This window comes from Panicum virgatum, chromosome 9N, assembly GCF_016808335.1.
Source record: "Panicum virgatum strain AP13 chromosome 9N, P.virgatum_v5, whole genome shotgun sequence".
In the NCBI taxonomy this organism is placed as follows: Eukaryota; Viridiplantae; Streptophyta; class Magnoliopsida; order Poales; family Poaceae; genus Panicum; species Panicum virgatum.
In genome coordinates this window covers 74295396-74414172 of record NC_053153.1, presented here as the reverse complement: position 1 = coordinate 74414172, position 118777 = coordinate 74295396, and the positions used below count along the sequence as shown (strand labels likewise).

Below are 118777 nucleotides of genomic sequence, written 5' to 3'. Positions count from 1 at the left end.
AAAAAAATGATGGAGGGTCTCAGCGCGTTGAATAATGTGCTCAATCTCCACATGCTGACCAAGCATGCCATGCCAGCTCGGCAGCTTAGCACAAAAAAGAATCTTCCATGCATGATGCACTAAACGAAGTTTATTTGCAAAACTTTTTCACGAATGGATGTAACTTTGCGCGGCGAATCTAATAGCGATAATTAATCCATAATTATCTACAGTAATGCTACAGTAACCATTCTCTAATCGTGCGGTCAAGGGCCTCATTAAATTCGTCTTACGAAGTAGCGCAAGAATTGTAGAGTTAGTTTTGTAAACTGTCTTTATTTAATATCTCTAATTATTAGTCAAAGTTTGTGCTACTTCTACTAGGGACGGAACCAAACAGGGCCAATGTTTGGATTTCTTTTTTCTCTCCATCGGCCCACCCAAAGCGGGCCTGGCAGCCTTGTATTGTATACATGTAAGCCCAGCCCAACTAAGTCAGGACCTGTTCTGCACTTCTGCCACCGGACCTGCATCCAGTGCAGTTATAAGAGCAAGCCCAATAATGGGCGTATCGCCCAACAGGTCAGCGCATGAGGATGACATGGCAGAGAGAGGGGAAGAGAGAGAAGGATGCTTGGCGCTGCTGCCATCGCCGAGCTCCTCCACTGTTTTGTCAGTTGAGCCAGCGCTCGTCCACTCCGGTGCTTCCACGTTGGCAGCTGTGCTGCGCAAAGCATTAAAGACCTGTGGGCCTGCAACCACCCGCTAGATTGCTCGCGCGTGAGAACAGTGGAGGAGCCAAGCCGCTTGTCGCTTTTATTGGGCTTGCTCTAACTGCTACTGCGGCGGTAGCACCAACATCTGCCGTCCAAAAATGAACCAACCCTCCGGATTGCTGATGGCCCACCTGTACTTCTTTCCCCTCCCAGAGTCTCCTTCCTCCTCCGTCCCCTGCATTGAACCTAAGTCCCGCTCCGAGAGGTCCGAGCACAAGCTGCAAAAGCAACTCTATTGCCATAGCTAGCTCATGGTGCTTGCCATGCCGCTGATGGCCAAGCTAATCACCTCCCCTGAGCTATCACTCCTGCAGTGGCAACATGGCAGCCACTACTTGCCGGCCCCCAAGTTCGGCAGCTAGCGTCCTCGACGCCCACACGAATAGGCCAACAGTTGTGCACCCAACCATCTCACCCAGCGTGCTCTTGGCCATGTTCAGATTGATTGCCATCAGACACTCTAAGGAAACCTGGCCATGGTTAGTAATGGAACAATGAAACAACACACCTGTTGTTTTGATCTGAACTACAACAATACTGATGCAGCGAGGCTTGGGTTACTTCACTACAGCTTAGATGCGATGCGACCAACATGGAGTGATTTACTTTTGGATTTTTTGGTGCTGTGGATAGACAAGGAAAATCTGGAGCCAAATCGCCGTGGAATGAAGGAAAAAGAAGAGTCTTGAGAGGGCAAGGAAGAAGGGGTAGGCCAGCAGTTAATCCGGAGTGTTGGTTCATTTTTGGACGGCAGATGTTAATGCTACCGCTTAAGTTGCAGTAGCAGTTATAACTGCACTGGATCTAGGTCTCTGCCACCTCTCTGCCCTCTGCTCCCATTGCAATTTGCAAACGCACGTCAAAAATAAAGAGTTGTCGAGGTTTCCGTTCTTTTTATTGGGTTAAAAGTAGTTTCTAGCAAAGTTCTACAAGACTACAACTAGCTATGTATCCTACTGGGACGGCGTTTGGTTGTAAGTCCTTGGGGCACTTCCCTCAATTGGGAGTGGACGCTGTCGGGCTCGAGGTCCTTGGAGCACGCGATTCCACTGAGTCTCTGAATTATTAGAATACAAATTTCCGCTTAAAGAAAAGCTATGTACCCCACTCTAAACACAGTTTCGTTCACTACTTTAATCTAAGTTGCACATAAGCCTAAGTCTACTCCGTTCTTTTAAGCAAATTATTCTGTTCACGTCGTGCTGCATGGCAGGGCAGGCACATAATTTTGCACGCCACGTAGCAACGACTGCCATTAGCCAAAGGGCGGAGCCGCGTATTGTCCTTGTTACTTTTTTTTAGAGGATGGTGTCCCTTGTTAGTTGTTACTCTGTCGCTAGTCGTCGGTGCACGGAGCCAAATCCTTTCGCGATCACACACACGTACGACCAGGGTCCAAAGGCCAAGCCGCCAAGGCCGACGAGTCAAATCTTACGAGCCACTCGGCGTTGGACAACACGATCTGCAGCTCCGATGCTTGAAAGCAAAAAAATATCTGCAGCTCCCGGCCAGCCATTGACCTTCAGAGTCTGCGTTTTTTTTCCGCTCCGAAAGAGATTGATGAGTCAGAGAGCTCCGGCTTCTGACATGATGGGGTATTTAACCATACCATGCTTTGTTAAAAGAAAAACATATCATGCCAGATTTATTTGAGCTTAGTTTGGAATAATATGAACCACACTGCACTACAAAACCATCCAGGAAAACTCCAAAACATTCATAGTGTGTATAGTTAGTGAAAAAGTTTAGGTTTTTGGTACTGTAGCACATTTCATTATTACTTGACAAATAATATTTAATTATAAATTAATTAGACTTAAAAGATTCATCTCGTGCTAATCAGTTAGACTGTGTAATTAATTATTTTTTCAACTATATTTAATGCTTCATACATGTGTTCAAAGATTCGATGTGACGAGTACTATGCAAATTTTTTTGGAAACTGAACAGAGCATCAAGTGGACCAGTAGCAGAGTAGTAATAAGAACATAAATGCCTAATCACCTTGCAAAACCTCCAAAACATTTATTACGGACTCACCCGCAGCTGCAAACCGAACGCTTTTTATCCGAACGGGCTGAGTCCAGGACTCCAGGTCATCCCCGGGCCGCGAAGCGTGTTTTTAATGGCGACGCTCGTGAGCCGTGCCTTGTGGTCGACGCGACCACATGCTTTCCGGCACCGGCGCCACGTCACGGGAGCGCATCGCGGCCGCCCGCTCCAGATCGTACGCCCCGCGATGCCGTCCGAGGCCACGTGGCCCCACCTGCAGCGAGAGGCGACCCTGTCCCCGTCCTCCGTTCCCAGCTCCTCCTCTCTCTTAAAACCCCGCTGTTCGCGGCCTCTCCTCTCCTCTCTCTCTCTCCTCTTCCCTCCCTACCTTGTCGCCTAGGGGTTCACGCCGTCGTCAGCGGTTGCGGCGGCGAAGCCGGAAGCTACAGCCCTCCCCGGCGTCGGCTCGTCGTCGGCCAGGTAATAAAGCCTGCCGCGCCTGCTCCTTACCCTCCTCCAGCATGGATCTCGGCTCTCGAGAAGTTTCAGATTCAGGGAAGGGTGGTTCGTAAGATTGCTACGATTCGCGCGGTTTCTGATGGATGCGAGTGATGGAGTCGATACTTGGGTGCTAGATTTGTGCTTGTTTTTTAGGGATGGAAATTCCTTCTCTGGGGTTTGGTTCGGGGATCGATCAAAACGGATGGAACAGGTGCGGTGGTTGCTCATGCTATGTGGAAAGAGTAGAATCAGCTATATTTTTCGGGATCCGAGCTAATTGGTTAACGCTGAGAGTATTTGTCATGCCACACACGAACACAAACTAGGCAGTCAGTTCTGTATGTTGATCCGCTTCTGCATGTTGTTAGATCGCTCGAAAATGACATCAGATATTTGCAGATCATGTCCATTCTACTTGAGTTCCTGTGGCTTGGGTCTATCCTGCACTTGCTTCCTTTCAGTAAACTTAAATATTGATGTAGCAGGAGAATTTTGATTTGCTATTGTAATTCGGATGTGAAGTGAGCATTATGTTTTTGAACTGCAAATCAATTTAATCGAATACAGGATCCTGTCTGCATATCCTTGAATAATGAAACGTGTGGTGATTCATTATTTCATTATGAATTTTGTGCCTACTGCATCTTTATATTAAAGATTGTTAACTCGTTAGTCAGAATAGACTGTATAGTGTTACATCATTTTATCAGGCAGAGGTTTTCATGTGCATTATACAAAAGGTTGACTGATTTTCGTTTCCGAACACAGGAAGATGGCTGGCGGCTTTAGAGTACTGCATCTGGTCAGGCCCTTTCTGGCTTTCTTGCCAGAGGTGCAGAGTGCTGATAGGAAAATACCATTCAGAGAAAAAGTGATCTACACTGTTATTTCTCTCTTCATTTTCCTGGTGTGCAGCCAGCTCCCACTCTATGGCATTCATTCGACTACTGGAGCTGATCCTTTCTACTGGATGCGTGTTATCCTTGCATCAAACCGTGGTACTGTCATGGAGTTGGGTATTACTCCAATTGTGACATCTGGAATGGTAATGCAACTTCTTGTGGGATCAAAGATCGTTGAAGTTGACAACAGTGTGAGGGAGGATCGTGCTCTGCTGTAAGTACTAAGTATTACATCTTATTACTAAAATAGCATAATCTTCAATTTATTGTTCTAAATGTTAGTGGATGTTTTGTTCACATTCCCATATGAAATTGCGGAGCCTGCTTATTCATACTTCTTATATCCATCAATTGTATTGTGACTTCTTTACTCAGGAATGGTGCACAAAAGTTGCTTGGTATCCTGATCACTATTGGGGAAGCTGTGGCATATGTTCTATCTGGAATGTATGGCAGTGTAAGCCAACTTGGAACAGGGAATGCTATTCTCATTATACTTCAGCTTTTCTTTGCTGGCATCATTGTCATCTGTCTGGACGAACTTCTCCAGAAAGGTTATGGTCTGGGATCTGGCATTTCGCTGTTCATTGCTACCAATATCTGGTAAGCATGTTGGATTCATTTCTTTTGTTGATGTGATATTCTGTTACACTTTGGCTTATAATAAGATCGCTGCCATGTAGTGAGAATATCATCTGGAAGGCGTTTAGCCCCACAACCATCAACAGTGGCCGTGGCGCTGAATTTGAAGGGGCTGTCATTGCATTGTTCCATCTGTTGATTACAAGAACTGATAAAGTCCGTGCTCTTCGTGAAGCTTTCTACCGCCAGAATCTTCCAAATGTGACCAATTTGCTTGCTACCGTCTTGGTCTTCCTCATAGTTATCTATTTCCAAGGCTTCCGTGTTGTGCTTCCAGTGAGATCAAAGAATGCTCGTGGGCAGCAAGGATCGTATCCAATCAAGCTGTTCTACACTTCAAATATGCCCATTATTCTGCACTCTGCACTGATTACCAACCTCTATTTCATATCCCAGGTAGACACCTCATTTCCAGTGCTGTAGTAAGTTAAATCTTCCGCGTTTGTGGAAGTGCTAATGTATTTTATTGCTAGCACAGCTTCTCTACAGGAAGTACAGTGGAAATTTCCTTGTTAACCTTCTTGGGAAATGGAAGGAGTCTGAGTACTCTGGCCATTCTATTCCTGTTGGTGGTCTTGCTTACTATGTAACTGCTCCATCAAGGTGAAAATCTAGTCTTTAGATATATAGTCCTTGTCTGTGTTTACAGTTTCTGCTACTCTTCACATGATTGGCTGTTCCTGACCATGGCATTTGGGAATAATGCAGTTTGGCTGATGTCCTTGCAAATCCGTTCCATGCACTGTTTTATGTGGTCTTCATGCTGTCAGCTTGTGCACTGTTCTCAAAGACATGGATTGAAGTTTCTGGTTCATCAGCAAAGGATGTTGCTAAGCAGCTAAAGGTAAAAACAATTCATATCTATAACATTTATTATCCAATTCACCGTCCAGGCTGAGAGTAGTTCATTATAAGTCATATATGTGCTATATGATCGAGAAATTTGGAGGCCAGTATCTATATCAACAATGCATGGACATCTGTTTCTGTGGTGTCAGATCTGTGTGTTTATGGTAGACTAGTATATGAAGTTTGGGATGGGAGAAAATGTTCTTAGTTGAGTCGAGTACACACCTCACTAATGTCTCGAGTCACATTGTTCTTCACATTTGCTGGGGGGCATCAATGGCTTAGCATTTCTAGAGCAGGCTTTTGAATGTTGGTAGTCTACTAATATGTTTAAGAATGCAAATTTACTGTGCAACATCTACCTGCAATGCCTTGACATTGAAAAATTCAACAGGAACAACAAATGGTGATGCCAGGCCATCGTGAGTCCAACTTGCAGAAAGAACTGAACCGATATATCCCAACTGCTGCTGCGTTTGGTGGAGTATGCATCGGTGCATTGACTGTCCTTGCGGATTTCATGGGTGCGATTGGTTCTGGAACTGGTATACTTCTTGCTGTTACAATCATATACCAATATTTTGAGACCTTTGAGAAGGAAAGGGCGACAGAGCTCGGTTTCTTTGGTTTTTGATCTGTAGCTGTGAAACCGTGTCTTGGCTAGAGCTGAATCGTCTTGTAAGTCACAGTACTGCTTGGCCATCGGTTATGGTTGTAACTTGAGAGGCTACATTCTGTTTAGGTTGCCTTTTTGGGTCGCAATGACAGTCATGTTGCAGACTCTGCGTGTGTTTTCAGTTCGGTGTGGTGGCATGTGCATTTGCCTATGTAAAACAGGCATGCTCATCCATCCTCCGTGGCTACATCAGTCCCCTGCGGTCTGCTCATGCCCTGACAATCGGATGTTTTGCGATCAATTGGTTACTTTGAACTGAGCATGTTCTTATGGTGAAGTTTTGCTTCAGTTCTTTTACTTTTGCAGAACTCTAGATGCTTACGTACGCAGATTGCAAATGTAATGTAAGCTCGTTTTAAATTTTAACTGCCTTTCAGATCCATGGTTGGAAGGACCGAAGGAGTATCTTGACGTGCAAAAGTCAATCTTTATTAGACTCGCGGTTAAACTTTTTCTGCTTGTTTGCTCAACTTACTGTGGAAACAGAATGTGAATCTGACAACGTTGCTTTCTATTTCTATTTCTAATTTCTATACCGGTCTCGTGTACTCCCTCTATTTCAAATTATTAGTTGTTTTTTTAGCTTTTCTAGATTCATAGACTCTAATATGCATCTAAATATAATACATATGTAGATAGAATCTAAAAAACCAAAACGACTCATAATTTGGAATGGAGGGAGTAGTTTTTTAATCCTTTTGTTGTTGTATATGAATTCATTCGTGCAAATTTTGTAGATGAATTAGGACTTTCTGACCTATCATTTTCCAATTATATGCATCAATGCATGATTAGTATTTTGGGATGGAGTAAAACCTAAACAAATGGATTTGTATTTCAAAAAACTTTTAATATGGCATTGATTCTAAAGCAATCGATTGTTTTGGCAATGCATGAAAAATTAATGATCGAAATATAGCTGTGGAAATTATTAAAACGTTAATATGGCTGTTATTTTCTCTCCCTTTCCGTTTCCACTTGCTTTGAGGCGCGTGCTACACACGAACAGTGAATGCACTTGCAAAAACCGAATTTACTCTTGAGTACCACAGCGACGACCATAGGGGTCCACCGCCAGCAACATCCTCGCTCCCGACGACTGCGGCGGCGTCACCCCCCGCCGCTGGCCGGTTAATACTCTGAAGCCTACCTGAGAGCAATACGGGCCCACATGTCAGCGCGTTATCATCAGCGTTCGGCGACGTGCCTACCCCTAAAACGGGCTACTTTGGCAGAGGAAGCTGTCTCGGAGGGGCGGGAGCCGCGGAGTCCAGGAGGAGGGTTAAATAAACCGACCGGTCCGGTCAAACCGGCGCGGTCCGGTAACGGTTTACCAGACCGGTTTGACCGGAAATCGGTGGAAATCGGTCAAATTCAAAATCAAATTCAAAATCCCATGTTCAATCGGTTCCTACCGGTTTACCGGCCGGTTTGACCGGTTTACCGGTCGGTTTGACTGGTAACCGGCCAAATTCATTTTTTTTCTTTTTTCGTTTAAATTCAAATGCCCGCAAAGTATACTAAATAAATATTTGTATAATATATTTTAGGCTAAATGAACCCTTCAATCCTCTTTTGTACTATTTTTACATTATATTTGTATACTTTTATATGCATGTTTTTTTGTTTAACTTTAAATCCCCGCAAACTATACTAAATGAACAAATTTTTTAGAAAATTTGACACCATTAGATTCGTCGCACCTTAAAGTATTTTTAGGAATTTTTTTGGGAATTTTTCATTTTTTTAATTCAAATTTAAAATTTGAATTTGGGCCCAAACCGGAACCGGGCCGGACCGGTTTGACCGGTAACCGGTCAAACCGGACCGGTTCCCACCGGTTTGGTGAACCCTGGCAAGGAGCCAGTCCTGCGCCGTCGTCGGTCGTCGGTCGCGGCCTCCTCGGCTCCTCCCGTCCTCCGCCTTCTCGATAGGCTGAGGCAAAGTTTCCAGAATGGCGGTAGGTTTCCTACTCTCTCTCTCTGTCTCTGTTATATGGTTTTACATTTCGGAATTCGGATTGTACATTGGCATTGTTATTGGTTTAGTTCAGCTGTTCTTTGAGGTGCCTTAAGGACAGATCAAAATTAAGGTGTGGCGTAGCTGGACTTACGGAGTTCCAAGTCTCAATTTATAGGGTGCTGCTAGGGAAATATATATGAGAAAGTTAGAATAGAAAGAAGAAAAGGTGTTCTCAAGAAAAACAAGGTATGGCAGATGCCACATGGCAAACTTGCCATATCGAGTCCTCCGCCACTGCACAGGGCTGGATCAGCGATAGAGACGATGATGCTGAGAAGTTCGAGTCGGACAGTGACGGCGACTTGTCGGGGAGCTCCGGGCGAGCTGGCTCGCCAATTGCGCCCTCAAGGAACCAGCTAGGTGCTCCTCCTGGCCCGTCCATGCTGGTAAGGCAGCTAAGCGATTGGTACAAGCACGCAAATGCGTAGCTTAATTTGTTCATCTCATGTCAGCATTGCCTTGTTCTGCTTATGATCCTTGTTAGGGATGGATCTAAACATCCGAATTCTTAGAACAAATTTGATATTTTAAAATAGATATGTTTAAAATTTTATGCTAATCTTTTTTTATATTATCAAGCATATTATTACACATAAGAATAAAATTTTGTATAAATTTTTTATGTATTATTTGCTCCCTACAATTAAAAAAGTGAAAAAAGATTCGTATCCGTATCCGATCCGTATTCGAATTTTTATATCTATTATTTGAGAATATATATAATAAATTTGAGGTTTAGTTTTTATGAATCTTTACAAGATCAATGTTAAATACAAGGCTATGAATTTACATAGTAAATTCTATATCTTATTTGTCCATAATCGATGAAAAATGACCAAAAATCTGAGATTCGAATAGACATCCGAATCCATCCTTAATCCTTGTAACGTCCCTCCTCCCCGAGGTCAGGCCCGCTTACATCTGGTAGCTTATCTAGGACATAGACTACCCTCACAGACCAACACAAGTCTTTTCTGCGCACTTTGTCCTCACCCGTGCGCACCCGGGAAGATTTTCCGGTCGGTCACCCATCCCCAAATTGCTCCAGGTCAAGCACGCAAATTGCTCCAGGTCAAGCACGCTTAACTTCGGAGTTCTTTGGAGATCGGCTTTCGGAAAAGAAGTTGCAACTTGTTACTATGAGTATCCTATTAATTCTATTAAACTTTTGGGCTGGGGTGTCACATACTCACCCCCTTAAGAGACCGACGTCCTCGTCGGTCAATCCCAAGCCAGGAACATCCTCTCTTGGCCACGTCCCGTACGTCCAGTGCCATCGGCTCATGTGCGATGTCCGTGCGTCCAGTGCCAACGGTCCCTGTGCGACGTCCGTGCGTCCAGTGCCAACGGCGCATCCCAGATGCCTGCGCACTGACCCGCCACGCGCCCGTCCACATGCCGGTGGCATCTGCGCCCCCACGCGCCCGTCCACATGCCCGTGCACTTACGCTCGTACATACCCGTGAAACCGGGAGAGTCAGCTCTGATACCATTCTGTAATGTCCCGCTTCCCCGAGGCAGGCCCGCTTACATCTGGTAGCTTATCTAGGACATAGACTACCCTCACAGGCCAACCTAAGACATAGACTACCCTCACAGGCCAACACAAGTCTTTTCTGCGCACTTTATCCTCACTCGTGCGCACCCGGGAAGATTTCCCGGTCGGTCACCCATCCCCAAATTGCTCCAGGCCAAGCACGCTTAACTTCGGAGTTCTTTGGAGATCGGCTTCCGGAAAAGAAGTTGCAACTTGTTGATATGAGTATCTTATTAATCTATTAAACCTTTAAGCTGGGGTGTCACAATCCTAATGTGGTGTCTGCTTGTGGAACTGTGTGGAACAGTGGAAGCATGGTAATGGGAAGATCAACGGAGCAAGGCCATCTGCCTCTTTGGTGGAGCACTTTGTAGGGAAGGGTCTCATTAAGGAGAATGGTGCGTAGTAGTAACCTTTCCCTCCAAGCATTTTCTCATTTTCTTAGTCTGCAACTGTTCTTGCATACTCTTTTACTACTGATTTTGCTTTCAGGGGATGGTGGTGCAGAGTCATTACTAGTGCTTCTTCTGACCTACAAGGTATTTACCAATGCGCTTCTTTTATTGATCATTCATTTTCATCCGCTTATAATTATTGGATGGTGGGAAAGATATTTCTGTTTTACAAGTGATATTTGAAATTTAGGCAATAAGCAGTGAACCTTCAGTAGATAACTGCTCTGCTTCTGGTTGCGGACCTCGGATTGTTGACGAAAACAATGGTTTTCTTGCAAATCGTGATGCGCAAGGTGGTGGTATAAGTAGCAACAGTGATCTTATGTCATATGATTCTGATGATGAGGTACTTTCAAACTCCCCACTTGATCAAAATTATTGTCACTGTACTTCAATTTTGATGATTCGATTAATCTACCAGATCCCATGTAAATTAGTTTTGCACTTGTTTCATGGTAACCACACCCTTACATTTGTGCCACTGTGCAAATCGGTTACTTGGTGCAAATCATATGGTCATGTATTCACATCCATTCATGTAAACGAATCTGGTGCTGCTTACATAACTGTAACCGAAATAGGATGTGCTTTGTTTTCCATTTTATTTTCCTTTTATTTTGGGGTTTGGTTGTTTTAGGCAAATGTACATGTTCGCATATGATTATTAAGCTTGATAATTCAGGTATATAGATTCCATGCTCTTTCATCTTGATCGTTATGCTTTCCCTACGGTGATTGTATGGTGCAACAGCATTCATAGTTCTGTATTTCAGTGATTTTGTCTGGTAGTTTCCAGTATTTGACTTTGTTTGTTTTGAGTTAAATATGTGTACAAGTAGGTTACAGTTGGACTTGAGCTGTCATTGTTGGTTAGAGATAGAGTTTGGGTTGTGTTGTATATCCCTGGGCCTATAAACATAAGAGTGTCAGTGCCACCATTTTGACATGAATAGAGTTTGGTGGCTGGCATGGGCGGCGGTGGCGGTTTCACTGCATCTTCAGGTGGTGTGGACACGGGTGGCTGCAGCAATGCCTTGCTGCCATCGGGGGAGTGCCTGTAGATATTGCCCCAGGGAACCTTGCTAACTAAAATTTATGGTTCTTGAGATGAGCAGGCATTTATGTTCTTGTGTGCTTCCTCGTTCACCTCTTTGAGGCACTGAGATGTCAATGTTATCGACGATTTCCTACAGACTTGTGTATCTAGAGCTCCATGCAGCTAATTAGTTGAATTAAACAAAAATAATTTTGTAACTAGGTACCAAAATTTTGTATTTCCCTAATTAAAATTTAGTGCTACCTCTTGGTACCTTTCAAGGTCCATAAAAATGTTCTTCCAAAGAATTCAGGTTGCATCTGTTCGAATACTCATAGTGCTTTCTAACATGTGCTTTTATGCAGGATTTCCTACAAAGCGTATCACAAAAGGAAGAGAAAATTGAGTCCCTAGTTAGAATGGGGTTTCCTAAAGATGAAGCAGAAATGGCTGTTGTTAGATGTGGTATGCTCTAGTGAAGTTGTTGCAAATGTCTTTTTGGTCATGCTCATAATCATAAATAAAATTCCTATTCCTATTTCTCTTGTTTATATCGGCGACATCATGGTATTTTGCATTTTAATCACCTTATTTCACCCACTTCCTTATTCCAAGGTTAAGTTTTAGCCTACTGGACTATGTCGTTAAGTTTTAGCCTACTGGACTATGTCGTTAAGTTTTAGCCTACTGGACTATGTCTTTTGTAGAATCAATCAGTTGAATAACAGAATTGTCATGTTTCATGTGATTATCAATCTTTCTATTTCTTTCTAGTTTTCTGAGAAATTTCCTCAAAGGCTTAAACCTGAAACCTGTAGACTTTGATGCATTTCTTCAACTGACATAGCCTGATCTGGTGGCTTTTTGCCAAGATTTATTGTTTGCATAAAGTTAGGGGGGCTGCAGAAGTAATTTTTTAAGTTTAAAGTGAGGGCACTAAGTCAAGCACTCACTGGCTACTGCTATATAAAAAAAATCTCTGTTGCTTGTAAGCAAACATATCTCTGGCAGACTCTAGTGTCTTTTCTAACTGAGATGCATCCATCTTCACAATTTATTCCTTTACTTTCCAGTTAGACACAATCCAAATTTCTTTATTCACTGGTTCTGTCTACTTCGGTCTAAAATTACTAGGGTAGGATGCACCTATGTCTGTTCTGGTTGATTTAATCTATACTTCAGAAGCTTCAGAAGATGGTTATTATGGCAATTTCTCTGATCATGAGGTAACTTTTAGTATAACTGTCCATTTCTATAAAGCAAAAATGGTTGGTTATGTAAATTAAGTGGCATGGAACTAGAACATGTTTGTACTTCTACAGGATAATTCTTATGGAGGAAGAAAGGAAAAGAGGAAGAGATTTGAAGGTGCCGAAGAAGGAAGTAGAGGGCCCTTAGATAGTAGAAGTGACGAACCAATGCCTCTCCCAAACCCAATGGTTGGGTTTAACCTGCCCAATCAGAAGTTAAGATCAGTGGACAGGTGTCTACTCTTGTCGGTACACTCAAACAGGAGTACCCTCTCCTACAAGACAAGGACGAAGGCGCTCAGGAGCGGCAACCACGGACCACGGGTCCGGACCCCCGCGGACAGGTCCCGAACCTCCGCGGGCCGGACCTGGGCCTCTACAAGTGGAAGCCGGACTTCCAGGAGGCCTGAGTCATCGAGCCAGCCAAGGGACCCGGACCCAGCACCCTATTTGGGTAGGAGTCCGGAGCCCTCGCAAGCCCCTGTGGGCGTGGCCGCCGACCCCAGGGTCCGGCGCCGCCACGTGTCCCACAGGACCGACCTCCGGACCTCCGCTCCCCGCTTGGGCAGGGGTCCGGAACCGCCACGTGCCCCTGTGGGCGCGGCCGCAGACCCCCGGGTCCGGTGCCGCCACGTGTCCCACAGGCACGAGTCTTCTGCCTGAAGCCAGCCCTCCTGCCGCATTAAATGCTTGTGGTTGGGGCGTGCGCTGCCAGAGCAGGGCATCGGATACCCACTCACGGGTTGGACAGGCGTGACATGACAACACGGTAAGCCCGCATGTTTCCAAGGCGGCTCGTCTGTTACCGTGGCACGCAGCAGTATCTCAGCGCCGCGCGCGTGGGCGACGAGTCATGATGACCAGCTACTAACTGGAGCAACAGTGCACGCTGCTATAGCGAACTGAGTCAGTAGTTCGGCGCTTTATCATGACCACGACGCGCGGCTCCAGAGGCTAGACTCTACTCCGATAGGACAGCTCAAGACCATCCCTGGTCAGAAGCTACGCACGGAAGCCGATGACAAGATCTCCGGATATGAGGCGTTGAATGCCAAAGTGTAGTTTATAATACATCGCCGGGCCCACCTGTCGGGGTCCTGCTCAGTGTACTGCTCCCCTTGGGCTTATAAAAGGGAGAGCACGCACGGTAGAAAGGGGGGTTCCACAAGTTTTCACACATGCAGAGACAGGCATAGCTCCTCTCCCAGCTTGCACACAAGCTCAGGCAATACATCACACAGTGGACGTAGGGTATTACGCTCCGGCGCCCCGAACCACTCTAAATCCTTGTGTGCTTCCGTGTTCTTACGCCTCTAGATCGAGCATTCCTTGACTGCCCCCAAGCACATCCTACATTTAGGATTAGACGGGTGCATTCCGCCACCCGACTGGAGAAATCCTCCGACAACCCTCAAAAGCTATTGGGCCACCCTTCTACTACTATGAGAACGTGGCCATTGCTCCGAAGGGTGTCTGGACGATGATATCGCGATTCTTGTATGACATCCAACCTGAGTTTGTGGATTCCAGGTAGAGATGGCAGCGGATCGGGTTTGGTGCGGGTATCCACGGGTTTCGGGTTTGGTGTTGGTTTTTCGCCCACGGTTTTCAGGTTCGGGTTCGGGTTTGGTTTCGGGTTCGGTTTCGGGTTTTGGTTTCCACCCATGGATATCCAATGGATATCCGAAATAAATCATTTGGAATTAAAACTCATGTTTTATAATATTTTAATGATAACTTGTTTACTTAGACTATTAAATTTATTGAAAGTTGACTCATGAAAATATTTATTATTTGTTGCCTCTTGTTTATACATGTGAATATGTGTATATTTATCCGCGGATTTCGGGTATCCATTCGGGTTTCGGGTATCCGCGGGTTTGGTTTTGGTGATGGATTTCCACCCGAATCGGTTTCGGGTTCGGGTTTCGATTTCGGGTTTCGGTTTTGGGTGCACGGAGACTCGACCCGATCCGAACCCGACCCGTTGCCATCCTTAATTCCAGGTTCTTATGTGCGGCTGCCAGGAAAAGAGGATACATACATAATCTGCCAATTAAGAACAGGTCACCTCTCCTTCCATTACCCCCAAAGACAATATTTGAGGCCTTTCATCGAACTAAGAAGTGGTGGCCGACATGGGATCCAAGAAAACAGCTCAATTGCCTCCTCACCAATGTGGCTAAACCAAAGTTGATGGAACAGATTCACCATGCTCTTGCAAAGTGTGAAGGTCCACCACCTCGACGTGTTCAGAAGTATGTCTTGGAAACCTGCAGGGAGGGGAGCCTGGTATGGGTTGGTCTGAACAAGGTTGCTCATCTGGAGCCCAATGAGATGGAATACCTTCTTGGTTTTCCCAAAGACCACACCAGGGGAATCAGCATGACTGATAGATACAAGTCTTTGGGCAATTCATTCCATGTCGACACTGTCGCATACCATCTCTCAGTACTTCGGGACATGTTTCCACATGGCATGAATGTCCTTTCCTTGTTCTCTGGCATTGGAGGAGCAGAGGTAGCTCTCCACAGGCTTGGAATACGCATGAAGACGGTTGTTTCGGTGGAGATATCTGAGGTGAACAGGTTCGTCTTGAGGAGCTGGTGGGATCAAACCCAAACCGGCACTCTGATTGAGATTGCTGATGTTCAGAGCCTGACTTCCGAGAGGCTGGAGTCATGCATCAAGAGGATTGGTGGTTTTGACCTCGTTATTGGTGGCAGCCCCTGCAACAATCTTGCAGGGCGCAATCGGTTCCACCGTGATGGCTTGGATGGCGAGCATTCTTCCCTCTTCTACCATTATGCTAGGATCTTGGACACTGTGAAGTCAATCATGGACAGAATGTAGAAGATTATTGCAGTCTAGTTTCTGCTGGTTTTGTGAGGTATTCGTTGGAGCAATGGAACATTGACTGCCCTAGCTCCTGATTTCATGGGTGCAACTGGTTCAGCAGCTGATACCATCATATATTCATATGGTCTTGGTCTGTTTGGTTTCTTTGGTTTATGACCACGTCATGGCTAAATCTTCATGCTAATCATGCCCTGACTGGCTTTCAGATGTTATTTGTGGTAATTTCTGTCCAGTACTGGTTGAGCTGTTAATTGCGATAATCTGTCCATTGACTTTGAGCTGTTATCAAAATGGACACGGGAAGGAATTTTTAGCAAGACAACGTTTCACTGTTACAGTTGCAGGAAACCATGCTTCTTGGCTATTCATAACTGTCATTTTCTCGCCAAAAACGTTTTGTGAAGTGAAATTAACTGAAACAATAATCCTGAATCGTTCCAGACCGTTGTGCGGTGCCGCTCTTTTGAATTCCGGACCGGACGGATGATCTTGGGCCACATACTGGGTGAGCCACGGCATGATTCGGCCCATTGTTAAAAAGAGGCGGGCACTATTCCCAGTCGCACCAGTGTGATGGGCGTTATTCCTAGATGAACCTGTGATTGGGCGTTGAGACGTCGCAGAAGCCTTTCCTGACTCTTCTCTACTTTTTCCTCCGACTAGTTCATGCCGGTGCATTGCGACGGACCAATATTTCTTTTCATTTAATAACAACATGTAGTAATAAAAGTGTACTCTCTACTAAAACAGAAGTAAAGGTCATTGTAAAAAAGAAAGAACATCTACACACAATGTGGACACTTAGTAACAGATTTTTTTTCCCCACGTGAGATCCAAAGATCCAAGTAACCAGCAGTGCAACTGCAACTTCATCGTCTTCCTCTTATCCAAGTGTTAGCCTGCCACCACCAAGTAACCAGACACAGCTCGACGCGGGCATGCCCCTAGAGGCTAGTGGCAATCTTTTTGGTTGCGAGTTGCGACTTTCCACCGTCGACGTCTGCAGCAGCACCACCTCCATCATACCACCCACTTCTCCCAGGTTAGGATGATAGTAGTATAAAATCACAGGTTAGGATGATAGTAGTATAAAATCACTGGTTAGGATAAGGTTCCTCATGGGATTATTGTAGACCTTTAGTAAAACCTATCCATGAATAAGCGCAATAGCCTGACAGATATCAACACTTGGATGACTGAAAATAGATTATATACTTAGTTTAATTCTCACACCAGCACCTAGAGTTTTATTTGTCTAAAAAAGAATTGGCATTCACATTTTTGGTGTTCTCCAAAATGAGATCTCAATTTGAAAAATTAGTACAAAATTTTGAACTAAAGAGGTTGGAGGGGCATCTAAGGGTCACCAATTTGCACCTCTACATATACAATCATATAATATTTTAATGAAATTGTGATCTCCCCCATTGCTACTGATCATGCCCATTTAACTTCAGACTGATGTGGTGCTATGTATATTTCAACCATACATCTTAGCTTCTTTTGTTCAGAAACTTACAGCCCTTTTGTTTAGAAACTTGCAACAAACATCAACCGCTCGAAGCCATTTTCACCGCCCCACACCTGTGACCCCTGCCTATGAACAGTTGCCAAATATGTTCCAAGAGGGGACCACTGAATGAAACTGTCTGTCCAGTACTGGAAAAAAAAGGTAACAGGATAAGTATCGACATGGATTTCTTCTAAGAGCATGGCTAATAGTACCAGCCGGCAGCCGGCTGGTAGCACATCGGCACAGTGGCGGTGTGACGGAACCGCCAAATTAAATCTCTAATTAAGCGTAATGGCCGTCATTTGAACACATCGGGCGCATTAGCTTAACGGCTTAATTTGGCGATCATTTTTCAACCCACGGCCCGATCGAAACAACACCGGTAATCCCACGCGAAGGTGGGCGCAGATGGTACAAGCACGACTCATTACTTGAAAATACAAGAGTGTTCACGACACGAAACATTTAGTTTTACAAACCGAGTTCAAATACATAAATAATTTACAAGATTAACACTTACATAGACATGACTGAAGTCGAATACAAAAATCCTACAACTACTCTAGCTTACATTGGTTCTGATCCACCCCGACCGGTCGGACCGGTTCACCCAACCGGTCGAACCGGTCAGCACCCCGCTGCCAACTCCACCGGTCAGACCGGTCTGTGCAAACAGAAAGGCTGAACACTCTGCCCTCAAGTGTTCAACCCGAAAATCCCCTAACCTACGGGTCTCGCTCCACCACTTCCCACCCCTCTGCATCTCTGCGGATGAATTTAACGCAGCAGGGGCAGAAATCGACGTCCGGGTGTCCTGAAATAATAATTGTGGCAACAAACCCTGAGTATACTAATACTCAGCAAGGCTTACCCGACCAGTGGGTATAACTTAGCCCACATATCTAGACATACAAGGCTTTCTGGCTGGTGGTTATTTTGCATAAAAAGCTTCTAAAATGAGTCCTTATTTTTCCACTTTTAGCTCCCAATTCTATATTCTATCATTCTCAACTAGTATTTGCACCTGCTAAGAAATCATAACAGACATGGAGTAGTAATTCATGGTAGTCATTTCCAATCATCACTTAAGTTCCATAAGACATTACTACGATGCGGTGCTGCGATCAAGGTGCTCATATCCGAGAGCGACTGACGGTGAATCGATCCGATTTAACCTTGCAAGGTGGACCTAACCAACACGGCACGCAAAAGTCCCGTCGGACCCCACGCACCAACATTTCCCCTCCCCGCCTCGAACTACAGGAACCAGCCCAACGAAATATGATCAGTCGAGCTCAACGTGAGACCACCGAAAGTAAACAATTGCATCCCAATTCTCCGCGACTACTCGACTCGCCACAGGAGTTGGGTGCGGGTTCCTGTACTTTCGAAGCAAAGCAGTACTCGGCTTACCGGTTTCGACTACCTCCTACTCCCGGTATGCGGTTAGTACTGTTCAAACTCAATCACAGGGCCAGACAACGAACGGTCCTTAACCGACACAGACGGGGCTAACCTCTCCCCGCCCAGTCTCCAAGTTCTTTTCCTTTCTTACCTAATTCAACATTCCATAAATTTAACTTAACTAAATGCCCTATATCTCGCGAGTGACCTGAAATCACTCGACTTCTACCGAGTTCTATTAAGCATAGCATTTCTATCGTCTTCTACATACTAGTACAACTCGAGAAAACCTAGGGATCATGCAACTAGGGTTCCAAACAATTCCTAAACCTAATGCACAAGTAATAGCAACATAAATATAGGTGTCATAGTTTGAAATAAAAGGATGTGCACCGGGGCTTACCTTGCGTCTGCTGCACCACACTGGGGTTAGCCGGGCCTTGGGCCGACTCCCCGCGAACCTCCTCCTGCGGGGCTTACTCCTGCGGCTCCTGTGGCTCCGCAACCACCTCGTATACGACCTCCTCCGCCGCAGCCGCTACACGTATGCATATGCATATGACATGAGAATACATGCATGATTTTATAAAAATTACCAGTAATCTATAGCCAAATACAATCCTAACTTTTTGCGTCAACTAACCCTAATTGAACCCTGTCAGCTCTGCTAGCACCGGTCAGACCGGTCCACCCGACCGGTCAGACCGGCCACACTAACTCAGCCGCACCACCGGTCAGACCGCACCACCGGTCAGACCGGTCCCTCAGACCGGCCAGACCGGTCTCAACCAGCACAGAAGCTAGAATACATGACGCGACGAAAATCATCCACCAATTCTAAACACCTTCTAGGATCTAGTCCAGGGGTTCATGTGGATGCTTTTGACCAGAGGATATCACCAAAAATCTTTTAGAATAAGAGATCGACTTATATCAAGCAAAATACCTTGAGAGAAGTTTTCTCCCGTGGAGAGCTTGAATCCACAGCACCCAAGGGAAGGAATCGAGGAGGTGAAGCTTTCCCACGCCGATTTGATCCGTTCTAGACCTTGGAATCAAGTGGAGGGGGAAGTTTTGGGCTCTAGGGTTTGGGGGAGAACATGGGAGAGGAGAGCTCGGGAGGGAGACTGAGAGAGCTGGGAGAGGGCGTGTGTTCTGGTGAGGGAGTGAGAGAGATTTAAATGTTGTGGGGCCCAAAACGGTTGACATCGGTCAGACCGGTCAGACCGGTTGCCGAGACCGGTCAGACCGGTCCGGCCCAGGCTGACAGGAGGTGTTTTGGTTTTGTGCTTTGTCGTGTGAGTTTAAAACTAATGACTTTAATTAACTTAATTACCAAGGATTAACACTTAGGTGTTACAGGCGGGCCCCATTGCTGCAACCCTGCTCAACCAATCACCGCCCGCGCAGCGCGTCTCCGACCGCTGAGGCCGGCGTTTTGCGAGTCGCCTGCTGCCTTCTCTCTCCTCCTTCCACGTCGGACGTCACCCACCCCCAGCCAGCCATTATACCTGCTCTAAATGGAAGTATAAGACCATCCAATTAAATTTTAATTAACTAAATGAAGTAAATACACACCTGCTTTTGAAACACGAGTTCAGGTGCCAGCTTTCTAACATCATTCCAGTAAACTTCTGTCAATGTACCAGCACGGAGGACAAACTGATCTCGGGCCTTTTCATCAGTTAGCCATTTCAGAAGATTTTCCTGTGATGCAAAATGAAGATATCAATGTTGCTTGACATAAATTTAGTTTCTTAAAAAAATGTTAGCACTAAAAAGAAGTCGGATTCCACGGGAGTCGAGAAGCAATAGAGACTTACTCCAGGAGTGTATGGATTTATTTCTGCAGGCGTCCATGTGTCAGGAACTTTCATGTATTTCCCAAAGTCATCAAGCATGTTAACTGCAAGGATATGAGACTTGTCGAGCTTGTACCCATTGGTTTTTTCCCTTGCAAGCTCAGCTTCCTGGCAGCATATCAACACAAAGATAAATATAATCAGCCTAATTCCTTTAAATGAAGATCTTTTTTTCTGTTTCGATCAACTCAAGGGGTTAAAGAGGGGGCTGATGCAAAAACAATTGAGGAAAAGTAACATGGTTCAAATTATCAAAAGATTTTCTTAAGAATACATCAGTGCAAAATCGTATGGACCACATCCCAGATGCAAGGAATGTGAAAATGTTAAAATAAAAAAGTCAACTGGTATGTTTGGATAAAATGACCATCAGTCCATCACTATGAGAGTCATTAAACGGACAAGGAAGAGAAATCCGACTAACAAGAAGTAAACTACCTGAGGGGTATTATACTCAATGAAACAGTAGCCATATGTCTTCTTTGTATCTGGGTTGACCGGCATCCATAGACCATTTTCTTTTATCACTCCAATTTGGCTGTATATCTTGCGAATAACATTCTCAAGCTTCTCAAATTTTTCTGGAGGAACGACCGGCAGATTGTCCACTACGATAATGTTGGATAAACCCATTTCAAGTTCAGGAGGGTCCTCATTTCGAAGTATCTCCTCATCATCACTGTAAATTATACGAAAATTATAAGCAATCAGCAACACTGAAAACAAATTAAGAAGTATTGTAACTCAGAAAAGCTAGGACAAGTAACTCAAACCATTTTCCATATCTCGTAATGCTACAGATTTACTTTCTTGCCAGGTAGCAAAAGAAGACACTATCAGTCCTGATAGATATCTCACCTGATTAAACTCTATCGTAGCTAGCCTATGATTTCGTGTAATATGCTTATAATGCACAAAATAAGTAGCATACAAGAAAATTAGCACCATTTTCAAAGAGGAAAATCAACACAAATGCACAAATGTTTGCAGCTGGGCACATCAAATTAACAGTACACAGTTCGGCAGTCTTTAGCATTAGCCAGACTCAGATTTACATATATATCATCTGGATGCTTAACAGCTTAACACCACAAAACACATAAATCTAAAAGCATATTTCGCAGCCACAACACAACATACTGGTACCAGTTCAACAGCAGCAGAAGCATATCAATCACGACGGGATAAAATCGCTCAAATCTGCTCTGCACACTAACTGCTAACGGAACCTACGGAAAAACACTCTCTCTGCACGAAATCTAAAAAATCCCAGCGCAGACGTTCGCATCTGGGTGAAGCAAAATTAGGGCAAGTAACCAAGGCCACCACAATACTACGAGCGATGGGCTAGTGTTAGTGACGGATTGGGACACCGAGAGGCGGCGCGTGGCGTCTACCTGAGGATGCCGAAGTCCTCGCCGGCCGGGAGGGTGATGGAGTCCAGATCGACGGCGGAGAGGTCCACCCCGAGCTCCCGCGCACGCGCCTCGATTCCTTCCATGGAGATTGCCAGCGCCATCTGATCCTACATACAACGCCTGAAACCCTCTGCGAGAACGAGACAGAAGAGGCGGGGTGCTCGCGCTGTGTTGCGGCGGCGGTGGCGGCGGCGCTGGGGGGAAGAAGAGGTGCGGAGCTGGGGTTTTGGTTGGTAGGCGAGGCTGTGGACGAGAATTGCGGGCGGACGGGCGGGAGCGGTGGATCGCACGGCGAAATTCAAATCGGCGAATCACCACCGCGGCAGGCTTAACCACGGGGAAGGGTGACCTAACATCTTGGGTTACCCTAACATCTTTTTAGTAGTCCAAACTTCCACCTAGGGATGGCAATGGATACCCGAAATCAGAAATTTGATGGGTTTTACTCCATTAGAGTACGGGTTTGGATTAACTTTAGACCCGTGGGTTTATTAATGGGTACAAAGCTCTACCCGTTGGGTTTATGGACATGTGTTTGTTTCTACAATACCCGAACCCGTGAACATATGGGTTTTTTAAACCCGATCCAACATAGAGCAATTGTCATTTTATTTTGTGAGTTTATAACAAATTTAACATCCCTTTTCTTCAATTCTTATTTTGTTGAACCCTTAAGTGGTAGGTATCGTCGTTGTCGCTTTGCAGATGTCGTGTTTGTATATGCATATGATAGGTTTGCGACTTTGTATGGTGTTATGATCATTTAAATATAGAGCTTGTTATTTATATTTTTATGTAAATTTTTTACTCATAATACGCTACAATGATGTTTACTATATTAAACTTATTGATCATGAGAAAAAATTGTATAGTAAAGTGTAGACCCACAGGTGACCTGTGGGTACCCGCTAACCCGATGGGTTTGAGTTTGGGCAAAATTCTAAACCCGTCAAAGGTATGGGTTTTTTAATTGGTTCAAATATTTTTTATGGGTTTAGGTTTAGGACGGCAAAACCCGATGGGTTTATACCCGTTGCTATCCCTATTTCCACCCCTCGTCCACAGCCCCGGCCAATGGCTTCCACCACCGTGCCGCCCGCCCACCCACTATCACCGCGCCGTCAGCTTTCTTTTTACCCCCGCTACCGGCAGCCGTCTACCTAGGGTCTGATCCTTGCCCGACTGGCAGCGCACCTTCGCTGCCTCGCCTCCGCTGCCGGCCGAACTTCCACCACCTTCGGGCCGCTGCCACCCTCGAACTCCCTTCATAGCTATCCAGTGGCGGAGCTTGACCTTGAATTTTAGACAAATGAGGGGGGGCCACTCTTTTGCTACAGTAATGAACAGTAGTCATTTTACTATTCACGTAGTGGGAATTTTCATTGGCCAGGGGGGCCAAGGCCCCCCCTGGCCCCAATGAAGCTCCGCCAGTGTAGCTATCGCCCATGAATGCTCCACCCCTGAAAATCCAAAACCCAAACCCTAACTGCCACCTTTACCACAACCTTGGACGTCAGCGACCTCACATCCGACTTCTCCCCTCATCTTCCACCCCTCGCCCAGTGGCAGCAGGACAGCGGGAGCTTCGCCATACTAGAGGTGGGCCGTGGGTGGACCTTCTACGACGCACGCTCCCACCCACGCTCGATCTCGAATATCTTTTGAAACGATTCCTCCCCTCGCTCTAACCGCTAATACTAACCGTGTGTTTGGTTCCGGGACCTAGTGGGTTGGGTTGGTTCCATCTCTTGTTTTGGGGATGGCTCCAACCCATCTCATGTTTGGTTAATAGTTTTAGGTTGGGTTGGTTCCATCCCATTTTTTGTTTGGTTGGAGAGATTGGAAAAGAGGGTCAGATGGTATATTTGACACCGTTTGCTACAGTACTCATGGGTCCCACTCGTCAGGGTCACATCCTATCTTCTTCCTCACCGCAGCGGATCCGCCCGACGCCCCGACCTACGCGCACCCCGCCGCTGGCCTACGCCCGGCCCCCCCACTGCCGGACCCGCGGGCCTGTGCCCGGCCCCCGCCGCCGGCCTGTGCGGCCCCCGCTGAAGCCGCCCCCGCCAGAGCCGCCGTCTGAGCCGCGAGACTGCCACAACGCTGAGCCGTCGAGCGAGGTCGTCGGGGACTCATCGCGGCCGCGGCCGCGGCAGGCGGGAGCCTCTGCGCGGACATACGGGACGCCGCGGTGGCCGACGTCACCACGTGCGGGTCCCGCGGCTTGGGCGGGCGGCCACGCGGGCGTGGCGCAGTGGCGGGGGATGCGGCAGCTGCAGGCGCCGGAGGAGGGACGCCGCGCTGCCGAGGAGGGCCGGTGGGCGGCGCCGCGGAGGAGGCTACGCTGTGACGCCACCGGGCGCGGGAAGGAGACGGAGACCAACGGGTGAGGGATGGAGAAAATGGGGTTCACTCCGTTCGTGAGATTTTGGCGGGCGGAGCCGACCCGCATATCACACGAATATTCGGTTTCTGGGTTGGCTCCAACATCTCCCACTCTCATACAAACATCATGAAAATGGGTTGGCTCCATCCGGGTTAGACTCCACCTCCCAACCAAACAGAAGGCAAGGGTCACGCGCGTGGGTGGGATTCATTCCATCGTAGACCCCCCCCCCCCCCCCCCCGCGCATCCGCATGTTGGGCTTTTCTTTTTCTATGTTTCTTTTTACTGCTTCCTTCCTTCTCTTTTCCCTTTCATTTCTTGGGATCACGTGGCTGGCGTGAGGATTATCTGCTCTGTTACCAGTAATAATGTGGGGTACTTCCTTTATATATAATTTTTAATTAGATATTGATCTAAACGAACAGTTTTTATGAGATAAAATTTAAAGGCTAAACAAACAGTATTAGGATAGAGGGAGAGTCCTTCGCAGCAACGAGCTCTGACCAGCCAGTCCAAACCTCTGGTTCAGGCACACGATGTATCTGCAAGGCGCCAAGGCTGCAACAAATCTCTTGATTCTAATGAAGCCCAACGGCATGGGGACCATAGAAGCTTGAATTAAACACTTCGTTGCTTTCTTTCCCCACCCACTCGTCGCCCCATCCCTCTCCAGTTCGGACTCAGATTGGGTGCATTGTGTAGCAATGTCACAATGTAACATTGCCTGAATCTGAGCCCTGAAAACCCGTGGTCTTTGAACTCTGAATTTCTGTGACCTGTGAACTGAATGCGTTATCTGTATGCTTCAGTTGCCTGTGAAATATGGATGTTCTGAAATATGAGATTGTCTGTAATTTATTGCAAAACACATTGTTGTGTGGTTCTGTAGATGCACCTGGTGATATGCTAGTAAAATTGTTTCTCTGTTTGTGTGGTTCTGGAAGCAGTAAGAGCTGCAACAAGCTTGAATGAACTTGCTGAGAGCCTGAGACAACATGCCTACCTGATGAGGACATACTTGCTGCAACAAAGGGATAAACTGAATGAAATGAAACTCTACCCGCCTACCTTCCAGTCCTCACTACCTTAAGGCCCTGTTTGGCAGGGCTCCATGAGCGGCTCCGGCCGGAGCCCTGCCAAACGGGTGGGCGCGCGCCGGCTCCGTCCGTGAAGCCGAAAACGGCATTCACTTGGGAGGCGAAGCCACGGGAAAGTGGTTTCACGCAGCTCCTCCTCGCTCTTCCCACCTCAGCCCCTGGGCGCGGGTGCGCACGGCCCAGCTGGGAGGAGGGCGGCCGGACCGCCGGAGGGAGGTGCGTGGAGGCGGTGGGAGACCGAACGGAGGTGATGCGCGCCGCCGGCGTGTGGAGGAGGAGGAGGAGGCCGGCGGTGCTGGGGAGCAGATGGCTGGCTGGCGGCGGCGGCCGCCGCAGGGAGGAGGCTGACGCAGCCGACCACGGCGGAGATGGCTGGCCAGCGGCCGGGACGCAGGGAGGAGGTGGCTGGCCGGCGACCGCGGTCCGCAGGGAGGATGGGGGCGAGGTGGCCGACGGCGCTGGGGATTGGGGAGGAGGAGGAGGAACAAGCGACTGGAGAAAGGAGATGAGACGGAAGAGGAAGAGAGAAAGAAAAATAAAAGGAATGGAAAAAAGAAAAAAGAAAATGGAAAAAACAAAGGCATTATGGACATTTCACCTTTCCTATGTATTTTAAACAACCTGGAGTAAAGATGGCAACTGGTAAAATCCGCGCGGATATCAACTTTATAAACCCGTACCCGCATGCTGAAATCCGTGCCCGCATCTGCGCCCGCAACCCGCAATGGGTAGAAAATGATACCCGTACCCGCTATCCGCGGATACCCGCATACCCGCAAGTTTTAGAAAATCAAGCACACAAGCACATTTTAATAGCATGTAAATATTAATATGCACCTCTATATCTCAACATTAATAAATTATAACCTAATAATCAACACGTCAACACCATTTATTTGAGGAAACAAATAAATCTTAGCAAATAAATAAACTAGTCTCATACATAATACATCACAAGAGTCATTATTTGCGGGTTTGCGGATTCGGGTATCAATTTTTCAAACTCGTTTGAAGATACCCGTTGGGTTTAGAGTTGTACTCGCGCCCGTACCCGCGGGCACAAACTCAAATCCGTATCCGCGCCCGTCAGGTTTGGTATCCGCGGGTACGCGGATATTTCGTACCCGTTGCCATCCATAACCTAGAGAAGCTGTTTTGCCAAACGTTTTCCAAAACGGCTTCAACTCCACCAGAGAAGCCGCTCCACCAGAGAAGCCGGAGCTGAAGCTGTTTTTGGAGGAGCCGGAACCCTGCCAAATTTATCTATCTATCTATATTATAAAGAACCAAAACAATTGAAATTAGCATATACCTAGAAAATTCACAACCACTTCTCACGGTGTCTCCACCTGTCGGGGAAGATGGACAATGAAAGTCTCATGATGAAGCAAAAAATCACTGCTTCTAAAATGTTTCCCATGTTTTAGCTTGTTTTTTTACACCATGGATAAACCTATCCGCCCGCTGTACCCACGCAATCCCGCCCGTCAATCACGGTCTCTCCCCACGTTTCCTTCTCTGCCGCACACCCATCCCAACCCAGGTCTTCCACAGCACCGCCTCCCGACCGCCCCCTCCTTCTGGTACTGCACCGCCGCCCACCCTTCCTCCCTCTGCTCTCGGCGCCGCCGCCGCCGCCGCCGCCGCCTTCGCTGATCGCGCACGCCGGGCCACGAGCGCTGCCGCCGGCTCCTCACCGCGCGCCGGCCCCTCGGCACGCGCTGGCCCCGCGCCGCTCGCCGCTCCGCTACTCGGATCCTCCCCCGGCCCTGCCCTCCCGCCTCCTCAGATCCACGAAGCTCCCACCGACGCCTCCTCAGATCCCCCGTAGGAAGCCAGCGAGCGGCGGCCCCGCAGGTGCCCCACGGCGGCCCCCGGCGCTCTCGGGCGAGTGCGGGCTCCCCGGCGCCCCGCAGACCGGCGCTCGCGGACGCGTACGGGATCAACGTCGCGTCGCGTTCCCTACTTCCAGTGCCTCTGCTGCCACCTCCAAGCTCGCTCCAGGCGTTCAGATCCGGCGATCTTCGTCCTCGACATGGCGGCGGAGGCGGCACCTACCCGCGAAGGAGGAACTGGAAACGGCGACGACACCCGCCCGCAATGAAGGAATCAGATGCGGCAGCGGAGGCATGCAGGACGCGCGGGGGGGGGGGGGGGGCTGCAGCGAGGGGCAGGACGCGGGGGGCTGCAGCGAGGGGGTAGGCCGCGGGCGGCTACAACGGCGGGCATACTATGGGTGGCATCCAGGCCGCGCGGCGGCGGCCCCTGGCCTGGGTGCGGGAGTTCTAGGGGCGTCGGCCTGATCGTCGAGCGCGTCCGCGGCGGCGAGCTGCTCGAGCTCCTTCCCAACCTGCGAGGCGAGCTTGGCGGTGTCGCGTCTGCGCACGGCGGCATGGAGCTCGGTGTCGTGCTGCCTAAGCGCGAGCAGCGCCGCGAGAAAGGTGCCGGAGGTGTCGGTCAGGACGAGGAAGCCATCGAGCAGGCTGTCCACGCAGCTATTGCATCGATTTGGTGGCTGAGGTCGATCCGGAACCAGAAGCGGCGGCGCTCGATTTAGCCGATGAGCTAAGAACAGTGGTATGCATACAATATTATGATGCCAGATCCATGCTTTTGATTGCAAAATTCATAAGCAGTGGGCTATCTGGTGATTCCCATCATCTGAATCCCATGTGTAAACTTTTCTTGTGCAGGGGGGTGCGGCGGCGCTGCAGCGGGCGTGGGAGGCGTGGCGGGGGGCGGCGCTGCAGCGAGCGCGATAGGTGTGGCGGGGGTGGCGCTCACGCGTGCGTGGGTCCCTGCGCTGCAGCAGGCGATGGCAAGCATGCGGCGTGTGGCTCCCCTGCCGAGGTGGCCGACGAGGTGCCTCTTCGCTGGTGAATAACAGTTCTCTCCGGCGAAGCTGATGGTGTTTTCTTCGGTAAGGAACTTATGGTATTCTTCCCTGTCGACCAACGACGGATTTCCTTTCCGGCTGCTGGCTTACGGGCTGGTGGTGGCAGATTGTTTCTTCCTCTTCCTTCTTGGGTGATGGGATGGCCGATGATCCTTAAATTTAATTGATGCGCCGTGATTGGTTTGGGCGCTGGCCGATGATCCTTCTCGCTACTGGGCGCCGAGAACAGGCTAGCAAGTAGCAACAGCACCCTGGTTGGGCATCCAGAGCATGAATGCTTCGAACTCGATGGCTGCCTTCAAGGTGTTAGACGGAATGCGCATACACCACTGAATTGCCAGGCTAGGCAACGCTGAATCGCCAGGCTAGGCAACGCTTGACATCACACATCTCAAGACTCAAAGATTTGGTATGTTCTGCTGTGCCTTCATTGGGGTTACTTGGCAAGGTACCAACCTAACCAAGGAGGCCAACTTGAGGTATGTGACACTCTGAACAATGGTTGAGAACATTGTTTGTGATGATGAATGTTGTTTTTTAGGAAATAGTATGCTGCTTGGCAGTGCATAAGGAGAATATTAATGTTGTGTGGCATATATGAAGTGACTAGGTGAGTTTCTGATTCCTCAAATTGATTCTTTTCAAATAACAAATTTTATGAGCTTAATTACTCACTTTCCTCAAGTGAACTTCTTGATTACTAAAAAATGAGAATCCGAAAGTAAAAAGTTGTTTTTACCTTGGTTTCGGGATATGAGAAATTGTCAAGTCTTTTTACTGCAAAAAACATGAGCGGTGGTGCAGCATGTGGGGGAGTTGCTGCATGAGCAACAGAAGCTCGGGTCCTTCATGGTGCTCCCAATCTGAGCAGGTCTTTGAATCGAGGTGAGGGATAATTCGTCTTTACAGTACCAGCTTGCTCAGATTCAGTAACATCTACTCTGTTTGCTCTGTTCATGTATGAGCCATGTTTTTATGATATTCATTATGCTCCATCAAATTCTTTGTGGAAAAAATTATACTACAGAATATGTTAGTTTTCTGAAATTGCAGTGAACCAGAAATAGGACGTTGGCCCTTTTTTTGTTGTTTTATTAGGATATACTCCGTAGTCATGAAAAAATTACATTGGCCACGAGTAAATGAATGCACACTTGAGTTCCAAAATAATAGACCTGGTGCAGATCTGTTATTTAGGGCATTTTTTTGTTCAGCATTATCTCACTGATCTTGAATCATCCATGTAATCGTTAGTCCTCAGCTGTTATCAAATCTCCATTTTTCATTGTTGTTTTGTTGTTTTGAAAAGATTAATTTAGATAATTTAGATTACTGACTGCTATGATCCTCTATGATTGGTATTTTGGTGCCTGTGCTTTTCGACTACTGCTTCAAGCAAATGATGTGACATCCATGTTACTGTAGCAAGTTGCTATTTACTACCCCTCTACAACAACAACAACAACAACATAGCCTTTTTTCCCAAGCAAGTTGGGGTAGGCTAGAGATGAAACCCGAAAGAAATAAGTTCAAGGTTCAGGCACATTGATAGCTAGTCACCAAGCGCTCCTATCCAAAGCTATCTCTTTAGAGATATTCCAATCCTTAATGTCTCTCTTAACCGACTCATCCCACGTCAGTTTAGGTCTACCTCTACCCCTCTTTACATTATCGACCTGCTCAAGAACCCCATTACGCACCGGCGCCTCAGGAGGCCTTCGTTGGACATGTCCAAACCATCTCAGCCGATGCTGGGTAAGTTTCTCCTCAATTGGTGCCACCCCGACCCTATCCCGAATAACTTCGTTCCGGACTCTATCCCTCCTTGTGTGCCCGCAAAACCACCGCAACATCCGCATCTCTGCTACACTCAGTTTACTACCCCTCTCAGTTTACTAATTCACTTGATATGTTATTTTCATCATGCATTATCTCTTAATATATACTTGTTTGTAAACTATATGTTAACTATTGTTCACATTTTTTTTGAAATAAATCTATTGTTCACATTTTAGAGTGCAGTAAATTACTATATACATTAACTATTATTCTTGCCTAATCAAATAGTAGTTCCTTCAATTACACTGCTTTTATGTGTTTCTATCAAACAGGCCTGCAAGCCTGCTATCCTATCAGTCTGACCTACCAGGTTTCAAGATCTTTGATCTCCAAGCAGTATAGATGCCTATGCTTATTTAACTAAGCAAAGAAGTGTTGGCAATTAATATATTTTAGAATGAACACTGTATTTGTGGCAGAATATAATTTTGTCTTTTCACAAATTTTTAGGTTTGATTTGGTTTGTTAACTCTCTTCTGAACTTAGTGAATCTATACTATAAGGATAATAGTATACTTTGAGATTGATATCAAATCAAGAATGAGATGAGACCTTCATCTAGCAGTACTTTTTGTTTAGTTACTAATTTCTAAAGGTTATGAATATATCCAATATGCTATCGCTACAAGGATATACATCTTGCATCATGAGCTAAATCTTTTGTTCATATCCTTCTAGATTAATCTGCTTTTGAAGGCATATTTTTAACCAGTCAATTTGCATAATAAAAAGGTGGGAAATGAATGGCAATATCATGCAGCAACTACGACAAATATTCCCTGAGTATTTTTACTGCTACTTGCAACAATATCATGCAGCAACTACGACAAATATTCCCTGAGAAATTATCTAGAGCAATTTTTGTTGCGATTTGTGTTCTACTTGGTAGGCCTAAATTAGTTACTTGAGCGCTGCCGATTTTGTCTATACAGTGGCAGTGGAATAGTGGATAATAGGCTGTTGGGTGAGATGGTAGTGGCTGAAATCAACAGATGCACGTGAGAATTTTTAATATGTGGATAGTTGGGCTGGATACTGATTACAAGCTGATTGCAGCAATTTAGGATACAAATTCTGATATTTGGTATGTTTATTAGCCTATACTTTATGCATAAGTCTGTTTTGGCATTGTAATATCTTTTTATTTTGTCGCATTAGATAGTTGGTGCTTATGATTGTGTACACTAAACAGGTTGGTAATGCCTGAGGACGAGTTTCATAAATTAGCAGATGAGACGATTCACGATTTGCTTGAAAAATTTGAGGTGATGAATCTTTGATATGGCCTTCAGGTCTCAGCACTTAAGGAAAGCTTCTTTGTGAACATATTAAATCGACAATTCGACATAACTTTAGCTTATATTGTTATTCTTGTGTCTGTTTTAGGAATATGGTGACTCCCTTCAGATGGATGGTTTCAACATTGACTACGGGTTTAGTTGCAACTAGCGATGGAGCATCGTATGACTTACTATTAGTCTTCATGCATTGGATTATTGATGCGTCCTTCTTTTTGACATTCCAGAATCAGGTTTTGACATTGAGGCTTGGGGATTTGGGAACATATGTTGTATCAATGCAGTGGGCCTTCTAGGTTTGATTGGGATGCATCAACAGATGGTTGGGTATACAAACGGACCGGAGCAAATCTTGTGCAGCTTCTGGAAAGGAGATCGGTGAGCTCTGTGGTACCCCAGTAGAACTTTCATAATATCACAGGAAATGCCACACATCTAGATTGGACGGAGAGTAGTGTGCCTGAGGTACAGTATGAGGGAGACAACACTCTTGTAATATGTTTTTTTCACAAAATTTTGTTGTTCTACACATTTGCACACTTTGGAATATAAATAACTTCCCTTTGCTGATCACATGACATAGTATCTTTGTATTGATAGACTAGAGTGAAGTGGTCATACATGCAGTGACTGTTAAGTGAATCCTCATGACACTCTGTAGTCTATTCTTTTACCTTGTGTTAGATCCTATGATATGAGCATTGTCAGTCTGTCAGACTACATTTGAGTTTCAGAATTCAGAACCGCAATGGAGTTGGACAAACAAATTGACGACAAATCAATGTATTCTATTGTATTCAAGAAACAAGGATCAAATTGCATCAGTGTTCAAAAGTCAAACACCCTGTGTGCCTCTTCTTCCATCAGCTCGGGGGCTCAGTCTGACCATGAGAATGCAGAACTCCATCTGATCCAACACCCCATCCCCGTCCAGGTCCCCTTCCCTCATCATATCCAGGAGCTCATTGTCTGACCATGAGAATGCAGAACTCCATCTGATCCAACACCCCATCCCCGTCCAGGTCCCCTTCCCTCATCATATCCAGGAGCTCATTGTCCCGGAGCTCGCCTAATCCGAGCCTGGATGCATTCCGCTTCAGGCTCTGGAAGGTGATCTTGCCTGTGCTGGGCTCCATCAGCAGCTGGAACCCCTTGCAGAGCTCCTGAATCAGCCCCTCCACGCCGAGTTTCCTCGCCATCAACGGCAGGAAGTCCTGAAACTGTACGGAGGAGCTCTTACCTGAGCCCAAACTGGAAGTACCCCGCGAGATCATGGTGAATATCGAAGATCTGGGAATAGCTGGCAAGATTTATGCGTGGGGATTGTGGTTGATGGGTGTAATGGAGGAAGAGGTAGGAGTTCATCTAAGAGGGTGTTTGTTCATGGAGTTAGGATTCTTTTTTTAAAACTTGGTAACAAGTTAGGAGGCAAAATGGACTTTTCTCTTTTTTTTAACACGTGCGTCTCTGCTAGTACGCCCTAACAATGGAAGGGAGTATCATCATCAGTATATGTACGTTGTACTCCAACGAGCAGTTGCCATCCCGTGGACCCCTCCGCACGGGACCGGGATGGTGAGGTCCGGCGAGCGGCAAAGCGGCAGGGGTGAGCGCTGTTCGCGCGGGACAGGATGCACGAGCACGGGCGGGGCGCTACGTGCGGATTGGGCGGGATAGGCGCCATCGCGCTGGGACACCGGTGCAAACGGGCTGTGCGGGCAGAATGCGCAGGGAGCCGTTCGATTGGTTTTGGAGGGCTCAGATCTGAGTCCTCCCCGGTCTCCACTCCCTCTAGCCGCCGCCCGCCGCCAGTCACCCCGCGGCCCCGACCACTCGACGCCCGACGCCGCCAGTCCGCCATCAGCTCCGCCTATCCCTCTCTGCGCCCGCGGCCGGCGCCCCTCCCATCTCCAACTCCGGCGCCCCCAAACCCCAGTCCCCAATCCCCCCCCCCTCCGTTCGCATCACACTCCACCTGAATCCCCATAACGTGGGCGCGGGCGCGGCACAGGGCCAAGCTCCCGAGGCCCTGCCCCCCGACCGCTCGACAGAGGCCAGACGCGGAGACGCTGCCGCCCAGCTCTGCCTCTCTCGACCGGCGGGGCGTGCGGATCCAGCGCGGCGCGGACGGACAAGTGGATCCGCGGCGACGGCGGGGCAAGCGGCCGAGCGGGGCGGCGGCGCGCAGGCGAGGGCACGGCCCGCGTGCGGCGAGCGGGCAGCCCGCGGGCTGTTTTTTTTCGGGGACGGGGGTGAACCGCCCCGCCATCACCGTGAGACCGTGAGGAATTCGACCGTGAGCATCGTTACTCTCCTCCTGTCTTCTTCAGTCTCCTCTGTAGAATGTACTCCAAGACTCCAAGTGGGCCAGGGAACAATAGCAACGCAAAATCCTTCGTCGCAGGCGTAGCAATGGAGACCTCTGCAACAACCCCAACCCGCCCGTCCCACCCGCTTGCCGCCTCCCAATCGCCGTCGCCCTCGTCGCTGAGGCTGTGGAGGTCGGCGGCGCAGCGCAACGTGCGCAACCAATGGTCGCATATCCATGCCGCCAAGGAGCAGTGGCTATCTGCCGCTTTTGACGGCCGCTCCCACACCTCCAATCTCGTCAACGCCCACATCTCCCGCAGGTAGGTCTCCTCTTTATCTGTGTTCTCTGGGTTTGAGATTTCGATCATGAATGAGAATGATGGCATCATGTGGGGGATGGCTGTCAGGGGCATGCCGGCGATGGATTTGGGAGTGCTCAAGGACATGCCAGGGATCCGTGATAAGGCGAGCTCCAAGTTGGTGCGTAGAGAGGTAGTAACACCTTGACCAGCAATTCAGTGTAAGAATTGCTTAACCACATATTTGGCTTGCAATTACGCTACTAATCTTTTGATTTTATTGCTTCCTGCTTGGTTTAGGAGCAATACCGTGACATGCTTGTGTTGTCCTACAAGAATATGGTAATTGGCCCATACAAGGCTATGCTGATTCAATTCTTTAAGTTCATATCCCATAATGTGTTATTGTTCTATCTGGACTCATGAAGTAATATTTTTCTTATTTGCCCTGTTGCTAGGTCGGTGCTCTGTGCTGCTTGGTTAAAGCTTCCCGTTCTATGCGCTGTTTTTCCAAAGTGTCCCCAAATGATTCTGTTGCACAATTTTCTGAACGACGAGATGATTTAAATGATTCAGGGGATGGTGGAGGTGCCCCGGTATTCAAATGGTTTTCAATATTAGAGTTTGGTGAGTTACTCTTCTCTTTCCAATGCATGTTGAATTAACTTACTAAGTCACTATGACCTTTCCTCCGTTGGATATGCCAAGGATCTCCTAACCTATATCTTTACCTTTTAAAAAGGTTCAAGAAGTCAAATGAGTTTGAATGTATTGGCAGAACAACTCTTAGCTATAATATACTTTTCAGTGTGGCATGCTGCGTTATCGCATTGAACAAATTAATTGATTAAATATCTGGCTTATCATGTTTCAGAAAATGAAACACCATCCTGGTTTTTTCTTAGATTGCTGCTCAGATTCATTCGGCATGTCTTTGATCCACTAAAAAATTCTAATGTTTAATTTATTTTGTGAACTATCTCAGAGAGTTTTGCCCAGGAGCTTGTTGAGATGTTTGTTTCAGACCTAAAGTTGAAGGTACATCATCCCTCTTTGCATGGTGATGCTTGCCACAAGAAGTTTTTGAATTCAGTTTTCAGTCATCCAGTATTTTAGCTTGTGCTGTTTTTAATCAGGTTAGTTTTTACTTGCCTGCTTCTTTTTTTGGGGAATGTCTCCTGACAATGGAAATCATTTGCATTTTTAGAGACTGCTAGTCTTGGAACTTCTCTCAGTTACTTTCAAGGAAGGTGTAGAACATGAGACATTATTAGATTTGGGTGATGAACTATATGATGGTGAATCAAACGAACTTCAGAGTATCGGCCTTCAGTCAGGTGGGACTTGCCCACTGCCTGAAAATTGGTGTGCCGATATTTCAGGAAGTCGGCGACCTGGCAATCCCCCTTCATACGAAGTTTTACAGGTATTGTAGTATGCAAAATTCACATGAATTTGGTCTGTAAGGATCTTGCAATTCATCTAGATGCCTGCATGTACATACAAACCATTTCTCTCCTGGTTGATGCATCGATTATCTTCTTTTTGGTAGACTTAGTAAGTGTTAAGACATACATTGTGAAATGGAGCGCAAAGTTGTCAAGTTGAAAACAAAGGATTTATGGAAGGAACGTCTTTGGATTAGATCAAATTTAGCTACCTTAAGCTGTCATACTTCTCAAACAAGGGTTATATCTTGTTTACTTCTTTTACAGGTTTATTTAACTGCTTGGCTTGCAAATGTGAACATCAACAACAGTAGGTAAGTAATCTTGTATCTTCTAACTCCTGGGTTTTATATACTAACACTATCAGAATTTACAACTTGAATCTGGAAGAACTAATGTGATAACAATGATGATTCCTTTTGTTATCTCAGAATTGATGAAATATTTGAGCTTGTCGAGGAGGAGATGAAAATCAAAGTTTCTTGAAGATTTTGGTGTATCTCGTTGGACCTTTTTCAAGTAAGATGGGAAAGAGAAAACTATTAGGTTACTATTCACCTGTTCTCTGTCTAGTGTGTTCCTTTGCCTTATTAAGTCTTGAGAGCTTATCTAAGCTCTTGGAATGTAGTACTACTCTCAGAAATGCTTGGGGACGTAAAGATTTAGTAGCTGAAAACCACATACAGGTTCACCAAACCAGGAAAAAAATTATTTACCCAATGGAGGATCACCCTGCAATTGTATTGTGAGAATATCATTGAGCTTAATCTGTTCTTCAAACTACATTAGTCATTCGATGGATCCTTAGTTTTGATGCTAATTGGCCTAGCTTCAATTTTGTAGAGGTTACTGTAAATGTGCAATATGAATCTTCCTCTGTGTGCATTACTTATTTTGGTGACACGTGCAAGACATGCCTTGCTTTTGTTGGTTTTCAGTATGTTTCTGGATTAGAGATTTTCTGGGTATTATTAGTTTATTACCAAGTGCCATGTATGAATGGTGCGGATTGGTCAATTCTTCTATGCTGTTGTCGTTTGGTCCTGGAGGAATTGGTCGGTAGTTGAGCCTGTGCGGAGAAAAGGCAAGCACGTTGCTGCCAGGCTGTATTGCCTGCTGCAGCGTTTCTTAGGCCCGCTATGTCCTTTAACCAGGCTGGGCCTGTCGGCCCATCAGTGCCCCAGTTCCAAAAACTTTTTGCCTTTCTTCAGTTGGAAAAAAGAAAGTGTGCTAAAAAAAAAGTTGGAAAAAAGAAAGGTTAAGCCTATGTAAGTTGCAACAAGAGATAGCGTACTTTAACTGATTTTAGATACAGTATGCATTACTGCTTGCAGTAGAAATTACAGCATGCTCTGTGTACCTAGGAAAAAAAACATGACCTTTTCACCATCAATGACGAACGCCTAAGTTGTGCGCAAAATATTTCTGGGTTTTCTTGCCATATGTACGATTCATCCGGCCCCAAATTCTGCGTGACCCCGTGCCTCTCTGCCTGTGTCCATTTCCAAACCTGCCTCAGTCTCGGAGCCTAAGAGCAAGACTAGTGATTTCGCCGGCACCCGGCTGCAAGCAGCGCGCGGTGGTGGCGGGGCCCACACGATTTTAATGCTCACCAGCAGTAGCTAGCCAATGAAAATTGTGTCTTGCCTATCCGCCGGCTGGGAGGGGGTGCTTCGCGAGCCGCCCGCCTCAGCTTTCTCTTTTTGTCATGTAAGCTCTCAGCCAGCTCGACGCCGGTCATAATACGTGCTCTAAGAGGGTGTGGGTGTCAGGAGCTGGTAAGAGAGGAACCGACGCCTCCGCTGCTGCCACAAATTCCAAGCGAGCACTTGATGCCGGAGAACCTCGATTCCACTAGCACCAGGGGACCCAAGCATGAAGCATGCCATGTCCTCTATCCGTTTCCAATGATTGGAACTTGGAAGATCCATAAAGCGATGATGATTCCTACGAATTAAAAAGATGGCCTAGGGGGTGTGGACCAGATGCTTCCATGTTCTCTTTCCCTTTATAAAAATTCAAACCAACCTAGGATTGCATCAGTACAATATTCTCATTCCAGGACACTGGTCAAACATGTGCTGAGGCAGTGCCACTGATCCTCTCAGACTCTTGTGTTTGTGTCTTTCATTAAAAGAAAAAAACAAACCCCTATTCTGAACCGGTCGGGGTCAGGGCCAGCACATCACTGATCGACTAGTTTCTCTCTCTACCTGATCTGCCTGTCTGACTCTCGAAGACCTGCGAGACACAGGTAGACAGAGAGAGATGCTGCTGCTACAAACAAATACTACTAATGCAAGCATGGTTTTCGGCGGCCTCACATGAGTGTGACCAAAACCACCCTGGCGACCACACGCATCCATCCAGACATTCCGTGACCCTGGGGGATAGAGTAGAGTAGAGAGAGAAACGAGGATGATGCTGATGCCGAGGGACGCGGCGACCTGCGGCAGCCGACGACGCACGGGCAGGCAGGCAGGCAGGCACACGCACCCATTACGAGCCGGTCAATCGCACCCGTACCACCAGTAATCAATACCCGAATGATCCTGCCTCCACTTGGCCCTTTTCAATGTTCTTTTCGAAGAAAACAACGGCGACATCAGCAACAACCAGGTGATCTGCCGACGCCACGGGGGCAAGGCAGGCAGGCAGGCAGCCCGGCACCACCACACCGCATGCATGCGTCGGCGTGTCGCCGTCAGGCCGGTCGGCGCCCAGATCCCCATGCCGGCAAACTGGTGGCCACATCGAAGCCCCCCTCCTTCCTGGTCTCTGTCTCTCTCGCACGCACGCCCGGGTTGCTGCGAGGATCCCTTTGTTAATTGTGACGGTTGCCTGCTTTAAAACCGGAAAGGTCTCGTGCTCCCTTGCGTGCGCTCGTGCGTGCGTTGGTGTCTCAGCTCGCTGGTGTCCAAATCAGCCGGCAGGCCTTTTTGGGTTCTCGAAAAGGGCAGCTCGATCGGCTCGAGTCAACCTCAGATGCGGTTTTAGTTGTGGAGGCAACTTGAGAGGATGCTGGCCGGGCGTGCGTGCTTCGCCTTCGCGCCAATGAAAGGCTGGGGATGAGTGGATGGATACTCTCCTAGAGTAGATCCTCTCATCACTCGCGCAAAGTACAAAAAGGGGAGGGGAATGGTGGTGGCCGTACGTGACACGCGATGTGACAAGCTTATCAATCAGCGACCCACTTTGCAACTCCTCCTAATTAAGCTCCTTCCCAAGTCAGCATTTTTAATGCTCCAAGTACAGCAAATTGAAAAAGGGGATTAGAAAGGGCATCATCGTCCACACGGCTCACTCACTACACATGCGAACGTGTGGGTGAGCTAGTCCAGCCGCCCTTTGTTTTCCCGCGGAAAAAAGGCAGCAGCTAGAGTGCCGTTGGCAGGTGTCGCTTTGCCCCAGAATCTTGGAGCGAGTGCGCGCGCCCCCTTTGGGTCTTTGAAGCTGAGCTGAGCTCCGGTCATGTGACGCACACGCGCGCCGCTGGCAGGGCGTGGCGTCGCGGCCGGCCATTGGGCGCGGAACGAGCCGCGCGCTGACCGGCTGCGCGTGTGCAGACGCCAAGACGCCAGCAGCCGGCGCGGTGCGCAGCGATGCGTGTGCACGGTTTTTTTGTCCCGTGCAGCCGCCGCTTTTGTTTGGGCGCAGCACGGGCAGCAGTGACAGCGAGCGCGTGCAATTAAGCTTGCAGGGTGAGCAGGGATGGAAGGAAGGGGGGTGCATGCAACAGGCCCTGCCATGTCCAGATGTCCTGCACCGGCGGAGGCATGCCTGTCTTGTAGCAGTGGCCTAGTACTGCCGGCACTGCCATCACCAACTGTTAGTAACTGACAGGAGCAGAAGGATGCTTTGGCCTCTGGCTGGCATATGGCCACCAGGGGAATGTTCCAAGTGTGCAGGCCAGGGCAGTACAGGCCTAGGAGATCCATCCCAAGTCCCAAGGTCATGTGGACGTGCGTGTGGGTAGCAAGAGATTTGATGACGAGATCGGAAAAGCGTTGTACTTTAGCAGGGGGGCAGTACCCACCGTGAACAGCAGAGAGAATGTGTATGATAATAACTCTCCTCTCCCATTGGTTACTTCTTCCTTCTTTAACAGATTGCATACGGCTTCTGCCGCTTCCAGTAGGACGAGTGTGAGTGTATCTATCATGAGGTCAAAGGCCTCCCTTTTGTCTTCACCTTTTCACTATGGATATGAAAGGTATGCTGGTTTTGACCTTTGAATCATTTGGAGTGTACTATATGGTCGGATGTGAACAAAGGGTTTAACGGTTAAGTGACAGCAAGTCACTCGGAGGCTGAACAAAGCTCACCTACCACTCGTGTTACAATATATGGAAGGGAGCCTACTTGTGGGCTTTTGCTATACTAGCTCCTGATGTACTAACAAAAAACTTAGATCCTATGTTATCTTAGCTAAACAAATAATGACATATGATGTACTATCAATTTTAATTTCAAGAGAAAATAACTATGCTTCATGTAATCTATTGTTTCGTAACTACTAGCATCATGTACATGCGCATTTTTTTGCGTTGAGAAGACTTTCAAATCATTATGCTAGCTATACTTGATATATATAGTTATTGCATTTCAACCATATTTTGTCGTAAACTATTTTACTAGTTCAGAAGCCAAACAAAGCCATCTCTTATTTCTGGTAAAGGTTAGTTACATGTTTTGCTCATTGATAAAGGATTTGTACTATCATTGACTATATATTACTCGATGCAATGCAAGGTAATCTAACCGCTTGACATCCACTACCCTCCTAAAATTCATGAAGCCTCAAATTCATGTTCAATTGCCATCATAATCAACATAGTGAGTAGGACATTGATCATGAAACACAAAGTAGTATGGGTACATGGTTCGTGTTCTATTCAATGAGTTGATTTGTTCATGCACCTCCTTACACAAGTAGGCTTGGGAAAGCTCCAAGAACTGTACACAGAAATGGGTTAATACCATGAACATATGAGCATAACCTCACTATGTACTGCCTCTTGTCACAGAATTTTGGCATGGTCTAGAAGACAAAAAAAAGACTAAACATTAAGGTAAGGATACGATATTTCAAATTTCAAATAAATATAACTCAATTTTATAGAAGTATAGCACTTTTTATGAGGAATCTAGCAAAGTTACCTTACGATTTCAACGTATGTAATTCATTATATATATGCATGTGTAGTGTAAAAAGATAATATCTTAAAAGATACTACCCCCGGCCACATTTTCTTGACGTTTACTAATACAGTTTATGGTCAAACGCACACAATAGAGGCCATCCTGCCCTGAACATGAAATCTTTGTTTTACCAAGGAGTATCACTGCCAAATCTCCGTATACAGCAGCGAGACAGTAAAATTCAATGTTTTACACGTTCGGCACCATCAAACAACCTCCCTCTTTCAAAAGTAAAACTAACCGGCCCCCTCATTTACTCGCCACTTTATCCGCGGGCTCGCATCCCGATGGCTCTCACTCCTCTCTTTCCTACCCCCACCACCCCCATCCTCCCGTCCCTTTCCTTCCCTAACGCCGTCAGCCCCCTCCGTCATCCCCGCCCTCCCGATCCGGCCGCCCACGCCCCCGCCAAGCGCAAACCAACGGCCGGGATCACCCGCTCCCGGTCCAGGTCGAACCGGGCCCGCCCGCCGAACCGGGCCGGAGGCGCCTTCGTTGAAACCTTCGCAGGGCCAGTACGCCACGCTTTATCTTGCACCCCCACCTCCCCGAGCTACAGCTCCGTAGCGCTCTCTCTCCTCTCGCTCGGCTGCGCGCTCGCTCGCTCTCTCTCTCTCTCTCTCTCTCTCTCTCCCTCCTGGCTCGCTCGCGTTCCGGAGCTCGAGGCCCTCGCCATTCCGCCGCGGGAAACCCTAACCCTAGCTTCCGCACCGCCACGGGAGGACGCGGGAGCGCCGGGGCCGCGCCGCGCCGCCGATCCCGATCCAGACGCGTCGCGCCGAGGCCGCGCTGATCGAGGTAGGTCTCGCCCGAATCGGGCCGGAATTCGCGGGGTCCCTCCCCGAGTGCGCGTTTGCAGGGGGCGAATCGGGCGGGCTGGGGCTCGCACGGAGGGCTCGTGCGGTGATCGGGTTTGGGGATTTTTTTAGGGGGCGAATGCTTTGGGCTTTTTGCCGGGGGATCTGTCTGGGTGGGGGAAATTGGGAGCTCAGTGCTGCTCGATCTGCCGGTGTTTTGGTCGCAGGTGCTCGACCGGACACTAAATTTTAGCTTTCAGTGGGTAATTTGTGCGGGACGGACTGGGGTTTGGTGGATTCAAGCTTGGGGTTCAGCTCCCCGGGCTGGAGTTCTGTCCAGGGGCACCCTCTAGCCAGAGGTGTCTTATGTAGCGCTGAAGCTTGCTTAGCTTGAGCTGCTCGTTGTTGTGTGCGCCTGGATTTGGTCGTCTCCCAGTGGGGAGGAAGTGTGGGGATTTAGGGATGCCTCTGTAGATGCGGCACGCTTTGTTCCTGTTTTCCCCTATTGTTTTAACGAACCTCTTTTTTCCACGACTCCTTTGAACTTTGAGCTCTTAATGTTTCGTCTTGTGAACGTGGCAGCGTTCAATCTGCTTCCTTGCTGTTTCTTCTTCGTTTTCGAAGCTTTAGCCAGCTGCCTGCATCCCGTGTTTGTGGACCAAAAGGCTGGATCTTTGGCCTTAGCAAATGTATGGAGTGAATTTTGTCTGCTATTTTGACATTTTCTAACTACACTTTCTCTTGCATTTACTTAATTATGTGCACAAAGGGTAATGGGGGTCAAGTGTAGTCCAACGAGGTTACTGTGGTTTGTAGTTTCCTTTTGTGAACCCTCGGATGTAGCTGTCATGCTGCACGGGTGTTCCATTCTGTGTTTGTGTCATATGGGTAGTTTTGTTTGGCATTTGGATGCTAATTCAGTTTTCTAGTGTTTTGGCATGTCAGGGATGCCTTTTATCTATGTTAATCATGAACATGCTAGATTTTATTGTGCTCTTGTCATATCAATTCTTCATCCCTGTTCCTTAAGTATGCCCACCAGTCTTGATGAGGAGCTCTAGGATACTCAAGCACTTGCTCCTGAGTTGCTAAATACAGGAGTATGAGCCAAATTCCTTCACTTGCCAATAGCTTAATTGACAACATCAGTTAAAACATCTTTTAAATATTCAAATCATAATCTCATTGTTCCAACTGGAGTTGTACCACTGCATATTTTCTTCAACTGGAGTTGCACCACTGCACATTTTCATGAACGTTCGCATCTGATCTGTGTTTGCTTTTGTGTGCACCTGCATCGAAGCAATTGTCTCTATCGGCTATGCTTCTAAATTTTATGCGAGAAAAGATCCACTCTGCTGTTGATTTAGGATTGGGAACTTGAATAGTTTATCTTAAGCAATAGCATTTTATCTTATGCTCTTGTGGAGTTATCTTAAACTAAGTTGAATTTATGTAAACAAGAATATGTTTTTTGTTACATGTAAAAAACCGGTTGACGCAATGATTCTTCAACATTTGCAGTCTCTGGAGGAATAAAGGACCAACACCACTTCAGATCACGTGCAGTTTGAGTTTATACTTTTACCAGCCCAGGGTCTACTTCTGGGCAGTGTAGTTGTGGGTCTATCTTCCTCAGCATAGAAGCAACGGGATTCGAAGCTGCTTATAGCTCTATATGATATGAAAGTTTGGGATCTATCCACTGCAAACAGGCCACTCTTTCACGGGCATTAGACCCTTATAGGGACACTACAGGAATGTCACAGTTTCACCCTACTCAGCATGCGGGTGATAATGATTTTCAGATGTGGCAACAACAGATGATGTACAAGCAATTGCAGGAATTTCAGAGGCAGCAACAACTACAGCAGTCTGATCATGGGGCTAGGATGCAACCCTCTTTTGGACAGTTTCATGCCCCTGCAAAACCATTGCCTGCTGATCAATTGTCGACAATGTCAAATGAAATGACCAACAATGAGTCCGTGAATTCTGCATGGCCACATAATTTTACTACTGGTGACCCAAGTTTGACAAGCAACTCTCAAATGTTGAATAATGGTAGCACAAATTGGGATCAGATTGTTGGTGCTCCTGGTGTGGGCAATTTCATCAATGGTTCAATGTTTGCGAATGCTCAGAATCAATCCATGAGGCCAATGGGATTAGCTACCCATCAAGTGGACCAAACTTTTTATCCAATGCATGCTACCAGCAGTAGGGGGTCTGGAAACCAATATTCCCAGTTTTTAGGGATTCCTGCTGATTCTCAGAGTGCAATGGCAAGGGTAGGTCCAGATCAGTCTGAAAAGACATCTAGGCCATTCAACTCTTCAATGAATGAGCATGGTCTTCACCTGCAAGGTGCCTCCAGCTTGATGCAGAATTTTCGTGGAAAAGGGGGTTTCTTAAATAACAATCCAATGCAAAGTCAAAGTGATAATATCAAGACAGGCAGTGCAGTTACAATGAATCATCTACAACATGGTTTTCAAACTCAAGATTTTCATAGTAGCCCAAACCAAGTTGAGCTTCAAGTGGGTGTGCAAGAGAAATCAGCAATGCAGGTAGGGCAAGCAAGTGGTAGGGCTAGCCTTGACCCTACTGAGGAGAAAATCTTATTTGGGAACGATGAGGATAGCAACTGGGGAGCTTTGTTGAGGGGTGACAATGATAATGGTAATTCTTTGGACAATGATAACTATGGTGGTGCTTTCTCATCTCTACAGAGTGGTAGCTGGAGTGCCCTGATGCAGGAAGCTCTGCAGTCTACAACCAGTGAAAATAGTCCCAAAGAAGAGTGGAGTGGCTTGAGTTTCCATAAAACTGAGCAAATAATGTCTAACAATTCATTGTCAGGCCGTGACGAGAATAAGCTTGCTGGATTAAGTGGAACAAATCTAGAAAATGCACGCACTCCACCACCATCCAGCTATGCTGACGGAACAATGAATAACCCAAATCTTGCCAGTTTTCAGCATGCCATGATAACTCCCTATGAGCGAAGGGACCAGATGCCTCATGAATCTCCTAGTGCTTCTGTTAACAATCACCAATCAGCTTCAGAAGTCAACAATGGGTACTTTCAGCAGAGCTTAAAACAAACTCAATCTGATGGTAGACAAGAACAGGCGCACCTAGCAAATGGAATTTGGGCGCATCAGAAATCTGAACTGCTAAGAAATAGTTTGCAGTCAACTGGTGCACATGCTACACCACCTGGTGCACATGGATTTTGGATGTCACAGCAAAATACAGCTGATCACAACATCAACAGAGAGTCAAGTAACAACCAAAATGACTGGAAAGCCAACAATGCACTTGGACAAGACATGAGCAGTACCCAAAATGTCTTTAATAGCAATGAGAACTCTTGGAAATCAACTGGAGGTAATGCAAATTCAGTCCACAGACTTCAGCAGAGGAAGTCTGATATAAGCGCTGCACAAATACCAAATGAAAGTTCAGATGGTAAAAATATTAGAATGATGGGCTCAAATATTCCAATGATGACTCAGGATCATTATCAGATGATCACTGGCCGGGGTAGTGAGCAAGTTGGAATCAACCGCAATATGGGGCATAGGGTTCCAGAGACCTCCGAGTCACCAGGAAAAAATGCAGACCAAAGAACAGGCGATTTCAATCAAGAATATCTAAATGCAACCCCAAACGAAAGGCAAGCACACGTTTTAAACCATGGACAACACATAACAAGTGATTCTGCTCCCAGGAGGCATTCTGTCTTTTCTGGGAAGGAATCCGAAAACGTCAGTCAGTCCAGTCAGCATGCAATGGCGTCTTACATGTTGCAGAACCGTGCTATGGGGACCTCTGGAATGAACATTGGCCCGTCTCCAGGCAATCCAATGTCAAATAGTCTGTTTCCTCAGTCACATCAGATGCGAAATAATATGCGCAATCATTTTGGCACAAACTCTCATGTCTCCAATAATATGCCTTCAGTAAGTGAGGTACGTTGTCCTATTTCATCTCCATATAATGGATATGGCTGGAGGCTGGTATTTTTGTTCATTCTCTTCTGTTTTGTTACCCAAGCTTGTAATGTTCTTATTCATGAGGCAATTGTCTTGTTTCTAGAAAATGATGATGCCACAAGAGCAATTTCAATCTCGACATGGTCTTCCTAACAGCTCCAGTGCATTACAGTTTGGAGGAACTGACAACGGTCTCTCTCAGAACAGAGCTGTTCAAAACAGGTACTTCATTTAGCCATTTGAACGATGTCATTCCTTAACAAAATTTTCAATATCCCAGTTGGGAATGTGAGGTCTCAGTTCCTGCTTCATTTACTGCACAGTTCCATTTAATTCCATTTATTATGATGAACCAACTTGTGTTAATAGGCTATTTGGACACCCATTAGTACTGGAAGTGTTAACTGAAATGTCTGCGGCATTGTCACCTATTAATCAGCAGCCCATAATCTTTGCGGATGTACAACGTGAGATATTCGTAATTTGTATTCCACTGGGAGGTTTTGCAGTGTTTAGTAGCTATCTGTTTTTCTATAGTTCTTTCTAGGCATAACTAGTCCTTTCAGCATTCTTCTCTGCCATAGCATGCTTGAAATTATTTATGAGGAGCCTGATGAATATGTATTTTCTGTAGTCAACATATGCTTCAGCTTCTTCATAAGGTGGACAACTCAAGAAACAGCAATGCGGTTGCTGAAGTGCCCAACAATTCTCTCGGTGTTGTTTCTGCTCAGCAACAACCGAACCATCCTTTGCAAGGATTTGGGTTGAGATTGGCACCACCATCCCAACGGCAATCAAATTCGGGTAATTTATGGTCTAATCAAACTAATGTTGATGCCAAGCAACCTGACCACTCAGCACAGGAGGATGACCGTTCACAGCTACCTTCCACCCCTAGCCAGTCTTTGACGTCTCCGCATACAAACTCTCAATCTTCACCATTTCACACTTCAGAAACAGAAAACACTGGGCAGCCAATTGGGCGTTTTCCCCAGTTAAGTTCAGGCCAGCAGTATCCTGCGACAGATGATAGATCTGGTCCTGCACCCATGCTACAGCAGCCTCAGCAAGGTAGCTCTGCAACTGTGTTCAAGAATGTATGGACAAACATATCAGCACAGCGTCTAGCTGGTATGCAAGCTAACAAGATTACACCCAATATCCTCCAGTCTATGATGTTTCCAAATAATGCTACAGCTTCCAACTTATGGAGCCCTCAGAGGACAGATGATCTAGGGCAAAAAGCAGCTACTCCGTCAGATATTGTGACAACTTCAGCGAACTCGCAGAATCAAGATTTGAAGCAAGCTGTTGACAGTGATGCAGGGTTAGCATCTTCTCAGAAGGCAAACTTTGAGTCGACTGGAGCTACTCTATCTGGAGGGAATGAATCTTTGCAGAAGCCTTCTTCCGATGGAAATTTTGTCAATCCTGTTTCATCCTTCGCACAGTTGCGTCAGCAAGGCATCATGAGTGGTAAACATGGGGAGAACCCAGGAGCTAATTTTCAGGCCATGAATGCTCCCTACAATAGTGCTAATAATAGTGGTGGCATTGTGTTACATGGAAGCCCAGCACCTTCAAACATTCAGCAGCAAAATTACTCTCTTCTGCATCAAATGCAAGCCTTGAGGCATACGGATACTGATCCAGGCAGTTCAACTGGAAAGACGATAAGACCTGATGTTGGTTCTGATGCTTCACAGATTGACTGGAAGTCTGGCCAAGGGTTTGCTCATGTAGCCAATAACTCAACCAAATCGTCTGCGGAAAACATTGGAAGGCCTGGTGTCCCAGGGTCATTCCCTTCTGACATGAAAATGCTGAGTTTTGCTTCAAGAAGTGAGGAGAGACATCCTAATGTTCCTTCTCAGCTTCCTTCTGGAGAGCGTCCATCTCATGGTTCGGTTACTGCACAGAATGATAATCAAAATCAGGTACAGCCCATTGGCACAAGTACAGCATCGAATTCTGTTGAAAGAAGTGAGAGACCGAGGATAAACCCTCAAATGGCACCTTCTTGGTTTGGGCATTACGGGAACTACAGAAATGGTCAGAGTGTCGCAATGCTCAACGCGCAGAAGACCACAACTTTGCCATATAATTTTCAAAAAGCTTCTTGGAATAATGACAATAATAACTCTGCTGAAAATAGAGTTGAATCTGGCCAATCTGTTAGGCCTGTGCATCATCTCCCATCAGCAAAAATGGATGCTTTGGTTCCTTCCAATGTAAAAGTATCTTCAATGATGAGAAGGCCTAAGAAGCGTAAAGCTATGGAGTCCACACTTGTTTCTTGGCATAAAATAATCGAGAGCCCACAAAAATTGAGGAGCATCAGGTAAACATTCTACCTTGCTGTTTCCATTCTGATGTATTCCATGTTTAAGTCACTACGTGTTACCACTAGTTCAGTAGTTCTTGTCTTTGCTCCTTGATTTTTTTTTCATTTATACGATTCTTATGTTGCTTACAAACATGAAAACCTTTACCACAGCACATATGAGGTGGATTGGGCTTGGGCAGCTAATAGGTTAATCGAGAAGGTTAGTACAGCTTTACTGTTTGTCAGTTCTTGTGCATATTGGTTGGAAGAGATTAATCTTGATGCTGAACTAATTTCTGGAACAGGATGAGGCAGAAACTCTAGAGGATGCCCCTCTTAATTATTTACCGCGGAAGAGGCTAATTTTGACAACCCAATTGATTCAGCAACTTCTCCCTGCTATACCATCAGCCATTCTCAGAGCACAAGCTGTATCCGCTTACGAAAGTGCGACATACACTCTATCAATGCTGACACTAAGGGATGCATGCAGCATGGCATCATCATCATATAACTCTTGCTCTCCTGTGGACGATGAAAATAAGTAAGAATGAATGCTTATTGTTATGCACTTATGCTTATATTCCCTTACAAGCATGAAGGTCGAGCTTATTTGGACCACCTTATTATTCCACTGTTCATTTTTCTAATTTTACTCTATCATGGACTAGCCCATCTGAACAAACAACAAGTGCCAAGAAAATGGAAGACAAAGTATCAAAGGCCGTGGAAGTCTTTGTTGGAAGAATCCAGAAGATGGAAAATGACTTTATAAGGTACGAGATGGCTAATGACTGTCATGGTTCTCTGTGGCATATGATTCTAACTTTCCTCAACATTACTGCTTTGATGCATTCTTGTTTAAGAAGCCTGTTCTATTACATCCCATTGACTGCTTGGAATTTCTAGCAGCACAGTATTACTCCTTGAATTTCTTGCTGCCTTGGATTGAGACCTTGAAGAGTTGAAACACCATTTATTTATATTGAATTTCGAAGGAATCAAATGCTATCACTTTCAGTTTTGGCACCAAATCATAATGCTGGATGTGCTTTCGGCTGTGTCAATAACATTTGAGTTCAAATGGGAAATTGTGGCAAATAGTAAATCAAAAAGGAAAAAAAAACGAACAGACAAATTAACTACTTCATACTAAAACTTTGACTTTCCCACAGAGTTTCCATGTGAATTTAGCACCCATAATGAAGCTTAATGGCAATATAGTAGCAGTTCGAAAGGTTTTTACAGTTGACTAGGTAATCAATTAATTTTTTCATGCAGATGTTAGTTGCATAGACTTTAGCGTCTTGGTTGGTATTTCTTGATTTGTATTTCAGTTGAGCACATGGAGCCAGTTCCCACTGCTCTTGGGATAACTAACTATTGCCCTTTTATCCCTTGGAGAATTCCTAAATTAATTTCATGTTGATACATCTACATTTAGCTCAAGTTTCTTTTATCAACGCAATTTGCCCTTGTTGCAGCTTGAACAAGAGGGCTTCGATGCTAGATGTGCAACTGGAGTGCCAAGATTTGGAGAGAATTTCTATTGTAAATCGTTTGGGAAGATTTCATGGCCGGAACCATGCAGCAGCAGTCGAGGGGTCATCAGCTTCAGAAATGACAACTCGTAGAATTTTTCCCGAAAGACATGTCATGTCGTTTGCAGTTCCCGGAAATCTTCCTGAAGGGGTGTACTGTTTGTCACTCTAGTGGAATGATCTTCCATTGTTTTCTAGCCGCTCAGATGATCTTGGGTGCCCTGTGAATCCCAGTGCTCCTTATCCCATGCAAAGCATGGCCGAACAGAAGAATACCACGAAGAGGCCAAGGGACGTGTTCCAGCCGATCAACTCATGCTGGCTGTTGTTGTTGTCCCATATATCAAGTATAGGTCCCTGTATATTGTGGAAAGTCAAGGAAAAAACTGTGGATCTCCCATCATTTTTCTCAGATGACGAGTAATTAGCTTCAGAATTTGTTAGAGAAGTCCATGCTCACTAGCTTAGCACATCTAGCGGATTTCTTCACTATTTGTCAATCTTTCTAAGAAATCCATGATGATGGAGTGTTGGCAGGCTAGAGTGGAAATAATAATGTGAGCCTTTCTCTGGGTTCTTTGGTTCCTTTAGGATGGGATGCAAATTGGCTAGTGTGTCCAGTCTAACTGACCACCCCTGTTAGTCAGCAGTTAATTACTAGTTTTATGTAGTGCTGAAAGCATTCATGGAACAAGTGGCGGGTAAAGTGCTTGGAAATTCCTGTAACTTGTGTACCCGTGATGTTTAAACGCTAACGGGTTCTTGTAAATTTAAAGTGCCAATATTCCTGAGGTAATATTTTACTTCTATTTGTGTTTCATGCCTCCAGCTGTCTATGCTGAGGCTGTCATAGAATAGCTAAAGCTGGCATGACAAGATTAAAATATGACAAATTATGCTCACTGAGAAAAGTAAAGCTCTTTGCCTTACTCCAGGTATTACTACGTTACTTAGCTTTGGAATTGGTTGGAGTGGAGCTGCGATTAACTTGTGTCCTGGACACTACCACAGTTTCGTATTCGTACACCTAAGAGGCGCCAAACACTGTTTAGCAAGCAATTTATGTGACTCCTCGTTGTATTCAATATAATAGTAATTTTATCCGAAAAGCACAAATTTTTATTCAAATATTAATATTTACTCTTTTTTTTTCCATTGACATTGTATGCGAAGCAGGGTTAAATAAACCGACCGGTCCGGTCAAACCGGCGCGGTCCAGTAGTGGTTTACCTGACCGGAAACCGGTCAAAATCAAATTCAAAATCGCATGTTCAATCGGTTCCTACCGGCTTACCGGTCGGTTTGACTGGTAACCGGTCAAATTCAAAAAAATGGTTTAAATTCAAATGCCCGCAAAATATACTAAATAAATGTTTGTATGACATATTTTAGTCTAAATAAACCCTCCAATCCTCTTTTGTACTACTTTTACATTGTATTTGTATACTTTTATATGCACGTTTTTTTTTGTTTAACTTCAAATCCACGCAAACTATACTAAATGAACGATTTTTTGAGAAAATTTGACACCATTAGATTCGTCACACCTTAAAGTATTTTTAGAAATTTTTCATTTTTTTGAATTCAAATTTGAATTTTGAATTTGGACCGGTTTGGTACCGGTCCGAATTTGCAAAGCTTTTTTTTGTGTCCTTGCTCCTACTTTGTTTCAAGTGCAACTGTGATTTGCCCTCATTCATTTAAATTTTGTGAGTTTACCTTTTACTTTTCACAAGTACGATTTTGCACTTGGTCTTTATGCAATTACCTTTATTTTGACTGTTGACGAGGAGTAAAATGACATCGACTTGTGAATAATAAAATGAGTACGAACACAAATGCGCAATTGAAATTCGCAGTACATTCTGCGGACTCACGGCGCGGGATCTATTCACCTTTCAACTTCATCTATCGAGCTTAAATGAAAATACAAGAATTGACATTCCAGCCCAGGTGATGACAGGGAACAGTTCTGCATTCTCGATCAGGGCATTTGACGTATTTATGGCTTCCAAAAATATCATGTACACACTGGGAATGGCAACACCCTGCCACCATCATAGAGCATACAAAAACATTGTGGGCCAAACAGCTCTGAACCCTGAATGAAATTCTCAACGCTTGGTGAGATGCTCAAGAGAGTACTCCTGGTCAAAACCTAGGTAGGAATCTGACACCAAAATCAGTTTCGTCTCCTGAAAGAAAATTCCCTCGTGAGAACAGTAAAAGATAAAAGTTTCTCTCAGAAATTCAAAGCATGTCTATGATGTTCATGGTTAATGCAGAGTTGCAGACTATGCAATCATATTACTGCAGAATTAGGTCTTTTTGTATATTCCTTTAGGTTCAACATAGCAGAAAGCCAGCTAAGAGTCCCCAGCTACACGTCTTCCTCCTATCCCCATCTGCATTTCCCTTGGATTGGCATATAACATTGTGTACTATGGGATCCATTTCATAGAGCAAATGGATAAGGCAGTTTGGTGGCTGGGTGTTGACTGTGCATTATGCTGAAAAGGTCATCTTGTTATAAAAAAAGCGAACTGTGTAGTAACTCGTGGAATAAATATTCACATGTGCATCAAGTCATCCAAAACGAGAACAAAAGATCTTCACACTTAGCATAGCTTAGCCAAGCAAAATTCATTTACCTGGACATTGAACATCTGTGGCAATTCCATGCGAGTGTTAACCACCCGATCTGCAAAACTAATTCTTTTTAAACCATACAACTCTGAGCTTGTAGCATTCCCCAGGACCAGCCACCAAGCTTCTTGTTTTGCCTACAGAAAACATCAAAAGGTTCAATGCAAAACAACCATTGAAGTTCAACAACACACATTCACATCACATAGAAACTGCTAAGCTAAAGAAATCTATATTAATTAGCAGTCATACAAAAAATTGTAATTCCCAATAAATGTGGAAGGCAGCGATGTTCTTAGAACATATCTATTCCAACTCAATTTATGTGTGGAACAGGTGTCACCCCAATTAGTGTATAATCATCCAGTTAGGCTGTAATACGACTCAAACAATAAAAGCTACCGATTTCTTAGAGCATCGCAAAGCATTCATCGACAACTAGTGATTTCTAGGATCATGATTGTGCAGTGAATAATTATCAGTTTTTTTGGTAATATTATCAGTATGTGTTTCCAATTTGCATGAGTTCTAACACCAAAAGCATTGGATTATTCCACAAGCTTCAGGCAGTGGGTGCGTTTGTTCGCTCCAACCCCTGGATTTGCAGGATCTGGAGTTTGAAGGCAAAACGATGACTCATGCAAAACCCCTAAATCTATCCACAAACAATCCCATTGCCAGTTTGCCACCGGACTTAAGGTGACACATTTACTAGTCAAACCAGTAGTAACTTGTGAGGTTTCCTTTCCAGTTGCAATAACAATTTCTTTCCCAGTGGCTCCATTTCGAAGATCAAGACAAATGGCAACCAATTTCAGTAGCAAACTAATAAATTTACCAAATATGAAAAAACATGAATTTGTCTATTCAGTCTTGTCATATCAAACACAAAATTTCTAGTTTATAACATGATACAATTTATTTGTCAACTTACTAAGCTGCTACACCATGTATTAAAAAAAAGTCAGCCCTGGGGGAAAGACCACACCCGGATATTAACAGCAGAAGGGATTTCTGCCCAGGTGCATGCTACATTGCTACACCATGTATTATAAACCTATATGGTATTAGTATTTCTTGCAAACATATAGGCTCTGTTCAGTTCTGAAATGGGTTTCCTAAATTATCAGGACAAAAGGAGTAAATGTTTATTCATTTTGATTCCCTTGTAACATTTTTTTTATACAATACCTTAAACAATGAACCCTCTATGTTACATTTAATCGTTGCATCTAATCCACATGGAAAATTAATCAGATACTGACCTTGGGAAATCTAGGTGCAAATGCTCTTGATGTTGAACGCCGTGAATTTTTCAATTGCACTCTGATGTTTAAAGTTGGAGATTTGGACCGATCTTGTTCATTCTGAAGCTGAAGTTTCACATCAACACGAGGGAAATGTTGCAGATCCTGCACAATGAAATACAGTATTCAGGAGAGAAACAGAATGATCTCTGCACTTACAAGGAAAAATACTAATAATGAGCTTCTCACTTTCAAATATATAATCAAATTGTGGACACCATTCATGACACATATTTTGTCATAAATAGAATCTGTAGAAATCATGGACATTTAAAATCACCAGTTGCTGAGATCAACACATACAATATTGAATATTATTTGCGGCCCAATTTTCTGTAACATGTTAGCTAACATTTCCAAACAATCAGCTTGCTGCGCTTGAATTTCCATAACTAATTCAAGTATACTGGACAGTTACGGACCACTTTACTTTCAATTAATGTCCAAATGATTAGGAAAATAGTTTGACCTGTTGGTGTATAGGTGAGCCCATGTATAGAGGCCCATCTAGAGGCCCATGTATAGGATCTATATATCCCACCCTTCTAGGGTTTGGAGGAATACAAAGCCATTATTCTCTCCTACATGGTATCATAGTCTCTCTCTCCTCTCCTCTCGCACCAGCCGCCGCCGCCTCCATGGCCGGCCGGCCGCCGGCGCCGCCGGCCCTCTCCTTCCCTCCCCTCTCCTCCTTCCCTCCACTCTTCCCTGCTACTGGATCGGGCGCAGGCCCCTCGGATCAGGGCTCCCCTGCAGCCGCGGATCCCCTACATCCCTACCGCTCCCCTGCTGCTGGATCGAGCGGGGCCGCCCCGGCAGCCGCGGGCGCGGGCCCCTACGCCTGGCGCGCCCCTGCGCCCCCCTCCCCTGCTGCTGGATCGGTCGCCCCTGCCACTGCGGGCGCAACCCCTCGGCCTGGCGCGCCCCTGCGGCCGCCCCCCTCCCCCCGTGGTCTACTTCCCGCCGCCCGTGCTGCACTAGGCCGCGGCGCCGCCGCCGTGGCAGCACCCGCGCGTGCCGCAGCACCCTCCAGCGGGCGCTGCCTCCCCTGCTCGCGCCGTGAGCGCCGCGCAGGCCGAGGACACCGCGAGCGCCGCACGCGCCACGGGATCGAAGCATGTGGAGATCGACCTACACTTCGTGCGCGACAGAGTCGCCATCGGAGATGTTCGGATACTCCATATCCCGACTACCTCCCAGTTTGCTGATATCTTCACCAAGGGACTGCTCTCCTCGACCTTCTCGGAGTTTCGCTCCAGCCTCAACGTAGCCGGTAGCTAGTTGTGGCCTTTGTACTCTATTTGTACTCTTTTCTTGTCCAGTCTTGAACACCGCTGTGCCGGTAGTTCAGACTGCGGAGGGGGGGGGGGTTGGCTTTCTTGTTGTCCAGTCTTGAACACCGCTGCGCCGGTAGTTCAGACTGCCGGGGGGGGTGTTAGTGTATATGTGAGCCCATTTATAGAGGCTCATCTAGAGGCCCATGTATATGATCTATATATCCCACCCTTCTAGGGTTTGGATGAATACAAGCCATTATTCTCTCCTACATGACCTGCCAAATTTAAGTGAGAAAAGCAGCACCTGGTACAACTCTGATGCAGAAAATGGTTGAAGGAGCCTGTGCAATTCTTCATGAGAAAAATCCAGCAAGGCTGAGACTGTTGAGACTCCTCTACCCCGGAGATGACCTAGAATATCATCATTCATGGATGGCAACATCCAGAGTGATGAGTCCCTCTCAAACCAGAGACCCTGGCAAGTAAAATGGATTTAGTTCAAGATAAATACTTGTAATAGTACAATGCAATTCGACATAGGACTATTTTTCAAAAAATATTAAGAAGCATCTGAACAATGAAATTCACCTGTATGATCATCTGCAAGAGATGCATGCAAGACAAAGCACTTGAAAGCCATCCACTATTGGCACATACGTCAATCATTGCCTGTATAATACGTATGCTCTGATCAAGAACTGATTTCAAGTCTGTGGCGTAATCACTAATTGGTAATTCAGCTCTTGAGAAATGTGCCTGTAAGACAGATAGAAACAAAAATGACAATCACTATATCATTGCGCAAAGAATACTGTTAGAATGAAGGGAAAATTGGATTCTTACCACTAAAAGATTCAGACTTTGGAAAAATAGAATTGAAAGATTCAGCTTTAGGAAATTAGCATTGAAAGGTTTGCTCCGTTATCAATTTCTACCATCCTTGTGAACTCAACGTCAACAGCCGTACAACAAGAGAGCTTCAGACCTCACCAGCCACCTCCCTCTTCCTATCTGGGCCCCACTCGTCACCCTAACCTCCAGCAGCCCCTGCCACTGCTGCAGCCCTTGCAGCACCAGTAGCCCCCGCCGCAGTTCGGGACGGCGGCGAGCCCTCTGTTCCCATCGCAGCTCGTGGCGTGGGAGGTGCAGCAGCAAATGCTGCTGTGCTACTGGAGGCATGAGCGAGGCGCTTAACCTGAGGACGTGCGGGTTCAGTCGCGGGCCCCGCGCTGTACCAGCAGCTACTGCATTCAGCGGGGCCGGCCAAGCTCTACCGTGGCGTGCGGATGGGGAAGTGGGTGGTGGAGATCCGCCTCCTGCGGAACAGCACACGGCTATAGCTCGACACTCTGCAAAGCTTCATGTTGGGAGCCAGTCAGCCAGCGGCCACGCACAGGTGCCAATTGGAAAAATGTTGCCCACGATTGCATGCTGCGTTGCCTTTGCTCAGGTGATTTTGGTTGGTTTGAAGCTGGAACAAGATGGCGTGCGTGATTGGGAGTGACCGCCACCCGCCGCTTGATCACTGGCCGGCCGGATGGGTGTGCAGCATTGCGGCAGCACATCACGGCTCGTGCCCGCTGTTAGAGTATATTAGGCAACTCCGGATATGGTTAGTTTAGGATTGATTGTAATCCTGGGATAACCTTCCTTATCTCTAGGAGATGCTACTTGCTCTCCAAGCCATGTACTCCTATATACACCGCCCAAGAGGCTCAATGCAATACATCGACCACATTATACGCATCCTACCGCCGGTTCTCCCTCGCAGCAGCGCCGCTCCTCTCTTCCTCCCTCGCAGCAGTGCCGCCGCTCCTCCCTTCCGCCCCGCATGCCCCTCCTCCCTTCCGCCGGCGCTCCCCTGCACATCGACTGCAGCCGTAGCAGACCCGTGCAGCAATGAACCCCGGTGTCCCCTCCATCTGCTCAAATGGAGCACCGCAGCCGCTCCCCCTTCAAGTCCTCGCACCTCCCCAGTTTCTTGGGGGCCAGATCTCGCTGGCGCCGGTGCCGTCGAGGATGAGGAAGGCGGAGGTCGTCGCCTGCTAGTTCTGGTAACCTTCTTGCTCCTCCTTTCATCTCCCGGTCGCTCCTTCCGCTTGCTCTTCCTCTCTTCTAGCTGGGCGTTGGCGACGCCTTGGCCTCCCTGAGCGCCTTGACGCCTTGGCGTCTAGGCGACGCCTTAAGAACATTGATGGTATCACGAGTTAAAGTTTCGACCTAGGTGTTGGCCCAAACATGGATCTTTTGGTGGAAAGCCCGGAGGTCAGCTTGACCAACGGGCCGCTTGATTGAATCAAGACAACAACTCGGTTCATTACAAGGGAGAGGGCTGCTGCTTATATAGGCAGAGCCTTCACCTACTCCCAACAACTTTAACACTTTAGCCAAAAGCACCTCATGATCAACTTGAGGGCCAAGGCAACACACACTGCAAAAATAAAAGTGCAGGAAAATAAGATACAAGTGCTAGCTTAATCCTATCACTAGGCTTCTGCTTCCGCAGCCGCCGCCGCGCTCAGCCCCCGAGGAGATCGATCTCCACCGGGGGCAGCGCCCTCGTAGGATGCGCCGCGGATCCCTCTGATCCGCCGCGCTGTCGTGGTCGTCAAGTAGCAGAAGGGCGCACCTCTACCCATGGTCGCGGCGCCGCTCGTCATCCTCGTCAGGCACCACGTCACCATGGGGCTGCCGGCTCTCGCCTCCTCGCTGCGCATCTGGATCCGTCGACACCGCACCGTCTCCTCCAGTGCATGTGGCCCCGCCCCACTCTTCCCTCCCGTGCCGCCGTTACCGCTGCGAGCGACTGTGCGGCTGCGGAGGGAGCACGAGGGGCGCCGGGCTGCAGCACTGTTGGAGCTGCTCGGGTCGAGCGGATTGCGGAGGGTCGCCGCCGCCGCCCCTCCCTCGGGCTGCCGCGGGGAGCCCATCCTGTTGCCGCCGCGGGGAGACCCCACCTTGGGCGCTGGCAAGGGTGGAGCGACTCCGGTAGTCTGGGGCCTGGGTGCGCAGTTACTCTTCTTCCCCTGCTCTTTTTTTTTTCTCTTCCTGCGTGCCTGCGTGGGGGAGGAGGAAAGATAAGGGTGGGGGACGGGTAATGCTTGGTGCACCCAGAGCTCCACACGGAGGTCTATCTGCTGCTGCTGTTTTTTTTTCTTTTCCGATCTAAGACCGATTTGCGTTGCCCTGCCGTTCATCGCCGATCATCGTCGACACTCCCGAAGGACGAGGTTGTTGCTGCGCCCTCCAGGCTGCAGCGACGACGCTCGTGATCAAGCTACCCTACCGGTGTCGTCGCCTTTTCAGGCGGTGGCGCCACTCGCCGCCGGTCTTCATCAAGCAGGCGCTCGATCCGCCTCCGCGCCTCCAGCCGTTCTCACGCGGACATCGCCGCCGATGTTCCCGAAGGAAGACGTCGTCGCCACCCCTGATCTGAACGCGACACTTGCTGCAACCTGCGCCGTTGCCACCCCTGTCCTGAGCGTGACCTAAGTCGCAAACTGCGCCGTTTACCATCGTCATCCGCCGCACCGTCCTGCTGCGGTCTTCGGCCAGAAGCTGCTGAGTTTGTGTACTCGAGCACCTCGACGACGCTTCGACCCGCGCCCCTCCACGGCTTCGACCACGTCCACCTCGACTTCGGCTACTACGGCACTAAAAGGCTGTCATCTGCATGAGTCTCCAGTCAAAGCTTTTGCACCAGCGTTCCGACTGCAGGGGGGATACATCTCCATTGTTCTCCAGTCTGACCGTTCGTGTTGCTACCGCTACGACTGCGGGGGGATGTTAGAGTATATTAGGCAACTCCGGGTATGGTTAGTTTAGGATTGATTGTAATCCCGGGATAACCTTCCTTATCTCTAGGAGAGGCTACTTGCCCTCCAAGCCATGTACTCCTATATATACCGTCCAAGGGGCTCAATGCAATACATCGACCACATTATACACATCCTACCTTTCCTACACCCGCGAACTGGGGTATGGGGTGGGGAGACACGCATCCCCATCGTGGCCGCGGTTGGCCCTCCGAGCACTCAAATCCGGTGAGTGGATTTCTGATTCTGGGTTTCTCGAGCTCGCAGTCATTTTCGTTTTCCCCATCACCCCTCCTGTCCACCGGCCATGCCTGCTGGAGGTTAGGGATGACGAGTGGAGCCCCGGTGTCATAGGGAGAGGGAGGTGGCAGGTGAGGTCTGATGCTCTCGTGTTGTAGTGTTGTTAACGTTGAGTTCATGGAATGGTAGAAAGCAGTAACAGAGCAACCTTTCAATGCTAATTTTCTAAAGATGAATCTTTCGATGGTATTTTTCCAAAGTCTTCAACCATATATGTACCTGAAAGAGCAAGTTGGCTTTAACATGTGGATCATCAAGGTGGTGTTGATCAACTGGATACAGGACATTTCCACTGAGTGTTCGATTCAAGTTATCCTGAAACAGCAAAGAGCATAAATGCATAAATGATCACAACATGCCAAGAATCAAGTTCAGAGTGTACTAAGGCCAGAATGCTTTTAGAAATTAGCTGTATGAATTTCAATTCCTATCCTTAATCAATGCAGTGATATCATGCCTTGGAAGGAAAGAAAATTGCTGATTCAATTATCTACAAACAAAAATGGGGTAATGCTTGGTTTCTTAACGAACGAGAAAAAAGAATACCTCATTGTGGCGTACAGGAAGCTCATCAAATTCTGCAGCAGCTGACAGTATGTGCACAAAGGCCTAGCAACAGAATCAAAGCTGTTCATTATCTGCCACTCCAAATTAACTCAAACAATTAACCTGGGAACAAGTAGGGCTAAAAACTTACTTCCAATGATGTATTGGGGCCAATATTTGACCCAAACATTGAAACAGTGAGGTAGCTGAGGTAATACTGTGCTGCTATTTTTCCCAAAATCAAGTACTTTACAGAGCGGTCATCCACTCTTATGCATCCACTGTCCTCAAGATCTTCAAATGTAGTTTCGACTAACCTGTTTGGACAAAAATGGGAAGACATACCATCAAATTGTTGTAAAGCAAATCAAAACTTATGCTTAAATGAATTCCTCAGTTCCCACCTTGAGAGATAAGAATTCAAGGTATTTGTTTCAGTATCCTCCAATCCATAGTAGGCTGGATTAACAACCTGCGATGTAGCAACAAAACATAGAGTTTCCAAGATGTCTCTATCGCACCTATGAAAGATTCTTACAACAGTCTTGATCCCTTCACAGCAGATCACTTTGACAAGCCATAGATTTGAATCGGCACAACAATAAGACAGTTTATACATTACTAAATTGACAATTGAATATTTATCCATATGATTTCAGATTTTATAGTAATGGTCTTGGTTTCAGACCTTTTAATTAGAAAATGTACCAGTCAAACAATCAATCTGAGGATAAAAAAAAAGATCTAGAGTGTGTCAAAGATTGTGTATCCGGAACTTTTAGCTGGCTGAGTTTAGTGCAGGAAAAATAAAAAACGTACTGAAAAGGATTTTACAAGATAAATACCAATCTGCGATATAGGTAGGTCCAAGTGAGATAAATGATCGCTTCCTCCTTGTTGCTGATGGTGCCAGAAACAATTTCTGCATTTATGTGATCGTGCAAGTGCTCCCTCAGATTACTCTCCACAGGAAATGGTTCGTAGAGGAACTGAAAATTATAACATTTAGTGTTAAAGTCAAGATAAAAGATGCATTAGGGATTGTTCATTAGCAGAGAAGAAAAATGCATGACCTTCTTGTAAAAGCTCTTTTTTGGTTCATGGACGAGAATAACAGCTTTGCCATGTTGGTCGAATTGCGGTCGACCAGCACGACCCATCATTTGCAGAATATCTGTGATATCATAATCAATGTATCTTTTTGTTTTGCCATCATAGTATTCAGTGCCCTACAAGATAGATATTAAATGAGCACTGAAGTAAATCACCAATAAGGACCAAGAAAATTCAATGCACTATGTCACCTTGATTATGACCAGATGAGCTGGAAGATTGACACCCCACGCCAACGTGCTGGTACATACCAGTACCTGGAAAAACCATCAAGCAACAAGAAAGTTTGTTTAAGTTTTGCTTAAGCATGTAACTAGCATGCTTAACATGAGAAGTCTATCAAAGAACACACCTGAATCCTATTGTTTGAAAAGAGTTCCTCAACCAAGGATCTGTCTCTGTCATTTAAACCTGCATGATGCAGACCTATGCCAAACTGCAGAGTATGCCTCAAATTACTATCAGAAACTTGTGACAGAACCATGTCTAGGGAGTTGTCATCCATGCTCAGGAACTGCCTTGGTTTTTCGTCTGATGCTGCAAGCTGCACGTAGAGCACATTCGACGGATAAGATAGCAGCAATGTATATAGCCATCTAGTTGCACAGATTCAAATTAGCATTCCACCTGAATGATATCAAGGGCTGTAAGTCTTGTCTGTCGACGTGATGACACAAAAATGAGAACAGGTTTATTGGGTGAATGAGAGCATATGGCTGCATAAGCTGGTTTGTTCATGCTATTCATTCTCGGACAGTAGAATTTCCCAGGATATCCCTGTTAAAACAGAAAAGGAAACATGAGTTACAGCGCAAAGCTTTTTAATGCTGTGATCTACCAAACATGTTTCTCCAATGGCCATCTAGTATAGTATCTTTCCACAAGGTAATTTCGAATATCATTATATTTCTCAAAGTAACTGCAAGTTCAAAATTACAATACCAATATACTTGTTTGTGCATTTTCAGAAAGAACCACCCAAAAATGAATAAGAGTTAATAAAATGATTCCCAAGCTTGTTGAGGTAGGCTAGAGATGAAACCCAACAAGAGGCACCAGAAACAAACAAATAAATAAATAACAAAGGGAAAAGTGACAAAGAGTTGTTGGTAATAGTAATAATCATAAAAGAGGGCTACTAGCCTAGGCCATGATTCGAGACATGAATTGATGGTTCCATGCGCTCCTATCCAAAGCTAGTCGATTGAGTATATTCCAACCTTGTAAGTTTCTCTTTATTGCTTCCTCCCACATTATGTTTGGTTGACACCAACTCATCTTATGTTATCACACCTTAAAATGCTGCTATGCACTGGTGCCACTAGAGGCCTCTGTTGGATATGACCAAAACCATCTTAGCCGATGTATTGGTGTCACCCCTACCCTATCACATATATTGTTATTTCACACCCTACACTTCCTATTATGACCACGAATCTATCCCAACAGGTGCACCTTTGCTATGCTTATCTGCTGGATATGCCGCCATAAAACATTATTTCGCCTAATCATCCTATAGAACTTAGCTTATTTCTTTTGTGGCACCTGTATCATGGAGGATGGTAGAATCTTGGCACCATTTCAATCCAAGTTTCAATTCTATGACAAAAATCTTCATCGATATTGCCATCCCTCTATAGGTTCAATCCTAAATACCTGTACTGCCAAACTAACCACACCCTCCTCATGTCCAGTATCACTGAAGTCACAACACATATGCTCAGTTCTAGTCCTACTTAGTCTAAAACATTTCGAGTCCAATGTTTACCTCCACAACTCCAATTTCTTGTTAACCCCCATCCTACTATCATCAACTAGCACCACATTGCCAGCAAAGATCATACACCAAGAGATCCCTCCTTTTATTTCCCTTGTGACATCATCCATCATCAAAGCAGATTATTGAGAAAAATTAATACTATAAAGTACTGGGTACAGGCTTTTTCCAGCAAACCTACTCAATGCAACCAATCTACGAGGAGATTATCACTCTAAAAAAATATCAGCAACATCTTTGCGAACTAGAATAGGAATTTAAGGCAATAAAAGAAATCTGGCTTACCTGGATATGCACTTCAAGAGGTACAGGCCTCACACTAGGCTTGAAATTGAATAGACCGTCATCCGTAACGCCCAACCAATCAGCTAAATCACTGAAGTATTTGCCAGATGAAAGTAGTCAGCCAATGGAGCAAAAGTACTGCAATGATCGTGTAGGTACACAGTACTAGTTGAAAACACGATTTCATGATAACACCTACTATCTCAAATACATTATGAGAGAATATTGCTCGCATTCATATCCTAGGGGAATACTTTATACATCAAAGTGATTGAGCACAAGCAAGAAGCAAAAGCATCACTTCAAAACATACCGAGCATTTGCTAATGCTGTTGATAAACCGACAAACCGAATTGAACGATCTGTTTGTGACGAGATATATCGCATTCTTGATACAATGACCTGAAAAAACAGAAATTCCATTATGCTAATAATTGATAGTAAACAAATTTAAAACAAACAAACAAACAAAAAAGAACGAACACAACAAAAACATAAGATAGAAGGGGTTACCTCAAGGATGGGTCCACGGTCAGCTCCCAAAAGATGTATCTCATCCAATATCATGAGCCCCACCTATCAATAATATTGTAAGCAATACCTAATAACTGAAATGAAATGATCTTTTCTACATGATCTACAGAAGTAGCTAATAATGGAGGACAGATCTAGACCTTCATAACATAGCTTCTACTATGCCAACTTCGACTAATCCCATCCCATTTTTCAGGGGTAGAAATTATGATGTCAGCTGATAATAGGGCCATCAAATCTGGAGTGAAGTCACCAGTCATCTCAACCTACCAAAAGCATTACTTCAGTTAAGATTTACATTTTGAAGTATTGGAGAAATACAACTTGTGAAGTGTTCTCTACCATCTTCTTCCCAAGCTGGGTTACAAGACGTTTTCTCCAATCATTCATTCTCTCTCGCACAATAGCCTTTAGAGGGGCAATGTAAACTACCTAAAAAGGTATTGAAAGATATTAACATGACATTATGACACAAAAAATGGTTTTCATTCAATCTCAGTAAAACCTTCATGTCCGGTTGAGTATTGAAAAGATGAAGCATTGCTAGTTCTGCCGAAATTGTCTTTCCACTTCCAGTTGGAGCTCCCAAAAGTACATTATTATCCGTGTGATAAAGAACATGGAAAGCCTGAAAAAGATGAGATAAAAATTTAATAGTTTACATATAAAAGAGAAAAGTTCAGCAAGCTGGAGCAAACTGTTGGCAACAGTACTAGTTGTGTTTGGGCATTATACAGTAAGTGGATGCACACCGTAAGCATCTTATGATCCTTAGAAAAATGGATACATAATGGATGCATATGTTGAGCACTTGGTAACTTCTACAGATGATTCTGCCATCTTATGTTCATCAAGAGTACAATTTTTTCCCACAGACAAATGACCATTATAAACAGACTGCTGGTCACAGTTACATAAAAAAATAAAACAATTTGATCAGAATAGTTACAAAAGCTTAACTATCAATCCCTACCATGCAGACCATAGCATAGACGGCTTAAATAAAAGATAACTGGGCCAAAAATGCACCTGAGTTTGTATCGGATTGAAATGTGAAAATCTGTAGAGATCCTCATATGTTTTGTTGCCAAGAGCACTCAGCGGAAGAGGCTTCAAGTCCAAAAGTTCAGTGTGCGTTATTTGTGTCTGTGTGAACAGATGCATCACTCAGTATATTATAAAAAATAAACACCATAGACCGGCAGTAAGCAATTGTGAAATTCACCTGTGGCAATGTCAGATTATGAAAAGAAACAGTAAAGAGTGACTCAGCATGTAACCATGAGTCTGATATGGCTCGTATATAGTACTGTGGTGGGTGAGGTTCAAATATTGGTATATTAAAAGATATCTTTGTGGGTGTTCCTCTTGCCATCTTCTTTGTCAGTGTGAATAGCTCAGAGTGATAGATGGTGTCATTTTCAGAATCCTGGAAAATAAAATTTATTGTTACTGAACAAATGCCTGCCTGCAATAGGAATCAAGTATGAAAAATTTAAACTCAAAACATTGCATTTGTGTAAAAGGTTCCTGAAGATGATGACATCTCATCTCTATGCATGCCCTGGCAGGGTATCAGGAATGGATAGGTGCTACCAATCTTTCAAGGTCATATAAATGGTCTCCTCAAAATGTCAAAAGCAAGCAAATATAATTGCATTAAGCATGAAGTTTTTCTCAATCCTGCTACACCTCTAAAATGGTGTAGCTGCACATACATAACAATAATACATGTACGCTCACATACCTCAACAATAATCCACCATCGTTCTGACATGCCATGATAACGATCTTTCCACACAAAATCAGGCGTTATATGCAGGTCAACCTACAAAATTATCATAAGTGATTGCACAATTAGTAGTCATAAAAAAAAGAAGAAACAGGAGACAATAATTAATTGACATTAGCTCTTACTTTAAGAACCGTCCTAGTGATTGGGCTCACAATTGCAGATAAGTTGACATATGGGAAGTATCCAACGTATTGCTTAACCAGCTTCAGTAAAAGGATGTTAATAGGATTAATAAGCAGAACTTTTACTGCTAATCACAAAGCTTTTTAAGCCAAGGCATACCTTTCCCTGGTGAGAAAACCGGATCAGTGCTCCAATTTCATTTTCCTCCATCTCATAAAGACGATCCAGATCAACATTTCTTTCCTCAAGTTTCCACAATATCTAATCCAGAGAGAAAGAATTACATTTCAAAAATAAGGTAAACATGACAAAGTAGTTGTAACTGATAGCAAACCTGAGGAGAAAGATCCTTATCAAACTGCCTAAGTGGATGGAGATGAGGCCATATTTTGCGGTCCACGGCCTTGCAATATTCTAGTAATAAGGATGACATCTCAGACCACCCCCGACGCAGACAAATCTCAAATAGTGCTCTCATAATGCGAGCCAAACTTTGACTAATGTATTGAGCATCAGAATGTAAAGAGGAGCTATCAATTGGAGCACGGGATGTATAAACCTGCAAGATTGACAAAATACCTCAATTACGATATTGTTAGTTCAAACATAACAAGAGAGTAACAGTCCTCAACAGCAACCTGTATGAGAATTGAAATTTTCCCATGTTTGTCAGTAGGCCCACCCTTAATTTCCAAGGGGCACGCTTTCCTAGCAAGGGCTTCTAATTCATCCTGTTCTTCTTCTCTCACTACAATATTTTCAAATTCAGAGGAATGGGCCACCATAGTAATCACCTGAGGTAGTACCCAGACAGACAGGTTAGTAAAACTTCGCAAGCATCGCAAGCAGTACATATACAAAAAACTAAATGTGTACCTCACTTTCACTCATGTGACGTCGAAGCATCTCATTGTAAGTCTCAACACTGGAGTACTGAAGGTAAAAGTGGCTTGCAATTCGACCTAGTTCTGTGCAGTAAAAGTTTCCACTCTTTTCATCATAGCGCATCATCTTAGCTTTGTCTAGTGCACGTGCAGCATCAATAATGAATGTTCTTTGTTTCGCGCCCATAGAAGGATCTCCCAAAACCTGAAGAAATATATGAGGTGGAAATAAGAACTTAGAAACTTATAGTCAGAACTACATTATAAAAGAACATCACTTAGAAAAATATAGAGAACATGCAATACTTTCAGATGTACAGTTTGTATTTTTTTTAACAGAGCAATGTGTCAAAAACCTTATACTACAAAATGCATTCTTCTCAGACAAATTTCTGTCATACTAATTTGCATTGAAGTTGTGAATGGTGGAAGAAAAGGTTACCTCTTCCCAAGTTATTCCATAAACCAGAGGATTAGTCTTCATCCTTATAAATAAGTATGTATAGCCAAGCCAAGCACAGGCCTCCCTGACATTTGTTACAGTGCCCAAGGCAACCTCAGCATTTAAATTATCTTTCAGAGATCCAAGGAACTGCAAGATTATATAGTTAACAAGAAATTAATTGTGGATTAAAAGAACATATAACAATAAACCAACTTCTGGAGACCACAAGCAAATTAGGAAATGAAACTTGTCCCATTATCCAACAACTTCACGTTAGGATCGCAGGGTATGTTATATGTCCATTTGCGACTAGAAGTCATCACATCACAGACCCCCTAGACCAATTTTTTCTACTGTTGGAACATATTTTTTCTACTATTGGAAGCAGTAGAAAAATATTTCTGAAAAATGCTAGCAGTAGGGGAAAATATTCCAACAGTAGAGAAAAATTGTTCCAGGAGGTGTGATGTGATAGCTTTTAGTCGCATATGCAACAAATAATATTTCTCGACAATCACCCCTACATTATGGTCTTATTTAACCCATAATTAAACAAGTTTCATTATTGTTTTTAGTGTCCTGGTATGCTAACCTGGCTCTCTATTGGAAGCTGACTTGTCAATAACCTTAAGTAATAAGCCAATTTGTCATGTGTTGTGATAATAATTCCTTCACCACTTTTATCGAACTGTGGCCTTCCAGCACGTCCGAAGATCTAACAAAAAAAAATGAATGGATGAACATCAGAAACATAAGACTGTTTGAATGAAGAAATGATGACAATGGTACAGAATCATGAAAAGCTCAGATAGGAACCTGCATCACATCAAGCATCCCCAGGTCTCGCCACCCACCAGCTTTAGGATCATATAGCTGTGTGCCCTGTTATTGGAGTTGGAGTATATTATTTTACTTAGCAAGTGCATAAAAGGGACCCTGAACAATGTGAAGCAAGCATGTTTTGAATCCATGGATCAACCGGAGATGCATGCAAGGAACCTAGGGGTTGCAATGCTCATCCATCTTATCAAACAGTAAAAAAAACTAAAAGAAGCTCATGCAGAACTTGAGACTTTCAGTATGGCCTTCCAGCAGAACATTGGTAAACATTGTTAATACCAATGTTCTATATTGATGTAAAACTATCCCCAAAAGTAGTTCTACTAATTACCTTGTCCTAAACCTCAAAGGGAATCATTAGGCCAATCTCGGTGCACAGTTTCATTGCACAGTTACCATGATTTCAAACTTGGTAACTGTGCTGGCTGGGTTCCATGGGGATGAAACTCCTCTCCCATCCCATGAAACCCCTCACTCTCCTCATAATGACGCTGCCAAGCAAAATTGCTGATGTGGCATGTTATTTAATGCTCATGAAACTCCCATCAAGACTGGTCTTACTAGATCAAACAAAACAGCATTTAATACCAATATATATCAATATATGTCTCTGTATTGATGCCAAACTATCTCTATAAGTACTGATATATGGACAGGCATTCATTTCATTCTAGAAATATTAAGTCAAGAGATAAGGTATGATGAGCTGCAGAGGAAAATGCTGATTTCTCTCAATCGACCAATAGCGTATGCATGCACCATCAATTGTTCAGAACTAAAAAAATAGAAACAAAAAATAAGCACAAACAGATACTAACCTTTATAACAACTGTGTGAGCTGGTAAGTTTACTCCCCAAGCCAAAGTTGCTGTACAAACAAGGACCTAAATTGAAAGAAGTTAGCACAAGACTAGACAATACTGGAGTACCCAGGAACACTTACTTTCAAAAGCCCATCACCAAACAAGCGCTCCATCAAACTTCTGTCAGAACGTATCATTCCAGCATTATGTATGCCAAACCCAGATTCGAAAAATTCAACAACTTCACGACTTTTTGCTCTACTAACATCTTTCTGCAACCATAATACTAAGTAAATAACAGTTACTATATTAATGGTCAATGAAACCATAAGGTAACCATATACCTTGATTAATGGAAACTGGGGATGATCTGCGCTTGAAAATAATTCCAGCTCCCCTGCTTTTGCAGCTAGGTCGATCTGAGAAGAATGCAAAAAGAATCAGAAACTAGAAATTATCTGATTAGTTAAAACACAATTCACTTCATGAAAAAGATATAGCATGAAAGGACCTTAAACCTTGAATGGTGCCTTATCCCTTATGAATAGAAGCCATCAATTTAAAATAAATATTCTTGCCATTTCAGTATACATATGTCCTATTAGTCGGGAGTTATCCTTTCAAAATACTACCTCCTTTAAAAAATGAACTAATTGGCTTGTCCTAAACATCATAAATTACAGAACAGAGGGAGTACAAGTTTATTGAGGAAAGAGAGCATACTTTTTGCGTATTTCCACCCTATACACCTAACTAATGGTGTGGAAGGGGCCTATGAGGTCATTACACTTAGATCCTTGGTTTCTACACATGATCATTGTGGACTACTCCCTCTGTTCCACTTAAATCCTTGATTTCCATAATGGACAAACATTGTGAAACATATTTTTTCCTAAGGCCATGGATCAGATATAGCAAAAGCCTTGGAGCAGCCCCGCAGATCAGATCCACGAGTTCCAACGCACTTTCTAAATATTATTTTAAATAACAAAAAAAGAACAAAAAGATGCGAGACGTTCTTGAGTATATACATGTATGGCATCAGAATTTGATGAACATTAACATTTACGAGACATCACAGAAGCAAACAATAGGAAAACAACATTTTAATGCTACCACCATCGAGTAATTAGGTGATGGCTCACACAAGAAAGGTACAAGACTTACCAGGGTTCTAGCAGTCTTCCCAGTGTCCTTACGAGTATGAACAAAAACCAATGCTTGGTGACCTTGCTTAATGGACTCCACAACCTGTCAATTTGAATAAGAGTCGTGTATTAGGTATGAATGTAGAAATCAAGAGAGAACCGTGCTGGCCAAGAGAAAAGACCTTCTCATAGCACAAAGTATTGAATAGTTCAGTTTTCTTAGTGTAATCCCTTTCACTGATCCCAATGTATTGCTGAGCAAGAGGAACTGGACGATAACTTGAATCAAAAAAGAAAAGGCCAGTCTCTGGATTAACCCGCAAAAATTGTGCAACCTGAAAAATGTGAAGTTCCATGATCTTATTAATTGCAGTACAGGAAGCGTACATACATGATAGTTAATGTAAGAAGGTAACAGACCTCTAAGTAGGTAGGCAGGGTAGCAGATAGGCCAACAATGCGAATCATTGATTGCATAGACTCAACTTGTTGCATTCAATCAATTCATAACGAACTAGGTAAAAAAACATCATGCAAAGAAGAACAGGCAATTGTTATGTCCTAACATCAAGTAATCAGTTTGAGGTCGCTGAAAAAAAATAGTTTGGGGTATAAGCATCTCTTTTCTACAGCTTTTATAAATTCACTGCCATGATTATTGATACCTGATGTGGTGGATGGATTGGTAAGCGTAGGTTAGGCAATACCCGCCCCCCGAGGAGGCTCTGGGATTGTTTTGATCCTAATCTGTTGCTTGCTTTATTGATAAGGCCGGACTCCTTTATATAGAGCCGGAAGGGTACAGAGTACAAGTCCTTGTTTAACTCTAACTAACACAAATCCAAACCGAATAGATTACAAATTAACTAAAAATCACACGTCTGCAGCCGTGGCCTCCTTCTTGCGCCGCTGGTATGTGCGCCCAACAAAGGCGTCCACAACAATACCATTAAGGCAAAGAGAAATGAATCACAGGAAATTAAACAAGATGTAAAACAAGAAGAGACAGTTTATCAGTGCCTGCGCAGGCATGCGATCAGTTTGGAGTACACCACCTATGCTTCCTCCAATCTTTACAAATTATTATAGTGATTTTTAAACACCAAAGCAGAGAGAAGTTGCTCCCTTTTTGTGTAAGAACTTACCTGGCGGAGAGTTCGAGCTACTAGTGCCTCAATTACTGAACCTCTTTCATCATTTAGAAGGTGCACTTCATCAATAATCATCAGCTTAACCAGCATTGAAAGTGACATGTCACTACTTTTGCGTGTAATGACATCCCATTTCTCAGGAGTAGTCACTATCATCTGCCCAATGCACCAAGTAAGTACAGCTCAAAAGCACTAAGTTAAAAAAATGAGGTAAGAGAGTACCTGTGTTTCTTCAATCTCATTTTTGGTCAACTGCATATCTCCTGTAAGTTCTCTAACAACCAGGTTCAATGGAGATAATCGGCGACTGAATGTCTCTGTTACCTCTGCAGCCAAGGCCTAAATAACATTTTTTGGGGGTAAATGGTAATGGTCCCGAGAACATCCAAAACTAGTAGATAAGAAGACAAAGCAAGGGAGAAGAATACCTTCATTGGAGCAACATAGACTATCTTAAACTCATTTTTATGTAAAATGCCATCCCTAAAGTGCTGTTTAACCTGCAAAAGAAATTTGTTACTCCAATATCCAAGATTTCAATCACAAAGATTTATCGGGAAACAAAAATCTCAAGAAAACAAATATAAACTTGTAAAAATCAGTGATTTGTAGGCTTTGGTACAGCTTTTCCATGGTTTTGGTATACCTCATGAAGAACTGCTATCATTGCAATATTTGTTTTCCCAGCACCTGTTGGGGCGCAAACCTGGAAATTTGTGCAAGTTAGCTATGTAGCAGAAGACCGTATGGGGTGATCGAGCATGATTGCATAGACAGTAAATTTAGTGACGCACTAGAATATTCTCATTGGTGTAGTATGTAGCTTGGAAAATGCGACTCTGCACACGATTGAGTGACTTGTATCCCTGGAAGGCAGCTTGGGCGAACTCATCTAATTCTCTTATTTCAATCTGAAAAAATATGTGTGTGAGAGAGAGAGAGAGTGCTCCACAGTTATCGACAAAAAAAAGAACTCCAAGTAATGATGCTACAGGCATAGCAGAGGCAGCCAGATGTTACAAAACTGCTAACGCTAAAGTAAATAGAAGTGATACTGACACAATCATTTTACCAAGTATACCAAGCAAAAAGAAAGAGGATAATTGTAATATTGTATGTATGGAAAAACGACTTTTGTCTTATATCCACAGATTAAAATCAATAAAGTGAAACAGAAAAAGGTCAAGCGAATACTAGGTTTCACCATTCCACATTCTAAGGTCACTTAAGGAAATCTCAAATTAGAAAAGAGGTCCACTTAAGTTGGAAAACCGTCTCGAAATAAATGTAACGCAGGACTTCTCATTGAAACTACTTTCGAGAAAAGAGTTAACACATTAACAGAGGAAAATAAAGGATAAGACCAATATGTTTACCAGCTTCTCATTGGGTTTCAGTGATGCCGTTGGAGTTGGTGGAATCTTCACTTCTTCATAGCCCTTCATGTGTTTCCTTGTGGTTCCTTGAGGAAGGGAAGTTACTTGAAAACTATCTGCCCCTTCTCCAGTACCAATCACATCATCAAATGGCTGCTTTCTTTCACTTGCCAAAAGGAGGGATAAGAAATCATCTACACCAATATCACCATTGCCAGTGTCTACACCACGTTTGCCACGTTTTTCCTCTTTCCTCCTAATCTTATCAAGTTGGCGCTCAGACTCTGTTTGTACAGTTACCTGCAGGCATAATAGATGAGAATTCATTCTAACATCTAACAGGTACCCACAATACATGAGACAGCATACTAGGAAGTTCTCAAACCTGTGTGCCATAAGTTGGCATCTTTGGTTGGTTACTTGAGGTCATTTTCTCAGATTTCAATATCGTCAATCCATGTTGAATTGCATCTACTAGCTCTTTTCTATGCTGTAGAGCATGAAATAATCAGATTAGATTCCAATATTGTCATATGGTACAGAAAGAAATTAAGTATGCTTAAAGAACAAATGAGGTGGCCTTCATTTCCATGTTTATTCTCATGTGTTCACAGCAAATTCTTGCAAACTCTAGTACTCGATCATTACTGTAGAGCACCTTTCACACTTAGCCAAAACAAACAGATAAATAAAACTTCTGTAGACAATTCATGCAATTTTGGGGTTTAAGCACACTGGTAGAAGGATTCTTAAGTTCCTACTGGATCTACAAATATTTCTTTAAGACTCAGATACATGGAAGTCATTGCACGAAGAACTAACAGCGCAGTTCTATTAATAACTGGTCGTGTATTTTAACTTTTCTGGAAGGAAAATGTCATGATCGAACTCTCTCATAGTGAGCTCTATGTTTGAGCCTCGCCCTTGAATTAGGGTTAACTGGTTGCTTCAATCATTATCATGGTGAAACCTTGCAAAGGAATGAAGAACCAAACCAACCAAGGATCTGTATTGAAGTCTAAAATCCTCTTACAAACTTAGAATTACCAGGAGTAAGGAATTTAGTAGATTGTATATCATGAAACAGCCAAGCACCTTTTGGTCAGTACAGGGATAGTCCACTAGGAGATTAACAGCTGTACTAATTTAGGCGTTCTCCTCTAAACTTCTAGTTTTTTTCCCGTGACCACGCTGATACCTGAATCCTGGCCAGACTGTAGCATTTGTACATGTGGATGATTTGTTGGTTTATTGTAAGTTATCGCATTAGTTCTACCAACTATCAAGTCTTTGTAGGCCTTGTTTGTATGCCAGAAACAAGTTGTAAAGATGCAGGATTAAAAGGCGCAGCATAAACTGTACAGTGAAAATTATCTTCAAATTCTTTCTTTTAGTCATCTGATTCCCATCCCCACATAACATGAAGGAACTGTATCTAAAGTGAAGATAACAAGGCCCCTTACCAAAAGAAGATCCTGAACTATTTCAAATGCAGTGTCGCCAACCAGGTCCAACAGCTCACCAGCTATCTGCAAGGTGGTGGGAAAACCAGATGATTGCAGCAACAAAAATTAAATTAGAGGCCGTATTCAGTAGAACATTAAAAACCTCATCGCCCGCTTTATTTGATAGGAGCACTCTGCACAAGGCCATTGCAAGTTCATCTCCTGAGAACGAGCCATCACTTCTAGTTATCAAATTGCATTGATCTTTCAGCCACCTCAAACTCACAGAACCCCTAATAGCAGTTAAATTACTAGTTGCGGATGTGCTCCAAGCATCATAATGCCCTTTTTCAAATGTTTCACTGCCCAATTCAGCACTTCCTAAGGGTATGTCAAGAGAAACATCAATAACGAAACGAGCAGGTGGCTTGAAATCAAAGTTTGCTCCAAATTCACTTCTCTCATTTTCATCTACATCATCTGCTATCCTGTGGGCAAATTCATGGGCGCTTGCCCGTTGAAGGGAACCAAGCTTCTGAGCTAACTGAGCTAGCTTCTTTAGAACTGAGTCTTGTACAGTATAGCCCACAAGCCTTTCCAATTCATTCCTGATGAGATAAAAAAATGTAATTATTGGAAATCCAGCAAAAAGAGCTTACAGCATCCACATTATACACAAAAAAAAACATGCAAAAAGGTAATATGCTGGGAAACTTATGTAGCCCAGTGCAAAGGATCAGCATATATATTGAACTGATTCAACTGGCATATTGCTGCAGGGATCCTAGCCATTATATGAATCATGTTAGTGTACTACTAGCCATGTGTGACATCAGCTTTTCCATTTGAAATTCCAATGCATTAAAGAGCTCTCTAGTCACAGGGCACAGAACTGAGCCCCATAACAAAATAAAAGGTAAAAAGAATAGAAGTGTCTCCTTGTCAATTGATTGAGATTTAGTTTTCCTTCAATCACCCTTTTGTTGCTAAACAACAACAACAACAACAAAGCCTTTTGTCCCAAGCGAGTTGGGGTAGGCTAGAGATGAAACCCAAAAGACACAAAGGTCATGGTTCAGGCACGTTGATAGCTAGTCTCCAAGCGCTCCTATTGGATCTAAATTCAACCATCCAGAATTACCTTCTCTCCCTTATCTTTTTCTCTCCTCCTCCCGCATCCCGCATCTGCTCATCTTCCTCGTGCCTCCCGCGCCGTCGCAACTCCCCCGCCGCCGCACGCTCCCACTCGGCTCCAGCAGCCTCCGCCACCACCCTCCTCCACGGCCCAACACTAACCCATTTGGCTGAGACGGCCCCGCCGCCTCCACTTCCGCTCCGCTGCCATCTCTTCCACCACCACCGGCGGCCGGCAAGCCACCCTGGAGCTCCCTCTACTGCCGGGCACTGAGGTAAGCCCCTAACCCCCAAACCCTAACCTGATTCTTCATCTTCATTCAATTTTTAGTATAAATCTTGGTGATTGATGCCTAAGCAAGATTTCAATCGATTGACAAGGAGTAAATCTGAAAAAGAATTACCAAGTTTAGAAGCCTCAGCTAAAAAACTTTAGACATGGCATGCTTGTTACTACCTTTTGACAAGGGCTCTTTGGGCGGCATCATACTCCATGTCATCGCCACCAAACATGGCATATGCAGTCTGAGCAACTTCATGGAGTTCTTCAGACACTACCTCTCCATTCAACATCTCCACCACTGCCCCGATAAATTGCTTATATGCCTGGCGCACTTCGCTGGGAGCTGCAACACAAGTTGCGATTTCGATCAGTTAAGCTAAATCATAATCACACATAAACACGCGCACGCCCCAGAAAAAGGGGTAAAAAAACAAAAACAAGACATCACAGGTCTAGCAACCCGGCGCGTGCGAGCGAGCTGATATGGGTTTGAAAACATTACCGTCGTCCCAGCCGGGCACGATCTTCCGGGCGAGCTCCCACTCGTCATGCGGCCTGAGGAGACAACGAGCAACACGAAATCGTCAGGTTTTCCCCAGCAGCGATTGGGGTTGGGGAAGCACCAGTGATCGGCGCATGGGGAGGGAGTGGAACCTGGGGAGGGTGAGGGCCTGGAGGACGGTCTTGCGGAGGAGGTAGGCCTGGTCGGCGTCGAAGTGCCCGCGGAGCGCGCTAGTCAAGCGCGGAAGCGGCGCGAGCATCCCGGAGCCGAATCGCGGCGCGCCGGCGGCGGTTTGGGGTGGGGGGGGGGGGGTGGCGAACGATGGTGGAGTTGAGTGGAGAGGCGATGGCGGCGGCGCGATTTCGGCCTGCCGATGGCTTGGACTTCGGTTTGGATCGCGTCCCACCGAGGGCCGGACTTGCGCGGCACGGAAGCCGGGAAAGCGCCGGCGCACGGTGGCTGTGGCGCTTGGTTTCTGCCCGCCCGGCCGCCCCAGACTCTGGGTCTGGCTGGTCAAGCGGCGCGCTGGTAACGGGGTGATAACCACGCCAAGACCTTGTTTCCCGTCAAAAAAAACTTTACACATCAATATGATAATTTTGAATACATATATAATATATTAAATATAGATAAAAAATCAATTTTCACATGTAAATTACGAGATGAATCTTTTGAGCCTAATTAATCTATAATCAGACAATAAATTGTTACAGTAAATATATGCTAATGATAGATTAATTAGCCTTAATAAATTCATCTCGTAGTTTACAAACAAATTTTGTAATTAGTTTTGTGATTAATATATGTCTAATATTTAAAATATGAAAAGATTTCATTTCAAAAACTTTACACAAAGAACTAAACAAAGCCCAAATTATATAGGGCCTGTTTGGGAGGCCTTCTTACGCGGCTCCACGTGAAGCCCTCCCAAACGGACATTTTTGCAGCAGCTCTAGGGTGTGGAGCCGCATCTGGAGCCAGCCTCCAGGTGAAGCCCTCCCAAACGGACATTTTTGCGGCAGCTCTAGGGGTGGAGCCGCATCTGGAGCCAGCGATGGCTTCCACAGAGTAGGTGGAGCCACGAAAACGTGGCTTCGAGCGGCTCCTCCCGCAGACCCGTGGTCCAAGACCGTTTTGCCACCGACCGCGCGCGGCGCCTCCTCGCAACAGCCAGCGAGGCGGCGGTAGGAGGCCGGGCGGGGCAGTGCGGGAGACCGGCCAACGGCGGGAGCTCGCGGCAAGGCGGGGCAGAGGCCGGCTGGCGGCGGGGCGGGGCGAGGCGGGAGGCTGGCCGGCGGCGGGAGGAGGAGGCGCAGGCAGAGGCCGCCGCCGACGGGAGGAGGCGGTGCGGGCAGAGGCCGCCGCCCGCGGGAGGTGGGGCCGTAGGCCGAGGTCGGCGGTGGCGGGAGGAGGAGCCGCGCCCGAGGCCACCGGCGACGGGTGGAGGCGGCACGGGATGCTGCGGATGCCGCCGGCCACGGTGGAAGGAGGCGCACGGGAGGGAACGGATAAGAAGAGAATGCAGGAAAGAAAAGAAAAGGAAAACGAAAGTGGGAAAAAGTAAAAAATAGCTAAAGGGCATGTTAGACATTTGACCTCTTCAATCCATTCATGAAAATATGTGAAGCGTTTTGCCAAACATTCTTCGAAACGGCTCCAGCTCCACCAGAGAAGCCGCTCCACCAGAACAGCTGGAGCCGGAGCTATTTTTGGAGGAGCCGAAGCTCTGCCAAACAGACCCATACTCTCTCCATCCCCGAAGATCATTCGTTTAGAAATTTTCACACTGTTCATTTAGAAAATTTTACACACAATACTAATAAAAAATTAACTTATTACTTTTCTAATTAATTATACCTTATTACCCGACATCCTTAATAAATACAAATACATTGGAAATAGAAAAATAGCTTCTACTTTAAGTATTTGATTTCCCATAACTTTCTGATCTACTTAATAGTTTTTTTACTTAACATTGCTTTAACTAAATGAACCTCATTACAATCTAAATGAACCGTTTTTATAGGGCAAATTTTAATGGATGAGCAGTTTTTGTGGGACCGAGGAAGTATCTTCTAGCAAATGTATTGGTGTGTTGCTACGGAAAAATATATAAACATATTAATTAGTATATAAAATTATACATCTATATAACCTATATAGATGGTACCCACTAACTATTTCTCTCTACATGCAATGTGTTCACATCATCCCCCACTAAGTGTCACACTAACTTCGTACGTTGTCCTTACTGCATAATACAGGCATCGTATGTTATAAAAAAAAAGTGTCACACTAACTTACAACCTTTCGTGCAATCTATTCATATTTCATTATTAATTACAAAAATATCCATATCATCTCTACTATTTGCAATACTTTTAACTTTTAGTCTATTAATATAAATCATATAGTTACGTTATTTTTTCATCACTTATTCGTATATAATATGATCAAATATTGTATTGATGTTTCTTCTATTAGCGTATTGATTTTTACCAAATCCTATAAACAAAAAATGTCCATGTCATCTCTACTATGTGCAATATTTTTAATCATTAATCTATTAACGTAAAGTCATATACATACATACGTTATTTTTTCATCATCTATTATTCTATAATGTGATCAAATGTTCTAATTCTTCTATTAGCTTATCAATTTTTACCGGATCCGATAAAAAAATAGCATGCAAGTAGAAAATGCATATCATTTATTTCTCTCAACATACAAGCTATGTATTCACAACTTATAGGAACCCATTATATTAGATTTCACATCACTATCCACTAGGATAGGACCATCTATTTATGTCTTCTACTAATTTTTTATGAATATTGTCATGCAATCACTTTAGTGTTTCTACTTTCATATTAAAATTTTATTTAAGAAATCTCGTAGCAACGCACGGGGTATCACCTAGTTATAAATAATAATATGGTACATGTCGGTCTAGAATTTAGTCCTTTTCTATTTTACTCGGTAAACACTAATTCTAAATGGTTTTGGATTCTTAACTCAATATACGGTCACTCCGATTTCGATTAGGACTCCAGTTAATGGATCAAGGAATCATTGCTTGCTTTAGTAAGTAGTAGAAAAATAGAAATAGAGATATCGTATGTGGTACGTGTCCTCAGTTGAGGACTTCAACTGTTTTCTATTTTACTTGTTAAGCGTTAATTCTAAATGCTGTTGGACTCTCAATATATGGCTATCCGGATCCGATTAGTATTTCGAATAACAGATCAAGGAATCAATCCTTACTTTACTTTAGAAACGAAGAAGAGATTAAAAGATGTCAACTTTAAAACCAGCCCAGCCCAGCCCACCACCCATCATCCTTCTCAAATTAAATCAAACCAATGATATAGTAAACCTCAAACAAAACAACACAGTCCAGACCGGTAGATTCTCCATTACGTCAACTGTCATCGTACGCGACACAGCCGCATCCTTTGTCTTGACAGGTATTTATGGGCCTTCACGACTGGTTGAAAAGGAAATCTTCCTGCGCCACCTACGGCAAATCAAACCGCCTAACGACGCAAAATGGCTGCTGTTGGGAGACTTCAACCTCATTTATAGGGCTACAGACAAAAACAACCGCAATTTAAACATGTGGCTTATGAGAAGTTTTCGGACGACTCTAAACTTTTGTGTGTTGGTGATATGTCTAAGAGCCCATCATCACAATACGGTTTAAAGGCCCAAGATGATATTGATCCAAGAGGGATTAGGGTTATTAATGGACCTATGAGATAGAAGCCCATTAGTACGCCCTATATATACGAGGGAGGGGCTAGGGGGCGAGACCCCTGTGAGCCGCGCCACCTCCTAGCCGTAGCCCCTCCCTCTCTCTCGGCCGCCGCCCATGCCGTGCGTGCGGTGCTAGCACACCGACGCCCGGCGTTTCATCCCCGTACGTGTGGACTCCGTGGAGGCGCTGCTACGACTGCTGCGCTGATCGGCTGCTGGGATCAAGTACGAGGAGCTCGGTTCGTGAGACGTGATCGACTACTTCCTCTACATCGACGCGCGACTTCTTCCGCTGCGCTGCGCGTCTAGTGGTAACGATTTATGATCTTCTACTCGCAAGTATCTTGGGTATATGCGGTAGTGATGCTAGCGTAGCATACCCGTTTACCTACAGTGGTACCAGAGCCATCTTGCGTAGTTTTTGGTCTGGATCATTAGCATATAGATGATATGTTGTTGTAGTAGATTGGATCTATTACTTTTGCACGGTTTGATTAGATCAATTGGTCATAAGGGGTTAAAACTGGAGCGAGTTGATTGCGCGGCATGTGACAAAAGATTAGTTCGTGTTCTTTCTCTGTTATGCATACGACATGTCCCTACCGGCTGGAATCACCATCAGGGACTAACTGTGTGCATAGTCAGCAGATTGAACCAACAGATCGAGGTCATGTGTAGATGCAGTCTCTCAAGTGCAAAGTTTGCACGGTCAATGTGATTGACCTAGTAAAAATTGAGGCATTATGAATGGCTCGGATTTGAGGTGATGCGATCACTCTGATGAGATTTTCATAGGGATTCCATAGATGCGATCTGTGTAATTCAGTGAGGTTTTCAGGGCGCTGCCCTGAGACCGCCGTTGCTTTCTCGCTATAGCGGCTTCCTAAGCGCTACTTTGGTAGAACACATTGTACGCCTAACTTGTTTTTGCAGGGTGTGATGTGAATGGTATGGCCTCAATGTCATGTGATGATGTATGTGATGATTTGTGCGGCCTGCGTGTCGCAAGTTAACACAACCGGGTTGAGGTTGCACCATTATTGTATAACGACATGCGTGTCGACTTGTGATGTTTGAATCCTTATGTAATTATTTCACTAGCTATTAGATGTAGTAGCTTAGTATCTTTTCATGGAGGCTTCAATCATGATGGCGATGATGATCACCACAAGTCAGGACGGATGGCAATGGAGGTCACCTTGGAGCCATGGCGATGGAGCCCATTGTGATGCAAGAGGACATACTATTCACAATATAACATGATTATATGCCTGTGATGTTTATTTTCCTGTCATACTATCGATGGGCTGCGTGGGATGTTTCAGAACCAAGCTAGGACTGAGATGTTCAATATCTCAAAGTCCTTGTTTGCGTGCAAGCTGCCAGAAGGTAGCCCAGTCAGTCCTCATATGATCAAAATGATTGGTTACATTGAGACTTTAGACAGACTTGGTTCTGAACTTCACCAAGACTTGGCTACTGATGTTATTCTCCAGTCGCTCCCGACGAGCTATGAGCCTTTTATCATGAACTTTCAGATGAATGGATTGGATAAAACATTGAGTGAGTTGCATGGGATGCTAAAGACAGTAGAGGAGAGCATTAAGAAGAATCCCAATCATGTGATGATGATTCAGAAGGGGAACAAAAAGAGGAAGCGTTGGACGCCTCCTAATCCCAAAGGTAAAGGCAAGGAAAAGAGTTCCAGTGGTGAGTCTTCGGGCTCTAAGCTAAAGCCAGCACCTAAGGCCAAATCTGGCCCTACTTCTGAGGATGAATACTTCCACTGTCATGAAAAGAGACATTGATCTAGGAACTGCAAGAAGTACTTGGAAGAAAAGAAGAAGAAGAAGGGAAGTGAGACTTCCACTTCAGGTATAAATGTTATAGAAATAAATATTGCATTATCTTCTAGTGAATCATGGGTATTTGATACTAGATCGATGATTCACACTTGCAAATCGTTGCAGGGTCTAAGTGAGACTAGAAGATTTGCAAGAGGCGAGTTGGACGTTCGTGTCGGCAATGGCGCAAAGGTTGCGGTGTTGGCGGTCGGCACTTACCACTTGCCTCTACCCTCCGGATTAGTTTTGGAATTAAATAATTGTTATTGCATTCTTGCTTTGAGCAAGAACATTATTTCTTCTTCATGTCTTGAAGAAGTTGATGATTTTAAGATTGTAATAGAGAACAAACATTGTTCTATTTTTTGCAATGGTATTTTTTATGCTCATTGTTCATTGGTGAATGGATTATATGTTCTTGATCTTGAGGATAAATCGGTCTGTAACATTAATACTAAGAGGCTTAGACCAAATGATTTGAATCCCACTTTTATTTGGCATTGTCGTTTAGGTCATATAAATGAGAAGCGCATTGAACAACTCCATAAAGATGGATTGTTAAGCTCATTTGATTTTGAATCATTTGACACATGTGAGTCTTGTTTGCTTGGAAAGATGACCAAAGCGTCTTTCACTAGTCATAGTGAGAGGGCGGGTGACTTGTTGGGGCTTGTACATACCGATGTATGTGGATAAATGAGCTCAATAGCCAGAGGTGGTTTTCAGTACTTCATTACTTTCACTGATGACTTTAGTAGATATGGCTATATCTACTTAATGAGGCACAAGTCTGAATCGTTTGAAAAGTTCAAAGAATTTCAGAATGAAGTACAAAATCAATTAGGCAAGACAATTAAATTTCTGCGATCTGATCGTGGAGGAGAATATTTGAGCCTTGAATTTGGTGATCATTTGAAGCAATGTGGAATTATTCCGCAGCTAACTCCGCCCGGAACGCCTCAATGGAATGGGGTATCCGAACGGAGGAACCGAACCTTGTTGGACATGGTTAGGTCCATGATGAGCCAAGCTGATCTTCCATTGTCATTTTGGGGTTATGCTCTTGAAACTGCAGCGTTCACACTGAATAGGGTTCCAAGTAAGTCTGTTGAGAAGACACCATATGAGATATGGACTGGGAAGCGTCCCGGATTATCTTTTCTCAAAGTTTGGGGATGTGAGGCTTATGTCAAACATTTGATGTCAGATAAGCTCACTCCAAAGTCAGACAAATGCTTCTTTGTGGGGTATCCTAGGGAAACCAAAAGATATTATTTTTACAATAAGGCGGAAGGCAAAGTGTTTGTTGCTCGCAATGGTGTTTTCTTAGAAAAGGAGTTTCTCTCAAAAAGATTTAGTGGGAGCAAGGTGCAACTTGAAGAAATTCAGGAAACACCCGAAACTGTTTCAGCAACCACTGAACATCCACGGGATGTGCAAGATGTTGCACAACCCGTAGTTGTGGCACCAGCCCCACGAAGGTCTATAAGGGCACGTCGCGCTACTGACAAGCTCAACCTCCTTATTACGGAGGAGCGCCACGTATTATTGATGGAAAATGACGAGCCCTTGACCTACAAAGAAGTAATGATGGGACCCGACTCCGACAAATGGCTTGAAGTCATGGAATCCGAGTTAAAATCCATGCATGATAATCAAGTTTGGAACTTGGTCGATCAAATTGAAAGTGTAAGACCTGTCGACTGTAAGTGGATTTTTAAGAAAAAAATTAGACATGGATGAAAATGTTCACATCTATAAGGCACGATTGGTGGCGAAAGGTTTCCGACAAATTCAAGGTGTTGACTATGAAGAAACCTTTTTCGCCCGTCGCAATGCTAAAGTCTGTTCGGATTCTCCTAGCAATTGCCGCATATTATGACTATGAGATATGGCAAATGGATGTCAAAACCGCTTTCCTTAATGGACATCTAAGTGAGGATGTGTATATGACACAGCCTGAAGGTTTTGTCGATCCTAAAAATGCTGTGAAAATATATAAGCTTCAGAGGCCCATCTATGGATTGAAGCAAGCATCTCGGAGTTGGAATATTCGTTTTGATGAAGTGGTCAAAGGGTTTGGCTTCATCAAGAATGAAGATGAGCCTTGTGTTTACAAAAAAGGCTAGTGGGAGCGCACTTGTGTTTCTGGTCCTATATGTGGATGACATATTACTGATCGGAAATGATATTCCAATGCTTGAAGCTGTTAAAACCTCATTGAAAAAGAGTTTTTCGATGAAGGATTTAGGAGAGGCGGCTTATATTCTGGGTATTAGGATCTATAGAGATAGATCAAAAAGGCTAATTGGATTAAGCCAAGACACGTACATTGACAAGATATTGAATCGGTTCAATATGCAAGATTCCAAGAAAGGTTTCTTGCCAATGTCACATGGCATTACTCTAAGCAAGAGTCAATGTGCTACGACACCTGATGAGCAAAAGAGGATGAGTACGATTCCTTATGCTTCAGCCATAGGGTCGATCATGTATGCTATGCTTTGCATGCGCCCAGATGTTTCCTTTGCTCTAAGTGTTACGAGCAGGTATCAGTCAGATTTCGGTGAAGCTCACTGGACAATTGTAAAGAGTATCTTTAAGTACTTGAGAAGAACTAAGGATATGTTCCTAATATTTGGAGGCGAAGATGAGCTCCTTGTAAAGGGTTACACCGATGCTAGTTTTCAAATAGACAAAGATGACTTCAAATCGCAATCCGGTTTTGTTTTCTGCCTCAATGGTGGGGCAGTGAGCTGGAAGAGTTCCAAGCAAGATACAGTGGCTGATTCGACGATAGAGGCCGAGTATATTGCAGCTTCCGAAGCTGCAAAAGAAGCTGTTTGGATCAGAAAGTTTGTTTCTGACTTGGGTGTTGTTCCTAGTGCGTCCAGTCCAGTGGACCTCTATTGTGATAATAGTGGTGCCGTTGCACTAGCAAAGGAGCCTAAACAACTAAAAAGTCCAGACATATACTGCGGAAGTATCACCTCATCCGTAACTTTGTTGAGAGAGGTGATATGAAGGTTTGCAAGGTGCACACGGATTCAAACGTTGCTGATCCGTTGACGAAGCCTCTCCCACAACCAAAGCATGAGGCGCACATGAGATCTATGGGTATTAGATACTTACATCAGTAATTCTAGTGTGCGTGGGAGATTTTTGTGTCATGAGTATGTTTATGTAATGATAAATAATTGTTATTTGTTCCATGGATGATTATTTTTACATTAATTATCAAGTATGTGACTTGTTCGTGAAACTCTTTGTTGACAATGATATGATTCTAAATTATCCCTAGTTTATGTCGTTGTGTGGGACAACAACGACGTTGAGACTAGCATATGCATTAATTGATGATCATGTTTCACGGATCATGGATATGGAGATATCGGATTAATGATGTGGACACATGTTGGTGAACATGGTGTTGGATTGACCCACTCCAAGACAATGTTGGGATTGTTATTTTGTATGTGCCATCAGTTGTTCTTGAGTGTTATACCTACTGGATCCTTAGACCTGAGATCGCCATTGTTTCTCACTGTGTGTAGTGGTGCATCTTGGGGCTGCTAAACACTACTCCGTGACTGGGTAGTTACAAAAGTAGATTACAGGTGTGTCATGAAACTTGGAATGGGATGTGAGCGGATCAAGATGGAATTTGCCCCTCCTAGATAACGGGAGAGATATCTCTGGGCCCCTCGAGATAGTTGGATTTGAAAGTGCATGGGCATGCCAAAGTGATTAAAGAGTTAATCATGATGACTAAAGGTTAGTTATGAATAGAATCCACTATTAGATCGAGAGAATGGTCGAGCTATCACAAAGGTGGCACGCATCTCGCTTTGAGCTTGACTGGTATCGTGTGGCAAAGGGATCGGTGTATGAGTATATCTAAGGTTCAGCCGATATGATCTTTTATGTGTATTTGTGAGTCACTATGCCCTGCTAGGTGCCGCTATAGACTTGTGATTCGGAAATAATTTCCGATCACGACCACCTACACATGAACGTAATGGGTCACACACTTAAGGGGTTTGGAATGTTGGAAAGCTTGCCTGTATGATTGTCTCTAGGGCAAGTGAGAGATTGTTGGTGATATGCCTAAGAGCCTATCATCACAATACGGTTTAAAGGCACAAGAGGATATTGATCCAAGAGGGATTAGGGTTACTAATGGGCCTATGAGATAGAAACCCATTAGTACGCCCTATATATACGAGGGAGGGGCTAGGGGGCGAGACCCCTATGAGCCGTGCCACCTCCTAGCCGCCGCCCCTCCCTCTCTCTCGGCCGCCGCCCATGCCGTGCGTGCAGTGCTAGCACACCGACGCCCGGCGTTTCATCCCCGTACGTGTGGACTCTGTGGAGGCGCTGCTACGACTGCTGCGCTGATCGGCTGCTGGGATCAAGTACGAGGAGCTCGGTTCGTGGGACGTGATCGACTACTTCCTCTACATCGACGCGCGACTTCTTCCGCTGCGCTGCGCGTCTAGTGGTAACGATCTATGATCTTCTACTCGCAAGTATCTTGGGTATATGTGGTAGTGATGCTAGCGTATCCTACCCGTTTACCTACACTGTGAGCTCAAGGAAATCCATTTGCAAAATAGAAGGTTTACTTGGAGCAATGAAAGACGTTCGCCGACACTGGTGCGGTTAAATAGATTCTTCTGCAACCAGGCATGGGACATGACTTTTGACGAGCATGTGCTCTCCTCCTCACATTCCGACCACTGCCCGCTCTTGCTAGCTCACATGTCTGGCCCACAGCGACTGACTCCCTTCAAATTCGAAAACTTCTGGACTAAACTCCCATGCTTTCAAGAGGTCGTACATTCAAGAGGTTGTACAACATGCTTGGTCACGAACAACAAGCCACACTGAACCATTCTACAGACTGGGACACAAATTGTTCATCACTGGGAAAGCACTTAAAGCTTGGAGTCGAACCATCATCTTTGATGCTAGATTGAAGCTCCATATGGCCCAAGAAGTCATACTACGCCTAGACACAGCCCAGGAGCACAGAGCGCTATCTAATGCGGAGTTCCAACTGTGCACTAAACTCAAAAGAAGAATCTTGGGCTGGGTGGTTATTGAGAACGCTATACGAAAACAATGCTCTAGGATTGTCTATCTTAGGGAGGGGGATGCAAACACAAAATTCTTTCATCTTGAGGCAAATGCAAGAAAACGAAAAAATTACATACAAAGGCTGAAAACTTGACGTGGGTGGGCGGTCAATTATGAGGATAAAATTAGGATCATCACGAACCACTTCTCTGCGATCATGGATACCCCACCGGCAAGAACCTCTGATCTCAACTGGGAGCAGCTACATGTGCCGGATGTTGACCTGTCCTTGCTCGATGCGCCTTTCACTGAGCAAGAGATCCACGCGGTCATCTCTCAGCTCCCAAGCGACAAAGCGCCAGGTCTGGACGGCTTCACGGGCCTCTTCTTTAAAACCAGGGAAACGGTAAAGCAGGATGTCATTGCAGCCCTAAACAGCTTCCAAAGCCTCAGGTGTGCGGACCTTAACCTACTTAACTCAGCAAGCGTTGTGCTCATCCCTAAGAAAGATGGAGCTGAGACAGTACATGACTTACAAGTTCCAACAGATCAGCCTCAAACACGCTTTTGCGAAAATCATCAGCAAAATCCTGGCTACCAGACTGGCACCCCGCATGGATGAACTAATTGCACCCTGCCAAAGCGCTTTCATCAAGGGATGTAGCATCCATGATAACTTCCGCTACGTGCGTAACATAGCACGCCGTTTCCACCGGAATAAAACGCCAACACTTCTTATGAAGCTCGACATCTCCAAGGCCTTCGATTTGGTGCGCTGTGACTATCTTCTCGACTTACTCCTGAGAAGAGGCTTTCCAACAAGATGACGGGATTGGATAGCGGCCACACTGGCTTCGTCAACCTCCCGGATATTACTAAATGGTGTGCCATCGGAGGCCATCCTGCATGGACGGGGATTACGACAAGGGGACCCACTTTCCCCTCTCCTCTTCATCCTCGCAATGGACCCGCTACATTGTCTACTCTCCAAAGCCACTGACCTCGGATTACTTAGCAAGGTGTGTGGGCTGCTTCTGCGCTTCCGGGTATCAATGTACGCCGATGATGCGGCTGTCTTTATTAAGCCGACCAAGAAAGACATGGACAACTTGACGGAAATTCTAAAAGAGTTTGGAAATGCCACAGGCCTACACACAAACATCAACAAACGACTGTCACTCCGATAAGTTGCGCCACCATTGACCTCGACCACTTGTTTCAAGCATTGCCAATGCCGCGTGCAAATTTCCCAATCAAGTACCTCGGTCTACCACTCTCTGTTCGGCGACTACGAAAAATCGAGTTTCGACCTCTGTTGGATAAGGCGGTGGCAAAAATCACTGGCTGGTATGGACGACATCTAACCCAAGCGGGGAGGGCTTGCCTCACCAAATCGGTCCTGACTTTGCAACCGGTCTATCTACTCACCACGATTAAGATGCCCAAAGACACCCTTGAAGAACTTGACGAATTGAGAAAGCGATTCCTTTGGGCCGGTGATGACGCACTCACAGGAGGCAAATGCAAAGTCAACTGGACCAAAACCTGCCTCTCAAAAGTGAATGGCGGTCTGGGGGTGCTCAATCATGAGCGTTTCGCTAGGGCCCTACGGCTGCGGTGGCTCTGGCAGGAGTGGACAGCGCCACAGAAAGCTTGGGTCGGTACGAAAGTCCCATGCGACAAAACTGGCCGCCTTTTGTTTGCATCTTGCACGACCATAACCCTAGGAAATGGGAGCAAAACGAAGTTTTGGAGCGATGGCTAGATGTAAGGATGCCTACTTAAAGACCTCGCACCGAATCTCTTCAAAATCACTAAGAGGAAAAGGTTAACGGTGCAAATGGCTCTCACGGAAAACTCCTAGGTTGGCGATATTCCCTTGCAACTCGGCCTTACAACAACTCACCTCGCAGAGTTTGTCATGCACTGGACTAGACTACAAAATGTCCAATTATAACCAAATTAAGAAGACCAAATTTCATGGAAGCTTACTCCCTCAGGGCAGTACTCAACGGCTTCGGCCTACAAAGCACAGTTTCTTGGTTGTACCAAAGTCAGACGGTCAACCTATCTCTGGAACTCATGGGCGCCCCCTAAATGCAAGTTCTTCATTTGTCTTGTCACGCAAAATCGCGTTTGGACATCTGATCGCCTGCAAAAAAAGGGGATGGGCACATTCCCCGTCTTGCCCCCTCTGCTGCTCTGCCCCTGAAACGGCGCTTCACCTTTTGGCGGAATGTAGGTACACGAGAAGAATTTGGAACCTCACGGCGAAGTGGATGGTGCAACTGACCATGAGGCCTCAAGAGTGGCAGCCCAGTGACAATGCATCTCAGTGGTGGCTAAATACCGCTACGACACCGTCTGTTCCTCACAAGGCCATGGCCACCATCTCCATGCTGATCACATGGGAGATATGGAAGGAGAGGAACCATCGTGTTTTCAGACATCATGAGACTCCGGCGCCTGCCCTCATGTCGCTTATAAAACAAGAAGCTCTAGCTTGGGTCGCTGCTGGGGCTAAAGACTTAGCGAACCTAATTTCGTGAGAGTAATTTTGTTTGCTGTGCCGGCTAGCCGGTTGTACTCTTTCTGCTTTATCAATGAAATAGGCACAATCTCGTGTCCGTTCGTTCAAAAAAAAATGGGCCCAGAGTCCAGACCATTTAAAATCTATTTAAAATAGAGTACTATCCACCTTATTAGGCATATCATAGTACCCTATTTACAACGGTATGCCGATGTCTATATGCCTAGAGGTGATAATTTGTTTTGTTTGTTTTGAAAAGAGAGGGGCGATAGGTTTCTGGTTGCAAGGAGGAGGCAAAGCAAGAGATGGTTGCTTAGAAACAGGGGCTGCTGCAGTTAGAGTATCGCTTTCATATGGCGAGAGTCATTGGTTCAAATCCAATAGTAGGTAAAACCGGCCAAAATCCACGCTTTTGCCAGCATGACAGCAAGCACAGACTGGCATCAAGGAGTCGAATGACCAAAGCATCAGTTGCTTCCACGAGACTAAACAATCAATGACCAATAAAAGACCAACGAAACGACGAGTGAGAAAGATAAAGCCTGCTATTTGAATAGTTGGTTTGAGCATTTGTTTCAATAGTTGATACCCCTGTAGTGCTTCTATTATCGCATTCAACGTTCCTCGTCCCAGAACCGCATTATACGCCGTGATCTGAGGTAAAAGGTACCAACCTGAATATCCGCCTTCTTGCCCTTTTTAATGCGCCGCTTGACCCAGTTTTGAAAATTTGAGCATTTCTTTCCATCCAACGTGTTTGAGTGCGAATGAATTATACCATACTAATGAGTCGCTTAACACACTCCGGGCGATGTGGAAGGAAGCATGACATCTTTTGGTCATTCCTATAATGTTGAACTTGAGAAGTGGAATATACCAGGGAATATCCATCTTAAAAATCGCAGAGTTCACCTTGGGATTCTTCTAGAAGGATGATAAACTAGAATTAAAAGCTACCTGCATTTGGAATTTCGGAGGGTTCAAAGGGAGTGGGGTCACCCCCATCTACAACATAAAAAAAGAGGACTGAATCGGCGATCCTTCGAATAGTTTACTCGACCTTCAAAGTCTTTTTCATCGCCAAGTAGGCTTCCTGAAAGGCGGATAGGGGAATTTTGCCTAACGGTTGCAGAGTATATCCAGTGAATCCCACTAGGGGTGTTTGTACCTGACCTAGATGATGCAACTCTAGGTTCATTTGATTGAATGCAGTCCTCTTTTTTTATGTTGTAGAGTACAAGTCCGTAACTGGTCTTTTCTTTGGGAATGGTAACCTTACCCCATGGTCAAACTCTTGTCTTGTGGGTGGTCAATCTCAAACTCTTTATTAATATAGGCTGATAGATTGGTAGCTGAAATAGGAAGGAAATGCTATCCACGCTAGATAGCGAAAAAAAGCTTTATAAAAAATAAGAAGACAGAGAGACTCGGCTTCAAGATGGAGATTGACCATCTGCACCTGCTCATTCAATTATTCTATTCCGAGAAATCCGGACATGAGAGGACCACCACGCACAGCAACGATTTGCTGATTGAAAGCTCCATAACAATGTGTTTGTGCGGATCAGGAACCAAATAAGTAAAGGGATGGTTAAAGAGGCAAAGTGATGCCCGCCCAAGCAAGTGGTTTGTTTTCGAGAGAGAAGTGTTTTTTTTAAAGAAGAGCTCTTTCGATTCGTAGATTTTCTAGTTGTATCCAAGCAATCCCTACCTTCTCTTCCTATTCCTAAGGCTTTAATAAGTTAGTTGTAAGGGGATATCGATCAGGCAGGGGCGGGCTATATGAAAAGGTTCCAATGCTGCAGAGAAAGGTTATGGGTAAAAAGAAGGTCTTTATCCTGGTGCTGCGGAGACCGGTGTTGCTGATCGAACTCATTTTCTTTTGAGGAGATCGAAAATCTCTTAATTTCTGCGAAACGAATTTACATATTTATTGCGAGTTGAAAAGCGAAAGGATGAAGACTGATTTAGATCCTCTGTCTTAAAGTGGTCAAGGAAGTATATATTATAGCAATCGCACTTAGAGTATAAATGAAAGGAGTGAAACAAAGTGTTTCGGGAAACATGGGTATTGAAAATCTTAAAAACCCGTAGGTTCCCAATTTTAAAAGAATTCCTGCCAAGATGACGGATCCAGCCGTAGGTGCCTCTACATGGGCTTCGGGTAACCAAATATGAACTGGTACCATAGGCACTTTGACGGCAAAAGAGGCGAAAAAGGCAATCCATAGAAGGATTTGGCGCCGAATGATTTAGGGTCTCCTCTCTGTCTCTTTCCACTTCTGTCTTTCTAGTGGGCCCCGGGTTGAAAGAGCGAGCTACATTCTTTCTTAGAAGAAAGAAAGAAAGAGGACTGATGCTTTCTTACTTCATCTTAATATAGGGATGCTTTATGTAGCTTCCAATAAATAGGAAACAAGATGACCCATGGGGCACTCAGTGACGTATCTAAACCGTCTATCCAGTACTGGCTTTTCACACTCGGGAATAGAAACTGTCTGCACTTGAAGATGAACGAAGAGAAATTACCCCCCCCCCCAAAAAAAAGCCCTTATAAAGCTTTGGACTAGAAGGATTGGATGCGGATACAATCTGATTTTATGAAGCCAAGGCCTGACATCCATTGTGGGGATCATCTTTTATCGGGAGACATTGCCTGCATTTAGGCGAATTCTTGTCCTTTCTACTCAAGGAAATTGACAGCCAGGAGTGGTTCTTTTTCCTGACTAGCAAGTGGACAGGCTCTGGTGGTTATATAGTATATAACTTAGATCATAGGGATCAATTTCTAGTCGCGATAAGGTGTCAGTGCCAAAGCTTCTTCTCAAGCATCAACACATCAGACAAATAGGAATCGAAAGCCAGGAAAGCAACATCAAAGACTGGAGAAGTAGGCGAGTCAAGGCAAGGAATTTCTGTTCTAGTATTTCTCGTTGCTAGGTAGGTCTCACTATCTCTTCCACTTCAAAAGATAGGTAAACAAAAGGCTCAAAAGATAAGTAAACAAAAAGGCGGCGGTCAACCATCAACTCTCCATATGCATATTGATCAATCGACCTGTAAGCCCACACATGTGTAGAGTATATCGTTCAACACCTGCGGCACAAACCCAGGTATCTCCACCTGTGGATTGAGAGTAAAAACCAGTGAATTTCGTATCTCCCGCTGGCACACGATTTCTATTACTTTTCTTGTTTCCCGTTTCGGAGATCCGATAAAGGATTGCCTTATTAAAGAAAAGAGCTACTCCCTACCCATGGATGCTTTAGCGAGTGAACTAGGTTTTTATTTGAGAGCGAACTAGGTTTTTAGTGGTATTCCTTCTCGAGCTTCTATTTCTTCCGTTAAGGGAGATTCGGGAAAAGATGGAATAGGAAGACGTGCTCTTCTCGGAACATGCCAATCACAAGCATGCCTTGCCAATACAACCATTGAATAGATTTCACCCGTACCCTTGACATCCGCTTTTGACCGCTCGGCCACTCTCCCCTTCCCGTCGAGATTATGGGATAGACATAATGGAAATTTCTACTAAAAAAAGTGTTAGACAGATAGAAGATTTCTGAATAGGCAGAAGGGCAGAAGTGCAAAATGGAGCTACGTATGCTCCAGGGCAGACAGTAATCAAGGAAATTCTATTTCTAGGCACGTTTTGACCTAAATGTGATCCGGAACCTTAGTAGCAGTCAAAATAGTTTTTTGATATCTGCTTTTATGACTATTGACCGTAGGCCAACGTTTCAAATGACACATGGTTATTAATTTTCTTATGCCATGTGGTATTGTTTTCTTTTTTGAACGGGTGCTATGGTTCGTATAGTGTGGAATGTTAGGCTCTTACAACTTCATCTTAAACTTATAATAAAACGCTAGTATACAATTCCGTTTTGTGGACTCAGGACGAGCTAGTCCAATGTAGTTAAAATCTCAAAATAAAAATAGACCTATCCATCTTAACAAGATACGAACTTTGACAAGAGAGCCCTTTAGAATAGAGAAAACGTAGAGGATTTTTGGAGGATTTAATTTAAAGAATTGTTTTACGAAAGTATTTGGAAGATTGACTCCTACTCCTTCCGTTCTAAATTATAATTCATTTTGGCAACTCTAAATACATAGCTTTTACTATACATTTTGGTAAATATTATGCCCAGATGTATAGCAAAAATTATGTATATAAATTTGTCAAAACGGTCTACATTTTGAAACGGAGGGAGTACTAGTTACTTTGAAATTTCAATCGAACCGAATTTTCTTTTCCTGCAAAATTCTAGCATCGGTGTGGTGAGCCAGCCCCCCGCTCGTGCGTCCATTAACAAACCGAGGTCTCAAAGATCTTAGGGCAGTTCCAAGTTCCAACCCAGAGTGTCTACATGCGTCGTCAATAAGCAAATCCTGAAGTCTCCGAGGTGCTCGGCGCGGCCTTGCAGGAAGACAAGAGGTCTATTGAAATACAAATGAACTGTTCATTTTTCCACCAATTTAAGTTCTCAGTTAAATTGGTTGGTACATGCAACTCAATATGGTATCAAGGCCAATGATCTCGAGTTCGAATTCTGGTGGGCAATTAAAAAAATAGTTGCAGCTGACTTCTAATTTTCATGTTTGAGGTCTAGACATATAAACGATCATTTAAAAATATTATAGTAAAGAAAATAATAAACATACAGTCATTCGTGTGGACATGATAGCCCTCCACGTGGTATAGTTTGGATCATGCATTTCAGGAAGATATATGTGTCAATTACCATCATCCTCCTTTACGCCATTACCAACTCGCAATAGGTATGGATCAACAACACAATCACGCCGTAACCAGAAGAGAGCCGCCGCCGCTAGACCAATAGCCGCCGCCGCCGCCAGCCCCTCCCGCCGCCGCCCTCTCAGTCCCCCTCCTCTACCCTTCGGTGTCCTCGCCGCTGGTAGGTGGAGGAGCAGTGGCCCGTTCTTTCATAGATTTTGTCGTGGGCTTTTTAGGGTAACCACAGCCGGGTGGCGGAAGGCACCCGCCTAATCCCCGAGGGGGTATACTCGGGATTGCGCTAAGCGATTAGGCGTATCTAGCTCAAGAACACGATCAAGAACTCGATGAACACACGACGATCTAGAGTGGTTCGGGCCGCCGGAGCGTAATACCCTACGTCCACTTGAGAGTAGTATTACTCTAGTGTCGGTGGATGAGTCTATCATCTGCCTTCCAGTCCTCTTTTGGACCTGACCTTTCTCTAACGGGCGTCTCCCTTTTATAGAGCAAGGAGGACGCGTACACGGGTGTCGGACCCCGACAGGTGGGCCCAACAAGGATGTATATTTTACTAGACAGTAGTGGTGCTACAGTGATGGAGAATCTCTTGCCGGATATACTTCATCGTCCTATAGACTCTCTGGCCGAGGGGGGTCTTCTCCTGGCTTATCGGCGAGGCGCCCGTTGAGACAATGTAGGTTGCGGTGTAGACTGTTGGGTCTACCGTGTATGTGTTATGATACTCCGTCGCCGAGTTGTCGTGTCTAACTGGTGTAGCAGTCTGACGTGCGTGGCGTGAGTGGCGCCAGCGGCTGTATAGTGTACCTTGGTAACGCGCGGTCAACAGTACAGCCTGGCGAAAGTCTCCTCGGGCTCTGCTGTGGCAGAGCGCTCTTAACGCCTCCCGCATTGAATGCGGTAGGTGGCCAAGTCTTCTCGAGGAAGCTTGGCAGCCGCGCGCGCGTATCTGCGTCTGCGGACACATGGCGGCTCCGGACCCCCCAGGCGGGGTATCTGTTCCCTCCCTGCCGAGGGGTCCGGATAGTATATGGGGGTCCGGGACCCCGTGGGAGGTCCGGGGCCCCCGGCTGTTTCGTCTGAGTGCTTCCTTCTCCGGGACACGTGGTGACACCAAACCTGACCCTGAGCGGGATGCGGGTCTGAGACCGTTGGTCCGGTGAGATGGAGTCGGACCCCAGGGGTCCGGTTGCTCAGCTCCTTTGGGCATAGTTACGGATAACTACGAGTCTTGACATAGCAAGAGGGGGTACCCTAGTCCAGAGGTACCGACAGTGGCCCCCGGGCCCACCTCGAGAGAGGTACGAACCCGCAGGTGGGGCCATCATTGTGACGCAATGCTGATTGCGTTGGCGTGCTCATGTTGAGAGCGAGTGCTCCGGACCCCTTCAAGGCCGTAGCACCTGTTGCCAGGTTCAGATACTAGAGCGCTCTCCGCAGGGCAGCGAAGGTGTAGGCTTAGGGTACGGAACCGAGCTAAGCGGCTGCTCGAGCCAGCACTACTTCCCCGGACCCGGCTCCAGGCGACCGTGGCGAGCGGTCTCCGCAGGAGCGGGCCACCGGAGTGGACTTGGAGCGACCGTGGCGAGCGGTCTCCGCCGGAGCGGGCCACCGGAGTGGACTTGGAGCGACCGTGGCGAGCGGTCTCCGCCGGAGCGGGCCACCGGAGTGGACTTGGATCATTGCTGACGATCCATGAATTACGTCACCGACCTTGCAGCAAGGTGTAGGAAACCAGGCCTTATACTAGAAAGGAGCCCGGGACCTCTAAGGACAGCAGACTCGGATACTAGGGGACTCGTAACAGGGCAATGAAGTGCGTATGCTTAGGGTACATTACCAGGCTAAGCTACGCGGAACTTCTCTACCCCAGGATACGAGTACCACTTCTCCTGAGCAGGTCCCTAGGGGTCCGAACTGCCTTCCATCTTGAAGGGGTGTCCTAACCTGACCACAAGCTAGCAACTCAATTTGGATCGTTAGCAACTAAAGGAAAAACTCCGTGCGGGAGAAGGAGACATGCAGGTTGAACGAACAAGTGCTTTTAGGTTAAAGAAAATATAGGACTGAGAAAGCAATTCTCCTTTATTGCTTGACTCGTGGTGTACATCAGAGGTCGGGATTACGAGGTCGGGATTACGAGGGCGGACCTCTACCGCTCTGGACCACTTGCTGGTGTCGCCTGTTTGTGCGATGGATGCCAGAGGCCGGGTTTACAAGGGCGGACCCCAACCGCTCTGGACCACACGTAGGCACCATGTCATTACAAAGGAGAAACTAACTCAATCCTATCTAGTGGTAACCTACGGCTGCCACTTCATAAGGCATGCACGTTCCCGGCTGGAGTGGAACTGCCACCTTGGAGGTTCATCTTAGTCGTTGGGGGCGAAGGTGCTCTGGACATGCTTACACAGCATCACCTCGGGAGCTTGCCGGGCCCTCCTTCGCACAAGAACTGTTTCATGCTTAGTTTGCATGAGAACAAATTTTTTGGCTTTGAATGGGAGTGGCCCTGCCACTGCCAGCTGCCGGCGAAAGCCAGCCCGAAGGCTGCCCTCGACGTGCTGAAACCAGCTTGACATCCTGGCGCATCGGAAGGTCGGGTGCTCGTTTGGACGAGCACGGAGCGTGGAGAAGGGCGGTCGTTCGCCGGCTTCGCCCTGGGGCTAGCACAAGGCCCCCGCGCCCTGTGGCAGAGGTCGACGCCTGTCTGCAGCAGCGCCAAGAGAGGCCTGCGCCAGGCGAGGGAGAAGGCGACAGATATCCTTCCGGCTCTAGGCTCCATCTTGAGAGGAAACCTCGAGCCGACGCCGTGCCGCCGCAGGGGACCCCGGGTGGTTGCTTGAGAGGAAACCTTGAGCCGACTCTGGGATGACGCAGGGCGACGCACGGCAGGCGTCGCCCCTGCGCCCCATCGTGCCGGCTCTGAGCTGTTGTGGTGGCGACGCATAGCAGGCGCTGCTGCCGTGCGCCACCGCACCGAGGATTCCGCCGCTTCGGTGTTAGGGCATACGTCGCGGGTGGCGCCGCGCCCCTCTTCATCTTCTCGTCGCTGTTGCAGAGGATGAACTCAACCTCAGAAACTATGAGGCGAGCGGAGATCTAGCCAATGCTTGCGCGCAATCCCCACGGACGACGCCAAATGTCGTGGGCTTTTTAGGGTACCCACAGCCGGGTGGCGGAAGGCACCCGCCTAATCCCCGAGGGGGTATACTCGGGATTGCGCTAAGCGATTAGGCGTATCTAGCTCAAGAACACGATCAAGAACTCGATGAACACACGACGATCTAGAGTGGTTCGGGCCGCTAGAGCGTAATACCCTACGTCCACTTGAGAGTAGTATTGCTCTAGTGTCGGTGGATGGGTCTATCCTCTGCCTTCCAGTCCTCTTTTGGACCTGACCTTTCTCTAACGGGCGTCTCCCTTTTATAGAGCAAGGAGGACGCGTACACGGGCGTCGGACCCCGACAGGTGGGCCCAACAAGGATGTATATTTTACTAGACAGTAGTTGTGCTACAGTGATGGAAAATCTCTTGTCGGATACACTTCATCGTCCTGTAGACTCTCTGGCCGAGGGGGGTCTTCTCCTGGCTCATCGGCGAGGCGCCCGTTGAGGCAACGTAAGTTGCGGCGTAGACTGTTGGGTCTACCGTGTAGGTGTTATGATACTCCGTCGCCGAGTTGTCGTGTCTAACTGGTGTAGCAGTCTGACGTGCGTGGCGTGAGTGGCGCCAGCGGCTGTACATTGTACCTTGGTAACGCGCGGTCAACAGTACAGCCTGGCGAAAGTCTCCTCGGGCTCTGCTGTGGCAGAGCGCTCTTAACGCCTCCCGCATTGAATGCGGTAGGTGGCCAAGTCTTCTCGAGGAAGCTTGGCAGCCGCGCGCGCGTATCTGCGTCTGCGGACACGTGGCGGCTCCGGACCCCCTAGGCGGGGTATCTGTTCCCTCCCTGCCGAGGGGTCCGGATAGTATATGGGGGTCCGGGACCCCGTGGGAGATCCGGGGCCCCCGGCTGTTTCGTCTGAGTGCTTCCTCCTCCGGGACACGTGGTGACACCGGACCTGACCCCGAGCGGGATGCGGGTCTGAGACCGTTGGTCCGGTGAGATGGAGTCGGACCCCAGGGGTCCGGTTGCTCAGCTCCTTTGGGCGTAGTTACGGATAACTACGAGTCTTGACATAGCAAGAGGGGGTACCCTAGTCCAGAGGTACCGACAGATTTATTTTAGTTTTCTTTAGGATTTGGTTCTCCAGCGACATTGATGTGGTGGTGGCGACAATGACGCTTTGGAATAAGGTCTCACCGGCCTTTCCCTACCTCGACGACGTCCGTTCCGGCGCCAACGATGGCCAAGTGAGAGCTAGTGCTGCCAGATCTGAAGGTTCTTCCAGATATTTGCAGTTGGTGTGTCAATCAAGAGATGTAGTTGGCTGTCCTTTGTTGTGGCGACTTCGACCTCTTCTTTCGATATATTCTGCGACAAGATTCGATTTCTTCAACCCTCTGTTTTGGTGGTGAAGGATTGCAAGTCTGTGTTGCTTGGGGTGTTCCCCCAGCCGATGTTCTTTCTGCAGTTGCTAGATCTCATTGCAAGCATCAAGTGGTTTTTGCGGTCTTCAAAGCTTTGTGTGGCGATGACGTTTGCAGGTGTCCATTTCCCTTACTGCCGTTTCAGTGTATTTCTCAAGCTTCGGTGGACGACGAACAATCGGAAGAAGAAGACGACCAGAGATCTCTTCAGTGTAATTTTATTTTCTTTATGTCGTTTTATGTTAAGTTATCCTTCTATTGTACTACCAATTGTTTTTCTTGATATGAATCAGATATGAGACATCTTTTTAGTGTTTTTCTCAAAAAAAAAAACTCGCAATAGGTATCATGTGCTTGACGATCATATTGTATAACTCTGGGTACTTGCGTTTGTTTGATAGTTCATCAGTGATGATTAAATCATACTGTTCTCGGCAAGTGAGCTTGTACTTCCCTTACATGATTAGCAGGAAGTGGGCCTAAATTGAATAATACATACCACTTCCTCTCTCATACAAGAATAATACATCGTCCAAGATGCTAATACTTAAACAAGCACACTGCAGGCACACGCTACACCGAGCAAGCCAGCTAGCTATTCCAAGTTAGCTACCTATCAATGCTCAGATAGGTTGAGTATTTGTCCAAATCAGAACTATGCTCGGACGGGAAATTTATGGGGAGGACACCCGGTGCTAACTGCTAGCTTCTAGTTAATCATTGGCTGGAGATAAAGCTCTAGGAATTTTGTTGGCTCAGATAGTTAACAGGGTAGCTTGGTAGTCCCTTCTTAGAGCAAAGCTAATAATTTAATTTGTTGTTGGCTGCAAAAATCTTTGCAGCTCATCTCTCAGCCCACTAGTATAGTGGTTTAGCTCTCCACCATTAATATATGGCTCACTTGTCTATCTCACAAACTTTTTTTTATTATTGTGTCGAAACTGGCTGTAAGCTAACAGCCCACTTCTCATCTCTCTCCTCTTTTCTCTTCCCCACCTCAGTATTTAGCTTTTTTATAGCCCACCATAATACTTGTTCTTATGCACAACAATATTGACACCAACAAGTTTGCATGGCAGAACATGCTCTAAAACTTACGAACCAAGTGATATAGACAAAGGAGAAATATATCTATTCATTCTATTGCCAATGAGACAATTACACTTTTATGTGGGTACATTGTTCAGATAGATAGAGGTTCGTTTCCAGATGACATTACTCTGAAGATTGCAACAGCCAACAATATGATACTGTAACCGATCAATAAGTTCTTATTTCTAAACTCTAAACAGAAATGCATAGAGCAAGCTGCATAATATCATTTAATAAACAAACTAAATCACCTAAAATTCACTTGTTACCTGCCACCAGGATAAAACTTGCAGAGCTAGAAAAGAGGTTGGGCTTGAGGCCATTAAATTTACAACAGTTATCTAAAAGCAAGAGCTATGTGCTCAGATCGAAAAATCCGATCAGGTGGTTGGGTCGGGCATGGGCGTCGGGCCGGGCTGGGCATGGGCTGAAAGAAAAAATCTACAAGTTCCTTTTGATCCGATCTGATATGACAGATGATAAGATGTACTCACACATTACCCGTGTTTTTGGTTGTGGGACTTATGATGGAGCCGCTCCATCCTTTGTTTAGTTGTAGTCTTGATTTTGGGAACGGAGCAGCTCCATCTGGTGTTTGGTTGAAGGTATTGGAAAGGAAGAATGGATGTCACTTTAACGGTGTTAAGATTCTTGACACTTTGGGGCCACCTGTTATTCCTGTGGAGCCGCCGGCCTCAGCTTGCACCTCCGGCACTGTCGTGGCCGCACGCAGAGCTCCTCCACCGCCACCGCCATGGCCGCGCGGAGCTCGCACCCCGCGGAGCGTGCAGGCTCAAGGAGCTCGGCGCCGCAGTCCGCTCGGCCGCGCGCCGCGCGCCCCGCGGCCAACACGCGGCGAGGGAGGAGGATGAGGAGGGGCGTCGGACCCGCGTGTCCCGCCGCCGCCGGCGCACCTCGTCCCGCCGCCGCCGGCCACCTCGGCCCCCGGCAGCGCCTCCTCATCCCGTCGCTGGATCCGCGTCCGACCTACGCGCGCCCCGCTGCCGGCCTACGCCCGGCCCCCACTGCCGGCCTGCGCGGCCCTCGCCGGACCCGCCGGGGTGCGCCCGGCCCCCCGCCGCCGGCCTGCGCGCCCGCTCGGCGAGGCTGCGCGCCCGGCCGGCCGCGCTGGCTCCAGCGCTGGGGGACGAGGAGGACGACGGGGAGGACACGTCGAAGGAGGAGCAGGCGCAGGGCCGCGCGCACGTGCACTCCGGGCAGAGGCGTAGGAGGCGCTCAATCCGCTCCGCGCGGCGGGGGGACGGGCGTTCTGGAGGAGGGCAAAACGCCGGTGGAGGGCGGCTGCGCTGTGACGCCACCGGGCGCGGGCTGAGACGGAGACCGACGGGTGAGGGACGGAGAAAATGGAGACCGACCCGCATATCACACGAATATTCGGTTTCTGAGTTGGCTCCAACCTCTCCCACTCTCATCCAAACATCATGAAAAGGAGTTGGCCCCATCTGGATTGGACTCCACCTCCCAACCAAACAAACGCGGTACATTCACCACCTACCATCGATAAGATCAATTGCTGCCCTCGCTGCCTTCCCTAGTTTCAGAAGCAATAGCAGCTGTGCGTCTGTGCCAGACAATCCGAGTGCCGAGCGCTATGTATCGGCGTATCGCAACCACCCCCCAGCATTGTTTTACTACTGGCTTGAACGCCTGAATTGACCCGTGAGTAAATGTTCCCCACTGGCTTTCGTTCTTTTACCACCAAATATCACTTTCCTCTCCACTAAAAAAAATCACTTCCCTCTCGTCTTGGATCGTTCAATCTCGCTCCTCACGGACCGTCAATCCATCAGTGCTGCAAGGCTGCACCGTTGGATCGTCGATCCCAAGCTTCAAACTTTTCTAGCGTGACTGTTTGAGTCGCGCTCCCGGGGGCCGGGGCCCCACGAGTCAAAGCAGCCAGCAAGCGTTTCATCAAGCCTACAGGCGGGGGCTACAGCTACGGACGCGAAGATAGTATAGGTACTTCCAATGACAGCTCGGTCCCACCCGCAAAAAAAAATGACAGCTCGGTCCCACCTGTTGCCCGAGAGCCGCGATGAGGGGGTTTTCTTTTTGTCTTGTCTCGCATGCATGCTAATCACCAGCCGTTCGATTACAGATGTAGCGCCCGACGCCGCGCTGCCGAAGGTGGCGCCTGACGATCCACACGGACGTGGGGCCCGCTTCTCTTTCAGGAAATGTGAGTACGCACGCTCGCACCTCCGAATGACACAAGGACCCATTACCTCCGGACCTACCTGTCAATCAGTCGCGCTGGAGGCGTGTAGGGACTGCCTTCTCCGGATTGGCGCCCGTGGTGGGCCCTACCTGCGGACGCGAAGAGACTCCCCTCTCTCTCTCTGTGGCGACTTGCGAGCAATCTCTGGCTCTCTGCTGCTTTCCGCGGCTTCAGTCCTCCGTCCTCCACCCGCTGGTGGTACACGAGAACGGCAAACCCCTCTTCCTCTCCCCACCATTCTCTCTCCGTGGCGATCGAGGAATCCAATGGCGCACCCGGCGAGGCCACCAGCGCGGCACCCGCCGAACCCTTGCCTCGCCCCCGCCTCCCGGCCAGCGCCGGCGCCGGCGCCGCCCCAGTTTCCGACGACGCCGGCCGCTCACCGCCCCGACACGCCACGGAGGGCCGCGCAGGTGATCGGCCCCTCCCCTCGGCGAGACCGCGCCTCTTTTCCTGAAATCGTCTTTGCGATCGGGGTTGCTTTCTGTAGGGTTTTGTTGGGGGGTGAAATGAAGTCGGGTTTTGTTGATATGCTTTTGGCTTTTCTGCGCTGTGCGGGTTTTGTGTTGCTTGCTCGTGCGTGCTGCATGAGGAAAATGAACAAAATCTTTAAAATCTCGTAGGAGGGCGTCTCGTTCGATGCGCGTACGCGTATCTTGTTGTTCGTCATGGCCCCCGTTTGTACTTTGCACAATATCGTCTGACTTTCGAAATGCGGTCAAGTCCTGTGTACTAGTAGCTACCAAGTGGGTTTTGCTGCGAGTGGTTCACCAAATCTGTGCTTGATTTTCATCTTTTCGATTGGTATTTTCTGTTGATGTTTTGCTGCCAGAATTTACTGGTGCAGCATCATTTGCTCTATTAGGTACACAGCGTCTGCGATGTGATTCTGTTCTCACGTTTATGTTATGATTTCCTATATGATCGTCTTGCGGGCTACCTGCAGAGCACCTCTGCTTCACTTGCTCCATCAGATGATTTTTAGCATGCGTCTTACTGATATAATATGTTGTGCTACTTCTTCACCTTGTCAAATTAGATTTGATCTCTTATGCAAATATTTCCTATGGGTATTATGTTACCCTTAATCTTCTATAATGCTTTGGAGCACATACACAATCTTCTATAATGCTCTGGAACCATGCACCCTATTTGGAACAGCTTTTCATTTGTTTTGCTCTACTTCTCAGGACACACCTTTTGCAACAAGTGTTGATGGTTCAAGCAATAGTGCCCGCTCTCAGTGCAAACAAGAGACAAGGTATACGCGGCTCCCTTTATGCTTATTGAAATTTGTGCTTGTCTTTTGCACAAGAAATTTGTAAATGAGTTCGTTTGGGCTTGTTTGCATTTTTGCTTGCAAATTCTTTTTGAAGATGTCCTTTTTACTATTGTGATTTGTATTTACACTTGCTAGCCGGGAAACTATTATACCGCTTTCTTAATGCCACTGCTATATTTAAGCGGCCAAACTTTCAACTATCTTCTGGATAGATAGCATATAATTAACTGCCTGGAACTTGATTTTACATGGATCATTCCAGGGAGTTGCGCGATATCCCAGTGAGTTTTCAGTTCTTCATTGACCAAACAATCCTCATATAAGTTTGTTCATTCATCCATATGAACTGAGGTAACTTGTTTTTTGGGGAAAAGAAATGTACACTGACATATTGCAAAACTTGTTAATACAGAACCACTCTTAAATAATAAGCATAATCAGTTTTGGCCAAAAGTAAAAGAAGTATTGTGAATGGGCCATATTTAAATATTTGAAGTTCAATGTCGTTGCATATGGCAAGATACATAATTGATATCTAGTCTCTGATATGCTTGAAGATGTTGCTTTGTTGAATGAGGTTCTGAGATGAAAAACACTTCTTGGATTAAATCTCAATTTTTTTTGTTGATTCTAGCCATGCTGATTTGCTAATTGATAGTGATTTTTCTATTTCTATTTTAAATACAGATATACCCAAATTCTCCATGCTAATGAGGCAACATCCAGAACCAAGAGAATTGTAGAACCAGACTCTACAGATATGCTCAAGGCGCCTAGATTTACTGGTGGTACATATTCAAAACCTGATGCAAGAGTGAAGCTGATTCCAGCGGAAGATATTACTTTTGTACAACATCGGAAACCATATGGTAGAACTGTTGGCTCAGCTGGGTTACAGAAAAAACATTGCAGACGAAGTGTCACACCACCACCAAATTCACGTAAAGTATCTGTTCTGGGATCCACATCACTCACTCAAAGTCCCCGAACTCCTGGAATTGCTTCTCTGAAGAACCCTGCATCACTAAGTTGCAAATCTTCACAACCTTTAAGCACTAATTTGTATACTGATGCTACTCCTAGAAATCTAGACAGAATGGACAGTACAAAAGCACTTGCCCGGAGCTGCAGTTCGAGTATTTTGCATCCTCTGTCAATTGCATGCTCCACATCTAAGTGAGGATCCTCTTTGTACAAAGGCAGGGCCTTCTTCTAAGAGTTCGATGGAGGTATATTCTAATACTAGATCAAGCCATATCTTTGCTCTATTTTTTTAATAAAAAACCACACCCTTGTCATGCTGCAGTGCAACAATATTCCTCCAATACACAGCCCCCAGTCCATAGCTTCTGCGCAACATGGTGCATTGTTGCAAGAACGCAACTCGGGGGCATCAATTAACTGCAGCACATCTTCAGGTATGTTAAGGATCCTATATCTATATATGATAGCAACTCAGAAAAATCCTTGATATGCGTACTAGTGTAACTTTCAGGTATGTTAAGGATCCTTGATAAATTTCTTTCTAGGTTGTCATTGGATATAGACATAATGTTGCCATTCAGTTCAGCCAGTTGTTAACACTTAAACTCAGGCTGCAACATAAGATTGGTGAGTGTTATCATAACAGTGCTATTCTTGCTGTTTTTGTTCAATTTGTTTTCCTTCAAAAATATTGTTTTTATGCCTGCATGTTGGATTGTGTATTTTTTTGCTTAAGTACCTATGGGAAAATTCTTTTTTTTAGTTTTCTCTTTCTGTTTGGTAACTCATTTTATTTTTCTCCTTCTGCCTTTATGAAATGCAGCTTGAGCAGTGCTTGCTTGCTTTTCCTTTGTTATTTTTAAAAAAGAAGATTGACAGAACAGAAAGATGTTTTTTTTTCATTCAATTTCAGTGCATATTGGGCAGGAGTATATTGAATGATTTTGTTTTTTCTTATTAACGTTGCTATTCGGGAAACAGGCGCAACAGTAATTTTACATACGAAGCTGCACAAGAAGCATTATCAATCAGAAACCAGCTGGAAGTAAGTAGTAGGCTTGTGCAATTCTTTCTTATTTTTTGTATGCCTGCATGTATGGGTGGAATCACTCTTATTTTAGGGATGGTAATACAGGATTTCTCTTAGCTTCCTCTTGAGGATAGGCACATTTTGTTTCTCTACCACCGTGGTTTGCCCATTTCGGTCCCTGAATAATGTTCCCACCATGTTGAATAGAAGTTGATTTTAGTCTCAAGTGCAAATCCCACAGATACCAGGAGAATATGTCCTCATATTTGATATGCCAATGACATGAAGCACACATACTTTTCAATCCGAACATTACTGACTAACTGTGCTATAAACCATGAACCTTGTTTTTTACTAGGCGGCAAAGCTAATTTCCTAGCACAGTAATTATACAGCATAGTAATCATCTATTCAATAAGCAAACAGAATGTTCAAGTAATACAATGATGCCTCCTATAATACGGAAGTGCCACTTTTTTCTCTAATATTGTTATGTCGTGTAGTCTGTAATAGTTTTACTATTTTGGTATCCATGTACTTCAGTTAGCCACTAACACTAGGTTTCCACTTTTCTTTAGGGTCAGCTTTCATGTTACCGGACAACTGATACATACTTGCGATGGACTTGAAGCCCATCTCCCTCTTCATATCTGTGTCAGAGTTTATGAAGCTTGAAGGCACATGCCTGAAATTTTAAATCTGGAGGCTGTACCTCTTTCCCAGCTGTGGCCAAAAAAGTTCAAGATAGTACCCCCAGATGGTGGGGATATTGGACTATTGTTTGTGAGCTGTCACCAAAGGTAAGTGTAATGGGGTGTAGCTTCTACTAACTTGTAAGAAGCACCGGTTCTGCTCAAGTAACTTGCAAAGTTGCATGTATGCCAATTTCACTTGTTTCAACTACCAGTGTCTAAGACTTAATATCACATAAAATGGTAAACTGCTTCGAGTGGTCTCAAAATCATGTTTGTTCTCTCATCTTGAGATATTTATTACAGGCCTCACAGTACTTTCGATCATCTTCTTGAAAAGGTTTATTCACATACTGGCCTGCTAACCAAAATTGGTGATACTGAATTGGCGATATTTTCAAAGTTGCTTTCACCAGACTATCAGAGTATGTTTGCATGTTCTTGCAAAGTTCTGTTTCCATTCTTCATATGTTTATTGTTATAAGAGAACAATCCGTTTTTCTGGGAAAAAAATGTTTTGCAAATGTCATTATGGTTGACAGATACTGATGTTTTTTGCAAGCTGATATTGTCTCTGCCAATCTTTATTTGGTAATACTCAGTTGATGGGTTTGTTGCTACCGTTGACTTGCTTGCGCACTCAGATAGCTTTGAGCACATTGAGTTTGCATGGGCATGGTTGAAAAAACCTAAAAGAGTTTCTAGCATCTTTGAAAAACTGGTGATGCGCAAGTATAAAATTCTCACTTGACTTCTAAACTATATTATCAAGTCACATAGTTTTGAGCACATTGAGTTTGCTTGGGCATGGTTGAAAGAAAAAACTAAAAGAGTTTCTAATATCCTTGAAAACTGGTGGTTTGCAAGTATAAAGTTCTCATCTGACTTCTAAAATATTATTACTGTAACAGGAAAAAATGGCAAATTATATTTTTGGGGTATTTTTGGGAAGTGTCTCAGGAAGAATCGACACAAACTGAACAGACATATAAAGAAGGTAAAGATCAGCAATCCTAGTCAGCCAAATGAAGACTCTTGTAATAAATATGAGAAGGTAGGGCTGAACATGGATGTGGCAAAAGGCAAAGAGACAGAGAATACTGAATCTGATGTTGGCATGACACTGGATGCAAGAGGCAATCCAAAAGATGTCACAGGAAACAAAGAGATAGGGAGGGACAATTATGAGGGTATTGCCAAGGTATTGGATTTTACAGGAGGCAAGGAGACTGATAGGGTCAATGACTGCATCGCTGTGCTCAGAACTCCTGATTCAAACTCTGCATCCGGTTGCTCAGCTCCTGCTGCTTCTTGTGAGGAACCAGCCCAAGTTGATCCCGCCTAATCGAGTCATCGTCCATTGATCAACTTGATTAGAGGGAACTAACCCCGGTAGTCCTTGGAATGTGTCATGAGCACTGCCCAGGATTTAAACACACTCCACGAGCACAACAGTAACACCATTACATAGGCACGTCCAACACACGAGGTTATATTACAAAGCGGTTCAAAGTTTAATACAACAAGTCTTCAGAGTTTTTGCAGCGGAAAGTTCTACTATTAGCACTCCATACATATCGCAAAATAAGAAGGTAACACTATATGCCGATAGTGCCCTTCACATAGCCACCGGCCATCTACTCATCACCCGCACCTCCGTCCGCGGGGTAGAAGTAACCGAACACGGCCTCTGGCGGCGCATCACCTGCATCAACTTAACGGCAGCACCGTGAGTACAAATGGTACTCGCAGGGCTTATCCAATATGGGTATATAATATCCCGACCTCAAGGAGAATGCATTTGGTTAGTAGCAAGGATAGGTACGGTATTTAACTTTTGCATAAAAACATCTAACTTTGATCAAGTTGTAATAAGCAAAAGACAGAGCATCTATGATCTCTAGAGCATGCATCAAACAATTATATAATTAAAGTGTTCATAAATCATAAGCTCAATCTTCCATAAACTTCCTCGGTAACTCTACGTTAAAGTCAAAGTACAAGAGCGTGCTCAATGTCCGAGAGCGCGGCTATTGCAATAGATTGAAAACCCTGCAGGGGTGTATAACTTTTCCCACAGGAGAATAAGACCAACGACCATACCCACGGCCAAGGATAAGTGTTGATTCATGCCTCAACCTTTCGCACAAACACAACCGACTATGAGCGAACGGTCGAGAAGGACAAGTGCACCGGAAACGCCGATCGCACTCCATCACAACTCGCACCGAATCCGATCAAGGCAAGGTGTGACTTATGTTAGTTGGCTTACCGTACCATTATATAGTATGTGGTTTGTACGGAAAGGTGCTCAAGTATCAAAGCGATTATGCATCGGTCCTTAATCAACTCAAGCAAGACTAACCATGTGAGCTCCATCCCAACATGGCCCTAACATACTTGCCCAAGTTCGAATCATCCTTCATATTTGCTCAACTTTTATCCATTCTTGATCAATCATGTAAATTAATCAAACATCCTATAGCTCGCGAGTGGTGGTGACCTTGCCACCTCTCGTCTTGTACCGTAACTAAGCATGGCTAAGCATATAGTTCGTGACACCTATTCAAGTATACTCATCTAAAGATGATATCCTAATCAAGGTTGATAATGCATCAAATAGGTTCTACGCAATCAATAGTATATATATAATAACTCATGCGCAAACAAGACACATATACTTCATTAATCCAAAATAGGGTGTAAGAAATGCTTAGGGGCCGGCCTTGAGTCTCGACGGGAGTAGAGTCTCCAACGATCTCCGGTTCAAGCTCCTCTTGCTCCGGCGTCACGGCATCTACACGAGTGCAATGATACATAATAAATAATATGCCATGAATGATTGATATGGTATGCAAATGGTATGAGAAGATATGATTTAACATTGCAAAACTATGATAAAAGGGGCTAGACATAGTACATATGTGGAATAATTATAGCTAAGTGTAAGGGTAAAGAACAACTAAATGCGGACCGTCCGGCTTGGGAGAAGCGGACCGTCCGACTATAAACGGCGGACCATTTGGCAGACCGTCCGCCGGTCAGGTGCGGACCGTGTTGGGTGAAAACATGCTCTCTGACTAAATCGCGGACCGTCCGGTTTAGGTTAAGCGGACTGTCCGGTCTGAACGGCGGACCGAGTGGCGGACCGTCCACTGTCAGTCGCGGACCGTGCTGGGTGGAAAACATGCTCTCTGACTAAATCGCGGACTGTCCTGTTGGGTTAAGCGGACCGTCCGCCTCTCAATTTGTGAAAGGCTAAGAATCGTGCAGAGGCTCTGTTGATTTGGTCAAGAGCTGGCGAACCGTCCGGCCATGTCAGGCGGACTGTCTGCGACACGGCCGAGGCTCACCGGCGAGTGCACCGCCGGCGATTCCGGCCACGGTTTGGGGTGGGGTTTGTTCCTAGAGGTGCCTGGGAGTCTAGGGAGTTCACTTTGGTAACTGAATCGCACATGTATTAGGGTTTTGAAGCTCTAGGTCATCAATGGTGATTGGGCTCTAGGTGAGTTTCTTGGCTTCAATCCTAGGACAATGGGGAATGGATCGGGGAGGGGAAACACTCACCGGCGTCGAGTAGGATACCGGCAAGGGCTTCAAGTCGTCGGGGAAGGCTTGGAGTAGCTCGGGATCGTCCTCCTTGCTTGGGGCTTGAAGGAGAAGATGAAGTGGAAGAAGAACTCGTTGGGGAAGCTCCTCCCCAAGGAAGAAGATGAAGGTCGGTGGAGCTAGTCGGCGTCGTTCTCCGGCGTCCTCAGGTGGTGCTCCGGCGAGGTGGAGGGGCTTCAATGGTGGGGAAGATGGGGGAGCTCCTCCATGGCTTGGAGCTTGAGAGAGAAGGTGAGGGGAGTGAATGGGATGAGGGAGAGAGAGCACGGGGTGCTCTGGTGGAAGAGGGGGGCGTGGCTGACGCGTGGGGTCGGGTGAGACGTGGCGCCCAGACTCTGCGCGCACGACACGCAGCAGAGATGCACTAGCGGACCGTCCGCGAGTGTGGCGCGGACTGTCCGCGGGTGGGTGACATGGCAGGGAAGTCGATGCGTTCGAAGTTGATCATGGTCGGCCACGTGGCAGAACCGCGTACCGTCCGCCATATAGTGGCGGACTGTCCGCCACTGCCAAAAACAGTGTATTAACCTAAGGTTTAACTTTTTCCTTAAGGGGTGAGCTAATTATGTTTAATGCTTAATGATGCACATGATGTCATGTTTAATTAGCTAATCAAGATAGGGCTGTTACACTTCTCTTCTTAATGGATGTCGCAGTCTTGACTCTGCAAACAAGAGCCAATTTAGCTTAGAAGGTTACACTAGCCTCAGTGGTTGCTCTAAGTTTTCATTTGATCGATGTTCATTTTCTTATTAAGCTTCTGACTTGCAGTTTTTACAGATTCCGCCTGTCAGCCTGCTGGTAGATCTTCAGCTAGCTCAGACCTTATGCTGAACATACCCCCTGGATTTTCAATAGATGTACCTCCTGGTTTCACAAAAGCTCACTGTAAGCTTCAGATCGAAGCTGCTGCTGTATCTTATGCCGATGCACCTTCCAGTCTTATTTTGGACGCTCCTCCGGGATTTTTTACGGATATCCCTCCTGGCTTTACTGAAGCTCATCGCCGACTACCTGGTGCATCTTCAATGGGAAAAGCTGGGAAAGCAGATGAAATGAAAATCATGCACAATGAGGTACAAGTTGCTCCTGTCTTCTTAAATAGCCTGTACTTTGCCTTTTTCTTTCTCAAATGCTTAAAATATTACTCCCCCATTCCAAAATGTAGATCCTTTTGGCTTTTTTAGGTTCATAGATTTTGCTATGCACCTAGAAATATGTTATATCTTAGGTACATAGCAAATACTATGAATCTGAAAAAAAAAACTAAAACGATCTACATTTGGAATGGAGGGAGTATGTGCTTTGCTAGTAGTATACTCCAGCCTCTTGCAGTAATGTCAGTTTTCTTGCCAGTGTTTTCAAGTGGTTGGATTTTTATCAATTGGTTTGTGATGAGGACATCCTCCACTATTACTCGCTGACAAAGACGCAACAAAAATAGGCCAAAAGTGGCCCAGTTGTAGTCGGGCGGCGACCGTGTGAGCCTCATAATCCCACCTTACTTAGTTTGGGAGGAGAAAACTACCTTAAAAGGGAGAGCCACTCTTTCCCTATTGGACTAGTCTTTGGGGGCGATTGGGCCTTTTCCTGAGTGGGTGCGCCGGAGTGCGGTGCTAAGATTGCCGAAGCACAACAAGAGGCCCTAGTGGCGTTGTAGGCCGGATCGGTGCGTCGTAATTTCGGATGCCGGTGCTAAGATTGCGGGATTCGGGGAATCCGAATCGGTGTGTCGGGCTTTTCATCCAATCCTACCTGGGTGGGAATGATGAGGACATCCTCCACTATTACCCGCTGGCAAAGACGCAACAAAAATGGGCCAAAAGTGGCTCAGTTGTAGTCGGACGGCGACCGTGTGAGCCTCATAATCCCACCTTGCTTAGCTTGGGAGAAAAAAACCACTTTAAAAGGGAGAGCCACCCTTCCCCTATTGGACTAGTCTTTTGGGGCGATTGGGCCTTCTCCTGAGTGGGTGCGCCGGAGTGCGGTGCTAAGATTGCCGAGGCACAACAAGAGGCCCTAGTGGCGTTGTAGGCCGGATCGGTGCGTCGTAATTTCGGATGTCGGTGCTAAGATTGCGGGATTCGGGGAATCCGAATCGGTGTGTCGGACTTTTCATCCAATCCCACCTGAGCCGGACTCATCAGTTTGCATGCATAGCTGATACGATTTCTTGAGCATCTGTGATGATCATGGTAGTATATGTGCCCCTTTTTTTACACAAGAAGGCATGTTGTCTATTCTAGGTTGCTATTGGTGTGATGTGCCAGTATGCATGTGATGAAATCCCCAAACCATACAGTTTTTATGTACTTAGTTGAGACTTTCCCTTTCATATGTCCAGGTAAAAGTTGAACAAGACGAAAACTCAGAGGAGCGAGAGATTCCAAAAATCAAGTGGCTTTCAGATTTGTATCCTAGTTCTTCGGACAGCACTGAAGCTTCGACGCGAATGGCCACCGACGAGCTCGCCGCCGCCCCGGCGGGGGGCGACCCGTCCGCCGCGTTATCGTTAAGCATCTGGCCGCCGACGCAGCGCACGCGGGACGACATGGTGCGCCGCCTCGTGGAGACGCTCACGACTGACACCATCCTCTGCAAGCGCCGCGGCGTGGTGCCGGGCGCCTACGCCAACCCCGCGGCGCGCGCCATCGAGGCGGAGGCCTTCGACGCCGCGGCCGCCATCGGCGGGGCCGCCGCCTCCGTGGAGGAGGGGATCAAGGCGCTGCAGTTCTACTCCAAGGAGGTGAGCCGCCGCCTCCGCGACTTCGTTAAGTCCCGCTCCGCGAGTGCCAAGGCCGAGGCGCCTCCGGAGGAGGAGGCCCTCGCCGCGGTCGAGGGCGAGACGGCGTGAGCGCCGGGCAGCCATTGCGTTTTTTCTCTTTCTATTTTCCTGGGAGAAATTGCATCAGGAGTTGGTGTGAAGACTGTGCCTTCGGCTTTGGTCTGGTTTGTATGACTTGATGTTAGATGTTTGCACATCTATGCAGTTCTTGTTCTTCGATGAATAGTTTTTTTTAGCGCGTGCTGTGTCTTGCTTGCAATTTGTGTATTTGAGCAAGGAGTATTTTCCATTCCGTCTGCTGTGATGCGTATCAAGATAAAATGCACCCGTGATATCGGTCCCAAAGATTCGCAGATCAATGCAGCGTTGATCTTTATCTGCAATCCTCGGGCAACGATCTCAGGCCGAATAATTCCAGAATTAACAAGCACGTTAAGAAGCCTACATGCTCGGCTTCGCTGGGACCATGGCGATTGGCGAGTGGCGACAGAGGCCATGGTGGTCATGGCCACGGCGATGTTGGCGATGTCGTAGTCGATGGAGGCCTCCGCGCCGGTTGTGTTGGTGCCGTGCTCCCACGCGTTGAGGCTGACAGTTATATTGAATGCGGTTGGGACTGATTGAGATATACAGAATGTTCAGAAAGTTATGGAATTAAACTGAAATTTTAGATTATATTGAGATTGAGATGGATTCTAGTGCTCAAACGAATCCCGGAATGATTATTGATTGGATTTTATATGAATGCCCGAATGTTTTTTTGGTTGGATTCTGATTGCTCAAAATGACATTATACTACTGAATCAGCTGAAATCTACTGCAAAATAATGCCTGGACAGTGCACTTTTAAAATAAGATGTACTGTGCTGCTGTCTTCCATGCAAAGAGATGATGCTTGGATAGTGAATTATTGTGCAGGTTTTCGGTGATTCCAGAATGTTTGCTTGAAAATTGGCAAAAGAAAGCGAAACATACATGTGCGTCGAGTCCTCTATGCAAACAAAAGAAAAGTAACTTAAAGACACTATTACAGGTGTCCAGAACATACAGGAGTACTAAACTTCCACTTAAATATAAAGACAAAGGATATGTACATTTCTAACTGATAAAAATAAAGACAAAGGATATGTACATTTCTAACTGATAAAATCTCGGACTGTTAGAAACCAAGATGCAAGATGTGAAGAAAGAACAAGAAGGGATTCTTTGAGCAGAAAATGTCGTCTGCTGATCGTTTTTACTGAAAACCATTAGTGTTACAAACTATTTTTTTTAAAAAAAAAACTTTTACAAACCGATTGACTGTCGCTAATAACAATGATTCTGCACAATTCGGTTTTGTGCGTGCTCGATTCAGAACTCTATCGATTGAGAGAATGCGGATGATTTTCTGCGCGCAAAGAATCAGCGACAAGGAGATTATAGTATGCAGGACCCATAATTGGAGCCGAACCTCAATTTAAGAATTTTATGTAAAATACCAAATTTAGGGTGCTGTGTAACATTCCCTTTGCCTTCGTCGGCTGATGACCGGCGTGCAACGTTGAAAGCCTACGGGGATTCCAAGCAGAGAGTTCTTTTAGGGCGTCTTCACAGGTGATATGAGGCGTCTGGTCACCAGCAGAAGGCAATATAATGCGAAATGGATGGCCACTGCTCGATACACACTTGTCTGACAAGTTTCAGGAGTGGACGCCTGGAAACAGATGCATCAGAGAGAGAGAGAGAGAGAGAGAGAGAGAGAGAGAGAGAGAGAGAGAGAGAGAGAGAGAGAGAGAGAGAGCCTACACAGCATGACTAGAAGGCCAAATGTGAATGGTCAAATTGCCTTGAACAATAGTGCAGGTCAAGGGGATGGTAAGGTGAGATGCGTCTGCACATCCTTTGAAGGCCGCAAGGTGCTGCCTGCCAGAGCTACTGGGTTGTCATCGCTAGCATCGTTAGGTGATCCACTCGATAGCCAGAGCATTTCCAGTAGGCGCGTTGCGTGCAGCAAAGAGTTCCCAGTACAGTAAGTTGTCGGATTGCATAAGAAATGAGACTAAAGTGATCCAGTACTAAGCAAATACACTCAGTGGTAGTGATTAATGTTGATTTGGGTATTTCCTGTAAGGCTGTACCTAATGTGAATCATCATGCGTAGCATGTTGAACTGATGATACAGGCCAGAACTTGGCAGTGAAGACATTGCTACAATCTCGAAAGAGAACGAGATTTACTGGTCTTAATGAAACTCATGTGTCTGCTTTTTTTTTCATGTCACCACGCTCTCACCCAAGTTTGCTGAGACTTGGGCGATATGCCTGATAGCTGCGTTCCTCCTACTCGAGCTTTTCATCCAGTTGGCCGTGAAGCCAGTGTGCCCTCCAAACAATCGAATAAGACAGAAGGCGTTCTGTTGAGTAACCCTTTACCTGCAACTGTAACAATAAAAATAGGAGATCAAAAAGATGGTAACTAAACACAAACATCTAGGTTGCTGGCTGCACAATGCTTACCTTGGAGATAAAAGTGGTATATTTGTCGTCCATCCATCGACGAGCCTCTGCGTGCTGAGATTTGCCATTCTGCGCCAAATTTGTTAGCACGAGGCCATGTATGAAGGACTTCAAAACATCAGCTGGGGTTGCCTGCTTGTGGATGAAAATGTGAACACTGCCTTCCTTGTCCAGCAAAAGGTAGTTGGCTGCTCAGATGGCAAAAAGAAACGTCTGCAAAACTCAATACCATTACCCAAGACATGAACTTACCAGTCAAAAAGAAAGACATGTGACTTACTGTTTTCATAGTGGGATCTTGTTTTTGCAATCTCCAACCTACCAAATGTGACAAACAGTGTGGGAATCTATTCTCGATTTACAAATATTGACAATCGACAAACATGTAAGCTCTCAAAATTTAGAACTTACATGTCAGTGTGTGTAAGCATCGAGGCTTTAGCACCTAAATGCACATGCTCATGTGGTAGTTTAATTCTAATTAACTTCCTCCAACTTGACCAAAAAGGAAGAATATGTTCCTGCTGAGAAACCTGCTTCGGTGCAAGAACTAGAAAAGGGCAGAAAATTTGGTCAAATGATGGAACATATTGCGTGGTTATTCTAAAAGTTCAGCGAAAAAGTTAGATCATTCAACAATCATACAGCACATGCCAGATAAGTACTAAACTAGTGACTACAAGGGGCTCGCTCACCATCACTGCATTCCTTGAAGTACTGAAGCTGGATGGAAGCTCTCTCACTGTTAAGCGTAGTGAGTGAAAGTGACTGCACTGCCTTGTAATTTGCTGGATTATCACAAACAGAACAAATAGAAGTTTGTGTAAAGAGATGCATATGATAAGGAACAAATAAACTTGGCAAAATAGACATTTTGGTCCCTTAACTTAGCCCCATGGGTCAAGTTCGTCCCTAGACTAACAGATCGGCCAATCTAGTCCCTTAACTTTAGTTTTTGAGTCAAACTCGTCCTTGTGCTGGTGTAGCTCTCCAAATTAGCATGAAACTTCATACTAGAAGATGACATAGGAATAAGTGTAACCATGCTGTGATGATTTGTTTCTTATATGGAGTTCAAAATTTTAATAAACCACAACTCAGTGAAAATGATTAGGATTGGTAGTCTATGTCCAGACTACAACATGCCAAATTCACACTGGTATCTCAGTCTAATTCCTTGCATTTTTAATGGAAACAATACTGTGAACATTTTCACTTCAAAATTCATGCATTCTGGAAAGTATTTGGACAGTTGATTTCCGTATTCTTTTGCAGCATTTTTCTAATGTCAGTTTCCTGTCACTTGCGTGCGAGAAAAATTTCGTCCATGCCAATATGGCATGGGCATAGTGTTATATTTAAAAACTAAATTGTTCATTAGCAAAATATGTTACAACTTCAGCACTACTAGAAGTCAAACAAATAGATGAGAAATAGGGAAAGTTTAGAAGCTGTTTGGGTTTACAAAACATAAAGAACAATGAAAGAGCACTCACCATACATGTGGAACACTGTGAGAGAAAGGAATGATGCCCATACACTCAAAGAATGCCCTCTGGTAATGTGAGCCAAAAGCATACCCAATCCCATCCCTGTCATTGTAGCAAGTGTCTCCTGACTGCCTTCCTGAAAAAATGAGTATGCTTCTGCAGCTACGTTTTAGAAATAATTTGATACCAAAATGGAATAGACAAGTCGATGAAGGATAACCAGTGTTACCTTTGCAGAAATATCGGCTGCGTTATTTGCAAGTGCAAAATGCTGTGTTAGTGCCGCTCTAGTTGCTCCACTAGCAACACCAGCTAGGACACAGAAATAATAAATTAGCAAATATCAACTCAGAAAGTTCCTCTTAATAAGTTCTGAAGTTCAACGTGTAAATTAACTTACTGAATGACCTAGATAGGCTGCCTAAGCACATGATAACTATCAATGATGAAGGGAACAAAGGGCTTAAGAGATCCATCAACATTCCTGCACAAAGAACATGAAGAATGTAAATGACCTTTCGACACTAGGAAAATAGGGGAGAGAAATTCTCCCTATAATCCAGATTATATGTAAGCTGATTTTCAAGTATAATTAATACACTACTAAGCAGAAAAGAAGATAAAGAGGACACCAACTGAATTTAGTGTTTTCAATTGAACATTACCAAGGTCGTTCATAAAGTCTGCAACTAGGCGCCACATCTTCGCATTGCTATCAAGATTAGATCCCTGGTGGAGAAGAAGGCACAGAAAATGAATATAGACAATGACATATTTTCCACAGAAAGTATTATCATGACCAATATTCATAAGAATGCCTTGAAGGGGCAGCAACATCTGATAGTAGTGAGATCATGGTATTTATTGCAATAATTCAGAAAACTGAGTACCTGATAAAAGGTGAACAATATCCCTCCAAGCATTCCTGTCAAATCCCTCAGAAACCACTGCAAAAATCGAATATAAATATATAATGGGGAAAGTGAGGAAACAAATTCAAGACTACAACATTAGCCTAACAAACAGAGGAGAATGTTGGCAAGGGGAGGGAAATTCAACACTAAAGTTTCTGCGAAGTAACCCACAGAATGTGATGAAGAAAGAAGTGGCTAAATTCTTTAAGGTACACACATGATTCCTTGGAAGGTTGTTCCCAATCAAAACGCCAACAAATACAAATAATCCTTATCATGCTGCATATCAGTTAACAAAAAACCAATAAAAAGGTTGTTATTATGTATGTTCAATACTAGTCCTATATGTCCTCCATCAAATAAGCATTGGTAGACTGCACGTTAATCAAATGAGGTGCTAAAATCCACCTGGAAAGTAGCACCTATGACAGTAGCAGATTGTTCTCCCACTCCAATTGCACCTAAAAGAGCCTGGTGCAGTTCATTCCAGACGACAGCGTATTTAGAAATGCACAAACCAAACAAGAAACATTTGGATACAGATTACAGAGTGAGTCGAGAGACTGTAAAGGTAGAACAGAAAAGCTTACTTGTGTAGACAACATTGCACGGATGTACGTGGAGAGCCCCTAGAGCAACAACACAGGTGAGAACCAAGCATAAGGTAGAATTAGTTTTTACCGAAGGTAACATGAACACAACAGCATGGTTTCAGACTTCAGACACAGCTCAAATCTTGCAGGCAAACTTTACCTGCAACGTATCCCACGTCTGGAACGGGACATAATCCGGAGTCACGCTCCCAGGAAACCCCTGGCAATACAAAGGCCCGCTCATCAGCCATAGTGACCAGTCCACGGGAAATCAAAAGAGAAAAGCCCCGACCCCGAGCAGCGAAGTTCATAGAATCATAGGCTTCTAGCAGATACATTGGACAACACGAATTGGGCCCTGGGGAGGCCGCGGGTTCAGTCATTCACCTCGGGCACGAAGGCGCCCAGCATGCGGCTGCCGATCCGCCCCCACCGGCTGCCGAACCTGCGGTCGCCAAGCCGGCAACACGAACGCGTGGTCACGTCAGACGACTGGCCAGGGGATCGAAGATTCGAAACTCGAAACGAAGAAGAGTGGAGGGGAGGGCACCTGCGGGAGGTGAGAGAGGAGGCGGAGGCGGTGAGGACGGCGGTACGGGAGAGCACGGAGGCGGACGAGCCGCTCCACTCCTCGACCGTCACCCATCCCGCCGCGGCCTCGCCCTGCGGGTGCGGCGCGTACATTTCTCCTCTCGTGTTTCGCTGCCGGCGCCGGGATCGCTGGCTGGATCGGGCGACGGGCGGGTAGGTTGGCTGGCTTCCGTAAAAGTCACTCGCCCAGTGTGTCCCGTCAGCTGCCGCGGCGAGGCGGCGAGCAGAGCCCCACAGCTGCCGGTGGGGGAGTTGACTCGGGAGTGGGTCAGTAGGATTTGGCGGCGTCTGGCGGGGCCGTGTCCCGTCCGTCACGCGTGTGCGGCGGGCTCGTTTCGACACTTTCTTTAGGATTATCGTGTCGACAATTCGACTGCGTTGCACGGAATCAATGCTCAAGGTTTCAATTTTCGAACGCACGAATGGCAATACTGTTTGCAACAGACACTCTCCAGCTCCGTGGACCCTGGGTGTGCATTGGTCACTGCAGAATGTTACATGTTCACTTCAATCATCATTCAAAGTACTCACAGTCTCCCACCAAGAATCCAGATTCCTAACTCGAAGAATTGCAACCCAATAAAGGATCATGAGGTTGTCAGTTCCCTTCTCCCTGATACATACAAACGTTCTCGCCTAGCTGACAATGTATGCCCTCAACATTTACACGGCCGAAGCCTGCTACGTTGTGGAATATAAGGCTATTCCTTTATCTAAAAAAAACATAGGAGTATCATGTTTCCGAAAGACAGAGATTCCACTGGATAAATCCCACCAGGCAGGAATATCAGGGTCGCTTCATAGGGAAAGGAACATTAAGCTGCTTCCTCGACTTCTGATCTCGCATCGATTGACAGGGTGGCTAGTTCACTGGCATCTGTGTCGACCTTATGGTTGAAATGGTCCCTTAGGAACTCCACTGCCATGAATGTGAATGCAGATGCAGGGATATACCAGATTATTCTAGGAACGCTTCCCTTGAACAAACCATGCACCCCCTCGGAAGTCCATGTCTTTGTTATAGCATCCAGCCACCCATTGTACCTGAATTAAACATAAAAAGGAATTCTGTAACTTTGGCCAGAAATCATAAATCACCAACAATCAATTTCGTGTGTGATGGTCAGAGACAAAACTTTAGACTTCTATAGTAAAAATAGAGATATGAGAGAATGTCAACCAACTCTGAGAGACGTCAACAAGCCAGAGGGAGGGAGGAAGATCAGTCATTGTTACCTAGATGTTGATCCTTGTACTTGCAGTCTTGTCTTTATCACATCCAAGGGGGTTGTCAAGTATGCACTACAGCCTGCACACAGGAAAGTTGTCAAGAGGCAGAACACTTGAGATCAAGTGATACAGTAACATATATATGGCTTATTACATAATATACATATATTAGAGCAGAAGAGCAGACATACCGCCTGCCAATCCTCCTAGAACAAGCCCTTCAAAGGAGTTGCTGACATCCAAATCACTGTTTGGCAAATACTTTGTTTTCCCATACTCGGTCAATTCTTTCATTGCTTCATAGAAAGTGACCTGGAAAGCCACATATTTGTTCATTAAAAGATTCTTTTAAAAATAGATTATCTATAACTGCCCACGACATTCCAGTAAGCTTAGAATACCCAGAAATTTAATTGAACAGATCTAGCAAAGACATGAATCTATCAGATAGACTCAATATCCACAAGAAATGTGTTCTTGGTGTATTAATCATGTATAAGAGCTACTCTGAAAGGAGAAAATCATGTATAGGTTCTATAAGGGCTACAGGTAAGGTTTATCTCCTGGCTCAAATAATCAATTAATCATTGCTA

The 118777-nt window shown here is 45.5% G+C and overlaps 8 protein-coding genes, 1 long non-coding RNA gene and 1 pseudogene across 23 annotated transcripts in view; 6 read left to right on the top strand and 4 right to left on the bottom strand.

Moving 5' to 3' along the window:
• The first annotated feature begins 3085 nt into the window (after positions 1-3085).
• Positions 3086-6697, top strand: LOC120689702 (protein transport protein Sec61 subunit alpha-like). Its single transcript, XM_039972084.1, has 7 exons — positions 3086-3227; positions 4017-4364; positions 4526-4753; positions 4834-5188; positions 5271-5395; positions 5501-5636; positions 6036-6697. The coding sequence occupies exons 2-7, from the start codon at positions 4021-4023 to the stop codon at positions 6273-6275; spliced, it is 1428 nt and encodes a 475-aa protein (XP_039828018.1). The 5' UTR covers positions 3086-3227; positions 4017-4020; the 3' UTR covers positions 6276-6697.
• Positions 6698-10150: 3453 nt separating this feature from the next.
• On the top strand, positions 10151-15470 carry LOC120689349 (annotated as a pseudogene).
• Positions 15471-16916: 1446 nt separating this feature from the next.
• LOC120693019 (eukaryotic translation initiation factor 3 subunit B-like) lies at positions 16917-21920 on the bottom strand. Of its 3 annotated transcripts, none has more exons than XR_005682821.1 (6): positions 21653-21917; positions 20694-20934; positions 20217-20363; positions 19972-20100; positions 19760-19904; positions 17044-17241 (listed from the first exon to the last, which is right to left on the bottom strand). XR_005682821.1 is itself a non-coding variant. In XM_039976418.1 (6 exons), exons 1-5 carry the CDS (start codon positions 21772-21774, stop codon positions 19781-19783), a joined length of 768 nt encoding a protein of 255 aa, XP_039832352.1. In that variant the 5' UTR covers positions 21775-21920; the 3' UTR covers positions 17044-17241; positions 19760-19780. The 3 variants fall into 3 exon arrangements, 2 of the variants coding, with proteins under 2 accessions (XP_039832353.1, XP_039832352.1); XM_039976418.1 differs by having other exon boundaries at positions 19760-19909; positions 21653-21920; XM_039976419.1 differs by lacking the exon at positions 19760-19904 and having other exon boundaries at positions 16917-17135; positions 21653-21920.
• Positions 21921-27339: 5419 nt separating this feature from the next.
• LOC120691545 lies at positions 27340-31334 on the top strand. 5 transcript variants are annotated; one of them, XR_005682284.1, is made up of 6 exons: positions 27340-27736; positions 27853-28079; positions 28162-28940; positions 30827-30978; positions 31087-31159; positions 31281-31334. It is a non-coding gene; the product is annotated as an uncharacterized LOC120691545 (long non-coding RNA). The 5 variants fall into 5 exon arrangements; XR_005682283.1 differs by having other exon boundaries at positions 27342-27736; positions 28162-28534; positions 28597-28940; positions 30827-31159; XR_005682281.1 differs by having other exon boundaries at positions 27341-27736; positions 30827-31186.
• Positions 31335-32996: 1662 nt separating this feature from the next.
• LOC120691544 lies at positions 32997-36168 on the top strand. Of its 3 annotated transcripts, XM_039974633.1 has the most exons (9): positions 33005-33488; positions 33597-33822; positions 33910-33994; positions 34102-34143; positions 34260-34428; positions 34787-34839; positions 35009-35227; positions 35517-35563; positions 35681-36168. In XM_039974633.1, the coding sequence occupies exons 2-9, from the start codon at positions 33605-33607 to the stop codon at positions 35733-35735; spliced, it is 888 nt and encodes a 295-aa protein (XP_039830567.1). In that variant the 5' UTR covers positions 33005-33488; positions 33597-33604; the 3' UTR covers positions 35736-36168. The 3 variants fall into 3 exon arrangements, with proteins under 3 accessions (XP_039830568.1, XP_039830567.1, XP_039830566.1); XM_039974632.1 differs by having other exon boundaries at positions 33005-33822; XM_039974634.1 differs by lacking the exons at positions 35517-35563; positions 35681-36168 and having other exon boundaries at positions 32997-33822; positions 34787-34937; positions 35009-35150.
• Positions 36169-40965: 4797 nt separating this feature from the next.
• Positions 40966-49928, top strand: LOC120690155 (uncharacterized protein DDB_G0283357-like). Its single transcript, XM_039972694.1, has 8 exons — positions 40966-41249; positions 42773-45225; positions 45353-45471; positions 45884-47593; positions 47750-47798; positions 47884-48122; positions 48250-48354; positions 49063-49928. Exons 2-8 carry the CDS (start codon positions 43009-43011, stop codon positions 49289-49291), a joined length of 4668 nt encoding a protein of 1555 aa, XP_039828628.1. The 5' UTR covers positions 40966-41249; positions 42773-43008; the 3' UTR covers positions 49292-49928.
• A 989-nt stretch (positions 49929-50917) lies between these two features.
• On the bottom strand, positions 50918-75123 carry LOC120692061 (DExH-box ATP-dependent RNA helicase DExH14-like). The gene is made up of 49 exons (XM_039975271.1): positions 74801-75123; positions 74649-74701; positions 74321-74489; positions 72893-73337; positions 72748-72813; positions 71670-71774; positions 71285-71584; positions 70703-70819; positions 70555-70614; positions 70337-70408; positions 70131-70247; positions 69903-70064; positions 69178-69243; positions 68940-69092; positions 68777-68860; positions 67954-68028; positions 67750-67881; positions 67625-67690; positions 66783-66848; positions 66559-66681; positions 65964-66113; positions 65514-65726; positions 65276-65431; positions 64972-65196; positions 64797-64898; positions 64637-64717; positions 64467-64547; positions 63945-64148; positions 63749-63865; positions 63225-63347; positions 63062-63151; positions 62860-62985; positions 62699-62761; positions 62499-62587; positions 62186-62276; positions 60751-60900; positions 60476-60667; positions 60315-60380; positions 60084-60239; positions 59856-59999; positions 59415-59482; positions 59162-59327; positions 59011-59073; positions 58684-58779; positions 54938-55105; positions 54654-54824; positions 53031-53177; positions 51771-51902; positions 50918-51314 (listed from the first exon to the last, which is right to left on the bottom strand). Exons 1-49 carry the CDS (start codon positions 74905-74907, stop codon positions 51234-51236), a joined length of 6249 nt encoding a protein of 2082 aa, XP_039831205.1. The 5' UTR covers positions 74908-75123; the 3' UTR covers positions 50918-51233.
• A 25559-nt stretch (positions 75124-100682) lies between these two features.
• Positions 100683-111127, top strand: LOC120689720. Of its 6 annotated transcripts, XM_039972104.1 has the most exons (10): positions 100683-100899; positions 101677-101747; positions 102456-102997; positions 103075-103186; positions 103298-103379; positions 103734-103797; positions 104361-104582; positions 104781-104899; positions 108855-109159; positions 110428-111127. In XM_039972104.1, the coding sequence occupies exons 7-10, from the start codon at positions 104464-104466 to the stop codon at positions 110935-110937; spliced, it is 1053 nt and encodes a 350-aa protein (XP_039828038.1). In that variant the 5' UTR covers positions 100683-100899; positions 101677-101747; positions 102456-102997; positions 103075-103186; positions 103298-103379; positions 103734-103797; positions 104361-104463; the 3' UTR covers positions 110938-111127. The 6 variants fall into 6 exon arrangements, with proteins under 6 accessions (XP_039828038.1, XP_039828043.1, XP_039828042.1 ...); XM_039972109.1 differs by lacking the exons at positions 100683-100899; positions 101677-101747; positions 104781-104899 and adding an exon at positions 105386-105471 and having other exon boundaries at positions 102968-102997; positions 108864-108971; positions 109083-109159; XM_039972108.1 differs by lacking the exons at positions 100683-100899; positions 101677-101747; positions 104781-104899 and adding an exon at positions 105386-105471 and having other exon boundaries at positions 102968-102997; positions 108855-108971; positions 109083-109159.
• Positions 111128-112875: 1748 nt separating this feature from the next.
• On the bottom strand, positions 112876-117196 carry LOC120688217 (protein root UVB sensitive 3-like). 2 transcript variants are annotated; one of them, XR_005681002.1, is made up of 15 exons: positions 116914-117196; positions 116751-116808; positions 116524-116583; positions 116361-116399; positions 116179-116241; positions 115747-115803; positions 115522-115585; positions 115257-115340; positions 115086-115168; positions 114863-114992; positions 114062-114154; positions 113778-113916; positions 113647-113684; positions 113367-113579; positions 112876-113288 (listed from the first exon to the last, which is right to left on the bottom strand). XR_005681002.1 is itself a non-coding variant. In XM_039970412.1 (15 exons), the coding sequence occupies exons 1-15, from the start codon at positions 117045-117047 to the stop codon at positions 113190-113192; spliced, it is 1329 nt and encodes a 442-aa protein (XP_039826346.1). In that variant the 5' UTR covers positions 117048-117181; the 3' UTR covers positions 112876-113189. The 2 variants fall into 2 exon arrangements, 1 of the variants encoding a protein (XP_039826346.1); XM_039970412.1 differs by having other exon boundaries at positions 113367-113554; positions 116914-117181.
• Positions 117197-117429: 233 nt separating this feature from the next.
• The window catches only part of LOC120688218 (uncharacterized mitochondrial carrier C1442.03), a 4764-nt gene continuing 3416 nt past the window's right edge, over positions 117430-118777 (bottom strand). Inside the window, exons 7-9 of the mRNA XM_039970413.1 lie at positions 118376-118496; positions 118191-118263; positions 117430-117998 (exon numbers count right to left, since the gene is read on the bottom strand). Of these exons, the coding sequence (XP_039826347.1) occupies positions 117770-117998; positions 118191-118263; positions 118376-118496 (423 nt within the window). The 3' untranslated portion in view covers positions 117430-117769. The remainder of the gene's footprint in view (positions 117999-118190; positions 118264-118375; positions 118497-118777) is intronic.

Excerpts from the sequence above, each read along its gene's own strand:
- LOC120689702 (XM_039972084.1), top strand. The coding sequence starts at position 4,021 with ATGGCTGGCGGCTTTAGAGTACTGCATCTGGTCAGGCCCTTTCTGGCT. Across the intron at positions 4,365-4,525 it reads AGGGAGGATCGTGCTCTGCT|GAATGGTGCACAAAAGTTGC; the intron begins GTAAGTACTAAG and ends TTCTTTACTCAG. Across the intron at positions 5,637-6,035 it reads ATGTTGCTAAGCAGCTAAAG|GAACAACAAATGGTGATGCC; the intron begins GTAAAAACAATT and ends AAAATTCAACAG.
- LOC120693019 (XM_039976419.1), bottom strand. The coding sequence starts at position 21,774 with ATGGCGCTGGCAATCTCCATGGAAGGAATCGAGGCGCGTGCGCGGGAG. Across the intron at positions 20,101-20,216 it reads TAAATCCATACACTCCTGGA|GAAAATCTTCTGAAATGGCT; the intron begins GTAAGTCTCTAT and ends TTTGCATCACAG. Across the intron at positions 17,136-19,971 it reads AACTCGTGTTTCAAAAGCAG|TACTGGACAGACAGTTTCAT; the intron begins GTGTGTATTTAC and ends TTTTTTTTCCAG.
- LOC120691544 (XM_039974632.1), top strand. The coding sequence starts at position 33,536 with ATGTACTCCAAGACTCCAAGTGGGCCAGGGAACAATAGCAACGCAAAA. Across the intron at positions 34,144-34,259 it reads TGTTGTCCTACAAGAATATG|GTCGGTGCTCTGTGCTGCTT; the intron begins GTAATTGGCCCA and ends CCCTGTTGCTAG. Across the intron at positions 34,840-35,008 it reads TTTCAGACCTAAAGTTGAAG|AGACTGCTAGTCTTGGAACT; the intron begins GTACATCATCCC and ends TTGCATTTTTAG.
- LOC120690155 (XM_039972694.1), top strand. The coding sequence starts at position 43,009 with ATGTCACAGTTTCACCCTACTCAGCATGCGGGTGATAATGATTTTCAG. Across the intron at positions 45,226-45,352 it reads ATATGCCTTCAGTAAGTGAG|AAAATGATGATGCCACAAGA; the intron begins GTACGTTGTCCT and ends TCTTGTTTCTAG. Across the intron at positions 47,594-47,749 it reads CAAAAATTGAGGAGCATCAG|CACATATGAGGTGGATTGGG; the intron begins GTAAACATTCTA and ends CCTTTACCACAG.
- LOC120692061 (XM_039975271.1), bottom strand. The coding sequence starts at position 74,907 with ATGCTCGCGCCGCTTCCGCGCTTGACTAGCGCGCTCCGCGGGCACTTC. Across the intron at positions 70,065-70,130 it reads ATGAGATTGAAGAAACACAG|ATGATAGTGACTACTCCTGA; the intron begins GTACTCTCTTAC and ends TGCATTGGGCAG. Across the intron at positions 55,106-58,683 it reads AAGCCAACTTGCTCTTTCAG|GCACATTTCTCAAGAGCTGA; the intron begins GTACATATATGG and ends TCTGTCTTACAG.
- LOC120689720 (XM_039972104.1), top strand. The coding sequence starts at position 104,464 with ATGCCTGAAATTTTAAATCTGGAGGCTGTACCTCTTTCCCAGCTGTGG. Across the intron at positions 104,583-104,780 it reads TTTGTGAGCTGTCACCAAAG|GCCTCACAGTACTTTCGATC; the intron begins GTAAGTGTAATG and ends TATTTATTACAG. Across the intron at positions 109,160-110,427 it reads TGAAAATCATGCACAATGAG|GTAAAAGTTGAACAAGACGA; the intron begins GTACAAGTTGCT and ends TCATATGTCCAG.
- LOC120688217 (XM_039970412.1), bottom strand. The coding sequence starts at position 117,047 with ATGTACGCGCCGCACCCGCAGGGCGAGGCCGCGGCGGGATGGGTGACG. Across the intron at positions 113,555-113,646 it reads AAGATCCCACTATGAAAACA|CCAACTACCTTTTGCTGGAC; the intron begins GTAAGTCACATG and ends CCATCTGAGCAG. Across the intron at positions 113,289-113,366 it reads ATACCACTTTTATCTCCAAG|TTGCAGGTAAAGGGTTACTC; the intron begins GTAAGCATTGTG and ends TTATTGTTACAG.